We start from the raw sequence: 144,179 nt of genomic DNA, 5'->3' as shown, positions 1-144,179 counted from the left end.
GTAGCAATTCAGCCGCCAGTCTGCGTTTCAACACGTTCACACGCCAGACGCCAAGTAGAGACTCAGCCGCAGGGTGGCGTTTGGCGTGTGGCGGGTTGGCGTCTAGCGGGTTTAACCCCGTCTCTAAAAACATGATGTTCAATTTATGTTTATTCACTGAAATAATTTAGAGCATACTTCGAGCTAACCGATCGGGGGTTTGGGTTGCAGCAGTTTCGGTCTTGGTAAGAGGTCAAAGTTCTGTCGGTATTTTGGGAACTTTTGTATAGGAAATATTTCGCGCTTTAATCGCGCTCGAGGACCATTCGACTATAATAAACCATATAATTATGGTGTGTGGTATATTCAGTGTCAAATCAATGTTGTTATATCAACAATCGGGTACAGTCTCATTGCCTGTGGTTCGAGCCCTCCCAAATTCACATCGGCGATTGGCAATAATTACGTGGAAATTAATGGTATAGATTTTGTCTTAGTGCTTTGTGTAACTACAAGTAAGTCAACTAAGAATTGGAGGCATCTATCTGCTCACATTGAATTTATTACAGTACCCAGATATTAATTTTAACATGAATGTATTCCAAATAAAGCAACTCATATTATATAACGTTCGTGTGAGGTTGTGAACGTAAATTACTATGATATCATCCTTCATGATACGATGAAGAAATATTCTGACGATGTAATTTTGTAGCTCTAAAATACAAGTATATTTAGTTACTCATGTCGTGCACAGAGCTTCAAAACTTATTTCATGTAGAAGAGGCTTTCACTCTCAATAAGAGATACAGTGCCTCCTTCGATTTTCACACGCTGTGCGCTGCGGGATATAATACCTATTTCGAAACATATTGTTGAAAATAACCCTAACAAGTGTGACGGAAGTGTTTTAAATGACGGGAAATTGGCGATCTAAAATTACGCATAATTCGTTTTACATGAATTACAATAATTCACTACATTTATGTGAACATATGCAGCAAACATTGTCGTTTAGCGCGATCAAAATTCCGGGATTTGACATGTATTGTGGAATGGTAATTCGTTCTGAATATTCATTAAGAATATTTCCTACTACCACATCCTCTACGGCGAAGCCATCTCTCTTCAGCGCCCCCCATATCGCCCCCTGAGCGTTTCCGCCCCCATCAAAATCGCCAGCGCCCTTTGGGGGGCGCTGGAGGCAAGGTTGAGAACCACTGTTCTAAACGATCGCAACGACGCAGCACAATGACGATAACAATGGTCCTTGCGTGGTTGCGATTGTCGCACACTTCTATGTTTAGGACGCCGAATCTCTTCAGCAGCGACTTATTGGATGGACACTGGGCAGCCAGGCCCCTTTGGGGCCCTAGCTATGATTCGGAGTACTTCATTTATAGAATGTAAACGTTTACATTCTATAACTTTATGCTGCAGCTCGCTGTGGCCGGTGCTTCCACCGTTCTGATATTAATTTTCTACGGTAAGATGTGCTCAAAGTCACTCAACTAGAGTGACTTTGGATGTGATGTGCACTGTGCAGTTGTAAATTATTGTATTGTTGGTTATATTTTGTAAATATGCATACCTGCGATCTAAATAGTATGAAGCTGATAATATCCTTCATTTTCAACCATGGTTATCGTTTATGATAAGTCTGCGATGCGAGGTTATAGGCTACATATATATTTGATCATGCAGTTTAAGGATGTGGATGCAGTTTATAATCTTTCGTGAATTTCGCAATTTCCCTGATTAATTTATGAATAAGACAATGCTGTACTGAAAATTAGTCCTAATTCAGAGCAGATTTGTTTGATTTACGCTTAAGTAGACTCGACTATACCTCCTTGAATGCATACCGGTATCGGCGGTATGCATGTTTCATCGAGATACTTGATCGGTCAATATTCGGTCATTTTACCTGTTTTGTCGTTCTCAGTACTAAATCCCGTAATCATAGTACCCGAAGGAAACAATTAGGAAATCAAAGAACCAACAATGTGGGGAATATACATATACGGGCAACTCTAAACGGCGGACCGCGGAACAGCGGAACATGTAATACTAAACGGCGGACCGAGCGGAACTGCGGACCGAGCGGGCCATAAGAAAATAGGTCAATACTAAACGGCGGAACGAGCGGACCGCGGAACTAGCGGAACTTGCAATACTAAACGGCGGAACGAGCGGAACTGCGGACCGAGCGGACTACTACAAAGGCCACAATGTAAACAGCGGACCACGGATCAGACGCAACTCGCAAATGTCGCAATACTCCTAATTTCTGAAAGGGTGCCTTTCATTTTGGCAATAAGGAGCATACCGAACATAAGGACATCTTGTCTAGGGTAACTATGGGGTGTCTTCAAGTGTGGCAATGTAGTACCAACGGTCCGTGGACATAATGAGCATGCGACATTACAGCATGCGAGACTTCGGCATGCGACACATGAGCAATGAGCACGTGGGTTAAATTACGGGTTAGGGGTAGATTAGGGTTGGATTTATGGTTGGGTTAGGGTTAGGGTTAGGCTTTAGGTTAGGTTAGGCTAGGTTATGTTAGGTTAGGCTATGTTTCGGGTTAGGGTAAGTTTTTGGGTTATACAGTCACATGCTGAAGTGACGCATGCTGATGTGTTCCATGCTGAACTGTCGTTTTCCATTGTGGCGCATGCTCATATGTCGGGCAACCATACCAACACACCCCAAACATACCCCAGACCAGAGGTGGTCATTAACGAAGTACTTCTACTTTTTCGAAGTACTCAAGTAGTTTTCCTCTACTTCTGGTACTTACTCAAGTAGATCTGATTTTCGCTACTTCTACTTCTACTTCTTAATATTTTGTGATCTACTTACTTACTTTTCGCTATTTTCAGTTTGTCAAGTAGAAGTAGTTCAATCTTCCAATTAGGAAGATAGCCTGAGGAATTTTGGAGCTGTTTTCACGGAGTATTAACATTTAATTTTCATAAAAGTTTAGAAAAGCACAGAATTTTCGTCGCGCTTAGCGCGCAGTAGATACGGAGTGACCAGTCTGATTTCACGAAAGTATCGGTGAATATAATTTAGGTGGAGGGTTGGCGTGGTTCCGTTCACACCACGTTGTCGCCCTTCACCCATATGAAATAATTCATCACAGTATATATGGCTCATCACAACGTTTGAAACTGATGTTTCGCAATCTAGCATTTTCTTGTCATATCGTGATCTAGCATATATATCCATGGCGTGTCCTAATCTGGAAGAGTGGACTTTAACTTTTTTTAGTTTTAGAGCTGTATTAGCATACCACCTTTGAAACTTTCTGGACTAAAAACATGAAATACATATTCTGCTTTTAGAAGTAGTATTTATATTTCACTTTCAATTCCCAGTATCATATTCTTTGAGTTATAATTAATATCAGTTCTGTTGTACGAATAACATACATGTTGAAGTATAAAAGCAAGTGCAGTAATGTCTTTAATTTCTGGAAATAAAGCTACACAATATGGCATTTTTACGGTCCACCATATTCTTTATTAACATTTACAATACGCGCAAAGTGTTTACAGCGTATCCTATACAACTTCTCCATATTGCTGTTCGACTTAACTATACGGGCCTTATAATATGGGGGATGGCGCCATACCATGCTATTTTCCAAAACGTGTTGTTCGAGAAAACAGAGGATTAGTATCGCATTTCCTTATCAATACTATCATTTTCATCCCATGATGTGAACGAATGCTTATGCTATCGAAAATTGAATACCTGCTGGTATGCATCAATATGAATCAAGCTCGTCACCTATCACATAGCTCAATTTGCACCTTTTTATAATCCATCCAATCAGGATCGTTTTCACAACTACTTACTTACTTGAGTACTTTTAAAGTCAGTCAATTCTACTTCTACTTCAAGTAGTTTTAGGTTGCTCATGAAAGAAGTACTTCTACTTGTACTTGAGTAGATTTTTTCGTCGCTACTTCTACTTCTACTTGAGTAGCTTTCTTGACTACTTTGACCACCTCTGCCCCAGACTTGATGTCCAGGTTGCACTGCAGTACGAGCATACCTCAAACATACCTCAAACATGATGTCCGAGTTGTAACACACTCCAAACATACCCCAAACATGATGTCCTGGTTGCAATGCAGTACTCTACTAACACACCACAGACAGGCCCTATCGACTATCTCTGATCGAGGGGAAATTTCTATGTATGTTTCTACTTGAATAGCTTCTTGGAGGTACAGAACTTCAATACACAATTGAACAATTTCGGCTGACACTCGTTAGGGGTAATCGTCAGCAACTAGTAACGAATTCAAAAGAACAGCGTACATCAACAATCGTGACACAGAATATGACGTCACCTGCAAGAAATGTCGAATACGAGAGCGTTCAATGTACTATTTTTAGATGATACACGAACTCTTTTTGTTGACACAGCCTTGGCAGGTGCATTTTGATAAACGTCGACTCCAAGGCACACAAATGAAAGTGTGAGCGACCCTTTCCGAGTACGCGAAATCTGTCGTCTCGATAATTTTTTGCACAGGCGGGATTATCCAACAATTAGTGTTTGCCAATTACAGAATTTATGGCCTTTGATCTTGAGCGGATGAGTTAAGGGTGAGCTTTTCACCGAGCGTGTTCTAATGCAGTGGTTCTCAACCGCCGGTCCGCGGACCGGTGCCGGTCCGCGACGACTACTCTGCCGGTCCGCCTGACATTTTGTAATTTTATACTTCAATTAAAAAATAAAATAAGTTGAAGGCTTCTTAATTGATAAAAGAAGCAACACATCGCATTCAAAACTGAGTATAAACATCCCCATTTTATTCGAGTGGTAGTGCGAAATGAGCAAAGGTGTCTGTCCCGACTCCAAAACGCTTCTTGTCTCGATATTATCGAATCGAAGAAAAATATTCACGTCGAGTTATTCCAGGAGTTCCCAACCTTGGGTCACGACCTCAACGGATCCGTTTTCCTATTCTACGGAGTCGCGGGGACAGTAATTAAATATCAATGACCATTACAAGAATGCCATTGAACCGGGTGCTATTAAAATTAAAATGTCGTGAGCCTAGAAATCAATGGGACGGTAAATTTCCTTCCAGGAAAACAAGTTACCGATAGTGCTATGTGTTAACATAGTGGTTCTTAAACTGGGTTCCAAGGTTCGCTTGGGGTCCGCGAGACACGTTCCGAAAAATTTAAACTATCCAGAAAAAAAATTTTGGAGGATAAAAAAATTCAGGCCACTTATTGTTAAATCAAACTCGATGGTGACCGACATAATATCATTAATCAGCATAATGTAGAATATTTTGATGCTAAATTATTAAATTTTAAATTTTTGTCTCGCCTCGCGCGCTTTAGTTCCACTATGCATTTCTCGATTTTATTGTGCGTATTCCCACCCAGGAACAAGATACGCATAAATTTTGACTATTGAAATCTAAAGAATCTTCCTGCATTCACAATTACGCCAGCATCGCTTAAGGCCGTTGAAATACTATAATCTAGGGGCGCGTAAAGAGCGGCTGCGTTATCGGCATTTCGGCGCTGAACGTTTCTGCACCAGGACACACCAAGAAATAGAGCAGTTTGGCCAATACCCGACTTCACGAGAAGCGCGCTGGAAAAAAGATCACTGGCGGCAAGTTGGCCGGAACCTTCGATATTTATATGTTCAAGCAGCTACATAGTACCACGGAAACATGGTCGCTCTGATAATGCTGGATCTCTCCGCTGCCTTCGATGTTATCGACCACGTTCTATTGGTGGAACGGCTCCATCATGTATTCGGAATCTCCGGCGTGGCATTAGAATGGGTAAAATCCTATTTGAAAGATCGAATGCAGTGCGTATCTGTGGATGGTGTCCGTTCGTCAGAGATTCAAATCGAATCAGGCGTACCACAGGGTTCTGTTCTCGGCCCATTGCTCTACCTCATGTACACGAAGCCAGTTGGAGATATTTGCCGTCGCCATGGTTTCTTCCACCATTGCTACGCGGATGATACACACGGTCTTATGAAAAATAGCAATGATTGGGAGAGCGTGTCGTCCAAGTTGCAGCGATGTCTTATTGATATTGAGCTCTGGATGACACAAAATCGTCTCAAGTTAAACAAAGAGAAAACTGAACTCATCATTTTTACGCCAACCAGACGCCCCATCGACCACAATCAATTCACCATCAGATTCGGACCAGACACCATCCAAGCCAAGACCTGTGTACGTAACCTAGGTATTCACTTTGACGGCATGCTCTCAATGGAAAAACATATCGACTATACATCAAAGATGTGCTTCATGTATATCCACAAGATCAGTCGAATCAGGAACTACCTATCTGAGGATGCATGCAAAGCCATAATACTGTCGCTGGTGATATCACGGCTTGACTATGGAAATGCTCTGCTTTACGGGGTAAACCAAAATTGCATCGACAAGCTACAAAAGATCCAAAACATAGCTGCTCGTTTGGTAACTAGGTCAAGGAAGCGTGATCACGTAACACCGATTCTTAGATCCCTTCATTGGTTACCCGTGAAATTTAGGTCTGAATACAAGCTTCTTCTGTACGTCTTCAAATGCATGGAGGGAAGTGCACCAGCGTATCTTCGTGAGCTAGTGACAATGTATAATCCCGGAAGAGCGCTACGTTCTCAGTCGCAAAAGCTCTTGTCCGTTCCAAGAGTCAGAACATCGACTTACGGCGAGAGAACCTTTTCTTCCTCGGCCGCCATTCTGTGGAACAATCTTCCAATTTCTATCAGATTATGTGACTCGCTATATGTTTTCAAACGCAAAATCAAGACGGTTTTATTCGCACGAGCGTTCGAACTAGAGTAGTGTTCATTCCGCCCTACAACTATGCACTTCGTCTTTTATACATATCCTTTACTTTTATATTTTATTGCCTTTTATGTACAGCGCCCTAGTGTAGTAATGATATATTGTTATATTCGGCGCTCTATAAATTATTATATTATTATTATTATTATTATAGTCGTCACCGCGCGCGGTACAAATGCGATCATCCGCGTAATAAAATAACGACATATTGGTATAGTATGGGACGGAAAACGATGTTGACACGTCACTGACACATATGGTCGTCAGCTTTCCAGATAGGCCAGGAGTAGGGTTGGGCGGGGTGCTCACTATTCTTTTGTAGTCAACACGCCAAATTGAGAGGTGGGGTCGCGGAACATTTTCAAATCAGAATTAGGTGTCTTGAGGTCGCGACCATAAAAAATTGGAACCCCTGGTGTAGTCGGTTAATCCACGGCCTTCGGCCTTCGACAGACTACCGCAGAATTTAACGAATGCCGTCATGAACACAAATAAAACCCTCAAAATGTCACTCTCTAGTAGCGTTCTTGCAAAAAATGATTGCATGCTTTTATCGCAATCGCATTTCGGGTTTATTCAATTTTTGAAGGTTCACCGGTCCGCCGACTATTTTTTGAAATTTTACCGGTCCGCGAGCTCAAAAAGGTTGAGAACCACTGTTCTAATGAATCTAGGAACATGCTGATTTAGCGAAGTGCTTAGGGTGCTGGTAACGTCATATTTTGTGTTATGATTGTATACGGTGTTCTTTTGAATTCTCTACTAGTTGCTGACGATTACCCCTGACGAGAGTCAGCCGAAAATATTCGGGTTCATTTCAATACAGAGTTGTAATGACTCGAGTCCCGATTTTCTGATGACTCGACTTGACTCGAGTCATTTTATGAAAACACGGAAATGACTCGACTCGAGTCAATTTGTGTATTGACTCGACTTGGACTCGAGTCATTACGCATGACTCGAACCAAGTCATATGTCTCGAGACTCAGACGGCCAAGAGCGACAATTCATTGTAATTTCGAAGAATAGTAAAGTAATCACACTATTGGGATTTCGTCTATTGGTACGAGTACTTGAAAATGCGACCAGAAATTGCTAAAAGTGAGCAAAATTTTTATATTATCAATGCGAACCATTCGATATCACCAAGTAGAGTTGTGAAAAGTAGGTTTACCAAGACTTCAACTGGAAACTAAGCAGTCAACACAATGAGTTGGACTCGGACTCGAGTCATAATACCATGACTCGGACTCGACCCTCTGCTCGCTGACTTGGACTCGGACTTGACTCGGTGGTGAATTGAAAATGACTCGACTTGACTCGAGTCAAGACTATAAAAGTGAGATTGACTTGTGACTCGGAGCCTTGTGACTTGGTTACAACCCTGTTTCAATATGAATAGCCTATACTATTCAATTGTTTCCACATGAGTAGTAATTATAATAAAATGTAACTAGCTAACTCTGATGCTTTCTTTTCGATGGATGTTTCCATCACGTCGGTGATGGTGCTCTTGGTCTATATATAGCTAAATAAGGAAAGCACTTTTTTATTTTGGAACATGCCAGTAGGTTTTCATCTGCTCACTCTTCCAGTGGTTACGTTTCTGGACTATATCAAAATTAACCGTTTAATTTAAAGTTGAAATACGAACTGTTTACTTTCTGACATGTAGAAAGTAGTTTTGTTGCTCGAACACGATAATTTGGCAAGAGAAACTTATAACAACTTCGTATACAAATCCCAGAATGATTTTTCAATGAAAACGACGGGTCAGACGACAGATTACCCAAACGCAAATCGTGGACTGACTGAACAAATGTAATAGCAGACAAAGATGAATATGCTTGTCTCAAAGATTAAGCCATGCAGGTGTAAGTGCGAAGTGAACGTAAAGTGAAACTGCGAACGGCTCATTAAATCAGTGCTTGAAGGTATGTCAAATTATGGATGTCACAGCTACTACGCTGGTTCACTTCTTTTATGGTTCTCACAATCTTAGTTGAAAATGACTTAATTTTCCCACGGGGATGAAGTACCTTTGATCTGTGTATTCCGGTGTAAACTGATTACCACAGTCCAGGAAAATAAGAGGATAATATAGTTGGGTTATATTTATCATCTGTAGTCACACACAATGTACAATGCGATAAGACACAATGCCAAGTGATGAACAGATAGGACGATGTCAAACGACACGCATACAGTTACGATCCTTTTAATCTGACATCCACCTGGGCCTAGTGTCCGATGTCACGCAGTTCTTTTCGATCTTGAACTTGTTGAGGCCCTTTATACTGCTGGTTCTTTCCATTCCTTGTGAGTGCTTTCTTTCGTTGGGTATTTTACTGGGCTTTTTTGTCGTCGCAAGAACGGCAACGGTGGGGGGAGAGGAGCCCAGATAAACCTCCGACCGGAATCGAACCAAGTCCGCCAGATTGGTGAGCGCTTACCACTGCGCTATCTCCCCCCGTCCATTCGACAACTTCCTATCTTTTCATTGTATCGCAGTGTTGCAGTCTTTTGAAATGATGAAATTGCTTATAGAAGTTCTATTATAGAACTGACACTGTGGTCCGGTGTCAACAGATTACAATGTCATGACCATTAAAAGTTTACTGCATTTTAGAAATACAAAACATATAAAGTACAAAACGACATGGAATAAAGTAAAATTGTGTTGTAACTCATAACTAGACGTTCAAGAATTACATTACTTGACAAAATAAAACTACTTGACAAAATTTTCAGCAAAATATAAGCTTCAACAAAGTCCAGGAAAAGATAACTTGAGAAAATTACGAGATGCGCCTGATCCGTAGTCCGCCGTTTACATTGCAAATTTTGTGATAGTCCGCCGGTCCGCAGTTCCGCTCCGCCCGCCGTTTAGTATTACATGTTCCGCTGTTCCGCGGTCCGCCGTTTAGTATTGGGCTATTTTGTTATGGTCCGCCCGGTCCGCAGTTCCGCTCGGTCCGCTGTTTAGTATTACATGTTCCGCTGTTCCGCGGTCCGCCGTTTAGTATTGAGCTATTTTGTTACGGTCCGCTCGGTCCGCAGTTCCGCTTGGTCCGCCGTTTAGTATCGCAAGTTCCGCTAGTTCCGCAGTCCGCTCGTTCCGCCGTTTAGAGTTGCCCCTTTCGCGTTTACAAATTAGAATTACAAACATGGCAATCCGCATTGCGATTGTTAAGGATCGTGCCGGCACTTCCGTTAAAATGTAGGCTTGTAGCACAACGTTGTGTTATTGTCGACGGATATCAGAGTTGAGAAGTAATGTTGATCAAATAATATCAGTTAACAAACCTCTTCGCCGCCGAGGTTCTAATCTTGGTTTGCTGGAAATATAATTGATCTGCGGGTTGCTGCCAGTGCATGAGTACAGCCATTGATGTATAGCTTTCCTCACGCGTGCTACACGATCTGCGTGGAAATGCATTGCACAGCCTGGTATAGCCTACAACTCTACGCCTCCGTGTTCGTTAGCAGCTTTCGTGCTTGACCTCTTCGACCCAATGCGGCAGTGGGCAGATTTATTGTTAAACAGATCTTATGAAATAGTATCTAAGGGCAGCCGAAGTTTCAGTGAAGTCGCATATCAAAATGGCCTCTTTTACCTTCGTCCAGAAACGCCCTGTTAGTTGTAATCACGAAGGAACGATATTCTGGCCCGAGGAAAACGACGGCTTTTTATCAGGGCTTAGTAAGCTATACGAGAGACGCTTTACTTGAAATAAAAGTTTACTTTCAGAAATAATAAAACATAGAAGTTTATTTCAAAAGAAAGGAAGTACAGAGATATTTTGGATTGACTGCAGAGATGGTCACATTAGTCGGCGGTACTACTGCGTGATATCAAGTATTCTGTTATTTGTAGTTGCTGTAAGCCAAAAAAGTTCAAAAACCACTTTGGTGGTGTGCCGCGAACTATTTTTCATTTTCAAAGGGTACCGCGAGGTCAAAAAGGTTGAGAACCACTGTCTTAGTCGATCGGTTGTAGCATTTGACTTTACATCTATATGTTTTGCAGATCTGTATCGGTGCATATTTACAGCTATCGAATATTGGAAATGCCTGCAAACAGTTGTGCCGTGCCTGATTGTAATACTAGTCGGAAATTAGTAATTTGGGATCTATGTTATGATTATTAATATTTTGATTTCATCAGGTACACAGCTTACTCTTTTATACAGTAGGCATATATCTTGAAATTATGGGTTGGTGTGATTGCATGCAAAATGAGGTCAGAAACATACAAATTAAGGTCAGTCGCAACATGCAAAATAAGGTCAATCACATGCAAAATAAGGTCAGTCGCGACATGCATAATATAACATAACGTTTTCGGGTTATAGTTTTTTCATCTGAACAGTCACACACAATGTACAATGCGATAAGACACAATGCGATGTAATGAACAGATAGGAGGATGTCGAACGACATGCATCAGTAGCGATCCTTTACTCTAACATCCACCTCGGCCTAGAGTGCCCGATGTCACAGTTCTTTGGGATGTTGATCTTTTTTGAAGCCGTGACCCTTACTACTAGTTCTTTCCATTCCTTGTGAGTGCTTTCTTTCGTTGGGTCTTTTACTGGGCTTTTTTGTCGTCGTAAGAACGGCAACGGCGGGGGAAGAGGAGCCCAGATAAACCTCCGACGGGAATCGAACCCGGTCCGTCAGATTGGTGGGCGCTTATCGTAACCACTACACTATCTCCCCCGCCAAAATAGGGTCAGTCACCATAATGTTAGGTTTGGGGGTTAGCGTGTTTAGGGTAGGGGTGAGGGTCCTTGGGGTTGGGGTCATTAGGGCTGGAATTGGCATATTTTGGGTGGGTGTAATGCCCCTAATACCCCACCCTGATGTCCTCACCCCTCCTTAATTACCCGAACTCTAATGAACTGCACCTCAATCCTAAGAAACCCCCTAAACCCTAAGGAACCCCACCCAAATTACATGAGCCTTTAAGGAACCCTACCCGAGACCCTAACCCCCAACCTTAAGGATCTTCCATAACACTAACGTGCATAGGCGCCGAACGCTAATTTTCCTTAGGCATGCGAGTTCGATGACGTCACAAAGAAATGACGTCATGATCCGACGGAATTGATAATTAGTGATAATATAGCATCAATTCATGAGGGTTGAGGGCCTGCATAAATGCCGATTATGCAATATCTTCGTGTTAACAAACTTGCGCGTATTATAAGCTTGTCAACGAGTCCGGAAGCGCTGTCAATTAGCGAGTCCCTGATCGCTAGCGAACAATTAACTACGCTGCTTATCAACGCGTATTACGTAACCTCGGCGACGATTTGCGCAAGGCAAAATGTCACAGTTGTTATGGAATCTGTTCTATAATGGCACCGATTTCAGGTTGTTCAAATCTTTCTCGTCTTTTACAACTCAAGCCTTGACAGTTGACACACATCTTCTGATGGTTATGTTTAGGTAATAGCGGAATTCACTTACGCCTGCACGGCGCACTCACAATCGCACATTTCTGCGGACATTCGATGTCATTCAGGTCAGCGATGTCGTTCTTTAATTACAATCGCCAACCAACAAACACCTAACGGCATTGTCACCAAGCCATCGAAAGATTGGAGCTAACGCATGCTAGGCTCGAGAGATGGGAGCCAACGCATGCTCGGCTCTAGACGCGATAGTTGGCCACTGGCCAGCGATGATATCTTTCGTACCAGGCCTGTTGCAGATGCGATTGTGTAGGCAAGCGATAATATCGTGTGCGCCAATGCAGATGCGATAGTGCAGGCAGCGATGGCTCCAGGCCTACTGCTGATGTGATTATTCATCATGCTCAAGCGAGTGAAACTAGGCTTGTCGGAGACGCGATAAAGCAGGCAAGCGTCCCAAGCGATGATTGCCGAGCACACGGCAATCAATGACACAATTTCGCGATCATCTCAGCGGGAGATCGCGTCGCGTTACGTTGTGCACAGACAAATCTCGTTAATTGGCAACGCGCTTGTATCTAATTGGCCGCGCGCAACGGGTTACCTCGCTCACATTTAAGCGGTAGCAGGTAATGTCGAAAACGGAAATACATTGCGATTCGTTCTAAATAACACAATCGGGATTTATGCCGATTCATGCCAAACCGAATTCTAGGCATGCCGCATGCCTAAAAAAGTGTCTAGGCATGCCTGGCATGCCTTGCATGCCCAGGTTCGGCGCCTATGCTAACGTGATTGTGCGTTTGTGACTGTCCTTATTCTGCATGTATCAATTGGCCTTATTTTGCATATGACTGACCTTATTTTGCATGTCGCGACTGACCTTAATTTGCATGTCACTGAGTACACCGACCTTATTCTGCATGTGACTGTCCTTATTCTGCATGTAGCGATTGGCCTTATTTTGCATGTGAATGTCCTTATTGTGCACATCAGAACTGTTCAAGTGTCCATATTGAAACATCTTTAGATTTAGGATCTAGATAAGGAATCTCGATGTTGATAGGCTATGAAAAATGTAAATTGATAGTAGGACTACTATAGGTAAAAAAACAAATTCTATTTTAAATCGGAAAAAGTAGGATTTGAAATATGGATGTGAAGTACAGATCATGTAGGAACTACATGTGTTGAAACATCTTTGGATTTAAGATCTAAATCTATAGTTGGATATGAAATCTTAATGTTGATATGAAAAAGTTAAATTTCGATTTGAAGTTGCTATAGTAAACATATTTTAAATCTGATTCCATAAAAAAATTGATTTGAAATTTGGCTTTAGACGCGGACTATTCCGACCTAATGACCCTCACTCTGACTGACCTTATTTTGCATGTCGCGACTGACCTTAACTTTGCATGCAATCACACCAACCCTGTAGGATGTAAGAGCACATGTCAGGAAAAATTGAGAAAAGGAAATACCGGTAAGAAATATATCAATGTCAAATTAACAAAATATGTTGGCTGGCCGACTGGTAGCCTACTCCATACTAGAAAATACTCTAAGCTTCTGTATGATTCAATAAGATAGGCCTGTATAAAGAATTGCTCCTTTGGGATGGAATGGAATTCCATTTTAGATGACCGCATTGTGTCTTATCGCATTGTACATTGTGTGTCTTGTTCAGATGAAAATATAATCTGACCATTATTGATACGGTAGTTAATGGTTTTGCAATGAGCTTTAGGTAGATGCAAGTTCGCAACAGAACGTCTTGTGAAATGAGAATGATGTACACTGAGAGTCAGATGAGAGTGAAAGACGGTATGATAAATCATTTTTCGAGTAGACCATGGTAATAGGAAACGTGACTTCCGAATGATTCCTATAGTTTTAGATAGTTTGTTGCAGATAGAGGTTATATGATCACCTCATGTTAGATTGTTATTAATAACTATAACCAGATATTTTATGCTTGTCTTCAGAATCAGGCTTTCCACCGTTGAACCTTATATCAATATTTCTTTTATGATTTTTACCAATGAACATTAGGGTTATGACTAAAAAAAAAATTTTTTGCCTGTAGCAGGAATTGATGAACATTTTCGTATAAATTAATAAAATCATAATCATTTTGTTCAAATCGAAAAAAATGTCCCGCACAAACTAACATCAAATTTTCGACACTGGTCCAAATATGGAAAAAATTTAAAATTCAAAGATATTCTTTGCTACAAATTTAATCTTCAAATATATGTCCTTTTCCACTTATTGTAAAGTTCATTCATCAATTTGACCTCCCTTTCTGTTATTATGTTAGTGCCAGGGACATCTACGACGGACATATCCGACTTCAAATGGGGTTTTGGGGCACTTTATCGCTGCAGGACATTCGACCGCAAAGATAGCAGCAAATGATCTGTGGTATATTCTAGAGCCCGACCGATATTGGATTTTTGGTTCGATACCGATAAAACCAATATCTCACACCTTGGCCGATAACCCCAATACATTCAGCCGATATTCAAAAGAAGTTGGATGTATACATAAGCACATTTTCAAATCTTCAGAGGGCATTTATTTGAACATCTTTACAGCCATTGTTATACTTGAACATGAAATGAACTATGGAAAGGCTGCATCTGGACACCTGTAAAGTGTAAGCTATATGAAATATATCAATATTCTCAGTCTAGCGATCAAAGATTATAGTTTTCTGGCTTCCTTCCGCCATTTTGTGACGTCACACGCAAATTGCTGTTAATTTTTCAACTCCAATGGCCGATACCGATAATTCTTTCAAAGTGTGATATCGTCTCGATATTATCGACGAACCGATAATCGGTCGGGCTCTAGTATATTCCATCCTTAGACATCTGGTTAGAATACCAGTCTTCCTGACACGCATTTGCGATAAATAAGTATCTCCAGAGTTATTCTCTATCTGGGGAAGTGGAAGTACGCAACGCAACCCTTGAGCACCCTCTCGCATTGCGTATGCCATTTGATCAGTGGTAATATTACTAATATATACTATTTTCTTTGAAAGAACGGCATGTTCTGCACATGCCATAGATAAACTTAAAATCATCCCTACATCCTCGGTTTTCTAATATCTTCATCTGAAATTCGTGCTTGGTGGATTGCACCTAATTTTCGTAGTGTTTTTCCACATCATCTCCAAATTTGTAGCTGAGAGTTGGATTTCTTGAAGACGTTGGATCGAAGAACTCTAATATATGCTTTAAGAATCGATAATATGATGTTGGCAAGGGATATGAAAACCCATGCTCATCATTGCATTTCGCAGTTTCGAAACAACGCCATTCTGCCGTCCAGTATCAACAGATGTTACGGTGTCACATAAGATATATGAGATTTTCAAATTTTCCTGTACATCATATTCTTCTAAGCGGTTTTCTAGACCGCTGAAAATACCTAGAGTTGTTCTACTTTTGCCTTTTCGAACACCCAGTTTGATTTGTGCCAGACAAATTGAAATTATACGATATATACAGTCTACATCTAAAATCGGAATTAATAATTATTTATTAATTATTTAATATTGACTGTAAACAAGAACACGATAGGAATAATTCAATCTGGGCGATCAAAATGTACCACAATACTATTTTAAATCTTCGCAATTGGAATTGGGTCAGTTAAATTCAAATCAGTCGAATAATAAATTATATAGTCTGTATCTACAAAAGAAAGCCTATCCTCCAGACAGTGAAAACTGGAAAATTTTTGTGTGGGAGGTTTTTGTTCAAACAGTCTTAACTTTTGTGAGTTTTGAAATCAGGACACAAAAGCTCATCATTTGTGACTACAGGACACACAAAATTTTGAATTTTTTTTTCTAGTTATAACTAGGCTTACCATACGTCCCGTTTTAGGCGGGACAGTCCCGCTTTTTAACGTCTTGTCCCGGCGTCCCGCCCAGTCAGCCAAGCGTCCCGCTTTTTAAGGCCGTAAGAAATTTAGGTCAGATTTAGAGCAAATTGCGAGTGATAAGCCGTAAATTAGCACAGAAGTGACGCTCCGGCGGGTATTTCGGAGTGAAAAACGGTCATTTTAGCTCTGAGCGAAAAAGTTAACCCTTTTTTTTTTTTTTTTTTTAGTCATCCACCTAGCAATGCGGAGAGAAAAACGGTATTTTGAGCTCTGAGTGGAAAGAAGACCTTTTTTTTTTAGTCAACCGATCACAAAGTGGGATAAATTCACCGGTTTTTGAGAATTTTTCTCCGGTTTTGCAAGCCTCAGATTTCTGAAAAAGTGTCCCCCTTTTAGATTTCCAAAATACGGTAAGCCTAGGCATAACCCTAATGAACATACAGTGAGTTTTTGAGGTATTTATAGTTACTCATCCTATTCAGTATGTTTTGCAAGTTTGAGTTGCATACCGTATGGACTTCATATCAGTTATAGTATTCGATGACAGCATCAGCGATGTGTCGTCTGCAAATATAGATAGTAAGATCACAAGCATTATCTAAGTCTTATATATGCATAGGGATTTCAACTGTTTTATCAGAAAAAAAATTCATTACTTTTGACGAATTGCCATCTATTATTCAAATAGGATTCCAGTAGTTTATACATAACTCCCCTAATTCCGTAGTGGTGTAATATGCCTAGTAATATAGTTCTATAAACTGTGTCAAATGCCTTTTGCAGATATAGATAGATGCAAATGGTTGCAGTTTGTTGAACAAGCATCTGATAGATGTTATCAACACTGTCGATGACTGCATGCAGGGTTGAGTGGTATTCTCTAAACCCAAACTGTTTCTTATAGATAATATGATAAATTTATCTGTGCAGTTAGTTAATCTAAATAGGAGTAATTTTTCTATTATTTTAGAAATAACCGGTAATATTGAACATGTGTGAATTTCCTTTTTTGAAAACTGGAGTCACATGAGCTACTATCAGGAATGATCCCTAATTTGAAACATTTGTAAATCAATATGGCAGAGGATTGGTTCTGTTATGCATATGGTTTCCTTCAAAATAATAACAGATACACAATCAGGTCATTATGCTGCAAGTCCCTTTTTAGATTGTGCATATATTGAATATATTACAAGATGGTGTGTGAGAATATATTCCAATGTAACTGATATACCGTAATCATTTTAATAGTATATTGATGATATGAGTGTACCGTAATTTTCCAAGTATAGTACGTCCCCATGTACAATACGCAGTTACGCACCCTTAAAATGACATGCAAATTCTGGGAAAAAGCCTGTACCAACGTATAGTACGCATCCCTGCATTCGCAGTACATGAAAAGTTGTGTTTCAGTATACGTTCTGTTTTGCGATGTTACTGTTGAACAATCATGACATAACGATCGCTAATCATTATACAATTATTGGAGTTGTCTCTAAACGATAGTAGATAGTAGCCAAAGCCTGCTAGGCCGGCGACGCGATAGTTCAGGCTAGCGACACGACATTTGTACACGAAGCCTATTACAGATGCGACTGCTTGAGCCAACGGTTATATCGTGCGCACAAGGCTTGTTGGAGATGCGACTGATTACGCAAGCGATTATATCTTGCGCACTGCCCTGTTGTATATGCGATTGTTCAGGCCTGTTGTTGACGCGAAGAATTAGCGAGGATTGCCGCGCGCATAAGCAGCAATCAATGACCTAATTTCGATTGCGTGCAAAAGGCAAACCAACTTAACAGGAGATCGCCTGTGCAGATGACTCTCGTTAATTGGCAACACGCTTCTTGCTAATTAGCAGCGCGTTACACTGATAATACGAATTACTGGGCACGATGGCTGAAAGTGATGCGCGATTGGAAACAAACATGAAGAAAGGTGTGATTTCAAGTTTTTTATTGGGGGACATTTTTTTCAAGGCATGTTGTACCCATGTGTAATACGCACCTCCTATTTTAGGGCAAAAATCGGTAAAATTTTGTGCATTATACATGGAAAATTACGGTATATTTGAGTGATGTACCCCAAAAAGTCTCTTTTATAATCACCACTACATGATATATATCTGTGACTGTGGAGCGTGCTTTTGTTTATATTGTGTAATCTTGATGAAAAGTATCAGTGTCCAGACCAGGCATGTAGCATAAGCATATATACCTTGTGAGCCGGATCCGGACGATATTTTATATAATATATACCGTACTTATTTTGATGCCAAAATTTGAGAGTCAAATTTGATTTGACGTATCAAAATGTTACAATGTATAGTGTGGTCACTTATTTAACAAGACAAATTTTGCCTTCAACCCCCTCAAAATATATATATTTATTCATCAATTCTCAATCCTCCGCGATAGGACAACTTTTATATGCTACAATCTGAAGGTCTGAATCTAGAATGAAACCCAAATCAAATTCGACATACCAAGTCTGGACTGCTCGTGCCGTTGGTAAACATTGTCAAACAGTACTGAATATCAAGCTCCGGTATTGACTTTAGCAAGAATATTGAAACATTGTGAATCTGCAAAGAGACCTTCTAAAAAGCGGAACTGATGAACTGTTGGCGAGTATAGGTCCACCTACAGAATCAAACTGTAAATGAGTAACAGAATCAGATAAAAGATATTTGGTATTGGATATATAATGCAAGATTTTATGGATATTGCACATTTTGTACCAAAACGTACTCTATATGGATGAGGAAACTGAATTTTGAACAGTAAAAATGAAGACAGATAGACCAAGAGATTAGACTAGGGGTGCCAACCTGTTGCTCGCGATTAATTTTTGACCTAAAAGTTGTCAAGTTTTGACCTAAATATTGAAGTTTTTTTACAATAATAAACTAAATTTTGACCTCAAGTATTTAAATTAGGCATTGTTGCACTAAATGTTAGAATTGTAGTACATTACTGGTAGTAGCTTGGCAAGAATGGATTAAGGCATTTAAAAGCAGCAGTTGTTGGTCATTTACACGAGGCTGATATCTTTTATGATTTGGCTGTTGCCGACTTGGCCGACCGGTCCAATTCTGGACTTTTTTAAGACACCGTCGCTTATGCGGATCAGGTTGCTAGAAGCCAAGATAAACCTCCAACATTTAAGAAGGGAATCTGGAGCCAACCTTGGACGAGTCATGCAAATTTTCTCAAAACTCAAATTTTCCGATTCCGAGTCAATTTCAAGTCACCAAATATTTTCGGTTGGTTTCGTTTGATAAAATGAGCATGTGCTGATGGATAGTAGGCTAGATGTATATTGGCTAGACCTCGTCAAACTTCCATTCCGTGCCATTACTATAGGCTACCACTATGTGTATGTAGGTATACAAAACATTCATCCTCAATAAATTGTTTTTTCAACAGACCAACTGCACTTTTACCGTCAAAAAAAGTCGTTAACCTGTGTTTTATGTCAAATATATTGCTGAGAAACCAGGATTGTGTCATGACTCGAGTCATGATTCAACTTGATTCAAATTGAATCCTACTTATGAGGCCGTGTAAGGCTTCCGAGTGAACTGAAGTCAATTGTCATTGCCCGTGACAGCGCAAGGAAGAAGGCATTGGTTGTGTAATTACCTCATATATTTTGGTCTCTATGACCCATCAGTGATGGGATCTATGAGCGAATCACTATTATAACTCATATCTTAAAATTTACGGAATGTAACTGCTTATTACGATATAGCCTATATTTTGATAATTATCTTGGTAATTTTAAATAACACATACAATAAAGTCAGTATCGTGAAATATGACACAGGAAATGAAACATATATTGGTAACAACTTTTTGGGTATGATATGCAGATTGAAGTCTATGTAGTGTCTTAAAACGTCAGACAGGAAATGATAACTCGACAGGACATGTTATGTGATATAATATGTGTATTGTGAAACAGGCATGGGATGGTATGGAATGGAATGGGAATCTTCCATACTCCATACCCATCAAATCGTTCCATACCATAGCATCATTCTCCCATACCATATTTGATACTTTTTCCATACTTTTGCAACTTGCGCAACTTCTCAAGTGATATTCTATTTTTTATATGTGGAAATGTTGTGGTGTTTTTATTCTAATTATTTTGCACGAAATTATCCATTTAAAAAGCCCTGATGCACCAATGATATCGCCAGTTTCTTTATTTTATATTATATGTCATAAGCAATGTATGTTGCCTAATCATCGAAGACGGAATGTATAATATGTACTACACACGAGATTATTTGGAAATCACTACAGAATCTCATGGCATGTAAATCTAGTGTGGTAATGCACTGCTAGCAGTAACATCATCTATAAAATTACATAAACCAAAAGCATTGTGAAATTAGAAGACTGGTTTCCAGCCTTTTGTTTATTCCTCACAACCCGAAATCTATATTTCCACCCTTTAAAATTGCTCCCTCCAATAAAATTCGGAAAGACTTGTTTTGTAAAGACTTGCTATTGGTGAAAGTTAAGACCCCCAGAATTGAACAGCACCCAATGAGATTAATGAGCAGCGAGTAGTGAGCTGGCAACCGTAAACGCAATGTTGCGTCTACGTCAAATGTATGTGTAAGCCGACAGAAAAATAAGAAGAGTTTGAAATATTTCCGAATGTAGCGAGGTAGCATCAATTAACAGATGTAAAAAAATAATGCATGGGCCAGATAAACTTCCAGCTGTTGACGAACTTATGTGTATGGTAGATATAAGCCGCCAAAAGCAACACCTTTGCACGCTACTGTAACTTGAAAAAAAATATGTCATTTTATCTGTAACGAGTCCGGCTATGCTATTGATTGGCGAGTCCGCGATCTCCCCTGAATACATATTCATATACAGCCAAAAGCCACACCTTCGCACGCTACTGTAACTTGAAAAAAAAAATCATTTCATCTGTAATGAGTCCGGCTATGCTATTAATTAGAGAGTCCGCAATCTCCCCTGAATACATATTCATATACAGCCAAAAGCCACACCTTCGCACGCTACTGTAACTTGAAAAAAAAAATCATTTCATCTGTAATGAGTCCGGCTATGCTATTAATTAGAGAGTCCGCAATCTCCCCTGAATACATATTCATATACAGCCAAAAGCCACACCTTCGCACGCTACTGTAACTTGAAAAAAAAAGTCATTTCATCTGTAACGAGTCCGGCTATCGCCCCTGAATTCATATTCATATACATATGAATTCCTATTATAACGAATCAAGTGATTTCAATCACACCATTTCGCATACGACTGAATAAAAACGTATAAGTGGGAGATATCGTGCCGCTGCCCAGTCGATTATCGCTAATTGGAGGCATTGATAATTAGAGCCCGACCGATATTGGATTTTTGGGCCGACACCAATAAAACCGATACCTGACACCTTCACCGATAACACCGATATAGGCTATTCGGCCAATATTCAAACAAGGTGGAATCTACCTCCAAAGGCGCATTTTCTGAACTTCAGACTGATATATCTCAACTTTTGTTTGCTCTAATATGTTTATTTCCGCAATTATGGCTCATTAGAATTGAACACTAGTCGACCGTGACAGACGTCGCACTTCGCTTGTAGTCGCCAGGCTTCACGCTTACGCGGGAGCTTTACGTTGTTTGCTGAATTTCTTTATCCTTTCAGATCATAGTGGGATTGGGGTTATTACCTATTAGCTTGCAATAAAACTGTAGTCACACTCGTACTGTGTATTGCGTGGGATTTATTACAGACCATTTATTTCAACAGCTTTACAGCTACTTGAACATGAAATAAACTAGAAAGGCTGCATATGGACATCTTGAAACTGTCAGCTATATGAAGTATAGCAATATTCCCAGTCAAGTATTACAGCTTTCATACTTCCTACCATCATGTTATGACGTCATGAAATTGCTGATATTTTTTTACCTCCAATGGCCGATATCGATAATTCTTTATAAGTGTTATATCGACTCGATATTATCGGCGAACCGATAACACTGGTCAACACGCATTTTCGTGCCAAGAAAGCTTAAACGGTTTCGGGGTAATTTTAGGTCGCTGAATCCGAAAATAACATTAGTTTTTCCGAATAGACCCTATTCTTGGAGATATTCCATATTTTTGTTTATAAAAGTGCTCAAAATACCCAAATTTTGGCATAGGTAAATTTCACTTTATAATCTACAACTTCGATGAGTTCACATCTGTCTCTTCAATTGTGTGCATACAGTATTGTTCTATTTCTGAAGCGATATCGTTGAAGACGCAATCGTTATCACAGAGAGCCTTGAAAATCAAGTAAAAATTATAAAAATTAGTTGATATTAGCAGTAAACAACATATTTTTGTTAATCAAAAACAGGTGCCGTCAAAGCCCAAGCACTACGTTCAGTAACGCTCAAATTTCAGTTAGTAAGCTGTCAAAGCACGATAATCAATCATATACCTCCATTTTCAGTAAGAGATCTCCGATGTCTTTGCTGTAAAAATTTTCATCTTGTTGGCTAAAATACGATAGTAATTCTTTCTCTCTTGTACGGTAATATTTTATTCAAGCTCCACTTCGAGGGCAGTTTTTGTCTTTGAGTCGGGTTCTTCCTCAGAGTGAGGCATAGATCGCTGAGAATATTCTAAATCTTCGTAATTCCAAGTATTCTACTTGTGATGATGAAATAAAATAATAAAAAAATAAAAAATATCTCAGAAAGTAGAGCAAATTCAGAGAAACGGATGTCATTTTCGGACTCAGCAGCCCAAACATACCTAGAAACCATGAAAATATCTTTGGCACTAAAAAAAAGTTTTTTTTGTTGACCAGTGCAATCGGTCGGGCTCTACTGATACTACAAATTGCTGAATTTCATATGAGCCAATAGGCACTAAATATCAGAGATTTCATATAGACGTTTGATAAACGAGGATTCTTTTTTTAAATGAGTCTATTCCCGACCAGAAGCCCCTAAATTCCCAACTGGTTAGAAACCACTGCATTAGGATATATCTTAGAATATAAATATCACTACAATCATTTCGTTACAGCGGGTCAAATGTCCATTTTTTCCTTCAATCTGTGGGTCACACATTGGCTTCATTAGCCAACATCAGGGACCAGGGTGTCTATTCATTTATCAGAGATAACCAGATTTCATGAAGTTTATTGCGTGTTGCAGGCCAGCAAATCGTAACGTCGCTCCGAGACAAGCTACATATTTTTGAATTACAATGATGGATATGTCGAATAGATATTGTGTGATGATCAGTATCAGTATCATCCTACCAAAGCGCAGAAAATTATTTTCAGTTCAATGAATGGATAAATCATTCATGTCACTTCCACATTCTCAGAGTCTGCGATTTTGAAACTTCCTTGGTAGATTACGGAGTGGAAGTTACTAATAGCTAAATGAAGGTTGTAATGCGACAGCGGTCAAATATCGTACATGTTTATGATATTTAGATTGGAATAATTATCCTTAATATCATATTCCTTCTCATGAGCGTTGTGCAACTTTGTTGTCTTCAAATAGATGTTGAGGACCGGGGTGGGTGAGTCATCAATCGCAATTTGAGATATACCGTAAACATAGACAATGATCGATTTTTTGAGGTATGTAATAAATTTGACAAATCGAAAGTAGGATCATCGTCTTGATTCTGACAAAACTGTCTAAGTATGGAAAAAGTATGGAAGTATGGAAAAGACATTCCATACCATACTTAGGAAAGTTGCATACGATACCATACTATATTCCATACTGAAATTTCATTTCATACCATACCACACTTCCATACCCATGCCCTGTTGTGAAATACGTACATATATATTTGCGTGATACATACAACGTAAATATTCATTCATTCATTTATTTATTTCGGAGATATTCATTCACGACATTTTGACTTTGTGATGATTGGCCCAAAAAATTGCAAGTGGTGGAGACAGAAACAAGACGGTTGTCCGTGTGATATTGGAATACGTGTGTATGAGACAGATTGTGTTGTGTTGTGTTGTATGTCATTCAACATGCCGTTCCACTGCTGTGGATGCCGGTCCGTTGAAAGGAAGATATACGCAGTGAATCGTACAAGTAACTTTTGGAGTCGGATGACACAAGTTTAACATTATAGAAACATTTGCCCTGCGTTATACTGCTTATAATGTCAAAACATCCTTGAAATGGTAATGTATCCTGACCCTAACGTAAAACAAACTCTTTCAGAATTGCATTATGAAGTTGTTAGTTACTTACAAAACCATGAAGGTCATAAACGTGACTGACAAATCAGAGATCAAAGCCGCGATCGAGAGAGTCTTCAAAAATGAAATTAGGAACTGCCCGTTCGAAATTCAGTATTATACGAAGGAGTTGGGTGATTTTATTGATTTGGATTTTGCCGATGTCAAAGATTTTGGAAAAATCAGACTTACTGTTCGAAACTGTATAGATACAGGTAAGAACTGAAGAATGTGATGTTCAATTTGTTTGCGTTACGCAATTGTTTTGTTTAGGACAAAGCTCCTCAGATGAAATACCTGCAAAAATACCGAAATATGATGAAGGGTCATTGTCTGATGGGATTCACAATATGGATGATGGCAAGATGATCAGTAAGTTGACGGTTAAATATATGACATTTATCAATTGAAGCCTCTCATGCAATCACGTCCTGTTATTGTCGTGGTGATCCTCAACTTTTTTGTCTCTGTGGACCAGTTCACGTGTGGCAATTGGATCGCGTTACCAAGGACCACCAAACCTGGGCTAGCGCACTGGTTCTCAACCGGTGTGACGCAACACACTAGTGCAGGGGTCGGCAACCTTTTGGTAGTCACAGGCCAAATTTCGAGTGTACAACTTTTTCGCGGGCCGGAAATTTTATAATGCTATATTTTATGCTCACTTCGGTGTATTATCCTACATTGGTGCAATCTCAATCATACCATTAACAAAACACATTTATTTACACTTCAACAACGCAAAATAAACAACAACGCAAAATAAATGCAAAATAATTTATCTGGCGTGTGATTCAGTTTGTGAGACCAAATCATATAAACAGTTCATCATTGTGGCCAAAACACTATTCAGGTTTGTTGTCTTGGCGCACAATGCCTTCTGGTGAATTTAACTATAAGTAACTAACCTACGGAGGCTAGTTATTTATAATTAAACTGTGTACGTTTTGAGATTTTGTCATTGCATCTGAGATGTTCCAAGCGTATTTGGCGGGGGGCATAGCGTATAGTGGTGACGATAAGCGCCTACCAATCTGGCGGCCCGACTTGATTCCCATCGGAGGTTTATCTGGGCTCCTCTTCCCCCGCCGTCGTCGTTCTTACGACGACAAAAAAGCCCAGAAAAATATTCGAGAGAAGAAAGAAAGCACTCACTAGGCATGGGAAGAACTAGTAGAAAGGGCCGCGGCTTCAACAAGATCAACATCGAAAAGAACTGTGACATCGGGCATTCTAGGCCAAGGTGGATGTTAGAATGATAGGATCGCAACTGCGTGTCGTTCGACCTCCTCCTATCTGCCCTCCTATCTGTTCATGACATCGCATTGTGTCTTATCGCATTGCACATTGTGTATGACTAGTTCAGATGAAAAATATAACTCAACGATTGATTGGTTCCAGCAAGCAGAGGAAGGACACCTTTATTGTCACAGCCCATCAGAGTGGTAAACCCTTTAAAAAGTATGGTACACCTTTGGTTGCGAGATACGCCCGATTGATAAGTAGCCTACTGATGTAGTCTACTCTACAGACAATCTCCATCTCCTACTTTAACCACCTTCGTTTTATGGCGTAACGGTAGACTAATCCAATGTAGGCTACTTATATCGTAGATATGCCGCATTCTTTCCAAGCAGTGCTGCACTGCAGATTGAAACTCATGAAACGGCGGGCTGTATTCTTGTGATAACTAATTATGATGTCGCGGGCCGGACCATTTCGCTTGGCCCGCGGGCCGTAGGTTGCAGACCCTTGCACTAGTGTATCAATTGGACTGCTCAGGGGTGCCGCTTGAAAATGTGGTAAAAAGGTCGACGTATAACAAAAATTAGGGAATCCAAATTATGACCGTGGCATTCTCGGTTGTTTTACCCCCCTCAGAAGAGACAATGTATTATGCGATGTAATGAACAGATAGAATGCCGCGGCCCAATGTAGCAGTGTTTGATGTTTATTCTTTTTATAGGCTTCCTCGCTCTTTTCATTTTCTTCCTGGAAATCGTCCTGGATCTGGTCTTTATGTAATGACACTGAGCCCAGGATAGGGGAGGGGCCTACCCGTCATCGGTGGGGGAATGCCATCTTGTCCAAGCATAATAGTAATTGGCAAAGTTATAACTAAAAATATTCATCACTTGTGCAATTCGATCATTATGTTGAGGTTTGGCTGAAGGTGTTGACCCTTTTCTAGTCACCCCCATCAGAACCAAGGACTGAGCGGTGACATGATGTTGGTTGATGACCATTTTTCTATTTCTTTTATATTCGCCTTCTTGTCAAATCTTGCACTCAGTGTAGTCATTGTTTTATAGTGTTCATGGTATGTCGTCATGATCATTGATCGTTTTACACCAGACCCGACATTGCTTATTATGATTCCTGAAATGCCAACTTATAGGATGGGCCACTTTCGCTCCAAAGTTCTACTTTTTCGGAGTACTTGAGTTGGTCTTGCCTACTTTCACTACTTACCCAAGAGGCTATATTTTAAACTTCTGCTTGCACAGTTCTATAGGCGAAACCACTTACCTACTTTTCTCAGTTTGACTTTTGAAAACTAGAAAGTAGTTTTGAGAGTTTGCATCACTTTTATGAGAGGAATTATTGTAAGAATCACATGAAATAGTCCCTGTATCATGGTAACTGAATATGTTTTCGAGTGTTGCTCCTATTTGTGATCACGTTAGTCATACATCATGCAACTTCGAAAGTAACCACATTTGTTCACCTGTGTGCGATCACTCGGTCAAATCTACTTTTTGAAATTACTTGTATACTTTTCACAGACCTATCATTGCCTACTTCTACCTGAAATAGTTTTGTTGTGTCTTAGAATCGCTACTTATAGTCATAATTAAGTGGAAATCCATACTATTACTTCTACAGACGCTTGAGTAGCAGTGCGCACTTTTTCGACCAGCTCTGCTGCTAATTTGGTAATACAATAGAATATTATATTGCAAACTTGAGAAAATGAAGCAATAAGCCACCTCATAAAACTATGGTCAAAACTAAAATTCATAAATTGAGGGGGAAGGTCCAGTTTTGTTTTATAAAATATGAAATTGCTGTAATTAGGTCCAGCTTCCGGAAAATTGGTATAATGTGCCTCCTACGATAATGCCTTGGGCCCAAATAGGGAAGGAGGTCTGTGTGTCTGACGGTTAGCATGGTGGGAAGGCTGTCTTTTCCAGGAATGGTTGACAATCCTCAATAATATTTAAAGTATCCAGTGTCCACTAAGCACAGGGCAAACTCCATGAAATTTACAATTATGCAGAAAAAATCTCGAAAATAGGGCACACACCCGCAATTTTAAAACCAATAAAGCTATCTTTTCGAAATTTGGACTAAAGGTGCTTCGGTAAATGCCCTTACGTTGGCGATAATCCCTTATGACAACCGCCAAAAAGATCTCAGAAATTGTGTGAAACAGAAGTACTCAGGTGCGAAATAATGTAGATTGAAATTTCTACATGTTCCATTTCATTGAATGTAAATATGGTAACGGTAACTATCCTGTGTTAGCAACATCATCCTCACCGTAAGCAATGGCCTTGCAGTTTTATTATGCAAAACTCGGCCTAGAATACTTACTTTATTACTTACTTGTAAATCGCTTACTTCTACTTCTGCTCGGATACATACAATGACTAATTGACCACCTCTGAACGATGACCTCTAAATGACCACCTCTGTTCAGCAGCAAATTCAACTTGCATTTTCAAATTAAGAAATGTCGCCATGGATTGAGCATGTTTCCAACTGGATTTCCGTATCAGCCATTCATTTGACTACTTTTTACCTGCCACAAATTCACTGCTTCTGCTGCAGTTTCATTCCGTGATAATCGACTATTTTATCATAAGAATTCCCTATTATAACCCTTATTGGCCTGAATCAAAAACAAAGATCAATGTTCCCTCTAATTTCTCATGAGTCTGCGCGCACTCACGAATCCACTACGCAACAACAGTGCGTAACGACTAAAAAAAGGTCATCACTTCGGCTATCTCGTGTCGGCACTGTACAATTGCCCACGCGCGCAGCTTGGAGGGAACAGTGCTGAAGATGTGAGAAGCGCCACAATCACGATTTTACTATATTCATTGAGCAATGAGCATACCTAAGAGAGACTGTGAATCTAAACAACAATTATATTTCCCTCTGTGACTTGGTGAAATATCTTTGAATCATCACTGTGTGTAATATGTCATGGAAACCACGTTTTTTTCGTACCATAACTCAGCTTTCTAGATGTGCTGGTGTAATGACCTGACTCAAGCACATAGCTCCTAGGTCTGTTCTTAGGACAATTCACCTCTTGCTTTTTTACTCCTATCTCCAGTATGGTATAATTGTGTGGGGGAATGCTTGTACTTCATATTGTTCCAAAATTAGAACCCTGCTAAACCGTGCCATGTGCTTGATGGTGTTAGTATATTTGAAGTCATAAAGTCATGTACCAATACTTTTCCAACGACTTGCCGCAGACTGTATTTAACCATTTCTTTGTTCTTGCTCAAAATGTCCACTCCCACAATACTAGATTTGCATCAAAGAGTAACACCCATATACAGCCTCCGACCGGCAACCTCACGAAGAAGTCAATTCACTATGCTGGTCCTGTTATCTTGAACTCCATACCGACATCCATGCGGAATCTTCCGTACCATTTCTTGAAATATAATTTTTCCATCACATCTCCTTTTACTTGACCACTAGGGTGGAGTGAAAAATGGAAAATTTTGAATTTCAAAACGGACACTTGATATGTGGTGCCAAATATCAAAAAAATAATTTCTATAATAATTTGAGGCTCGTGCACCCTCTAGTGGTCGTGCAATTGCACCGAACGAGCCAAAAATAGCTAATTTCGCTATATATTGACTACCGCTTATGCTAGGAAGCTGGTTTTAGGCTTAAAAGATGCGGAAGCAACAAGTTTCTATCTCACTTTCACAGAACTTTGTCTTGAAAATGAACAGAAAAAAAGTTACAAGCAAATTATTGATTTTTAGGCTGTTTTAGGTAAAATTAGGCACTGAAGCAGTGGATATGATGCCAAAAGCTTGTAGTGATTGATCTTATGACTGACAACTCCAAATTGAAAGTGCTCACATAAATTGCAAATCTATATTGAAAACAAAAACATCAATTCTATATTGAAAAAAGATATATTTCGAAGATGGTTTCACTACCAGAGTATTAGGCTGCACAAACTTCAAAATCTTGTTTCCTATTAAAGGATTTCATCAGCTTTCGAGATTTCAGTTTTTGTCTGATTAGGCCATCTCTACGTTCAAATCGCCATACATGGGCAATGAGCGTATGCTTCGGTCACCACTTTCACGTCCCTTTCCACTGCCTGGTTGTGCCAAGGATGATTTATCCTTAATGGCGATGGCCTTAGATTTTCAGCTCGAGATATGAAAAGTTTTTGATTGCTAGTGGATGTTCCACATCTTTTAGATGCAAGTTGACAAATTGGTGGTATGATTTGACCTTGATGTTTATAATTGGGATTTCGAACAATCTGATTCTAGTGTCAACGTTGTTTTTAGGTTTCGGTTCATTAACATATCCTCCTTCAAAGTCGCCAATTGGAATCTGGTATTCTGTTTGATGTGCTCATAGTTGTAGTCTTGCAAGTCTTCTGAGGCCTTCATCATTATCACCGAGCATTCACAATGTGCAAAACATGCCTTTCGTTGTAGCAAAGATAGTGCAAGGTAACGAATTCGTGTATCAGAAAGCTTTTGTAACATGGAAAACTATGTTGCAGAAGTTTTTAGCACCATCAACAATGGAATTGTGCCTTTTATTTCAAACCATGACAGAAAATAAACCTCCATGCAGAATTGAGTAAGATAGTTCAGATTACCTGATGGATGACTCTGTCGCACATAGAACATGCCAAATTTTGAGTTTCTATGTGCGACAGAGCAATCTGAATCGTCTTGCTCAATTCTGCATGGAGGTTTATTTTCTGTCATGGTTTGAAATAAAAAGGCACAATTCCATTGTTGATTGTGCTAAAAACTTGCAACATAGTTTCCCATATTACAAAGCTTTGTGATACACGAATTCGCAACCTTGCACTACCTTTGCTACAACGAAAAGCATATTTTGCACATCCGGATATTGTTTTTTGGGAATGCTCTGTGATGATGATGAAGGCCTTGGAAGACTTGCAAGATTACAGCCATCAGCAGATCAAACAGAAAACCAGATTCCAATTAGCGACTTTGAAGGAGGATATGTTAATGAAACGAAACCTAAAAACAACGTTGACACTAGAATCAGATTGTTTAAAATCCCAATTATGAACATCAAGGCCAAATCATACCACTAAATTGTCAACTTGAATCAAAAGATATGGAACAGCCACCAGCAATCGAAAACTCGCCATATCTCGAGGTGGAAAATCTAAGGTCATCACCTCAAACATCCTTGGCACAACCAGGCAGTGGATAGAGACGTTAAAGTGGTGACCAAAGCATCTGCCCATGTGCCGGGATTTAAACGTAGAGATGGCCTAATCAGACAAAAACTGAAGTCTCGAAAGCTGATGAAATCCTTTAATACGAAACAAGATTTCAAAATTTGTGCAGACTAAATACTCTGGTAGTGAAACCATCTTCGAAATATATCTTTTTTCAATATAGAATTGATGTATTTGTGTTTTCAATATGGATTAGCAATTTAAGTGTTTCCAATATGGAGTTGTCTGTCATAAGATCGATCACTACACGCTTTTGGCCTCGTACCACTGCTACAGTGCCTAATTTTACCGAAAAATGGTCTAAAAATCAATAATTTGCTTGTAACTTTTTTTCTGTTCACTTTTAAGACAAAGTTCTGTGGAAGTGAGATAGAAACTTATTACTTCCGCATCTTTTGAGCCCAAAATCAGCTTTCTAGCGGAAGCGGTCATCAATATATAGCGAAATTAGATCTTTTTGGCTAGTTCGGTGCAATTGCACGACCACTAGAGGGTACACGAGCCCAAAATTATTATGGAAATTATTTTTTTCAAATTTGGCACCACATATCAAGTGTCCGTTTTAAAATTCCAAATTTTCCATTTTTCACTCCACCCTATTGACCACCTTATCCCACCCTAATTTTCACTGACTCTATCATGCTGTATTGAATTACGATATTTATCCCTACCAATTAAAACCAAATGTCTAAATGTCATCTGTATTTGCTGAATGCAGGGTGTGATCAGACTAGTGGACCCTACCCAGAGTCATATCGATCGCAAACTGTCCTGCACTGTCAAGTTCATTTGATGTTGATTTTCATACGCCAGTGTGATTTTCTTTTCGATTGGACCAATTAATAAATATCTCTCTCTGCACTTTAACGGAGTGAGAAACTCTATTTCAAAGCTTTGATGATCAAATTCGCAACATTTTATGCATTGCATACTTGGTCATATAAGGAAATACTTGATCACACAGTAACTTTTGTTTGCACTCTGGTCAAAGATAGCTATTCTGGTCGTTCCAAACTATAAGTCAAATTTGAGAATCGGCGTACAACGCTATGAATAAAATAAAGATTATTGTCGTTATTAAACACTCAATTGATACCTTTCGAATCTTCCACGAGCTCCTCAGCTAGAGAGCCACCAGTCTAGTACGTTTGAGGATTTCCAATATCTTTTGAAAAGCTTCAATGTACAATTGAATGGTATATACATATTAAAATGAACCCGAATATTTTCGGCTGACACTCTTCAGGGATAATCGTAAGCAACTAGTATAGAATTCAAAAGAATATCGTATATTCACAATTGTAATACGGGACATGCTATTCTACAAGCAAATTGTCTTTTTTCTGGTCATTCCAGCATAGTCTGTGCTTACTTTTATACCTCTCTCTGTCTCATCATTAAGGACTTCAACAACACTTACAAGTGAATTCAATTTACAGTCAGCATCTGATAAGTGCCAAGCATAACCGGCTGATTCAGCCGATCCTTTGAGCATTCCAAACTCCAATTATATACTACAACTTAACCCAATAAGATCACGTAAAGTATAGTGTCATTGTTAAGATGTATATTTATATTCAATAGTGATGGATCCTTTCTGAAACAAGGAATTCGCGCGCCACTCCATGCTAACAATGAAGGCCTCGGGCTGATATCGATCAGTCCGTTGCTGGTACCTTGGCGTGTGCCGTGTAGCCAGGGAGTTTCTCTTTACAATCTCGAAACCCCGTCATATTAAATGCCAATTCAATAATTCGTATTATCGTGACTGCGTACTGCCAATCAGCGAGAATCCACTGTGTACAGTACTGCAACACACAATCTCCCACTGAGATTGTTATTCATACGTGCGAAATTGGGTCATTGACATCTGCAATGCTCTATCATTGTTGGTTTGATTCAGCTCGTCCGCGTAGGCCTGCACGCTTTAACCGCTGACCTGAACTATCGCGTCTGCTACAGGCCTTGCATGATTTGCCTGCTATCTCCATTCATGCGATTGTTGTGCTATACTGGCTACTGACTGACAACGTTAAATAGAACTTGAATCTGGGCAATAGGTTTTGAACATACTCGGATGGGCGTAATTGATTAGCGCTAACATTAAAACATCAGAAGATGTGTATTAAGGCCGAGTTATCAAAAGATGAGACAGGCCTGAATCACCTGAAATCGGTGCCATTACACAACAGATTCCATAATAGACTTGATCATTTTTTGTTCACGCATGTGGTATTCAAGGAAGATCGAGAAATCGCTAATTGACGGCACTGCCGCACTCGCTGGCAAACGTACGCATACTCATATGCTTAAGTTCGTCAACACGAGGAAGCTTTTCTGATCCATGTATTATCGGCATTGACGCATGTACTTGACCCTAATAAATTGATACTACTCCTCCTTTATTATTGAAACCCTTCCCTTCTTCGGCTGGCCACCTTGTGTAAAAATAAAAGTCTGCGCATTTTGAGTTTTGATCCCTGATATAACGGCACTCTAGTATCTCTAGTCTGCTTTCAGATGTAATCAACAGAGAATGTTAATTTCAATATTTGTGTACACAGCAGGAACTGCAACATTGGCTGAATGTGCTGAAGCCAACCTGACATTCAATGAAAGCCCTGTTACTGTAGCAGCACATCAGACCAACAATTTCTATGGCGAAAGAAAGAATACAAACCAAGGTGCATACATATTGATCACGTTTTATCTTCAAAGGCCAATCTGACCTCATTTCACAAATTCATGAGGATGAGTGTTGTAATCTCTTTATAACAGAATTCAATTTGAAAGAACTGATAAGGACTGTCAACAGCAATACTAGGGATGCAACGAGTCAAAGTATACTTGCTGATTTCAAGCATGAAGAGCTTCGTGAATCAGATTGTGTAGTCCACCCGCAGATAGTGGAAATCAATGTAAACAACTATTACAAAGGTCGACTTGGCTTAAAACAAAGGTGGGCATTGGGCAAATTACGGAAACGGCATGGGACAACTGCCCATGGATGTCTCAAGAAACATCATAAAAATATTGAGGAAATGCGTAGTAACAATCTAATTACTGTAGTGACCTGAATAAAGTATTTCCTAATATACTTCACCATGATAACACTAGGTAACAAATCTGATTCTGAAAATGTCATTATTACGGCGATTTTTTTATCTAAAAAAAGAAAGATTTTGACCTAAAAATCAAAATTTTGACATTTTTTTACCTTGAAAAACTAAATTTTGACCAAATTTTGACCTCATGTATGTAAATTAGGTGTTTTCCTGCATAATGTTAAATTGTACTACCATACTTATGGTAATTTTCCATGTATAATACGCAAAATTTTCACGATTTTTTGCCTTAGAATCGGGGGGTGCGTATTATACATGGGAACAACGCGCTTGGAAAAATTCTACCTCGATAAAAAACTTGAAATCACACCTTTCTTCATGTTTTTTTCCAATCGCGCATCACTTTCAGCCATCGTGCCCAGAATTTCGTATTATCAGTGTAACGCGCTGCCAATTAGCGAGAAGCGTGTTGCCAATTAACAAGAGTCGTCTGCACAGCACGCAATCTCCTGCTGAGTTGGTTTGTCGTTTGCACGCGAGCGAAATTTAGTCACTCACTGAGCGCGCGCGTGGCAATCCTCGTTAATTAATCGACAAGCCATGTGCGCAAAATATAATCGCTTGCGTAATCAGTCGCACCTCCAACAGGCGTGGTGTGCACGACATAACCGTTGGCCTGAGCAATCGCATCTGACCTCGTGCGCAAGATGTCGCGTCGCCGGCCTCGCAGGCTTTGAATGCTATCTACTATAGAGGCAATACCGTTACTTGTATAATGATTAGCAATCGCATCTATAATAGGCCTCGTGCGCAAGACGTCGTGTCGCTGGCCCGAACTATCGCGTCGCCAGCCTCGCAGGCTTTGTCTGCTCTGTACTATCGTTTAGAGACAATGCCGTTGATTGCATAATGATTAGCGATGGGTATGTCATGATTGTTCGACAGTGACATCGCAAAACAGAACAATGTCGTGTACTAAAACACAGCTATTCATGTACTGTGAATGCAGGGTGCGTACTATACATGGGTACAGGCTTTTTCACAGAATTTGCATGATATTTTAAGGGTGCATATTATACATGGGGGTGTACTATACTTGGAAAATTACGGTATCTTCATTTCTGGTTGTAACTGTCTGTCCTTGAGAAGTAGTTTGGCCTGAAAATCTCTTTTGACTTGAAAACTCATAAATTTTTACATTAAAAAACTTTATTTTACCGAAATCTGGACCTATGAAGAATTTCAGTAGTTACATCACGCATTATGGTAGAAATAATTAAAATTTGTTGTGGTACAACAAAAGAAACGTTCCTACATTCTCGGGTAGAAAGTGTCTGTCCTTACTGAGTAGCTTGCCAAGAATGGAGAAAGAAATTCAACAGCAGCAGCAGTTGTTGGCTGGCAACACTGAGGTTGTGCGTACACACTGCTTGTGACATATCATGTTGCTTCACTGGAACAATGTTGTCTACATCACAATTTTTCATCATGAGCTTCTCGATATAAAAACCAATGCCCACGCAGTCTTGCTGCAGTTAGGATATTGCAGTACATTTTGCATAACACCATGTCTGGCTTGTTTGTTTCATTTCACCGTTTATGATTCACAATGAGCAGATATTGGGCTGTCTACAATGGTAGGCCTATGACGTAGGCTACAAGCTGTAAAATGTCAAATGATAAGTTCACGGACAATCAGGCACGTAGCCAGCCAAAAAAAAGAAGGGGTTTTGAAATAAAAGGGAGGGATTTCTATATTTTTCAAATTTACTAATATAGTGTCAATTTATTAGGGTTAAGTACATGCGTAAAGGACGAGTCTGGAAGGGCTGTTAACTAGCGAGTCCCTGATCTGTTTTGAACAATTGAATACGCGCGCTTTTCAGCACATCTTGTAGCCTCGGGAGGATTTGCGAAAATCAAAACGTCCTGGTTTTTATGGAATATATATATGCTAGTGCTATAATGACGCTGATTTCAGGTGGTTCAAACCTTTCCTCTTTTATAACTCAAGTCTTGACGACATACATCTTCTGAGGAAAGTTTAAGTATGAACATAAATCAAGTATGTCCACACATGTTTGCGGACATTCTATGTCATTCAGTTTCAGGAAGTTACTCTTTGATCACAATCGCTAATCATCATGTACCTAATGACATTGTCTACTAGCCATCCGGAGATAGGAGCCAATAGCCAAAGCATGTTAGGATCAAGACGCGGTAGTTGGGTCAGAAATGATATCGTGCGCACCAGGCCATTGCAGATGCGATTGTGGAAGCCATCGATGGTCAAGTGCGCAGCAGGCCTTTAGCAGATGTGGTTTTTCAAGCCAGTGGAACTGGGCTTGATGGAGAGTGGAGACGAGATAAATCAGGCCAGCAACAATTGCTGAGTGCGCGGCATTCAATGACCTAATTTTGCAATCATCTCAACGGAAGATCGCGTTGCGTTACATTGTGCAGTGCAATCTGCACAGACGAATCTCGCTAATCGGCAACACGCCTCTCGCTAATTGGCCAAGCGCATCACTTATTGAATTGCAAACAAGTATTAGTGTCACAACGGTCATTTCGCGCTTCAAAAGGTGGGGGTTTTGACCCCCTAAGCCCCCTCCCTGGCTACGCCCCTGCCGACAGTGCAAACATCTACAATACAAACGAAATGCAGGTTGCAAAAGAATTTTGACTCGGTAAACAATTTTAACAATATTTTGACCAAACGGTAAAATATTGACAACATTTTTGACGTGTAAAAAAATCACCCTAGTCATTAATTTCCCGCTATTATCAATCATTACCCCTCTGTGATGTAAGAGTGGAGTAGGGCTAGACTGCATTATATAATGAATAGCGCAAATCCCTTTTAGTATTATGTCACCGTCGTTGAGATTTTGGTTCAGGTCTACCACACATAGTTTTCGGAACTGAAAGGAGTCCAAAGCTCAGGTAATTCATAGATGCTGTATTGTTGTTTTAATCTGCATGAGAATAGCAGGTTTTGGTTGGTATCGCAAAACTCGAAAAATAGAACATTGAGCGTAAGCGCTCTATTCATCCCAATCATTCAAAAATTCATGCCGTTGACGTCATATTTTGTGATATGATTGTTGATGTACAATTTTCTTTCCAATTTTCTACTAGTTGCTGGCGATTACCCCTGACGAGTGTCAACCGAAAATATTCAGGTTCATTTCAATATTTGTATACTATTTCATTGTATACTGAAGTTCAGTACTTCCAAGAAGCTCTTCAGTTATTACTTCTATATGATAAACATAAAGATAGCCACATTAGCCAAATATCGAAAAGCGCCGACTTATCCAAGTCACTGTCATTAACAACACTGCACAGTGCACATAGGGTTAATGACGGTAGGTAACATTTCTCTGACTTTTTTATCCCAACTTCTACATCTTATGTTGTTTCTGCCATTGTATTTGTAACTTGATGGTAGATGTAAAAACTCGGAGTCATCCCCTGGTTCTTAGCTTTACATGTAAATTTAGGGATAGGATCGATGTCTAATTCTGAATGCAGCATAAGAAATTTTGTCAAATTTCAACCCCAAATCACAGAGGTATTGAGTTTTCAGAATTGCCATTTTGTGCTCAACCAGCCTTGGAATGTGATTACTTTGACATTTTATGCGACAGTAACGACTATAAAACAGAGCAGCTATTTTTTAAGATCGATTTATAGTGTCTCGTCATAGAATAGAAGCTCTCGATGCTGTAATGAAAATCTTTTCCCCAATAAAATAGGTTCATGGGTCAAAACCAGTCTTAACACCCAATACAAAATCAGTCATGCATAACATTAATTTCAAATAATTCTACCGCAGTTTTGTCTGCATGAAAATTGGAAAGTAACATGTCATATGAAAGCTGGAACCTGGTATTTTTCAGAAGAAATGAGGGGGAGATAATTTGAAAAGTATCGATTGAAGTAACCCTCGAACAAAGTTGCATCAAAAAATCAAGCCAAACAAAAATACTGTTATGAGGTGTAATTACCTATCTATTAACAGATCACTGCTCACAGATTTGAACTTCCATACTTTTTAACAGTTATCTAAACGCACTCTCATACCTATTTTTGACAAATTGGTTATTGAGGATAATCATATTCTTTTTAATATCTTCAATGTTTCTCGTGTGTGATCGTTATCATCAAATTGATATTGATTTGTTTTAAATCTACACAATACACATACATATATTATCTCCATGTCTTCGTTAACTATATATTCAAACGAAAGATATGTTTTGGCTTATAATCACAATTTTATTATAGTGCAGGCCACGAAGTTCTGGAAATGAATGCTGATTTCGCGGTAAAATATTTATCCATAAAAGACCTAGAAAGAATGGAAGATACCTCCACTTCAGATTTGCCTCTGGATAAATGTTACCAAAATCAGTTGACGGACGAAGTGGGATTTTACCGTCATCAAGAGGACAGAAACGAAGCAATCAAAGTGGAAGATTTCATGAAATCAATATGGGGTAGAGATGGATTAGATTCAGATGGCATATTTGGAGTCACTGCCATTGTCGCTTCAGCGGGATCGGGAAAAACAACTCTCACTCGACGAATGGCCCGAAAAGCGCTCGAAATTTTGTCAGCAGATCAAGAAAATGAAAGCATGTCTCGGGACCACCCACAGAAAAAAATGGTTCATTACATTGAATTGAAGGAAATCCCAGTAGATGAATCGATGAAACTACCCCAATTTCTTTTCCGTGGCCTTGATAGTAAATCCAAGCAAGATCACGCTTTTGAATGGTTACTCCAACACCAATCTGAAGCCATTATAATTTTTGATGGTCTTGATCAAACTAGATGGGTTTTTGACTCAAAAAGTTGCCGTAAAATTAGAAATGATGAAAGTGCACCCCCCTCAACCATCTTGTACAATATCTTAGCTCGCAATGTTCTTCGTCACGTTAAAATGTTCATCGCTTCCCGTGAATTCAAGGTCTCGGAGTTACCATCAAAGGCCCGACCCAAGAGAATAATCTCATTGAAAGGCCTCACTCAAGAAGATGCGAAAACACTTTTCATTGCTCTACTTGGACAAGATGGGATTGTGCTATGGGAAAATATTGAAGCTATATCACCACGATTGCTGCAACTAGTTTGTGTACCGGTCTTCCTAATTTTAACGGCAATTGTGATGGGAAGGGATCCAAACAGAGGTCCTCCCACCACAGTCACAGAATTATACAATAGAATCGTATTAAATCTTGAAAGTGTAGAGATTATCAGAAACAAAGGAATTTTGGCGATAATAAAAAGTCTGAAAAAGATGGCATTTCGTGGCATGCAAGAAGGAAGAGTCGTGTTCGAAGAGGCCGACCTGGATCAATCCGGGGTTTCCCCGTCAGAAGTTGAAGATTTGATGTCTAAAATTCCGGGCAACAAACTAATCAGCTGCCGTTTTTTGCAGAAAGATTTCAATTTCTTCTTCTGTCATCAAAGTATGCAGGAATTTCTTGCGGCGAGCTTCGTAGCTGAAATGGACATCGATGATTTCTATCGCTTCGACGAAGAACACCTTCATCACCGACGATGGTCTGTGGTTCGGAGATTTGTTGCAGGAATCCTGTCATCGAAATACAAAAATGAGCTTCACAGAGGTCAGTATCATTCACTCAAGGAGAATACCATCCTTTTACTGTGTGCTTAAATTGTCAGCATGTATACGTACAGTTCTCTTGTCTACCTCAGTGTTTCCTGACCTCTTTTACGCTATGGACCATCTTGGTCTATATTTAATTCTGATTACTAGGGACAGTGATAACGCCTGAACAGTTCTGGTTCTAGTCAACACAAAATTTTAAAATAGGCTCACCATGAGCACGAACTTGTGACGTGACATTGATTTTTCCAAACACTTCACTTCGGCAAGTTAGTAAATACTTTGGTATACATCTAAATTTAAAATTGGAATAGCTCCGCTGCTAGTGGTTGAGCATTGAGCCAAATTTGGTGTGCATTATTTGTTTAGGCAACCTAAAAATGCCAGTAAAATTTGGGTAAAAATGTTTCTTTGAACAATCCTAATGTCAGTTGTAGGATCTTACGCCCATATCTTTCTGTGCATTTAGTTAATTGATGGACATTGCATTATTCTCAGCTTCGTTTGTTAAGATGTACAAGACTCCGGATTGAAGTCTGCGGAATTTTCAACCACTTAATTGTCTTGATCTATGAAAATATTATAGGAAATCACATTCTGCCATCCCCCTTACCTTAGCCATCGACCCCAATCTGTAAGATACTGTCGGAGTATACTCATTGATCAAGAGCACGACAGTTGCTTTCCACACATGATGACGTGGCCGCAGTGATTTTTATCATCGGACAATGATAAGGGAGCCAGGGTCAGATTCCAGAGTCATGCAAGGCAATGTTCCCTCTAATTTATGAAGAGTCTGCGCACACTCACCAACTTACTGCGCAGATCCTTGGACAACAGTGCGTAACGACTATAAAAGGTCATCACTTCGAATTTTTTGTGCGCAACTTGGATTTTCTGTGCGCGGAGACCTTGTCAGCACTGTGCATTTGCACATGTGCGCAGCTTAGAGGGAACATTGCTGCAAGGGTCTGTCATTTGCAACCAAGATGAGGTCTGATCAGAATCTGTTTGTACCGCATGACCACAAATTTTGCCGGTCTTCCCAATATTGGCCAATTCTGCCTTTAAGCGGGAGTAGCCTAGACTAGCGTTAACATATGTCCTCTAAAAGAGGATTTGTCCTCTTTTTTACATTTTTTGAAAGTGTCCTCGGAGAACGCCTAAATGTCCTCTTATTTGAGAATTTGTCCTCTTTTTTGAGAATTCTGGTTAAATGTACACGGAAAATTGCAGAGATATAGGAAGTCAGCGGCCAAGTAGAGGTCCGACGAGGTGTTCGGGACTTGAGCCAGAAAAATGATTTTTTTTATTCACCCATTGGTAAATCTCATAGAATGCCGGAAAGATGACATTTTTTTAGTCAACCACAAAGTCGGGTAAAATTTCCAATTTTTTTCAGGATTTTACTCCAGTATTGTAAGTCTGAAAATGTTGAAAAAGTGTCCTCTTTTCAGATTCCCACAATATGGTAACCCTAGCCTATCCACTCATTCCGTTTCAATGACAGGCATTTAGCGATGGCGGTTGCGATTCATTCTATTATTCACAACCGTTATAGTGTGATATTTTCATCAAATCAAAACACCACAAGATTGCGATATAATGAAAAGATAGGTATCCTCCTATCTTTTCATTATATCGCAATCTTATGGTTTTTGATTTCATGAAAATTTTCATGAAACAATGATGATGATTTCAAGCAAAATTCTCCAGGATCGTGTTAGTTTCGTGATTTCTTGCTATCACCGTGATGCACGGTATTATTTCTGCATTGATGTCATTGAAATGATTTTGTTTATTATATTGCAGTCTCTGATAAGACAAGGAAACAAGAGATTCTTTTCCGTTCGATTCTCTTGCAAATGGAAAATGCTGGCATTGGCAATGATCGTATGGAATTATTCACCGTGATTTATGAATCAAACAACGACAATCTAATGAAGCAACTCTCCAAAATCTCTTTACCATTGATGGAATTAAGTCGTGATGAAGTACATGTTGTTGGGTCACTGATTGCAAGGGGCAGGCGTCTCCGATCTTTGAATTTAACTGTATGCCCGATAAATACGGATGACATGCAGATTTTTGGAAAATACCTGAAGGCCCGAATTCACGTGAGTATATATAAACAAGAACCACAGTGAATGTATTTTTTTAGAAAACTGTTATGGGTAATACTCATAAACAAATCTGAAATACAAAAGCGAATGAGGGAGAGTCTTCTGGTGTCTCGCTATTTGTGGTTGCCACAGTGGATTAGTGCTCAATTGTCCACACTATGATTTGGCTGAAGTATTTTTGCCAGTAGCTTCATGTGACCATGCCGACCATTTACTCGGGCTTGGCACCGGCACTGGTTATTAGGGTTTTTCAAAAAAAACTTTTTTTTCCAAATCTCGCTCGCTTAGATCCATGTTGATTTCATATGTTTATTGTATCATAAGAACCAAAGCCGTGCGATTGGGGTGTTGGCTACTCCTGTATAACTTGTTAATGGGGTAATATCGGTAGCAAGTATAGAAACTCGTTTTACACTCCAGAGTTGGATCAATTGTAATTTGTAATTGGGCTGAATGTAATTAATTACATTTTTTCATGTAATTGTAATTGAAGCATTTCTATTTTGTGTAATTGTAATTGTAATTTGATCAAAATTATGCTCAATTACAATCTCAATTACATTTTCATGGAAACCTGACAATCACAACATAAAATAATCATTTAATCAATCATTTATTCGTCGCACCAGTGAAAATCCGGTACGACCCAGGATGACGATGATGGGCCTTAAGGCCTTAGTAAACAGTCACCCCATGTAATAATTAGCCTATTTACATCGGTGTTCTATGCGTGCTGCTTTATTCAAATACTTCAACTTGGAGAATCATCGCTGCTCACATGTCATAATAGGCAAAACATACCGTACAGTAGGGCTTACCAGCATTACAACCTGCAGCTTATATAACAGCATGTAATGATTTTAGCAGTTATAATCATACACAAGTTCCCACTTTCCACAAACTTCATTGTTGAGTAAGCATGAAATCCTCATTATTCAAACTGCAATTGCTCAAGAACCAATCAATAAAGTTATAGTAATTAAATTCTATTCTACTAAGAATTGGGTACTTTAGCTGTTACATGATATTGCAGAGAAATCTGAGAGGGTGTGAAGACAAATTGAAATATTATTTGGATGTTGACTCGAATTACTGATAGTCGGTAAACCCAGAAGCACCCGTGCATGCATAATGCACATGCAATAAATCAAAGTACTTTCTGAGCATGGCAATGATTATCTACTGAAACACATTATCATATAAGAAGTAGAATAACGGCAAATTCAGATAATCACTGAATTAAATGAATTGAAATTAAATAAAAAATATCCTATTTTTGCATTATGCACCTTATGATATTTTAACCATGTTGCTGTCAAATATCTATAATAAAACTAAGTTTTGGGCATTCTAGTTGGAAACAGCTTTCATATGACACCTTGCTTGAGAATTTTGGTTTAAATAGAATTGCACCAGATGAGTTGAAAGATATCGTTATGCATCACAGATTTTAACATATGCCAATTTTGAAATCTCGTTTTGAACCTTGACTCAATGCTGTGGAGCGGGAAAATTCATGGGAAGTTACGAAAATGTACCAACAATTATTGCTAAATAACATTCAAACCTTTACTCTCATAACCTCTGAGCTATATCAGTTACAATCATACACAGGTTTTATGTTGCCAAATTTCATGGTTTAGTAACCACAATAATTCGAGAGCCGTTCAACGAAATTGTCCGAAATAAATTTCGTTGTACTTGGAACTAGACTAGATGCTTTAGTTGTATATAAATTTAGAGATAAATCTGCGAGGGTGTGGAGACGGATTTAAAAAATATTTGCATGTTGACAGGGAATTACCCCACTACCTCTACAAGTAACTATTCATTGCATGAGCACTAGCGATTTCGATGCGTATAGTAAGACGAAATGAAAAAGCAGATTAGTCCGGATTTCACCGGAAATGGACAATTTGGACATGGACAGTTAACATGGGTATTTGGTGTCCAGTTAGTTCATTGCGACAATGTCCTGGAATGAGGCCGTAGGCTACATAAGTGACCATGAATAGTAAAAAGGTTGGCCACCACTGCTCTAGAGGCATTGCTATGAGAGAAAAAAAATTTGGATTTATTTAGTAAAAATTAAAATGGATTTTAAAAAAATTTACTGGCTACCCCATGAAATTGTTAGGCTGTCTGGAAAAAAAATGCACAACAAATTGGACTCAATTCCAACCAATACCAGCAAAATTATTGCAGTACAAAATTTTGGATTTGACGAAAGTAGTATTTACGGTGGCAAATTCTTTAATTATTTATTATAGGGCTACCCACGTGAAAACTATGATTTGAAATCTCAAATTTTAAACATCACTAACTTCGTGTCTACTGGTTCGAACTTGGTAAAATTCTAACAATTTCATGTGGTAGCCAGTAAAATTTGAAAAAAATCTACGGTATATTCATTTTTATTAAATAAGTCTAAACTTTTTCTCTTATAGCAATGTCACTCTAGGTTGAAATTGAACCAAAATTGGTGTGCAGCGTTTTTAAGGTAATCCAACAATTTTGTGATGTAGCCAGTTCAATTTGAAAAAAAAAAAATCATTTTAGAACAGCTCTAATGTACCTATGAAAATCAAAATAGCCTCTCTCTTGTCATTTTTACACATACGTATTATGGGGGTCGCATGAATGTATCTTTAATCCAGTGCACTTTATCTTATTTTAACGACGTCCATTTGTCTAAAAGGACTTGCTGCTGGAAAACAAAATCAGTCATTATCATGTTGGTGTGTGGCATCGCATGTATTCGTTTGGTCACTTTAACTTGTATCAAAATTACAGCCACACAAACCGAACCGAAGGTATTACACTATATCAAGATGACGAAAGTTGACACTTTTTTATTCAAATTTACAAGTAGGGTACTGATCATCAATCACTCAGTTGCTGCTGAATATTACTGGCAATCTCAGATCAGCTAGGCACAACTTCCAGCTCAAAAGCTCCCCGCATAAGGCCATCAAGTGTCTCGTGACGAAACGACTTCTTTTCACTGTTTTGATGTCAATTGGTGCACTAAAGCCCTTTTCAGTCAAAATGAATTGTTGGAGGTTTTGTACGAGAACTTTTCGTGTTTGGATTGCCAGGTCTTTTTAACAATTGAATAGTATAATCATATCGAAATGAACCCGAATATTTTCGGCTGACACTCGTCAGGGGTAATCGTCAGCAACTAGTAGAGACTTGGAAAGAACATTGTATATCAACAATTGTATCACAAAATATGACGTCACTAGAATGAAATTTCGAATGAGAGAGCGTTCAACTATTTTTAGGTGGTACACAAATTCCTTTTGTTGACAGAGTTTCGGTTGGTGTATTTTGATAAAAGTCGACTCCAAGGCACACAAATGGAATTGTGAACGGCCCCGCCCAATGATTCGAAATCGGTCGTCTCGATAATTATTCGCACTAATCGGATTATCTAACAGATGTTTGCCAATGGCAGAATTAATGGCCTTTGATCGATCAGCATAATCTTATATTTTGTGATACGATTGTTGATATACAATGTTCTTTCCAATTCTCTACTAGTTGCTGACGATTACCCCTGACCAGACATGGGGTGATTACTTCATGAATGTAATCGATTGCGATTACGATTACTTAGGCTATGAATCACGCGATTACGATTACGATTACAGCAAAATCCGCGAGTAGTCGATTACGATTACTTTGGAAAAGTAATCACGATTACTCACGATTACATTCATTTTGCTTCTGAGAAGCTATCTTTGGAAGACAACAATGCGATGAATAGGCCTCATGAGAGAAGGTCTTTATTTTTAAATGAGATATAGTGACGTCATTTCCTGTGTATGACATAATATACCATGGCCTGATTCACACAGAAATAGGCATTTCGGTGCCAGCCAATACCGCGCCGCAACACAACTAGACATGCTACATTGGCCGAAACATTGTGTATTTGTCCATTGTCCATAGCTGTGCTGGATGGTCGCGAAGAATAGTCTTCTCAATCTCAGCCCCACAATACAAATGCCACCGGATTCACTCACTGAGGAAAATGATGAACCACGTGCATAAATGACAATTTTTGGTGCGTCTCACAAAAGTTTTTCGTTTAGTTTTCTTTTCGTCCGCTACGTTTGGGCGACTCCAATATCTGCTGACTATATAGCAGACAGGAGGTCACGAGTTAACAACATACCATAAAGTTATAGTCGTAAATTATGTGCCAAAATATTCGCGCCTGGCGCGACTTGACAGCAAGTTCACAGCGGATCCATCGCATCAAATCGTGTTTTCCAGTTCTTGTGAAAAGCCCGGCCTTTAAAGGGGTTCTGGGGGACTTCGCCCGCCACAAGCTTTATTGATCGCCTTATGGGGAGCACAAGATCACGATTTGTGAGAATGGCCGTGGCGAAGTGCTGTTTCGGTACTGATTCTAGCTTAAATCCACGCTAACATGGTGTGTAAGCGGATGGCTAGTGGCATATCCGAATGATGAGTATAAAATTGCGAAAGAACAATTGTTGCCCGTTTTAAGTAGGGCCGTATGAGAATATGATAAGGTAAACATCCACTTCTGACTGCAATCCACTTGATACATATATTTCGATCTGCCTCGCTCGGTTATGATTTTTTTATCAGCAGCCTGGTTTTTAATGCTTCGATGTAGAAATTGTCATGTTTAATTTGACGGGTACAAAATTTCAAATCGTTGTCCATTGTATACGCAAATAGGCCTACCGCTCGCCAATCAGCTACGGTCAGATTGCGTTTACCTAAGCATAACCAAACATCTATGCATTGTAGAATGTACAATTTGTACATATACGTTACTATTCGAAACTAGGCCATGTGGTGATTATTATCCTGCTGTGAGGTAGTGGCGTGTGTCTCATTTTATAGATTATGGTTAAAAAACGTCAATGAACCTGCAATAAGCTCACAGGAAAGTCGTTAACATTTGTCTAAATGTGTTTGAAAGTAGCTGCCGTAGATTGGGCGTGCCAGCGACCATAGAACGGCAAGCAGACTATTAATCACGAAATCACGGCGTTTGATTGGCTAATCTGCTATGCTTCAGTGATCACGACGTTGGCGGATTTTTGATCAGCTGGTCAAGGAGTCGGCTGATCAACTGGCTGGCTGTCGGCTGGCTGTAGGTTGGTCCGCAACTAATGATTTAGGATTAATTCAGAACATGTTAAGTTACGAAATACATGATGAACTATAAGAACAGCTGCTTCACAATCTTCAAATACATGACTGAATGGCTTATTGTGAAGGTAACCGTTGTAGCCCGTATGCCTTGATTTCATTGATGGAAAGTACAAAAACACGCGGAAAAATACTGGAAAGGCGCTTACGCAAGTGGCAAATGAATTTCTAGTTTCAGAGGGGATATACCATCATTGAATACAAATATAAAGCTTGACATTGACACTACTTTGTCTGATCTTATTATGCTGTTGTCGTGGTACATAATTGAAGTCTTGAATGCTGTAAGGGCTGGATGAATCAGTCATTTATGCTTGGCACTTGTCAGATTCTTGCAGCATAATAAATCATACCTGCAAGTGCTGTCAAAGTCCTCAATGATGCTGGGCAAAGAGGTCTAAAGATAAGCACAGACTGTGCTGGTAGGACCAGCAAAAAGACAGTTTGCTTGCATTGCTTAGCATGTCCTTAATGAATGTTAAATCATTACCGGCTGCATAACGACTAATGCTTGAATCAAACCAGACATGGACAAAAAAAGGATGAATTGAAGCGGTGTGGTAGTTACACTCTTCTTCAGAAATCCAATGTAAGCTACCTGGTCGGCCACATATCTTCTGAGCATGTATGCGGGATTGTGTCCAGCATCCATCTCACATGTTATGCTGCACCAGTTTGGTGATGTCTAATATGCCTTACCTGCACCCAGAAAAGCAGGACCACTTGGCGTAATCTCAAGCATATCATATATCAATTTCTTGGATCTATACTTAGTTCTATAAGTTCACAATCATTCGTTGTTTCACCTCTGTCATGCCTGTAAGAGGCTATTGTTGCACTAAACCTATTGTTACCTAGTTTTAACACTAAAACATTCAATGACCAGATGTCTCACTTTATTATTAAATCACTAATGTACAATGTGCTTACATAATCATTGCAGTTAGCGATCTCCTTGGACTAATAGAAGCACATAATCAGCAAGCCGCTGTGGTCGTGATCATACAGGCATAGCTGAATAACCAATCAAGAGACGTGATTTCGTGATTACTAGTCTTCTCGTCGTTCTATGGTCGCTAACACGCCCGCTCTACGGTAGCTACTTTCAAACGCATTTAGACAAATGTTAACGACTTTACTATGAGCTTATTGCAGGTTCATTGATGTTTTTCATCACTAATCTACAGAATGAGACATGGATACGCATCTTTTTTGAGATTTTCCAAATTATGCACAACCCTAGTGTGCAGTGTAATGATCAGTGCAGTGACATAATCCACAGCAGGTGTTCTTACAATCACAGTACTACATTAGTTACATCGAATATCTATTTACTACGTGCGGATAATTCGTTACGCAGTCAAGAACCAAGCTAATACTTGTGATGCAATAATGAGTATAGAGGCGTTTGAAAACCCGACATTTCTGCTTTCCAAATCCTGTTTTAAATCACACTCTTCGTTGCTCATGAATGTTCATAGTTCAGTTTATGTCATGGGCATTGCACAAATGAAAAGTAATCGTTCTTTCACAAAGAAATCGATTAGATATGTGAAATAGTCGATTACGATTACGATTACGATTACTTCGGATTTTTTTCGAATGTAATCGATTGCGATTACGATTACTTGGAAATGCTGTAATCGTCGTAATCGATTACGATTACTAATCACGATTACCCCATGTTTGCCCCTGACGAGTGTCAGCCGAAAATATTCGGGTTCATTTCAATACGAATATACTATTCAATTGTGTATTGAAGTTCTGTACCTCCAAGAAGGTCTTTATAACAGTTCTCTATGGAATTGACATAGAAACATGTTGCTTCTGCATCTTTTAAGCCTCAAACTAAATTTCTAGTGTAAGTATTTTTTAAATGTTTACACCACCCAACTGCAACGTTGCGGCATATTGGATCTCTACCTTCTAATGTGACAAATTTTCAGGTTCTCAAATTGACTGCAACAGACGGGGAGGATTTTGAAATAACGAGCCGAGGAGATGTCATCAATATAAGTGGCAAAGGTATTTTTGGACATTTCGACGTCACGGTGAGCTATCGAAGATTTTTTTTGAAACCATTCCTACGGACTTATATAGGGGTACAAGACAAGTAGGCTACATAATCTCACTGACATCTTTATGTCCCAATATCTTGGTGGCACAGTCGAGTAAATAGATTCGTCACCAAGATTCTCATATCCATGGCCACTATTATCCAAACAAGGTTTAGCTTGCGGGATCCTAATCGTAGTGCTGACACTGCCTACAGAAGCCTGTAATTATAGCACCCCTTGTGAAAGTTTGTATGGTGTTGATTTGATGTCGGCAAAAATGAAAGTACTGGCCCGATGTAGTAGCCAAAGTAACATGTGTAATTGACTTCTGTTCCTTTCTGGTTAACTGAAGTAAAGCAAACGTTTAAACCCGTGCCATACAAGGGCAAGCAGGTAGGTATAACAGAACCACGGTTAATATATCATCTTGTTCATCGTATACGCTTGCTAACATCAGAAACTCCTCTTATACAGCAGCAGCTGCAACACCGGTGGATTTGTTGAAGCTCGATCTTACTTTTACAGACAAGAAGACTCGTATTCGAATGGTTTCAGAACATTCAGCGATTCTCCATCACAGAATTTTTCAACAGACTCTTCAAACCAGAATCTATCAAAATCAATGTTCTGCCGGATGATTTATGTAGGATATCACAGACTATGCTCGAGGTGATTCCTAGTGATTTCTTTGATGGTTGTATTTGGTCGCGGTTCAATTAACCAGTTATATATTGTGAGCTGTTTGTGGTGAATTGTGCTATCGCAGGTGAGTCTTGGCCAGACTTGTACAAACTAAACATTTAGTTAGTTGACGGTCAACTAACTAACAGTTTTTTGAGTAGTTCTAGTTCTAGTTGTAGTTGCGGATTTTGAAAATTCCGTAGTTCTAGTTCTAGTTGTAGTTGCGGATTTTAAAAATTCTGTAGTTCTAGTTCTAGTTGTAGTTGCAGATTTTGAAAATTCCGTAGTTCTAGTTCTAGTTTTAGTTGTGCATTTCAAAAAAATAGTAGTTGCCGAATAACTAGAAAACACTCGTGTGTCCTGCCCTGTGCGTGACAAGTGAGGTTAATTACTGAGGGTTACTAAACGTGATCATGACAAAGGATCAAATACTCATTGTTGGATCATAGTTAATACATTGATTATGCCGAGTTCACTGATAACTTAGGCAAATTTACAACAATCGACAGTGCGCAGGGACACGCGACCTCCCGCTGAGGTTGTTTAGGCCTACTAATTGGAATGTGAACTAGTGATCTCCTGCTGTGCGCTGGCGAGTATTATCTCGGAACTAAGCTGTCGCGTCTGTTAAACTTACGAGATTTGATTTGTGATGATGATGCCGACCACGCCTGCCCAGGCACAAAGAGAAGACGATCTGGATTCACCCAAGGTATCTTTACAAAGGAAATTGCAGAAATTGCCTGGGTCGTCTCCTCCTGGCTCTCCAACTCACAAGTAACCGAAAATCTCACTCTTCAACTTTCTACCTCCAAGTCAGTGTCGTCCGCTTGAAGTTAAATCCGGCCCGTATGAGGTGAAAAAGTATGCGAGGGAACAGCGTCTACTCCTGGGTCAGAATGTACTAAACTGTTGGCGGAATATGACTGACTTGCCAGAATTACGGAACTTGGCGAAAGATTTTCTTGGGATGACTGCGCGACATCTGCGCCCAGTGGAAGGGCTTTCTCGCATGCTGGGATTTTGCATTCCCCAATAAGGGCAAAATTCAACGGAAAAACATGTTCACGACTCATGTTGATTCGCTGCAATCAGTATAACCGCTGCAGAAAATGGTTTAGTTTATTCTGTACTGATTACAGAAAAGTTCTGTATGTCTTATTTTTCAGTAATTTCGCTGTACCGACGTTCATGTGGAAGTCTGGAACGCCGAATTCGAATAAAATAAAAAAGAATGAGTTGATTGAGAAATAAATTTAGTTAAAGTTAGTTAGTTGCCGATATTTAAATTTCGTTAGTTCTAGTTATAGTTATAGTTGCGAGTTTTGAAAATTGAGTAGTTCTAGTTCTAGTTCTAGTTGCGTAATTTGAAAATTGGGTAGTTCTAGTTATAGTTATAGTTGCGAGTCTTAAAAATTGAGTAGTTCTAGTTATAGTTCTAGTTGCGCTTTTTGAAAATTCAGTAGTTTGTACAAGTCTGGTCTTGGCCCATCTCTGCCTCACGTCTTTCGCGCTATATTTTTAAGCAATAGGCTAGATATGTTAAATCCATGATTTTAAGCATAAAAGCTGAGATGGTATAAAATATATTCATTCCAGACATTGGGTAATCGCGATTAGTAATCGTAATCGATTACGACGATTACAGCCAGGCGCGTAGCCAGGGGGGGTTTCGGGTTTCGGGCTTGAGTTATAAGAGGTAAGGTTTGAACCACCTGAAATCGGCGTCATTATAGCACATATTCCATAAAAACTCGTACATTTTTACTTGCGCAAATCGTCGCCGGGGCTACGTAAGACGCAAGACGCATTGATGAGCGGGCGTATTTAATTGTTGGACGCTTTGATAAGCGCGTTCAGCGTGTTGATAATCGCGCGTATTCAAATGTTCGACGGTGCGTATTTCATTGTTCACGACAGATCAGGGAGTCGCTAATTAACAGCACTTCCGGACTCGTCGACAATCTTATCATACGCCTATAATCGCTAATACGGGGATGTTGTATAATCGTTATTTACGCATCGCATGTACTTAACCCTAATGAATCGATGCTACGTTACTAAATTCGGAAAAAATCGAACCCTCCCCCCATTTATTTCAAACCCCAGCCTTATTTTTCGGCTGGCTACGCGCCTGATTACAGCATTTTCAAGTAATCGTAATCGATTACATTCGAAAAAAATCCTAAGTAATCGTAATCGACTACTTCACATATTTAATCGATTTCTTTGTGAAAGAACGATTACTTTTTATTTGTACAATGAATTTGACATAACCGAACATTCGTGAACAAGGAAGAGATATTTTACCAGGTTATTGAGAGCACAAACGGTTGATTTTCAAACGCCACTGCTCATTATTACGTCAGAAGTATTAGCTTTGCTCGCCCTTGCGTAAGATGTATCCACACGTAGTAAATATATATCCGATGTACATTGTTGTGTGATTGTTAGAACAGTGTAGGCCATATGCTGTATATCAGGTTATCAATACGCTCAAGACGCTACTACCTCGCAGCAGGATAATAATCACCACTCTGACTAGTTTCTTATAGTAACTTATGTATTGATGTTTGGTTAATTGGTTATGCTTAGTTAAACGCAGTTTGGCCGTTGCTGCTTGGCGAGCAGTAGGCCAATCTATGTAGTATACATATGTATTGTACGTACACCGGACAAAGATTTGAAATTTTGTACTCGTCAAATAAAACATTACGATGGTTGTAATCAACAGCTGCTGATGTATATCATAACCGAGCCGTTCTTTGCCGTTTCTCGTAACGGCAGCTTGCAGTATCTGCATTAAGTGGGAGGTAGAATTTTAAGTTGTAGGTACAATCAGGACCAAAACAGCAATTCGTCCCCCACTCCAAACGTTGGTATTGGTAGGGTTGTAACCAAGTCACAATGTTCCGAGTCACAAGTCAATATCACTTTTATAGTTTTGACTCGAGTCAGGTCCAGTCATTTTCAATTCACCCCCGAGTCAAGTCCTCGTCCAAGTCAGCTAGTATAGGGTCGAGTTCGAGTCATAGTGTTTGACTCGAGTACGAGTCCAGGTTGGTATGTTCACAGATCAGTTTTCAGATCAAACCGATTCAACTCACTTTTTTCAACTCTGCTCGAGTGATATAGAATGGCTCGTATTCATAATATAGTAATTTTCACCAGTTTTCACAGTTTACGGCCCTATTCCATGTACCAGGACTGATAGACGAAATACAAATAATGTGGTAACTTTACTATTCTTCGAAGTGACATGGAATGTCTGTCTTGGCAGTTCTAGTCTCGAGTCATATGACTTGGTCCGAGTCACGCGAAATGACTCGAGTACAAGTTGAGTCAATACAAAAATTGACTCAAGTCGAGTCAATTTACGCATTTGAAAAAATGACTCGAGTCAAGTCTAGTCACCAAATAATCGCGACTCGAGTCATTACAGCCCTGGGTATTGGGGCCCCATGGTGGTCAGTTTTCAAGTTGATGACTGAATTTCGTCATAATATTGGTAATTGCATTATATCGCTATTCATTCAGATTTACCGGTAGAGCTGGGGGCACGTAATTCATAATTATAGCATCTGGTATGTTGTTATAATTATTTTATTGTGTTTTGTTAATTCGCGACCTCCCGCCTTTTATATAATCAAAAGATACTGTAGTCGCCCAAACGTAGCAGACTAAAAGAAAAACTTTCGTGAGACGCACACACAAATTGTCATGTCTTCATTCTTCTGCGAGTGCCCCGGCTAGCATTTGCATTGTTGGGGCTCAGATTGGAGGGACCGGACTATTCGTCACCCCCACAGAGCGCGGCCACTGACAATGGACACATACCCAAGGTCATTCTTTGGTAACACACTTGGTGGAGTTGCATGTTGGCCGAAAGTGCATACGTCTTTTGGTGTGTCGTGGCGGGGCAATGACTGCCGCCGAAATGCATATTCCTATAAATTATGCATGCTTTTTTTCTTGACGGGGAGAGGTATGCATTTCAAAATCAAGCTATTTAGAGACATTAAATTCCGAAGCTCGAAGAAAATTTTCAAGTTAATTAACTCTCTTGAAAATACTCTATCATAATTTATGTTGATTTACGATATACTTTTGAGTCCCCTGAGAGCTCGCTCCCGGTTCTATTAGGGAGTTTGAGGTGTGGCAGTTACGGACTTGGCAAGAATGCAAATCGTTGGGTGCGACGAATAGTCCTGCATAGAGTTGAGCAATGGGTGCATTATGACGTAACAAGCAAATGACGCATGATTTATAAAGAAAGTTGATATATCATTAGACCTTATTTTCATCGAAAGCCTCATATTGTCTTCCAATATCTCCAATATCTCTTCCAATATATTAGTTATAAGAAGCAAAACAAATATAATCGTGAGTAATCTTGATTACTTTTGAAATGTAATCGTAATCGACTATTTCCTGATTTTGCTGTAATCGTAATCGTAATCACGGGATTCACAAGTAATCGTAATCGTAATCGCAATCGATTACATTCGTGAAGTAATCACCGCATGTCTGATTCATTCAAAGACATTGATTGAAATAATGATAGGAATTGATGTTTTAAACCCAGTGGTTCTTAACCTTGCCTCCAGCGCCCCCCCTAGGGGCGCTGGCGATTTTAAAGGGGGCGAAAATGCTCAGGGGGCGATATGGGGGGCGCTGAGGAAAATTGGCTTCGCAGTAGATGATGTGGTAGTAGGACATATTCTTAAGGATTATTCAGAACAAAGTAACATCTCAGAAAGCATGTCAAATCCCGACATTTTTGGTCGCGCTACGCGACGATGTTTGCTACATAGGTTTTCATAAATGTACTGGGTTATTATAATTCATATAAAACAAATTGCGCGTACTTTTAGATCGCTAATTTCCCGTTTTTTAAAACACTGCCGTTAAGCTTGCTAGGGTTATTTTCAACAAAATGTTTCGAATTAGGTATTTCATTCCACAGCGCACAGCATGTGAAAATCGAAGAAGGAGGCACTGTATATCACTTTTGATTGAGAGTGAGAGGCCCTTGTACATAACATAAGTTTTGAAGCTTTGTGCACGAAATGAATAACTAAATATACTTGTATTTGAGAGCTACAAAATTAAATCGTCAGAATATTTCTTCATCGTATCATATGGGATGATATTATCTCGTGTTGTGGTTTATAACCTCGCATGAACGTTATATAATATGAGTTGCTTTGTTTGGACTACATTCATGTTGAAATTAATAACTGGGTACAGTACTAAATTCAATGTGAGAAGATATATACATCCCATTCTCAGTTGACTTACTTATAGTTACACAAAGCAACCACAGGGTATATGAAACCGTACCCGATTGTTGTTTTAACAACCTTGATTAGACCCTGAATATACCAATTATTACATATTAATATATGGTTTAATATAGTCGAATGGCCCTCTAGTGCGATTAAAGCGCGAAATGTTTCCAATACCAAAGTCCCAAAAAGACCGACTGAACTTTGACCTCTTGCCAAGACCGAAACTGCTGCAACCCAAACCCCTGATCCGTTAGCTCGAAGGGTGCCCTAATTGTTTTCAGTGAATGAACATGAATTAAACATGTTATGACGACTTCCCAACGGAAGAATACGCATAATTATAGAAAATAGAAATAGGCATTTTGGCGTCGGCCATTACCACGCCACGATGCACGAAGACATATGAAGATGAAATACGCAATGTAGGCCGTGCATAGTACTAGTTTCCAAAAGTCTTTTTGTGTGTTGTGTCGGAGAGGAAAAGCCGTTTTGCATAGAAAAAAAATGATGACAAATAAAATCGGCGGCAATACCTAGTGTGTTTAGTGTCTTGCTTATTCGTGTCAAACTAGATCTTCACTTCAGAATAACTCACCAGCGGAAGGGATCGAATCGTACCCTGGACTTCATCAGAAAGCAACCAAGTTTTTGGGCTGGAAAGTGAGTAGGAGTATTGAGCTGTAACTTTGATAATGAAGAGTTGCTGGAAAACAAATATGTGCAGCCAAGCAAGGTTGATGTTCACTCAGTGATCTTCAGTTTCCGATTCCGGTCATTTGAGCAATACGAGGTATCTAGAACAAGATAAAGTGGGGTTCTCGCCTACGGACTTCTGCCATATGATGTTCCGCATAGAGAGCCTACTGCAATAAATTTCAAATTCCCGTAAAATATTACATATCTTAACTACGTGAGTTTTTCATAAGTCATAAATTTGTCAAAAAATAGTTTTGTTATGTCAAAAATGTCAAAATTGAAAATTTTTATAGCAAAATTTTCCATTTTTAGGTAAAAACTAATCGCAACTAAAGTAACTTTCAATTAATTAATCTTGGGGGACAATGTCTGAAACCTGAGACAATTTGACAGGCATGACTGCCACATTTTGATATTCGGGGTATATTGGAACCAACCATTTTGTTCAACTTACCCAGGTGCCAAAACTGTCTCGGAGTGGCCTTATAGCCTTATAGCCTAATTGGATTAGTCGGATCCACATGTGTCATACTAGCATTGAAGACAACAATTCCAATGAGTCGGCCCATGAACATAACTTTCTGTGACATGACTGTTAATTGTCAATGAAGCTTTATCGCATCACACCAAGATCAAAGCTAGTCTCATTTTAGAATCGACAGTGTCTTTAAAGAATATGCTGTCATGCAACGTTGAAATACGTCAGCAATGGCTGACTGATGTGCCTGCATTTTGATCAAACACTTTGATAAAAAACAATCCTAGGATCCGCTCACGATTCAGACTGAATTTACAACTATTGCAAAGGAGAAATCCATCGACCTGTGACCTAAGTTGGTGTGTTGCAATATGACGATTGATAGGATGTAGGATATAAATGTGATTCCTGTAATTTTATTTCGAACAACCTCAGATACTCCCTGAGTGCACTGCACACCAAGAGCACTGATTACCCTTGTAATGTGATGAAAACCACTTTTCATTGTGCTAATCGACTAGAGCTTAAGTGACAGGATAGTGTCTAACCTTAAAGTTCCGAAACCAACCTACAATAAAAAGTGCAAAAATTACGCCTGAATTGTGGCATTTGGCAACTCTGGTCCGTGTTACAGTTGTTTTTCCATTGATAAATAACAAACTTGACAGCACGGCCAAGGTTATGTTGCAATATAACAATCGGTGTTCCAACGTTTCGCCTGGCAACAGGAATACCAGTCGATAAGAAGGGCTTCTAGTCAGCTGTGAGACAGAGGCATGACACTAATAGTAAAGTAAGCCTTGCACTGTCGCTGTTTGTGATATTCATGATGTTGACATGTATTCACTGATCAATCCTGATGACGGTATGTCAATTCATGATGGATCTTTCTCGTTTAGGCGGAAGCGTTAGTATTAAATTGTTACAAAGACAAAAACATCAATTGGCCGTCGATTGAACATTTCGTCAAAAAGTATCAGGTTAGTTCATTTGGTTCATAGTATTTCCGATATTTAAGTGTTTTTTTTTTCAGGTTAAAAGTCTGGATATCATTGCTGACGGCAATGCTACCACAGAAGAATATATCGATGTTGGAAAACACGGGAATGGAATCTCCTCTTTAGGTGTTTCTGTCAGTATCCATTGGTCGTTCTATGTTAGAAACTCGGAAGATGTACAAAGCACACTGGAAGTTTGTCAGCAAAAGAAGGTTTGTTTACAAGATTCACGTTTCCAGTCCCTATTTTAAAATATATTTTATGCTACAGATTGTATCTGTTCAATGTGTGATCGACTGGTTGTATCGTCCTTCGTTCAATGACATTATTTCTCTCCTCAAACATTCGAAGAAGCTCACTCTCATATATTGGCGTCAAAATGATATTTTGAAAAGTGGCGACCTCAACAAGATTCACAACTTCTCAAACGTCTATGGTACTGAGCTTGAAGTTTTATGTGGTGAGTAAAAGCTTTGTAGTAGTACATCAATGTTTTGAATTATAATAGACTTTTCTTTTCCATTACGGTTGAAATAATGCAACAAGCAATATGTTCATACTGCCTAATTTATTCCACTGGGGGCTTTTCGACATGTATCAGGAGCAAATGGCATTAAATGTGATTAACCAAACTCGAAATACAGACAGATGACATCATATTGACACCTACTCACCTATGTCATTTCACAACGCACAGTTATGGTTTAACAGAAAGAAATTCATCTATAAAAACAACCGAATTACAGTACAGCAATAAAATATCCCCAGAGTATAAAGATGTTCTTTTTCGCAGCAGAGTAACGACTTTTGCAGATATTATAATTCGAGGACCTTTGAATAAAAAGAAATTACCCACGCTCAACTATGGACAACTGATTGCTATTATAATATTTAGTACATTGACTGTGTCTTAAGGGTTGTTCGATGGCAGAATCGCAAGTCGTTATCTGATCATAGTCGCACATGCTATGATATCTAGGGAGTGTGATGCTTGGGTAGAAGCGTCATCCTACGATTTCCAACTTAGAACATTTTGACAAATTCTTTGTTGCAATGTGGGACTCAGATGGTGACTGCCGCATTGGCATGTATATGTAAATTAGGTTAATCCCATCAATTGAACTACATGCAGAGTGTTAGCTGAGTTGAGTTTACCTCAGGCTTACTATATTAGAAGATCAATGCTTGGAATTAAAGATGCATTACTGACTACCTAATCTACTGGTTTTCAAACTGTGGTATACGTACCGCTGGTGGTATGTGAGAGTAGTTTCAGTGGTACGCAAAGAGTTTAGCGCTTTAAAATGAATTCAGTCCAAAATTTGCTGTCCTTTGCAGTAGCTAAAATCACTCTAAGCTGTGCAGCAATTTGTCATTGGTATCATTGCTGCACACAGATGCAGTAAGGCAATTTGTGAGATTGGCTAACTACGAGACTAGTGCTAACCGACTACTCCATCAATATAGCGACCGATCAGATATATTTATCCTTGTTACAACTAAAGTATAATCCAGATTACGTTATAGGTATGGATTCAGCGCAATCAAATACAGAGGACAATGTTTGCCGCATTGTGTAGTTTGCATGAAAAACCTTTCTAACGCTACCATAAAGCCCTTCTTGTTAAACGGCACCTTAATTCGAATCATGCAGAAAATAAGAATTGTGACCCGTACCTCAACATGTGGTGTGACCAAAGGTTCCCTGCCTTGGTTTCTATTCAAATCAGGGGTCTCAAACACGCGATCCGCGAGAACGTTTTGTACGGAGCATGTCGAAAGCAAGTACAACAACAATTATATTCAAATACTTGAAAATGTGATTTTTCATGCCTAGCATGAATTGCTACATAGTAAATCAAAGTTTCACTATGGGTATGGAACAGGGCTGTGGAGTTGGAGTTTCACTAAATTTTCTCTTGGAGTCTGAGTCACAGAAATTTTGTAGCACTCCTTGGAGTCGGAGTTGGGGAAGCACATACTGGCTGGAGTCGGAGTTTGTTAAAATGCTCTGAGTCCAAGTACTTTGAAATCAAACCAAATGATACTAAAAAGTATTGTAGCAGTTGCAGAAGTTATGAAATTTTTCACATTGTTGAACCATCACAAACTTAAGGGTTTCTTTCTGTGAGCACAGTTTTTATAATTTCTGCAAACCACACATGTAAAAATGTAATAGAGGTATTGTTTTCTGAGTAGATTTAGAGCAGGGGCGGGCAACTTACGGCCCGAGACGGGATTTTCAGTCGCCTACAGACAGATTCTACCCTGAAAGAGGAATTCCAACCTGAAACAGGGACAAAAGTTTTTGTGTCAGTGAATGAGTCCAAATTTGCCAACCTGAGAAAGATGTTCTGTTCGGGTCTGCATACATTTCCGAGCAAATATTTTCCATCATGATCATAAACAAGACAAAGCTGCGTCCCAATTAACTGATGTGAGCCAGAGTCAAAAGAACTTGTTGACAACTTTGATCAACCGCAGATGTCTCATTGACTTCAGCAGCTATTGAAGTACATTACAATAATGAATTCATTGAATACTGTTTTTTGTGCTACTTGCTTTGAACTTAAAGTGTACATTAAATAAATTAATTCATTGTATAGATGGATAAATACGCGGCTAATGTTTAGATTCAGGAATCCCGCCACCGACTGGAGAATATGCCCGCCCCTGATTTACAGGAACGTCGGAATCGGAGTTGGAGTCTCAGTACTGTGAAGAAAATATTAGGAGTCGGAGTCGTTGTATTTAAAATTCTTGGAGTTGGAGTCCGAGTCAGACCCAGTATATTGAAAACGCCTGGAGTCCGAGATAAAAGGAGCCAACTCCACAGTGCCGGTACAGAATGTCATTGTGTAAGTTTCCCTCAAATAAGGCCTACTTGCCTTATGCATCGTTAGAACTGGTAAATCGGCCGCGAGCAAGTTTGAGTTGCATGTATCACATTAAATCGTGTTTTACTACTATTCATAGGTGTTGTGGTAATAACACCAATAGCTTACAAACACCGCTACCTTTGAGTGAAATAATTCATTCAGGATCCTAGTGGTATGCAGTATAGTAAAAACAAATTAGTGGGACGCCATCGAAATAAATCTGAGAAACACTGACCTAAACAATGCATCCAGCTCAAAAACAGCTTTCCCAATTTATATTTTTTCATTCAGATGTCCGTCATGATACCTGGTGTCAACTCGGCATTCAATTGAAACCAGGTGGGTCTACAGCAGTGGTTCTCAACCTTTTTGTCTTCGCGGACCCCTTTTGGACCGCCACGCCCCCCCAAAGTTTTAGTTAAATTTTAGCTAAATTATCGTGTATCTGTATCTGTCGTGTGCAAATATTAGGTGTAGCAAAACGATTATTCTTGAATATAATATCATACCATTCATGTAAAAATTTAGTAGACATTTATCATTTCGAAGCGAATTCTGTAACTAGTATCTGAGAATATGTGGTGATGTCGTGAAAATCCGCGTCTTCGATTTGATATGAACGAAAATCCATTGCCACAATAGGTGGTGGCGAATGTAATAATAACGAGTAACACTACTGACGACACCTTTGGGTTTTATCACAACAAATAAGATATCAAAATTGAGAAACAGATTGATAATGAAAATATAACGTCCAGCCTAGTCGCTTTTATCTAGAAGCTCATCTTGCAGTTACTATGGAATAGTGGATATTTATGTCACTCGAGAAAATGGATTTTTTCAAACATTTCGTTGTCACCGTGATTGATCTTACTTCTCAAACTTCTGTAGAAATTTTTCCACACTCCCTTACGAAATATCTCGAAACAGCAATGTGTTTATATCAGTAAGCTCTGAGTTTGCACTGTAGGATATTTCATTTCATTCTATTGATGCGAGTCCTGAAGTTTTACCAGAAATGAAGCGAAACTGTCTCGGCCATTTTTTTAATTTAGAGGTTTCACGGACCCTCGGTTGAGAACCACTGGTCTAGAGGTAATACCACAGTATTGTTCAAGTCCGATTCAATTTTACCACCTTGGAAATTAAAATCATTCCTAGATGATTCCTTTGTCTACGTGGAATTCAAAATTTTCTCGTACTTTAGGATCTACAACAAAGCTTGAACATATCGACCCATTATTATACCATCGTAGGATCAGAAAGGTTGGATCACGATTTGCCGGCATCCATGACGGAATTACCAAACTAGTCACTGGATCGATTTATGTAAACGAAGGTTGTATGCATATTTAGTATGTGGTTATTTACTTCTGTGTTAACTGAAGGGATTGAAGTTTTTCAATTATGCTTCTGAGCGTGCTTGCAATTATGGGGAGCTTCTTGGAAGTACAGAACTTCAATATACAATTGAATGGTGTATTCACATTGAAATGAACCCAAATATTTTCGGCTGACACTCTCCAGGGCCATGGGTGGTCGTCAGCAACTAGTAGAGAATTGGAAAGAACGTTGTTTATCAACAATCCTATTACAAAATATAACGTCACCAGTATGAAATTTCAAACATGCGCTTTCTCATTTGTAATCATCTACTACGTGTATTCTTGTTTGCTTGAAACACCCGTATTTTCGAATTGTCGCCCAGTTTCACTTGTGGGCATCTAGTTCAACTAGTTACTCACTCAACTGATTGTATGTTGCATTACGTTCTCATTCGTTCGGTTATATCTCATGGTCGCACAATGAAGCACAAAGTGGGTCACGAACTGAAAAAGCTTTCCTTAGTTATAGAATCTGTGCTGACTTACCCTCGTAAATTTCAACTTCATGTCAGCAATGCTTCGCCTAATATAAATCAGAAGCACTATTCTATCAGGATACTGCCAAGAAGACATTCCAGAGGTTGTTGACGATGAACCAGTTCAGCTCAAACGAGGTAATAAGTGATTCCTATACGTATACACATTCCAGACTCGCAATTACAACTAAAGGCGGTTACTGTGGCCTACAATTTGCTAGCACTATACTGACCTTGCAATTCCAGACTACCTCAAACAATCTTAGTATGACCTTAGTTGTTAATATATCTGGAGCAGGCATTCAGATGCATAAAAACATATTATCAATTCTTGTACAATTGGTATGATTCGCAAACAGGTTTATGTTCAGAGATTAAAGGAAACAACGAAGAGGAACTTTGGGCTACGAATATGAATAAATTGATTTATAGTTTCCGTTATCCGATTAGACTTGAAAGTCATTTTTCCAAAACCAAGCTCATTTCTGGAGTAAGCATTTCATGTAGTGAATTGGCATAGGTGGTCATCAGTAACAAAACACTGGTATTTGCACTAGTGACTCACGTGATATTGACTTTTGACGATTTTGTTACATTCTTGCATGCAAATGAGAGTCAACGAGAACCATTTCGTTTTGTAAAAAATGTTGAAATAACTCATTTGAATGCTTTTTAGCTTATATTTAGCTTTCAGCAATATGCAGCATATGCAATGCCATGAATGACAAACACTGTGTGTGTGGAATTGAAAACTTCTTTAAAATATTTGTGACAGAGATCAGCAATGACAAACTCGTTGAAACTGTTAATAACTGGACGAAAGAAAAGACTTCAGTTCGCATCCTTGACTACTGCAAGGATGAAGGACTCCATGAACCTGATTTTGCAGTTTTCCCGCAGATTATAAGACTTGATTTGGATTCTTCGATTTCTAGGAATCATCATAGAGATCAGATGACTGATGAATTTGGATTTGATCAGGATCGCGAATATAGAAATGAGGTGATAGGAATCGAAGACTTCATGGGGTCGATATTGCAGAAGACAGGATCAAAACCATTCAAGGCAGTTGACATCACTGCCATCATCGGATCAGCTGGTTCAGGAAAAACCATATGTATCCAAAGAATCGCTCAGGAAGCGCTTCGCGCATCGTTTGCAATACCAAACAACCAGCCGAAAATGGTTCATTATGTTGAATTAAAATATCTCCAAGAAGACAAATTGATGAAACCTTCGAAATTTCTATTTTGTGGTCTTTACAAATGTGAAACTGAAGAGGATCGGGCTTTCGAATGGCTGATGGGAAACCAAACTGACGCAATTTTAATTTTTGATGGGTTGGATCAAACAACATGGAGTTTTGATGAGAATAGTGTCAGAAAAATAAGATGTGATGAAATTGCAACCCCCTCGACCATCATGTACAGCATCTTAGCTCGTAGTATCCTTTGTCACGTTAAAATTTTTATAACTTCGCGTGAATTCAAGATATTGGAGTTACCAGTGAAGGTCCGGCCAAAGAATATCATTGTCCTGAAAGGTTTTGCCCCACAAGATGCGCGAAGGCTTTTCATCTCACTGTTACCAGAGAAGGGGGAGAAACTGTGGGAGATAATCGAAACTATGTCACCCCGATTACTTGAACCTATTTTTCTACCGGTTTTCCTGATTCTTACGGCAAATGTGATGGGAAGAGACTCAAACAGAGATCCTCCGACTACAGCCACAGAATTGTACAATGGGATTATATCATGTCTCCAAACCATAGAAAACATCCGAAATGGTATAAAGATTTTTTCAATAATGAACAAATTAAAATCGGTGGCGTTTCGAAGTATGGAAAAAAAAATGATAATTGACGAAACATTGTTGAAGAAATTTGATGTCTCTGCAGCTGAAGCTCAGTATATTTTTATGACAAAGGTTCCAGTTCCCCGCGGCTTGTTAGGCGGTTATGTATTCCACTTCTGTCATCAAAGAATAAAGAGTTTCCTTGCAGCCAGTTTCCTAGCAGAGACAGAGTTTGATGAATTCTCTCGCATTTATGAAGAACTTCTCCATGAACCTCGATGGTGGGACGTCAGACAATTCGTTTCGGGAATCATCTATTCAAAACCTTTTAATAACTTCCACAAAGGTCAGCATTATCCTTCGACTAAGTATTTGTTGTTACCCAGAAATGAGAACCTGTAAAATTAGGAGCGGTGCAAACCCCTGAAAGGTTCAGGATCATTTGAACACAAAATTTGATCCAGTGTTCGCTGTGAACATGTACGTGAACACAAACCTGCGGCGTCACATTGCTACTGTCTAACGCCACCTTTCCATAAGCTCTAAATGTGGGCTAAACCATACTAAGTTTACATGCAGTGCCGTACTGTGTTCATTCAAGGTTTGGGTTATGACTAGGGCTGGGCACAGTCATTCGAGTACGTGAATACGAATCGAATATTAATTGTGATGATTCGAGTTGGATGGGGAGAGACGATTTTGTCATGTACTGAAGTTGTATGTACCTTCTCACTAAGAGTTATATTATCAACGAGATTATAATTTTAATTGTTTTTTTTTCGACATGGAGGCCTTGAAACCTTAATTGGTAATAACACAGCAGCTAAAAGATGTAGTATGAAACTATGCAATTATGCAAGTAAGCGAAAATCAAGCCGTGATCAATCCACATCAATGCCACAAAGTCGAATGAAGTAGGTATGGTCGACAAACATAATCAAATTATCTTTGTGGTGTAGATCTGGCTTTATTTTCATAGTGGTTGCATAAAAGGTACATATTTGAACTCTCCAGATCACATTTACTCTTATGACGTCACAATGAGTAGTAGTTGAATTACTCAGGTACTTGATTTTACCCATCTCTATTTGTCACACGATGTCAAGCCTCTGTGCACCATGGTTAGCACTTTCGTAATCATTGGTATTTCTATTGTTAGGCAGAAAAGCAATTGGCAATTTATGTGCTGAAAGATAAATGATGTACGGTAAACATTGCTAAAATAGTCAACTTTGCTGAATGATGGACCAGAGGTGAAAGTCTGTTCGGTATTTTTTAATCGAGGCTCCATTTTGGAAGATGCCACACAACGACCCGACCAATCAATCATACATAATTTGGCCTATTTTTTTTATTTCGAATCGGGCTGCTATATCAACCCCAATTTCAGCATTATGTATGCAGCCCTATTCCACATTCGTGTTCATTAGTAGGTATCATACTAACTTGAAATGCCCATCCATTTTTGATGTTTTGAACATGCTGTTGTGTCACAGTCTCAGATCAGAAGAAGAAACAAGAATTCATTTCCGACTCAATTCACAAGAATCTTGAGACAACGAAGGAAGACAAATTGTGGAGACCTCGCATTAAATTGTACTCTGCGATTTACGAAACGAATGACGACGAGCTGATGAAAAGTCTTCCGATGATTGATGTGTCGGACGTCAAATTGAGTCGTAGAGAAATACAGCTTATTGGATCATTGGTAGCAAGAAGTGGAGGTCTCAAATATCTGGGTTTGTGGTCTTGCAATATTGACAGCAATGGTGCTGCAATGATTACAAAATGCATGATGAGACGAATTCAGGTGAGTCTACCACGCGATTTGAATTGCCAAATGCGTCTTCTTGAGGTCATAATTACAAATGTTCCAGCTGCCTATTATGACCGCAGGTTATTGAAACTTGCTCAGTGTACGTACAGCTGTACACGGCTACAATATACTCTCAGTTGTTTTTTCATCAACACGCCTTTCCTTGATTGAAGAACCCACTCATCATTTGCCGATGAAGCAACTGCCCAAATTTCGAATACCAAATTCTTAATGCCGACAGATACTACAAATTTAAAACACATTTTAGCCGAATACAATTCTTTGCAAGAGAATATGACCCTGACTGATAGAACAATTCTAAATACAAACATTAACTGGAACCCGTTGTCGCACGTAAAGGCAGTTCCAGATGAATCACACAATTCAGGCCAAGATCTGAATTCCAAAAGCCTATTGATGTATCATGGAGAGGCCATTGTGGAAATGTTTAAAAACTTGATGAAGGATGAAATCGTCAGCAATACCTAGTAATGACCGGCACACACTTCTTGCAGTCTAATAAGCCGCTAACAAAAACAAGCGCCTTAACAGGAACTTTATTCCAGGTTTATCTTATTGATTTGCGAGAGAACAACTTATCGGCGGAAGTGTTGGGCTTGTTTCTCAGACTTCATGAAAAGACAACAAAATATTTGGACTGGAAAGTGAGTATGATGATTGCAGTCGTAACTTTGGTAATGAGGAGTTCGTAGAAAACGAAAATATGCAGCCAAGCAAGGATGATGTTATCCCAGCGATCATCAGCTTATGATCTTCTGATTCAGGTCGTTCGATCAACACGAGGTTTCATCCCAAACTCTTCAACTAACTACTTCTACTCAATGGGCCGTGCCATCAAATTAGCTAAAGAAGGAGCGACCATGCCTCTCGTTTCTGGTCACATCAAATTGTCAAAGGAGGAGGGTGATGTGATCAAGATACACGATGAGGAAAAGGATTTTATAGGACGATTCCACGTCAAGGTCAGATATCAGAAGCACTCCTATCCATAGTTGGTCAGAGTAGTATGTATTGCTATTCAAGCAAAAGTGATTGTTTCTGCTCCCTTACTGGTAGAAGTAGCAATTTCTAAGATACATCAAAACTAATTCAAATAAAAGTAAATATGAAGTGACTGTAAAAGTACAGAAGTGAATATATTTGATCGAGGCGTACATTCTTTTGGTAGTCCATTTGGATTCATTCACTTTTAAAATTGCAAGAGACATCATCGTGGCAAACACAAAATGATTAATGAGACTACGATAGGTGCAATTTCCATTGATATATTCCGTTACCGTAATGCAAAGGATATTTCAGCTCGGTCGTTGTGACAATTCAAGAACAACATCAAGTAACAAGTAATCAAAACCTAATTGGGTACTGCAAGAAAGTAGAGCAGTGAGAGGGAGAGAGAGATGATATTCTTTTTCGCCTGCACCATCAAGATGCTTTGACGAGAGAGATGCGATACAACATTAAGGTCACCTAGTCTGCACCCCCCAGTGTTTCTCAAACTTTTTCCGATCGCTTGTACCACTAACTTGTTTTCACCACACCGCATACCACCTGACCTGATTGACTTATTATACTCAATTATACCGGTATTTTTTAGTTTTGGCGTTATTACTGTATCATAACACAAATAAATAGCAAGAAAACCAACTTACTGCTCAGACTCTTCGACAACAGTGTGTAACGACAAAAAAAAGGTCATCACTTTGGATTTTTTGTGCACAACTTAGATTTTCTGTGCGCAGAGACAGTGTCAGTACTGCGCATTTGCGCACGTGTGCAGCGCAGCTTAGAGGGGACGTTGGTCATTGGTACGACTGTTTCTTCTCACAAGCTTGTCAATCCGAGGTATAGGCTAATATTACCCGCATACTAGAGATTATGTTCGGGCTCATTAGAAGATTCTGGTTTTTTAACTTGGTAGCTATCAAGGCCAAGAACCCTTGTTTACACTCCCCATGTTGAATTTATCCTCCTCACTAAAGTGATCGATGGGTCTGCGATTGCTTGTAAACCGCGTCGGTACTAGAGGTCGACCGATATTGAATTTTGCAGGCTGATACCGATTATTATTGACTCAATCACAAAGGCAGATAACCGACATCATTGGCCGATATTAATCTGGAAGGAGCAGATAACCATTTCGCCAAAAATATTATATATTAAGCAAGACGGCACTTTTACATGTCACAGAAAGCTGAACAACAAACGAGAAAAATGAAATTAAAAAGAAATATTGCCTAATTGTTGACATTCATTGGAATTTGGGATAACCAAAAAAGCAAAACGTGATACATAATTGCAGATCAGTCCAGTAGAGGTAGATTGTAATGCAGGGAGCATAGTTTCTCTGCATTCTCACCCAGCAAAACTCGTTCTGCAAGGGTAAATCTGTCACATATCGCCCTTTGCGTCGTCGATTTCTTGAGATTGAGAACACAGGGCATTGAATTTCCAATATTTTTAAATTTTTTAAAAATATTAGAAAATAAAGTATATTAAATATAAAATATTGGCCGCAATATCGGGTAAGTTCTAAAGGTCGGCCAAGTGGGTAATCGGTCGACCTCTAATCGGTTCCTTGGTTTTTCATTGTTGCGAACAGGGCATGGTATGGTATGGAAGTATAGTACGGAACAAAATTTCGGTATGGATTATGGAAACGTGCAAGTATGGTATGGAAATTATTGTCTATACTTTGGCAGTTTTGCCAGAACCATGACAATGATCCTATACTTTCGATTTGTCAAATACATTGCATACCTCAGAAAATCGTTCACTGACACTTCTATGCTCAAATCTCAAATTGGGACTACGACTCACCCACCCTGGTCGACATCTATCTGAAGAAAGAAAAAATGTTGTGCTACGCGCATATGAAGGAAAATAATAATTATAATTATTCCACTGTGAATATAAAAAAAAACAATGATATTCGACCGCTGTCGCGTTACAAAATACATTTCGCTTTTTGTAACTTCCACTCCGTAAACTGCCAAGAAGAGTTTGAAATCGTAGACTCTGAGAATGCAGCAGTTACATGGACATTTATATCCATATGTTGCACTTGGAAATCAGTTCCTGCCCTCTTCTCGGATGATCATCGTGTAATATCTATTTGACATAAGCATCATTGTAATTCAAAAATATGTAGCTTTTCTCGGAGAAACCTTACACCATGCCGGTACCCAACAGGCTGTATAACTGCATTAAATCTAGTTGTCTCTGATAAATGAATGGGCATGATGCTACTGGCTATCGAAGCTACCCACACATTGGCGGGCAATTGGACATTTGATCCGCTGTTGCAAAATCGCTAATGATTGTAGCGAAATAAAATTGTTTACCAAGATATATTCTAATGCAGTGGTTCTCAACCTTTTTGTCTTCGCGGACCCCTTTTGGACTGTCACGGACCCCGCGGACCCTTAATCTTTTCATTCAAAAATTAGACTTTATTATTTTGAAGCGATTTTTGCAGCTGTATTTATTGTTTTCAAAATTTGCGTCTTCGATTTGATATGAACGAGTGCCGAAAATATTTCCATATGGTAGAGCTGACGAATGTAATATTAACGCGTACCGCTTCCGACGACACCTTTTGCTGTGTTCGCAACATAATTGCACCAAAATTTTAAAACAGTTTTTAATAACGTCCAGCCTAGTCATATCTATCTAGCATCTCATCTTGAAGTTATTCTGGAATAGTGGTTACGTATGTCGCAGTACAAAATGGATTTCGTGGTGAGGTTTCAATCTCTTCGTTGGAACATAGAGTATGGGAAAGAATCAGGAATTTCCATTTCAAATGAAACCTCTCTAAATAGCAATACGTTCGTATTAATATAGGCTTGGCAATTGAAATGAGTTTTTGCACTGTAGGATATTTTTATCTCAGACGACCATTCTAATGATGTGAGTCCTGCAGTTTTAGCAAATATGAAGCGAAACTTCATCAAGCTTTCGCTTATTGAATTATTATAAATTAGGTTATCAATCATTCTACAAAAATCTTTCGCGGACCCCCTGAAAATGCTTCGCGGACCTCCGGTTGAGAACCACAGTTCTGATGGGACAATACATTTGTTTTATTCGATTTTGTAGATCACCGCTAGCAGTGTGCTTTCACACTAGTTTGTCATGTCATGAGCTTCTGTTGTGAAGTAATCCTATATATTTTCCATTCCGTCTTCAATGATTAGGCAACCTACATCACAGGCATATGACACAAGGGAAGTTGGGCTACAATTGATGCATTAGGGCTGTTTAAATGGATAATTTCATTCAAAATAATCTGAATACAAACGCCAGAAAATTCTCACACATCAAAAATAAAGGTTGAGCAAAGTATGGAAAAAGTATCAAATATGGTATGAATGTAAGTATGGTATGGAACTAGTGAGGCTGGTATGGAGTATGGAAATTTCTCATTCCATACCATGACATGCCCTGGTTGCAAATCTGCTGTGACCAACAGGTAAGTAATGCACTGCTAAAGAAATTCATGCGTCGTGTTTTTGCAGTTGTTTTAGCTACCGCGGAGGACAGCAAATTGTAGGTTGAATAATTATAAACCACCTTTCATGTACCACATGAAAACCTTTCGCGTACCACAGTTTGAGAACCACTCAAGTACAGGTAATTTGTTACTGACCAGTGACCACCTCTGTAGTTGACAAATCGTTTTGGACTGTTTGCCCTATAATGCTGAAGTCTATCAATATCTGTTAACGACTCTGATGCAATAAACTAAGTTTTCTGTCACAGGAATCAAAACTGGTCCTCGACAGAGTCTACAGGCTCGGTGATTTGATATATTGTTCGAGACTTTTTGCGCCAGATGATGTTGAAATACCAGACGGACTTCTCTACGTCACGCTGGATGATTTACGAGAGATACGAGCGAAAAAGCTTGAGGTCAGTTTCAGTGATTTGTGAATTCATGATCATGATGAACAGGGAAATGGTTATCCTGTCTCACGAAACTGATATTCACCCAGATAAACAAGATATTGCTCGATTGCACAAAAGAAAAAAATGTCGATTGGTCACGGATCGAATATTTTGTCCAGAAATACCAGGTTGGAATCCGTGGATCATTGAATTGGCGAAATTTAAATTTGTTCTAATCCAGGTTAAAGTCGTGGATATTGTGGAGAATGGCGAGACTTCCGTTGAAGACTTCCGTTGCAATAGTTCGGAAGATGCGAAAAAACTCTCCAGCTTTGGCTTTCAAGTCAATATTCATTGGATGTTTACAGTTGATGAAGAAGACGACGTTCAGCGTATATGTAATGCATGTCAGCAAAAGAAAGTAATATTCTCGGAGTGTGGTATTGATTGCTCGTTTTGAAGTCAGTCTTCCTTCATAGGTCGAATCCGTCAGATGTGTGGTTGAATGTGATCTGTCACTGGACAACATTCTTCTTCTCATTGAGAATTCGAAGAAACTGACGCTGATATACTTCGTTGACAGCCATTGGTTGAATAGAGAAGATTCGAGAAAGCTTGAAAGACGGGATCTTGTTACTCGGCTAAAAATTTTACGCGGTCAGTTATTCCTTCATTTTCAAGAAAATATTCTATTGTATTATCCAAGTTGCAGCAGAGCTGGTAAAAGTAGTCAGCACTGCTACACAAGTATAGGCAGATGTAATGCCGTACGTTTGTACATAATTACAAGTAGCAATTTCATGGCAAAACTGTTTCCGGTACAAGTAGAAAATGAAAGGTATGCAAAGTACCAAGTACTCTAATGAGGAGCTTTATAAGGTAGATTTGGTCACTGTTCAAGTTTCAAAATTGCAAGTTAAATCTTCATGACAGTGCAAAATTACTGTTGACTCCAAAATAGAGTAACTTTTGTCAAAATTGCACTCATACAAGTGATACAAACTGATTGATCCACTTTCTAAATTACGAAAGAAATATTTTAAAACTGTGGTTCTTAAATAGTTAAGATCTCGACCTAAATGCGAGTGTTATTGGCATCTTATGGCAACGCTCGCATTCCCATTGTGAGTGATTATTTACGAGCATGTATGAAATATAGAAGGTACAGTTGCACTCAACGGAGTTCGATGAAACACAATACATAACACGAAGTCATTGATTCAGTGATATTGATGTCACTTCAAATCTACCTTGCATAGTTTCATAGGTGGGTGTCTGATTTAAAGACTACTCCAATCATTTCATTGTATCGCAGTCTTTTGGTGTTTTGAAATGATTAAATTGTTAATAAACTGATACTGATAGTATTATTTCTTCAACGAGGAGAGATATTTTCGTATGCTGGTCCCATTTGTACCGGTGGGCCCTGGTTTCAAGGACAGAACACTTTGCACAGCCGCATGTTGGCTAAAACTATATATCTTCATGTGTGCCAGCTTCCAGTGCAGAAAAAGTCTATCCCGAAATAATTGTATAATAGCTTCACACGTTGCTCACCCCAAGGCTAAGTCACCGCAACGTTCTGTCACGCCGTTAAGCTATACTAGGAATATACTCACCTTACTAGGAATTCTCTAGTAATTGCAAACACAGTTAGATCAATTTCTGTAAGTTATGCTTTAAAAAAAAAGGATTATGGCAGTTACGGCCATGCTTTTTCCTTATTCCTCCCAGAGTATCGCCCATTCAAGTTGAAGCTTTCCAGAGAAACCAATCTTAGACAAATGTTATTGTAACATTAAAAGAATTTGTGTAATACAAAGGTCGGTACATTTTCATGATCATTCAAATGTTATGTACATATTAGATCCTAACTATGCCAAGTAGAAGCGGGAGTTGTCGGTAGATAGTGCCATTTCAGTAAGCAGTGCAAGTTTCTTCTTTCCTAAAGTATTGTCCTTTCAGGTCAAGATCGAGATCGAGATGCCTGGTGGTTGCTTGACGTGAAACATTTCTGAGAGCGGAAACTGCATTCACAAGAGACATTTTTGAAATCGGAACGAAGCTTCCTATGTTGTAGCAACTGATTTAAGCGGATATTAAGAGACTTCACAAATTAGCCTACGTTGTTTTTTAATACGAAAATTGTCCCGTTTCACATTGTTATTGCATCATGACATGACAAAGTGTTGACCATACCCAAATCTCAACTCTGTTGAACAGGAACACTCATATAACTTGATAAGCCTTCAGATATAAATATATTTGAATTACTCTCTGCATATATCAAAATAATGTATGCTGCTAAGAAATGCTACTTAACGAGTGAATTTGTATCGACCGTCGTTCATGCTTTCAACCCATAGTTTATGTAGGAAATTTTGTAGTGCCTAATGTATGTGTTTGGCCATGAACTATGTATTTAGTCAATGTAAAATATACTTCAGAATAGGCATAATAGGAATACAACACATGGTGTTTATTTTAATCCGAGTTACCAATGATTGTAGCTAATATTTGTGTACCGAATAATAGTCGAAATGTCATACATGGTGTTGAAGCACACTGGACGGGAACAGGACTTGACAGCAAGGGGGTACCGACGGGATTTGCTCCCAGATACACGTATCTGAATACCAGTACTACTCATCTAGGGATACGGTATGTTCTCGGAGAATCGCCGAAAGTCCCAAAATCGATCACCGTTTTCCGTAAAATTCTTCTGTCTGCGCGTTTATGTCAGATGTAAGAAGCGGCCTCTTGCGAATCTGAAAATATGGTAACCCGAACTCACCACTGCAAGTGTGGTGACTTTGTACTCTTGAAGCGTAAATGTCAGGGCACAACGATCCGGGTACTCTAATCCTAGTTGAGAATCGATCGTAAGGATCCGAGCTTAGTTGTGAGAGTCAATTATTGTATATACCTGTACACCACATCAAGGAAAAATAGGTATAGGCTACTCCTCATCAATGGGAGCTACGGCGAAGACACTAGTGGCTAGAGAGTTAGAAACCAGCCGTTACTCATAACTGCTACTCCAGTCCAGCCCTACCAAGATCTACTACCCAACAACTGATCATTCGACATCTGCTCAGCCGAGTACAAATAGTTTGTTACTGCACCAGGAGCGTCGATGGGGAAACGGTATCCAGAAATTGCTTCAGCAACAACTCTTAGCATTGCGAAGCTTGGGCATATTTCCTCCTGAAACCTGTCTGTAGTTACAGATTTCAACAATCGTTCTCAAGCTGTAGGGGTGAAACCCTACGCTACTATACCTTGCGCCATTATGATATAACCTTGGACGCTGAGACAAGTCAACACAAAATTTAAATCAAATATTTCCAGACAATTGAAGTGTATTGAAAATGTTTTTAGCACTAGCATCATTCACAATTTTCTTCATACAATGCTTCAACTGCTGCCAGCAGTTTGATCAACGGTTCAGGTGAGTATGGGTACAAGTTTGCTTTATGGAGCCTTCTGATTTTCATTTTCAACCTTATGATTGCCGACATGCAGGCATCCAGCACGGTAGGTGCTCCAAGCAAAGAAATGGCTTCTCGTACATGCGGCAAAGTGTACATTAATTCACATTTATTAAGAAAATCAGACCAAAAAAATTTAATCATTTTGAGGAGTTTTAGAAAATATATCAGGAAATGAGTCTCGTTAGATATCAACCAATCATTCAATATTGAGATATTGAAAGAGAGACGAAGCATGAGCTCGAGAAACAAACTACACGGTGTCATTCGTAGCAGCGAACAAACGTCGCTTTTTATATTTTCCTTGTGACTGATCCAAAAGAATTCCAAATGTAGCCATAAAAAATCAATTAGGTCATCATCTTCATGGATAGTTATTGATATCCATTGTTTTTCCGTGTAGGTAAATACATTCAACAAAGCATAAACATCCAACACTGTGTCATTCGATACCAGCACAGAATTGACATTGCTCATGACCCACAAAGAGATTTTCAGTATTGTAAGAGACATGGAAGGCACATAAGCATTTTCCATATGCGACTCGAAACACTTAGGCAAAACAGCCAAAATTTTACTTGCGATAGCGATGATAACAGGTGTTTCAAACCCACTATCTCCATGATAAGGAAAGAGTTCATTCAAAAATGTCATGACAAAATCTAATGTCCCGTTAACAGCATTGGAAATGTACGTTACAAAGAAGTCAAAGTCTTTAAACATGATATTTCTAATTTGTGTGCCGGCACCTATGGTCAACGAGTCTCGGCAAAGTTGCAGATAAAAACAAGGACTATTAGTGGAGGCTAGCATTTCAGAATTCCAAAAAATACCCGAAAATATTTTACTGAAAATTGGAGCAAAATCAGCGCTGCTGTACAGTTTCAGCAATTTATGAAATGCATTGATAAGGGAGAGCTTGATAAGCACGGGTAAGTTTCTCTGGGCAAGATACACAGTTAGATCCTCGCAACCATGATCATGATTGGTATAATAGTCAACTTGCACTTCATAGGCAGTAAATACAAAATATGCGGTTACCTCACACATCAGATAAGTTAAGTTTTTATCTTGGTCCTGCTTGTGCTCCCTCAAAATGCGATCCAAAAAATTTGGAGCGAATATTTCCTCAAATACGACTTTTGACGATGGAGAACGCTGCATCGAAAGAATCAATTCAAAAAAGAGTTTCAGAAGAGACAATTTTGACAATGTGAGTGAAATGTTCTCATCAGAAATAGGAAATATTTCACAAACAACGACTTTAACATCCTCCACATATGATGTTAAATCACAAGTTGTATTTGACGTCGAACTTCCAACTGAAGCGAGTTCATCGGAAAGTTTGCGGTAAAGTGTTCCCAAAGAAGCCATGTTATTACATCGCAGGTTTCGGCTGCTGCGTGATGAGCAAACCAAATCGACGCTTGCAAATTATTCGCTGCTTCGAGTACTTGTCGTCTGGTGAGAATCTTGCTGGATGTGCGGACTGTGTAGGTGAAGAATCGGGACCAGTTTTCTTCATAGTGTAAACACGCTTTCCGTTATCATCCATGTAATAGTGCAGAAACATGTTAACTTTTTATAGACTGGTGAACAATCTGCTGCAAGCAATAGAAATGAAATCAAATGGATTGTCTCACTAGTACAGTATTGAATTTAACAACTTTCTTGTGGTATATTTTTGCAGATCTTCTTAACATGGTCATAGTATGGTAGTCTACTGTAGTCAATTTTCAATCCGGCGCATATTACACTTATAGTAGAACTACTATGAACCGAAAGAGTGTCATGAACTGATTCGAAAAATATCAATTATATCATGAAAGTTGGTTCAAATCCAGGTGCATTATTATATACAAGTATCAGTCGATAGCCTATGCGATGTCGCTGGCAAACTGTTGCACTCATGCACTGTGACCGTCTGGTTCAGTGTTAGTTCCCATGTTCGAGTTTTTTTTTGGTGACTCAACTCATTGATTGGTACCGTAGCCCGTCTATATTTGGTCGTACTGGTACTTGAAAAACAGCACTAGAAATTGATATGAATTAGGAAATAAGTATGTTATGAATTCGAGGCATTGAATATTACGGTACCTATAATAGTCCAACACCAACATGGGTTCCAAAGTTGAACATGACTCAAACTCAAAACCGGAGCAATCAATAGAATGAATCTAGTTTCAATACTATGACTCGGACTTGACTTATTCAACTGGTGGTGAATTGAAAATGACTCGATATGAGTCAAGTCCAAACTATATAGAAGTAGGATTGACTTGTGACTTAGCAGAACATCAAAATACAGTTACGTAATCAGCATTCAAATGCACAAGTCCCAACGAAGCTACACTTGCCACTTGCCAGTACATCAAATTACCCACCGGTTACGGTACAGTCAAATATTGGAACAAAATGACAGAACGAAACACGAAAGCGTGTCCTTGCCAGTGTACGCGGATTGCACAGTGAAGCGATTTCAGAAGAGAGCACGTTGGTTGATGAACTGAAAGTAATAATGAATACAGCGGGTGCAAGGAGACCGACGAATACGTCGAAATGACAATGGGTGGGAAAAACTGGTGGCGATACAGAACTGAAAATTTTCAGTCGTTCTCTAAGAATTAATAGTGCTCTTGGGTTACAAAAACAACGTAACTGTACTTTTTGTAACGCAAATGTGGATATTTTATTTCCGCTTCACTGCTTCTGAAACAACTTCTTCGCTGTCGGAGTATAGATAACTAAGGTAAACCGGTTTACCTTAGTTATCTATAGTCGGAGTTGGGAGAATCGGATCGCTTTCTGGGAGTGAGAAGTTCGTGTTTCATTTTACCGTAATCTGTTTATGTGGCTCCGTTCGTTAGTGTTAGTTAGCTGATCGATCTATCTGATTAACCCCTTAACTTTTCGATATCAGTCGGCGACGTATGCTGGAATATTGCCATTATGAAAATTTGGTAATATTGATTTTCAAAGCACGGTAATGGATGGATGAAGCTTTGGGATCAGCTACGTTGTTCCAGTTCAGAGTGCGAATTGATGAGCGCAGTTCTCTTTCTATGATATTTTGGATTGCTCGCTTCATGCAAAGGCGAAAGTCTTGACGGCTTTATAGGAGTGATACCATTCAGATACTCGAAGCAAGCTATTTCGCTGTTAGTGCATATGATGCATCATTATGAAAATCAACTTTGATTACCGTAATGGAATGTTGCCTATGACTGGACAGTCTGGAATGATACACCATTTATGTAATTCCGTTGAGTGGCCAGTCAGAAACAGATTTTCAACTTATCATTGAGAATTTGAGGTGGATGATTCAAAATCAATATAGCTTTTTTATTGACGCCGTGATGCGAATCGGGATTATAGATATCGAAATCTAGCTTTCGTCATGGCACCAGTAGGGTGTGGGGCAGTAGCGCAAAGGTGCTGCGGTTTTAGGACTGACTCTGCTTCACAGTATAGATGAGGAAAAAGGTTGTTCAATATTAGGTACTGGTATGGATTTTCACATTCTGCTGTCTGGGGTTATCACAAGAAAATGAGCTATTTTTGCTTCATACCACTTTCAGACGGACCGCTGGGATGTGTGTACACTGTCCAGTGCAGACGGCATCGATGAATGGAACCTAGATCATTCTGTTGCCAAGTTTCAGGCAGATTCTATGTTGACTCAAAGCACAATTCAATTTTATGTAAATTCAAGATCTTTTTGTCCAATGTTACATCTTAGATATTACCTGCTCCAGGAAAAATGTCAGGTCAGGGTTGAAATTTGTAGAAACCATTTATTCAATGTTCATTCTGCCTGTCTTGTGTGTAGTGCCTGTCTAAAAGAGTATGAAGGAGTTCAGTTGATTTTGCTCATAGTTTGGTATGGGGTTGGATTTAACATTTGAGGGTATGTTAGGGTTGGGGATTAAAACCTACCGATCCCATTTCCCAATTATATACCCTAACACTACTTTCCGGGTCCCTAACCTTCAATTCAACTAACACACCTCATCTGGACTAGCTCGGCATAGCCTGCCCCTGATATAACAGCAATCGGACTGAAATTATCCAAATAGAACACGAAGCCAAATCTAACGCCCGATCTAACACATCCAAAAGCCTGGGCAAACCCACCCCTCATCTTGCCTAGAACCCAACCGTACCAATCCCGTCATTAGTATATTGTGACATTGACATTGCCAATTTACACCCACCCCTAGTTGGCAGTAAGGGATGTTGAAATTCCCCTGTTAAGAATTTGGGGATTCAAAAATTGTCAGCAATATGTGTGGTTTTATTCATGCTAGTAGACACAGAATTCAGTGCCTACTGGAAACTACACTGGGATAATGTCTGTAAGATGCGGATCTCACTGTTGAACAGATGATGAAAATTATTGGCTTCGTTACTGGGGATCAAAATGCTCAATGGAATGTGCAATGTTGTCCTCATCTTGGAAAAATATTGGATATCCATGTAAGAAGAATGCGCTGCACGTAATTGCACTGGATATTTTGTGATGGTTCGGCGACATTGTTGAGGATAAATGCTGAATCCTATGGCTGTTTATTTTGCTTTGAACCGGTATCCATGTTTCAAAGATTGATGCCCAGTATGTGATGTTCGCATACAAGTAGGCTACCATACCATAATACTGTACCATAGGCAATTATACACCACTCTGTTATTAGAGTTTGATTTGCTGATGAAGGTCATTGGTGATGAGTTATTATGAACAAGAATTTTGATCCTTCTCACTGACCAGATTTTGATCGTTGAATGAAAATTTCTGGTTATTTCGAGTCAACATAGTACAGCTGTTCCTGTTGTGTTTCTCTGTACTCGATTTTTTGTACCATCCTCGATCTTGCAATGTTGAACGGGTCATTTTAAGATATTATTATGATATGATGGACAGTTGGACAGTCATTATTGGTAATTGAAATATGTCTCGATACAAACTGGCCCTCTGAACGCTGGGTTTTCCACATCTCACCGAGAAAAAGCTTCTCACTTGATTTGTTCTGGTCAGCCACTTAATACTGGCGATATGAGACATTTCTGGCGTTCGGAGTTCTGGTGTTATGGCATTTCCAACAGTCTGAAAGTTGTGTATCACCTTCAAGATCGGTAAAGTAAAGAGAGTTACTGACTAAGGTCGTGTGCTTCTGAGGCCAAACATAGCGCTGTCGTCTGAACAGTTCTTTGAAATTGTTATATCAAGCAATGTTGCCACCAATGGATATCCTACATTAGGCATGGCTGCCAATGTAGAATCTCATGTCCTGCAATCCCGATAGGCGGCATGCACTTTATTCGGAACTCGAAAATATTATTAACTGCATTTCACTGTATTAAAAGTCATGATGAATACCCTGTCGTGCTCCTGCTTAGCAATTTCACCAATTCTGAATATCTGAAGAGTTCCGATACAATGAAAAGAATGGATTAAGTCCCCTTTGTTACATCAATCAAACTTTCATGTGGCCTGCAAATATAGTAATAAACAATGGAAGACCGTGGTAAAAAATTTGCATGCACACATATGTTTCACATTCTTTATCCATCACTGTGACGGTTGCTGGTGCACCGACTCGTACCATATTTGAAGTGATCTCCAAAATTTCACTTCTACTAACCTCGTCCATTAACTGAATAACACTCCCGATTCATGTCCGACTCCACACACCAGCTGAAAGCGATGTAACACTAATTGTTCTTTGATATGATACTACACAGATTAACGCAGAGCGCAAGATCACTTGTTAACATGAGTCGAATCGGAAATTTGAGTTCCCGAGTCTTTGTTGGCGGGTTGGACCCAGCTGTAAATGAATCCGACTTGGAGAAGGCGTTCGCTTTGTTTGGCGAGATCACGAATGTGATGGTGATGAGAGATAGAGAAAACGGCAGGTCCCGGGGTTTTGCCTTCATATCTTTCAAGGATTCTCAATCTTCTGAAGAATCTATCGCGAGAATGCATGGAGTCGAAATCAGAGGCCGGTGCGTGACTGTCCGTCATGCCGAAAGGGAGAGATTTCTTGATGACAAGAATCAGAGAGTTGGTGGTGGATATGCGAGGGGTAGAGGGGGCATGATGAGAAACACGAGAACTGCCGGTTCCGAATATTCTGGGTATAGTTTGCCGATTTCTAAAACGGTGTATGTCACTGACGATGATAAGGGTTACTCGAGGGGAAGCTCGTATGGACAGAGGCGGTCCCGAAGCCCTTTGAGTCGTGGTTATCCCAGTGTTGACAAGGGAAGACCAGAATATAGAGATCGCTCCCCTCTGTACAAGGACGAGCGCTATCCATCCAGAAGCGATAATTTAGCACCGCGGGCTCCGCATTCTTATTACGATGATGCCCGCACTCTGACTTCGAGTAGACTATCACCCAACAAGGAATTGTCTGCTTATATCAGAAGTCGAGAGTATTCTCCTATTCGTAACCTGGCGCCAAGTGTATCTGCTGGTTCAAATGATTACGATCGAGGTGCGTCTGGTTATGGAAGCAAGAGTCGAGGACGCGTGTCGCCTGAGCTTGAACTTGACAGAAGACAGGAGAGGACACGCGAATATGCGGATGATCGTAGACGCTCTCCGGAGCGTTCGAGGCAACCTGACTCTTACAGTAGAACTTCATCGAGGCCTGACTACGGCGGTTTTCAAAAGAGAGATGACGGTGATTTTAGGGATGCAAAAAAATCCAGAGATTATGTGGATTCAAGAAGACCGGCTTACGAAAGGCAAAGTCCGCCGCGTTCGTACAGAGGGGATTTCAAAGGAGCACGAGATGGGGAGGGGCGGTCCTCCTGGGGAGGGAGCAGTTATCCGAAGACGACTCAGAATAGTTACGGCGGTTGGAGCAGAGATGATGGTAGAACTGGTAGAAGCGAAAGACCAGAAGCAATTAGAGGCAGAACAGATGATGTATCTGACCGCGACGGTCGCCCGAACACTTCAAGATACGATAGAGATAGCTCGGCTCCTGGCGGTCGCGGCACGCAAGATAATTGGAAAGGCAGGGACAATCGAGGAGGTCAGGACCATTGGAAAGCCCGCGATGACCGGCCTTCTCAGGGTGATTGGAAAAGCCGCGAAAGCGGCCAGTATCAAGACAGAGGCCAATCGTGGAAAAGAGGTACGTCTGATAGAAGTTTCGGAGCTAAGAGGGAATTCCAAAAGCCGGAATACCGTGGCAATGGTGCTGACTATCACAGGAGCCAGTACCGCGACGAAGATAGGGTACCGAGTAGAAGCGCAGGGTTACCTCGTGACAGTAGCCCAGGCGCAAGGCATTCGGGACCTGTGGATTCTCAGAGGGGTGGGAGACGGTATTAGCTTCTGTCCCGGAAGAATTGCTTTCAGAATATGCTCATTGCTGCTACTGTTTATTGACTATTTGCCATGTGATTGGATATGCAAGCTTATCCCGGTGCTGCTGGAGATTTGAAACCTTTGGCTGTGCTGCTGTATTATCACTTGTCTGTTCTGCAGTTTTATGTGCCGTGTTTCTATTTGGATTTTACTCGACGTGCCATGTGCATTGTGCAAATACGATGCATTAACCACAAATTCTGGATGTTGGCTGTAGCATGAAGGTCAACTGATTTATCGCTGCATAGATCTGTAGTATCAAAATGCTATATTATAGAATTTGTATTGTGGAGCCTTTGATTTTATGTTGGGAGCTGGTCGACTTGATATGCTGATTTACATGATGGAATGCGTCATGGCTGTGAGGCTCATGCCATCGCAACTGCGAATTTTTCTGGTAATAGTTGTCATCAAAGTAGTCGTTCTCGTACCAGTAGTCTGATGCAGAGCACATGATTATGTTAATTGTCCCTTGTATGAAGTTGACTGGTGTAGATGCTGGATTCGAAGACATATTTTAACCTTGGTTCGGTGAGTCAGATTGTGTTGATGTGGTGTGGATCACTTTATCATAGGTACTAAAAATCAGGAGACAATTGTAAATTGCAGTGCCACAGTGGCAACACAGCTTAACATGCATTTAAACTTTCTGGACTGGATGTTACTCGCATGTGTTATCAAATGACCGTTCAACGATGAAACGAGATCGTTTTATTAAGTGATTTTATCAGCGATTGGTGGTTATCGCAGTTCCATATAATAAACTTTTGCGGCAATATAACTTGGTAATATATTTTCATCATTGACTTGGACGGACATCCTTAGGTTTAGGCAGAGATATAGTTCATCAATTGAAGGTTACATGTGAAAGTTGACCTGCATGCAAGTACTGTTGCTTCCTAATACACACCTCGTATGTCTACAAGAATGATAAATAGCAACACAGGTGGCCGCAGCGCAGTAGTCAGCATTGGTGTTCAAGTGTTTAAAGCCATAAATTTATACTTCATTACCATAATAATCGTCCGCGATTCTATTTTCATCTGAACAAGACACAATGTACAATGTGATGTATTGAACAAATGGGATGCCGAACGACCAGTTACGGTTGCAGTTGCGGTCTCTTAAACTGGCATTCACCTCGGCCTAGTGCCTGATTTCACAGTTCCTTTTCCTATGCTAGTCTCTATTCCGTGCCTCTTTCTTTCCATTCCTTCTGAGTGCGTTTTTACATCAGGTATTTTTCTGGGCATACTTTTAGCAGTAAATCTAAGGGGGTCCTTGCAAGATGTAGGCAAACTTTGCTACTAACGTAATATGGCTACTGAAAGGACAAATGTATGAGACCTTTGAAACGTAGGCCTACTCGGTTGAAGTGATATATAGTTACATTACGCGGCCCACAAAAGTGATGTAGATTCATCACAAGACTACTTGATAAAATCCAAATCGCAAAAATGATTGGCTTCGTCTGAAAAACTCTTCTTCACTTGAAAGCGCAAGCAGTGCTAGAAAGGGACCAAAGTATAAAACTGCGGGATATAATTGCATGAAATTATGCTATTGCTATGCCATCTATTACTTCCACAGATAGGTGCAATGTAGGGCCTAATATCGCCTCGTCTATTTCGAAACCTGCGTCGGCCTGATGTTAGATCGGTATCCCCAATCCATCATGCTCGAGCCCACAACTTCCACGGAAGTGGTAGCCTACTTGCCAGTCATGATCCTCAACCCAATAAGGCAGTTGAATATCTTGGAGAAACGCTCCAGTGTGGACTGTAGCATTTTTCTTGATAAAAAGATTGCGTTTTTGACTGCGTCGATCACAGTATTATTCTCTTCAAATTGGCGTGCTATGGGTTCAACAACTAGAGCTCACGAAAATAAGCTACCTGGCTGTGAGATATCAGATGGTTTCGATATTCAACACCTTGTCGCCGACCCCCCCCCCCCCCATTGTTATAATGTTATCCCTCTAATATTTGACGGGTCTGCGCATACTCACCAACTCCACTGCGCAGACCCTTGGACAACAGTGCGTAACGACTAAAAGAAGGTCATCACTTCGGATGTTTTGTGCGCAGCGTAGATTTTCTGTGCGCAGAGACGTGGTCTCAGCACTGCGCACGCGAAGCTTTGAGGGGAACATTTGTTCCCTGTTGTGTTCCGCAAGGCTCAGTTCTTGGACCGGTCCTTTTCACTTTATATGTCGATGATATCTTTGAAATCTCATCATTGAATACCTCACTGTTCACTGACGATACTCACCTCCTATCTTACGCACCTACTACCGCAAGCTTGAATGCCGTCACCTGGGATCAAATGCCCAAAGTGCATGAGTGACCGATCTGGACGTCCCATAATAGCCTTCGGGTTAACGCCGCGAAATCCCAATTATTGGCCGTAAACTCCTGCGAAACCTAACCGTTGGCAGCGCTGGCCAACCAATTTCCTACGCTAAAATTGCCAAATATAGGCTATACCTTTGGTGTTTTACTGGATTCGGACATGTCTTGGAAGAGTCTCATACAATCACTTAAACCACAACCATCGGAGGTATGTGGTATGTTTCGTTGCCTTAGATACACTCTGTCATCAGTTAGGGTTCTGTTGATACTCTCCAACACTATATTCATATCAAAGTTACAATACGGAATTCTTTGCTGGGGTGCTGCCTGCAAGAATTCGATTGACCCACTGCAAAAACTACAACATAAGGTAATCCGTATCATTGCCAAAGCCCCACGGGGGCCTGGATGTGCAACTGCTAAATCGCTTCTCAAAAGATTTGGTGTTCTAAACATAGAAGATATGAGGAAGCTAGAAATTGCCAAGTTTATGTATCAGTTCCATTGCCGTCAATGTCCCACAAACTTCAACGTACGACACACTCGCGTCAACAAAGAAAAACTACCATATGATCAGGACGAAACACAAGAAAACGCACTGTTCTATCAAGTACGACACAAGCGCGTCAACGAAGAGCAACTACCATATAATCAGGACGGAATACAAGAAAACGCATTGCTCTGTCAAATGCCGGATACCAATTGTGGAACAGCATCACGCCGACTATTGGACAATCGTCGAGCATGTCTGCATTCAAGTCGAAATACAAGCAATTTCTTCCAAATGAATACTAGTCAGCCTTCAGGATTACCGGACCACGACCTAGCATCGATCTCGCCTTTCGCCACATGCCGCCTCATTTTGTCGTTTGCCTTTTATATTCTGCTTTATTTTTCATTCAGTGTGCATGTGCATGTGCATGCCTCTTCTTCACTTCGCCTAGGCCAGTGGTTCTCAACCGCTGTGCCGCGGCACACTAGTGTGCCAATTGGACTGCTCAGGTGTGCCGCAAGCAAATGTGGTAAATAGGTCGAAGTATAAGAAAAATCCAAATTTTGAGTGTGTCATTGCTTTTTTTTATTGAATTTACCCGATCAAGACACGCGTTGCACAATCCGATGCAGTGAACAGATATAAGGATGTCGAGGCAACCGTAGTTACGGTATCTCAATTTGGTATCTCAATCTGACATCCCCAGCATTAATGCATTAGGACATGGATTGGGTCTCTCTCTGGGCTTTTTATTGTAAAGACGCTCTGAACACAGCAACGTATAGGGGCGGAGAATCTAATAAAGCTGCGACGCTTCGTAACTCGCTACAGCACTGCCATGAATCAGACCGGGGCCTCCATCGTCAATGGGTGTGTGACGCTAGTTTGCCCAGTGCCCACACATAGTAGCATTTAGGACGGTGATAACTAAACTTGGGGAATTGAGGTGTTGCCGAAGTGTTCACCTTTTACTTGTCGCCCCCACCAGAACCGGAGGCAGAACAGGGACGACACAGGTTGATGAACTAATTTTTGTTTCTATTTCTACTCCTATTCTTGCCATGTCTTCGTCATCGACGATCATTTTACCCCATACCGATATTACTTATTACACGGCCCACGTTTTGTAAGACACTGCTTTTGCAGATCGGGGGACTAGTAGGTGCCTACATAAACCTCCAACGCCTAGGAAGGCATTCTCACCACCGAGAAATGAAATCATTTGGAGGTGATGTTCACGTTTACAAATTAGAATTGCCAACACAGCCATTCACATGGCGATTGTTAGGTAGCGTGCCAGTGCAGTAAATTGATCAAATGATATCAGTTACAAATTTACCCGCCGCTGAGGTTTACAATTCCGTTTTATTGGAACTACAATTGAACTGCGGGTGGCTGCCAGTAACCCTATTGAGGTATGCTATGCTCAAAGGTGTTATTACATGATCTGCGTGGAAATGCGTTAGGCATCCATATATAATACACCTCTACGCCTTTGTATTTGTTAGTTGCGATCGTGATTGGACTCTTCGAAGCGACGGTTAATTACATCGACAACGACAACGCGGTAGTGGGCAGACTTTAGTGTCAAGCCAATCTTATGAAATTAAGCTCAGCCTGAAGTTCAGACGAGATCTCAGCAGGCCAGTTATGTGGTTACAGAGATAATAGTTGATAATTCAAAACCTCACACGGAAGCGGAGAAAGTTCTTCTTCCGGCCTGCAATAAAATTGTAAAAAGATGTTTGGGAAGAATTGAAAACGATTCCCATGTCAAATGATACCATTCGTAGACGTGTGACATGTCCGCAGAAATTAAAGAAAACTCAAGCAGAGAAAAGCCTACTTATGTGCTCCGAAAAGGTAGAAGCACTTGGTCAGTGACCACCTCTGTAAGACTATGGTTGCTGCTATATGCATTCTGGTAGTTTGCCTGTGCCGTAAGCCAAAAGAGTTCAGAACCACTGTGCTAGTGTGTCGCGAACTATTTTCCATTGTCAAAGTGTGCCGCGACGTCAAAAAGGTTGAGAACCACTGGCCTAGGCCAAGGGTTCTCAAAGGGGGGACATGACCCACTGGTGGGCCACAGGAGTAATTTGAGGTGGGCCGAAAAGCTGTTTGGAAAATTGCATGGTTAGTAAAAGTTTAGTTATATCTTTTATGTTCAATATATAGTCGAAAATATATCCATATTATCGAATTATGCGTAGGCTGTACTCCGATAAATAAAGCCTTTCAGCCGACTCTGATGATGTATGTATTGGCATGTATGGAGTCACAATGTACAACTGGAAAATAGGAAGGGAAGCAGCGGGTTTTGTCCCCTGGCTATGACAACCTACGACCAATAGCTTCGAAGTAACCATGTATTCCGACAGTGTCGTACGTCGTGTCTCGTGTGCCCTTGTAAAGGGTATGCAATATATGAGCATTGAACTCGAACTGGAATGCATTTGATGTTGATTTACGGTAGGCCTACTTCGGCAGGTCGTATCATTGTAAAAAAAAATCTCCACTTCTCTGTAGTATCCAATAAACCAAAGAATTGTTTGAAGCGGGCCCAGAATGATAATATTATTCCCCACCATAGTGGAACTAAAACCGCAAAGACAGTGTATGCAGGGATTGGATCATTGGGTTTCGCAACGTGAGTGGAACAGCGGAAGTACCAGAGGTGGTCAAAGTAGTCAAGAAATGTACTCAAGTAGAAGTAGAAGTAGCGACGAAAAAATCTACTCAAGTACGAGTAGAAGTACTTCTTTGAGCAACCTAAATCTATTTGAAGTAGAAGTAGAATTGACTGACTTTAAAAGTACTCAAGTAAGTAAGTAGTTATGAAAACGATCCTAATTCGTTCACATGGATTGTAAAAAGGTGCAAATTGAGCTATGCGATAGGTGACGAGCTTGATTCATATTGATGCATATCAGCAGGTATCCAATTTTAGATAGCATAAGCATTAGTCCACGTCAGGGGATGAAACTGATAGTATTGATATGGAAATGCGATGCTAATCCTCTGTTTTCTCGAACAGCACGTTTTAGAGAATAGCGTGGTATGGCGCCATTCCCCATATCATAAGGCCCGTGGTTTAGTCGAAGAGCAATACGGAGAAGTTGTATAGGATACGGTGTAAACATTTTGCTCGATTAGTAAAAACGTTAATAAAAATTTATGGTGGACCCTAAAAATGCCATATTGTGTAGCTTTATTTCCAGAAATTAAAGGCATAATTACTACACTTGCTTTTATACTTCAACATGTACGTTATCCAGATAAAAGAAAACTGATAATAATTATAACTCAAAGTATACTATATGATACTGGGAATTGAAAGTGAATATAAATACTACTTCTAAAAGCCGAACATGTATTTCATGTTTTCAGTCAAAAAAGTTTCAAAGGTGGTATGCTAAAACAGCTCTAAAACTAAAAAAAAGTCAGAGTCCGCTTTTCCAGATTTGGACACACCATGGACATGCTAGATTACGGTATGACAACTAAATACTAGATTGCGAAACATCAGTTTCAAACGTTATGATGAGCCATATATACCGTGATGAATTATTTTATATGGGCGAAGGGCGACAATGTGGTGTGAACGGAACCACGCTAACCCTCCTACCTAAATTATATTCACCGATACTTTCGTGAAATCATACTGGTCACTCCGTATCCACTGCGCGCGAAGCGCGACGAAAATTCTGAGCTTTACTAAAATTTTATTAAAATTAAATGTTGATACTCCGTGAAAACAGCCCCAAAATTCCTCAGGCTATCTTCCTGATTGGAAGATTAAACTACTTCTACTTGACAAACTGAAAAAAACGAAAAGTAAGTAAGTAGATCACAAAATATTAAGAAGTAGAAGTAGAAGTAGCGAAAATCAGATCTACTTGAGTAAGTACCAGGAGTAAAGGATAACTACCTGAGTACTTCGAAAAAGTAGAAGTACTTCGTTACTGACCACCTCTGGGAAGTACACAAGAGTAATGCGATCTTCCAGGGCCGCAGCTGTCGTACCCCACAATGAATAGGACCATTACTCTACAGTGGTTCTCAACCTTCGTTCCCTCGCGGACCGGTAAAATTTCAAAAAATATTGGGCGGACCTGTGAACTTTCGAAAATTGAAATCAACCTAAAATGTAAACTATGCAACCGTTTTATGCAAGTATATGGTGCTAAATAGTGACATTTAGAGGGGCTCAGTCGTAATTAATTATGTTCATTATGGCATCTGTGTGATTTGACGGTAGTGAGTCATAATTAGTCTAGGTAAAATTGCCTCTCCAAGATATACGTGCTACCGCGGAGAGTCGTTTACCGTCTTTCGCGCCGAAGGCCGTGGGTTCAACCGACCACGGGAACTCGAATAATATTCTTCTCTTTGACAATATGGAGAGAAGAAGCGTTTAGGCGTGGAGCCAAGCACCTTGTCATGCAACCCTGCTCATTGCCCACTACCACCAGACGTATGCTGTTCTGGCTACTTCGAATACAATGCGCCACACGGAAAATCTAACAACAGCTATACCGGCCATTCACAAAATGAGGGCCGAAAAAACACTTCGCCACCCCCCCCCACAAACGGGCCCCAACAGGTTGATAAGCCAAGCTTCTGGGGGACTTAGCTAGGGTTACCATACGTCCTCCTTTTTCGTTTTTTTTAGTGAACCACCTGATAAAGTGAAGATAAAAACAGTATTTTTGGCGCTGAGCGGATAAAAGTTGATCTTATTTTGTTTTTCCGACTACGAAGTGGGAAAAATTTATCAATTTTCCAGGACACGTATTGAACTTCAAAACAAGTCGAGCATGTTTCCAGACCTGATGTGACCTCACCAAGTTCTGAATCAGTTTAAAAGTTGATGTTTTATTTATTTTATCAATGGACTTGGACAAGCCTTCATCATATTGCATCTTTGAATTAATGTATAAAATTTGTAATATGCCTGGCGCACCGGCAGGCAATCGTCGCGGACCGGCAGTTGAGAATCACTGCTCTAGGATAAGAGGTGGGCCACAGAACAGTTTCTAACCCGAAAATGGTCCTCGTCCGAAAGAAGGTTGAGAACCCCTGGCCTAGGCCAAGGTGTGTGTCTGATCCCAAAGACTACTCCATGTCGTTTTGACACCTTCCTATATCTTTTCACTGTATCGCAGTTTTGTGGTGTTTTGAATGATGAAAATATCATTAAAACTGATTGATTGTCTGATTTCGAAGACTATTCCAAGTCGCTTCGACACCTTCCTATCTTTCATTGTATCGCAGTCTTGTGGTGTATTGGAATGCTGAAATTGTTAGCAATAAATTGAATTGAATTACCGAATTAATCAATTAACATACAGCAGTAAACCGTCATCCCGGCATCTCATGAATTCGAGATATGTTACAGAATATGGGCCATGATTAGATCGGTTTTTTTCGTGGCCGTGTTCGTGTAGCAGTTCAAACATGCTTGCGGTATCAGGTTTCAGCACTACTTTTGCCCGAAGCCCTAAAAAAACGGAAGTATTTTGATCTTGATGTCTGGCTGGAATAGGATTACGAAAATTCGTGATCTACGCTTCTAGAAGTGAGAGCACGTGAAATTTCTGACACGTAGCAACCTAGCAAATATACCGGTAATGAATAACGAAGCCCAGTCAGCAAAGGATATGTACCCCGATTAATAACTGAGATCAGGAACTAGATTTCCATCTGCGCTTCCGTTCTACTTCATCGATCAGTATTTTGGTGGGTGTGTTCTAGGTGTGTTGAGGTTCGGCGCTTGCAATGCAAGTCGAACGCAGGGTAGTCCGATTCCGTTGGGCAAGATGCAGCAACAGTGTGGCCTGTCTTCTGTATTCATGATCATACCAGTTACTGATATTCTCATGCAGAGAGAAAAAATGATTCCTTCGCATCTCTGGTGCTGATGAAAATAAAGTGTTGCTTTCTTCCTTCATCCCTAGACAATACTTATTTTTCTAGATGTATTTTTAAAAAGTATCTAACTATCTTACTTTATCCACCATTGCCGCTATCATGTATCGCCAACTTTTAACTATCACTGGGTAGGGTAGTACCGGTGTGCTACTTGGTTGAAATTTAGAAAGAGAGAGTTTGTCACCATCTGCACGTAAAAGGATTTAAATGACAACTGTTGAGAGTAAGAACAATTACAGATATTGTGCAATCTCCCGTGGGGATCAAGTAAGTGGTGCTCTTTTGGTGTTGCTGCATGCCTATTTTCAATTTGCATATTGGGAAGTTACTGCTATTATTTTTAACCTCTTTACAGAGGTCTGTATGTTGAGCCTCGTTGATGCAGCACTTAGAATTTGGCTAATCTTATTGCTGATGACCATAGCGCTAAAAATGTAATTGAACTGATCTCCATCGAAAGCTACTTTCACACTGATTCCGAAAATATAAATTTAAATCTGGTCCGGGCAATGGAACCCCCCAAAATCGCCCTCAAAGTTCGAAATCAGCATTGCGCCAAACAATGGGAACACCAATTAACAAAATATGCATATTTCACAATTTATTTGTATAATGCGTCTGTACTTGTTGCGCATAACTTTTTAACTAGGTTTAACCCATCCTAGCGTATGGTTAAATGCGTAGGCTATTCAATTACGAGAGCGATGGCAGTAAGATATGATGCGGAAATTCGTGTTTTGGTCCATCTCCTTGATAGCTCATTTGTGATTTATCTATGTTATATGATTAAGTCAGATAACTGTAGGCCTACATGAGTATCCAACTCTTGGTTACCATTTTGGCTGCATTTTTATACCTGTGTAATCTTTGATTTATATATGATAAGCCCATAGGTGGACTTCTCCAACAATATTCCAGTAGGTCACATGATCTTTTGGTCTGTGAAGTATCTATTTCGTTCCCAACAAAGTGTTAAGTTTATCCGTCATTTTCTATTTATAGGAAAAATATTGGAAACGTTCAGATGGCCGCAATGATAGCAATGGAATGGGCATAGGATTCCATGTTATCAGCAGCTCGGATTCTGACCTGGAGGACGACCATGTGGATGCATTGCTGAATGGCATTACCCGATCTGTACGTTTCACAACCATTGATTTAGACCTAAACTGACCACACTCAGAAGGGCTGTCTGTGCTTCCACAACCTAGCAAGGCAATTTTAAGATAGGAATATACAATAATCTGTCGATGATGCAATATTATGGTTGAAGTTCAGTGGTACAGTGGAATTCACCGTCTTCCTTCGTGATATAGCAAAGGGGCCAGTAACAAAGTAGCTTACATGAAACCTTTCAGAGTGGACTTACAGAAGTAGATATTGTCTACTTGTAGGCTAATACTATTAAAGTGATATTTTTGTTTCACTACTTCTACTTATGCGTCAGTAGGTTTTGTCAAGTAGAGGTTGCCGAATCATTTCCGCATCATTGGTTATATCATCATGAGAAGCAGGCTATATATTCCCGTGCAATGGCGACGCTGTAAAGTTTCAATATTGTACTTACTTATGGAACCAAAGTAATTCTGCGGTAATTGAATGCAGATATTCATGCTCCGATTCGCTAATGAAGTCGCTCATGCTTACTCGCTACCTAGCAATTAAAAATTACCATATCTTTGCATATTTTACGGTGTGGCACCTTGTACAATTTCCACTTGAATTGCTCGTATTACTATATATTTGTGCCATTAAAAATTCTAACAATTACAATGCATATGATTTTTCTCGTTTTCTAGGGGCACAAATTGTCTTACGAATCTGGACATGGTCAAGGAAAATACTCGAAGAGATGTAAACGTTGCTTTTGCTTGTGTACGTTGGTATTATGCGTTTCCTTGATCATGGTTGGCATCTCTGTTTACTTGTCGATGCATACGGATCGAACAACAGGTAGGACTTCATAATTTTGTATCAGCATGCAATGACGGAGTTGATCATTCTGCTTATGTGAAAGTACAAGTTTCAATTGTAATTGATATTAAGGCGAACTATCTTCCTTCAACTGAATCTTAGGTAAATTGCACGGAGGGTTTCTTTGCAATTTTGAGTTAGGTTATTTGGCAATTGTATTCTTCTTTTTCTGCTCACTATGTTAACTTCATTATATGTCAGATTCATGGTGTCACTCTTTGTTGAACATTTCCACGGGGAGATCAGCCACAAAGTGCCTTTAATTCTCAAATTATTCAAATTGGTTTCAAATTGCAACTTCAACACTTGTGCTCCAAGAATTTTTGAGGCCAAAGTACAAACTTTTTATCAAGTAGACAGTAGAGTATTGTTCTTGTGTGATATCCTCATGGCGACCAGGGAATGTATGCTATCTATCAAAATATTGAATGTAGTTTTGAAACTGTATTGGGAAAAAACCAGTGCCTGACATACTTTTAGTGAGCAATGAACATCAAACAAATCTATTGCAGATGCTCATAACTACTGCACTTCTCGAAGTTGCGTTTTGGCTGCGGCCGGTATCGCCAACTCTTTGGACGAATCCGTCGACCCTTGCGATGATTTCTTCCAGTTTGCGTGTGGCGGATGGAAGAAAATGAATCCGATACCGTCCGGACTATTGTATTATGATGCCTTTGATAAACAAGATCGATGGATTAAGAAGGCTCTGAAATCTTTACTCGGTAGATGACTTTTTCACATTAATTTTCTATCTATGAATTTAGTCAAACAGTACAGGAATCGGGCAAGCTTTCATATATGAGATTGCATTCAGTGTTTTGTTGACAGAGAGTCATGGAATTGGAAATGTGCATTTACAAAGTAGAACTTGAGTTTAAACAACCATGCAAGCTTGTTTGAATTCAGCTACCATGAGATCGCTGCAATAAGTGGTGCTGAGAAGGTTTTTAAACATGAATTTGGATGTGCATTGTGCAACCATGCAGATCTCAAGATTTTGACTGGGTTTAGATTCATGATTTTTAATTAACTGGTTTTGATACAGGCATAGAATTCCCGATAATTTTCAAAATTCATAATTGATATTGATGAATCTCAAGATTGATTTCAATATCGTAATGGCTTGGATTTTGACTTGACAAGATTTGAGCTAGCTAGAATCCGGTATTAAAGTTTGGATTATAAGATGTTAAATCGGCTCGGCTCATAAGAAACCTTTGTTTTTAAAATCCTGTTAGACTTCGAAACAACTTTGCGCCTGCTAGATAGGCTCTCTTTGCTATGTGTCCACTATCCATATATGTAAGCCATCTCTGTAATAGACCCTGTAGTTTCACCTGTGAGGCTCCATAATTATACGAAAACTTTTCTAAAATGGAAGAAGTGTATGCAACAAGTTTGCGATGGCTATCATTAATATGGCCACTTTCATTCCCTGCAACTTTGCACCAGTAAGATAGAATCAAATGGGGCGCTTTAGGTCTTTGCAGTTCAAGGTGATATTGTTTGATGATATCTTGTCTTGCTACCGTGATTACGGTATGCAAGAAAGGCCATATCACTAATCATTACGAAAGGAAGTAGGCTATGGAACTTGCAAAGATTAACTGCTTCTTTTTCGCAATGCTTTTGTTCATGTGGTAATCATGCCAGCATAATATGTCCACAAATTTGTTAAAGGGTGTTTTTGTGCTTCTATTTTGAATAATTGGATATCCAGAGAACTTTTTCAAATCATCTGACTGCTAAGGATTTGGTTTTCTATGACAAATGAAGGAGCCTTTACTTGATATTGCAGAAGAGGACTGTTCAACATGCCATAAAAACTCGTCAGAATATAAAGCAAAGCTGCTGTACAAGACTTGTAACGATCTGGGTACCATTAATCAATACGGTGTTGATCCGTTGAAAATACTCGTAGAGAAGGTACGTTGATTGATCACCGAATGCCTGCACTTTCCGGTAATGTCTCCTTGTCGTAGTTCGGTGGATTGAGTCTCTCAGGAAGCTGGAATCGATCGAATTTTGATCTCAGTCGTCTCGTTGGAGGCATACTTCGGCACGACGTCGGTGTGTTTTTCAAAATCGATGTCGAAGCAGATTTAACCAATTCTAGTGAAAATATTGTGCAGGTATGTGAACATTTGAACGATGTTGCAGTATGTGATGGTTTGAGACATTGACTCCCATTTATTAGTTTGTCGAACGTTATGGCTTTGCCCCAAATGTAGTTAGGTCATTTGTATATTCTGTGAATGACTGAACCAACCTAAGATTTACTTGAAATTCACAATCGTCAATGCTGACTCTGTATCTACTTAGGTGATTGGCATGGAAATTGAAATTAGGACTTATCTCTCAACGTTGACCTGGCATTTGTTACGCTCAAGGGTGGGCAATAGAGTTATGACTTGAAAAAAAAGATTCAAAATTTTGTGTGTCCTGTAGTCACAAATGATGAACTCTTGTGTCCTGATTTCAAAATTCACAAACGTTAAGACTTGTTTAAACAAAAACCTCCCGCACAAAAATTTTCCAGTTTTCTCTGTATGATGGATAGGCTTTCTTTTGTAGATACAGACTATATAATTTATCTATCGAGTTAGCGACTGATTTTAATTTAACTGACACAATTCCAATTGCGAAGATTTAAAATAGTATTTTGATAAATTGTGATTGTCCAGATTGAATTAATCCTGTCGTGTTCTTGTTTACAGTCGAAATTTAACAATTAATAAATAATTATTAATTTCGATTTTAGATGTAGACTGTATATATCGTATAATTTCAATTTGTTTGACGCAAACCAAACTGGGTGCAAAAGGACATACATATGAAGATTAAATTTGTAGCAAAGAGTACCTTTGAATTGTAAATTTTTTCTATATTTGGACCAATGTCGAAAATTGAAGTTAGTTGTTGCGGGACATTTTTTTCGATTTCAACAAAATAATTATAATTTTATTCATTTATACCAAAATGTTCATTAATTCCTGCTACAGGCAAATTTTTTTTGAAGTCATAATCCGAGTGGGCAGCCATTTTACTGGGTCCCCATCACAATGTAGCTGAAGTAACGTATTCCACATTGCGTTGAAAATATATTCACATGGAGGAATGATATTGAGATATTGGAGATATTTGTTCAATGGCTCCCCATTCAACTTTATAGCTTGAAAATTGCCATATATTCAACCACTTATTTGTCGCAAATTAAGAAATCATTTACTGTGGGGAATGAGTTTCTGATGGTTTCCTCCACTGTTACCCTGTCGTGAAAATGTTTAGATCCGTGATTTCTTGGTATAGTTGATTAAATGCGAGTACCGACATTTTCGTCTTCAGAAAACACCGTATCCCCATCTCAGCGATTCGAATGAGTCAGAATCTCACCAAGAGTTTTTATTTTCATAAAATATAGTCCCAATATTTTGAAAATATTTGTTATTTGGCATTGCTGAATTGTTGTACGATTCACACGACCCGCAGTACCAAGTAGGTTACCCACCCGAGGTTTATTTCGTATATATATATTATTGAAGGTTATAGAGAATGCAACACGCATTGTTAGGATTATTATCACTAGCATATTCTTGTGTGAAATAACCTAGTCTAGTTGTCATAGTACTACACAGATATATAATCTTCCTCCAAATATCGGTGTCAATATATGTCGATTATGGAGTATTTGTCATGGCAGTTTGTTTTCCTTGTGCCGAGCTGATTCGGATATTTCTTGTGTGACGTAGTAAAATGCTTTTTCAGATAATCGAGAGTGGTTTGACGCTCAAAGGTCAAGGTTACTATTCCGGCAAAACTTTGGATGATCCGGTAATTATCTGGTATACATATTGAATTGCTTTTTAGCACGGAATATAACAGGGGCGTATATCCACGTGCAAACACTCTGGAATGTCAAAAATCAACCCCAAAGATTAGGAATACGAACCTGGACACAACGATAGTCATATTAGTTTTGCCATTGTCTATTTTGGCTCGGTCCCTCTCTTCGAGGAACAATTGGTTTATATGGTAAATCGACAGTGTTAAAACTAATTTTGGGTTCACCACCACGCAATTACTTCCTGCAACGTGAAACAATGCTCTTCCCGCTTTACAACAAAGCAACATGATCGTAATTACGTGGGAAGAACAACCTTGAGTGATTCGATTCTGAATGAGTATTACTCTTTGAGTCGAGCATTCGAGCATTACTCACTATGCCGTCGTGACAGTATGAATGATGTGGAAAGTTTGAATAACTACCTTTTATGCGACAACAACGAATACAATGCCAGTTCCACAGCACAGATATTTGGTATTTTTTTGAACAATCCTATTTCATTGAACTTCGTGACAATAAGAGGGTTGATCGAAAGTAGAAGATGAAGCTGTGAAAAGTACGTGAGCAAGATTGTGTCCAAGCCTCCTCACTTCAGTAGTTAATTGGAGGTTGCTACTGTCGGAATTATAACACGTATCTTCGCTACTAACACAAAATGAGTAATGACACTGCGAATCGGTATGATCTTCGAAAATATATTCATTGTCTGTGATACAGGGGCTATTTCGCCTCTTATGGCTATTTCAGTCAAGTAACGCAAACCTATCCCAAAACTAAGTTGTACTATTCAAAATCTAAAGTGCTTCTTGGAGGTGCAGAACTTCAATATACAATTGTATAGTATATTCATATTGAAATGAGCCCGAATATTTTCGGCTCACACTCGTCAGGGGTAATCGTCAGCAACTAGTAGAGAATTGGATGGAACTTCGTATATCAACAATCGTATCACAAAATATGACGTCACCAGCATGAAATTTCAAATAAGAGAGCGTTCAGTGTACTGTTTTAAAATGGTACACGAACGTTCACACTTTCATTTGCGTGCCTTGGAGTCGACTTTTATCAAAACACACCAGCCAAGGCTGTGTCAACCAAAGGAGTTTGTGTGCCATCTAAAAATAGTGCATTGAACGCTCTCTTATACAAAATTTCATGATGGTGACATCATATTTTGAGATACGATTGTTGATATACAATGCTCTTTCCAATTCTCTACTTGTTGCTGACGATTACTCGTGACGAGTGCCAGTCGAAAATTTTCGGGTTCATTTCAATATGAATATACTATTCAAAATCTAAAGTGCATTAATGTAATAGCTTTACCTAAAATACTGTAGAGCGGAACTGGATGTAGTTGAAATAAATAACCTCTTGAGCAAGTAGTGTAAAAGTAGACAAAACCTACTCATGTACTCTGAAAAAGTAGAGGTACTTTGTTATTGACGAGCACCTCTGCTGTATACTGGTTGTTAATTCCTTGTATTGTGCACAACAGACGCTGGCCGCATATCTCGACTACATGACTGACGTCGCTGTGCTGCTGGGTGGCGAGAGAAACGATTCGAAGAGGATTATGACCGACGTTCTCTCATTTGAGACGAAGCTGGCCGCTATACAGACTCCGCGACACATCGCTTCAACGGGTCGCAGCTACCGTCATTTTACGTTGGCGGAGATACAGGTATGTAGTTTATTCGAACGCCATATAAATGTAGACCAGTGAGCGGTCACTAATACGGGAATAAAATGTGGTTGGCAATGATTGTGGTGATGAAATTAGCACACTTGGTGTCTCTTGCTACATAACTGTAGCAAGACATGGCTTCGGAGCAATCACTTTTACTTCCTGCGCAAGGACATGAAAGAGCATGAAATCACCAACCATTCTGATGTCACGGAACTCATGTCGCACACACCGTTCCAAATAATTTCTAATGTTTGTGACAAATCGAAATATTAATGTTGACAAGCTGTTGAAATCTATACTTTCACAAGACACGTCGCTTTCTTGGAAGTCAATTTTACGTTAAAAATGAGTGTATTTTAACCCGGTACATTTGGTAACGGACGAAGTGCAATATATATTGCTATGTAGCGTTATCAAAGGGTCGTTATACTTGAAATGTGAAATAGTCTTCACTTATGTCGATATTCTTGCTTTCAGAATTTGAGCCCCGCGTTTGATTGGTTGAATATCGCGAATGCGATGTTTTCGCAATCCGTCCCCGATCCCATTGAAAAGTCTGAAGTTATCGGTACCAGATCTGCTGATTACTTACGGAATTTATCGCGGCTGATAAGGAACACGTCGCTCGAGTATGTGGTTATTTATTGTCTATCGTCGTACCACGACTTCTTCAAGTCACGATTTCCTTGACTGGGGTCATTTCACAAGTTTCCAAGACGCAAGTCGGTCTATCTTATATAGTTTTGACTCGAGTCCCACTGAGTCAAGTCCCACTCGGTGAGTAGAGGGTCAAATCTGAGCCATAGTGTTGTGACTCGAGTCCGATTCCAGATCCGGCCCGCGAAGGGATTCCAAGCGACCCGCAGACAGTTTCCGATCTTACATGATAATGCGGCCATCGGCGGGACAGGGATGGACATGAAATTTCTTGTTCTTTTTGGGTCAGCACACATTTGCGAGCAAACTTTTTCGACCATGAAAGTGACCAGAAAAACTGCGTTCCAATATAACTGATGCTCACGAGCTGTCTTTACCAAGGGTTTCTGCTTCCGACGTGCAACCAGAGTTCAAAGAACGTGTTGACAACTTCGACCGACCACACATCTCATTGCCTTCAACGTCTATTGCAATATATTACGTGCATAATACATTAAATACTATTTTTGACCTCTATGCTTCCAACTTGAAAATCACATTATATACGATTTGTACGATTACTGCATCCGGCCCGCCAAGTACTTCATTTTCCTATCTCCGGTCCGCTGACTGGAGAAGTTGCCCGCCCCTGATCTAAAAATCTATTCTCGTTGATAAGTCAACTCATAGTGGCGAGGAGCGTGTAATGCAGTACTCGAAAAAATATATCACTACGTACTCCACTCGAGTCATTAAAATTAATGCTCGTTTCACATTTGAGTACTTGAATCATTGCGCTCAGCCTTAGTTACGGTATTTATGTGACTCCATCAAGAGGAAATCTAACTAAGCTGCGAGTCGACAGCCGTGGTCCCAACACTGTCATCTGATAGAGTTTAAGTTGTAGTGAAATTATTCCACACTCGCCCTCAGAACGTTGAACGATTACATGATCTGGCATCTCGCCAATTCATTTCTTCCCGGCTGTGGAGAAGATTACTTGCGCACCATAAAGAAGTTTGAACAGGAAATTTACGGAACCGGCGGTGGGGTGAGCATGTCTAAGGCTAAGTGTACCATACCTGTCTGTGTTTCTAATTGGCAACGGCACGTGTTTTCAGTCGTGCCACGAGCGGTGGAGATGGTGCGTGTCGTTTGTGCTGCAAAACTTGGGCTTCTCCGCCGGACGGTTGTTTGTGGAAAAGCATTTTGATTTGAGCAACAGAAAAATGGTACGTGGGACTGGTGGTCTGTATCGCGTCCAGGGTGCACAATCGAAATAAATCTATGTGTTCAAAAATGACTCTTTTTGTTCAAATTCTACTGGCTACTTGATACAATTGTTCGGTTACCTAAAAAATACGCTGGAGACCAATTTTGGCTCAATTCTAACATATAGAGGTATTGAAGAGCTTCTTGGAGGTACAGAACTTCAATATACAATTGAATAGTATATTCATATTGAAATGAACCCGAATATTTTCGGCTGACACTCGTCAGGGGTAATCGTCAGCAACAAGTAGAGAATTGGAAAGAACATCGTAGATCAACAATCGTATCACAAAATATGACGTCACCAGCATGAAATTTCTAACGATTTGTGATACGATTGTTGATATACGCTGTTCTTTCCAATCTCTACTAGTTGCTGACGATTACCTGTGACGAGTGTCAGCCGAAAATTTTCGGGTTTATTTCAATATGAATGTACTATTCAATAGAGACATTGCTATTACAGAAAAAATTTTCAGATTTATTCAATAAAAATAAGTATAAATTTGAATTTTACTGCCTACCCCATGAAATTGTTAGGTTGTCTGAAAAAACGATGCACAACATATTGGCTCAATTCCAACCACTACAAGAAAAGTTATTGGGGTACCAAATTTTGGATTTTGAAAAAATAGTATTTACAGTTTCAAATTTGGTTTACCCACCGTAAATACTATGATTTGAAATCTCAAATTTTCAACATCAACATCAAATTCGTTCAACTCAAAAACAAGAAATTGTGCTGCAAATTATGGACTTCAACTTCAATGCTTCTCAGGATTTGCTGTAAACATATATGTGGGTAGTTAATTGGTATTTGAACATGTTCTTTCACGTTTTTAATGAATTTAAAAGCTGTAACCGAGGGACACTTCTTGGAAAATTACAAAATGCGGGTAGGCCTATGTTTGTCAGCAATTAAACCTTGTTACAGTCAAACATATGTTCCTATAAACAAGTATAGCAATTGCATATCCGCGTGAATAGATATTCAAGGAACTTTATTGTAAGTGTTTTATAATTTTTATATTGTGCCACAAGTGAAAAAAGTTTAACACCACTGCTTTAGCTCGACATTCAGGAGTGCCGTATTAACCGTTTGAGTGGCGGTAATGAAGTCAGAGCAAACCATTGGCATGTTCTATTTGAATCATGAGTCAAACTGCTAACCTCAACCCCTGACTTACTCTAACCCAGTGTTTCTCAAACTTTTTCTACACAACGCCCCGCCTTGTACGACCGCAAACTATGTGCCCACATTCATATATCTGTTATTATTGCACAAGTATTTTGTAATCAATAGTAGTGGCAGTCGTACCTCGAAAAGCAATGCCATTTTAGTGAGTATTGCATGTGGACCGTCTCTTATTACGGTACCAACATTGTGTGACTTGACGTATGATGTTATTTTCTGTCGTGGGTTTTCATTTTTATCCGATTGTCACAACATTGCCGTTCAGGCCAAGGATATGGTGCGGGAGATTAAGAACGCTTTTAAGAGAAATCTGCCGGATACTTCGTGGCTCGACAAAGAAACCGCGCGGATTGCTTCGGAAAAAGTGAGGCCGACACTCTTGTTACTATTCGTAACGAAAATTTTGTCTATGTAAAATCGAGTAGCTTAGTGGCTTGATTCTGTACCTTCAAGAAGCTCTTCTGCAAATGGTCTAGTCTAGTTTAAAAACATAACTACTTGAGTAAGTAATGAAAGTAGGCAATAGCAAATTGATTTCTCGGAAAAAGTAGAAGTACTTTGTTACTGAACACTCCTGGAATTAAGCCCTATAAAGAGTGGCCCTTGGCCAAGCATGGGTTGTATGTAAATGCATTATGCATGTATTGTTGTACCGGTAGTAGTCTAGAGAAAATGTAGCTGTAAAGTGGGTGCAACCGTAGAACTGCATCCTGTATGTGTTTTAGTTGTGATATGCCACCCGTAAATAATCTGTCACTTACAGAGAACTTAATTTCTTTAACGAAGAATATAATTTCTTGCAAGCTTGCCAGTCCTTCAGACAATACTATAACCACACATTCGTTTTAGGTTGACGCAGTTCGAGACGCAATCGGGTATCCCGACTCAATTCTGAACGTAACAGAAATGGACGCTGGTGTCTTGGAGGTATTGCTTACAGTTTTCGTGACACTGACAATAAAATTTCAGTCATGAGAATAAGATGCTGTATATTTTTGTCCTTGGATTTTTTGCGGCATATACTCCGACACAAGATATACATAACCACGATCTGTGCATTTGCATACCGTGAGTGCATGATGTACAGTACATATGCCGCTGGACAAGAAAGGTGCAGATATAGTCTTGTAAGGCTTTCCAAGTCTTGCACCACCTCGCTATGCTGTCGCGGAAATGCTGAGCGCCAAGCGGGGAAGCCACAGATAACGAGTTTTACAGATCAGGTCTTGTGGTCTGACCCGACTCCGGAATTAACCCAAGACCTACCGATCAAGAAGCCGGACCCTCCACCATTACACTATCTTGACAGTATCGAGTATGTGTTCGTATCTGGACACGATACGCAATGTATTCCGCTTTTAAATTTGAACATGAATCCGATTATGTTCGGTTTTTGCATGTTTAGCGTGAACTAAATCTTTCGAACATTTTTGTTCTTGGAGTGGAATATTGTCATGATCTCACAGCCTCTGTTTTGTTCTAATTTTCAGCTCAATATTTCTGATGGCATGTCGTTTTTCGACATGAATTTGGAGTTGTGCAAGTTTTGGGTGAAGGAAGCGTTAAAGCTTTTGCATGAGCCGGTCGATCACGATTCGTAAGTGGATTCTTTTGTAACTTTGTACTACTGTTACAGAACTGTGCCGTAATCTCGTGTGAATTCGAATCGCTTGTAACACTTTGCCGATAGTAGTTACAGTATCACACGGAGGTGGGAGTAGTCATCATTGGTACTCAAGTAGAAGTAAAGGTGCCTTTGCATTTCTACTCAATAACAAGTAGCGAATTCGGAGACTACAACTACTTCAAGTGGGAGTCGAAAATTAAGATATAGAAATCATGAAATAGGGCTACTTTTGAAATTGTCGATTAACACGAAAATATAAATTACAATACATATTGGTGTAATTTTCAATAATATATCCTGTTATTGTGATACAGTGGTCATTTAAGCTAATTATTATGGCAGTTTCACTCGTAAACGGGATTAATACGTATCCCAAACTACATTCTATTTCACAATATCAAAAATTTTATAGGTAAGTTGTTTTGCCTATGAAGCTGTAGAAGTGGAAATTGTCAAAAAACATAACCCCTGGAGTAACTAGGAATAGGACGCTGTTTACTTTTGCGGCACATACACCGACTCATGACATGACATACACACGATCTGTGCATATGCATACCATGAGTGTATGTGCCACTGGTGCAAAAATACCATTGTATGGCTTTTTTAAGTCTTGCACCACCCCTCCGTGCTATCCCGGTATTGCTGAGTGCCAAGCGGGGAAGTCATGGATACCAGTGTTACTAATCAGATGTTACAGCACCATTACCACGGCAAATGCCTTTCCCTACTGTGACATCGTATTGATCCTTTTACCATCATATTCTACTTCAGTTGGAGTATGAAGCCTACGGAAATGAATGCTTATTACACCCCGGCAAGCAATGAAATTGGTAAGGCCTAATTTCGATTTCTTTAGCAGCATGGCTTAACATTACTGAGACCTATTCACAAGTACTGTACCAGCAAGTTCAGGTGCTCCTTCTGCATCTCCATTGCCCACAATCAACATGCAATAGGGGTTGTTCCTGTTTTGAAGGTTATCATAAATTTTCAGTACATGCAAAAACGCGTTGTATCGCTCACAAACACGTAGAACTGCTAATGAAGTACGTGAGTTATTGTATAGTGACATTCTATAGTCTGTTATTAGCAGCCAAAATAGAGGATCGAATACCAAGCCTTGAGAAGTTGCAACAAATTGATATGGTACAATACACTACCCATCTACAGATTCTACACATCCGTTGGAATAGAAACGCATAAACTATATTCATTCGATTTAAATTTTACAAGAGGGTTGGCAAAGGTCAGCACTGCGCAATGTAAGCACTGAGCCGTCTAAGAAACAAAGATACGTTGCTATTAGATTAATCTACTACCATGACAACGTAAGCTGTGATCGAATTGTTGCGGTCAATTTATTTGTGATGTAACAATGGAGGATTATGAAAAGTGTAATCAGTGAATGACTGGCTGCTTTCACAAGTAGTACTGGCGTATCGCCAACAATCCTAACATACATACGATAGTGTGCCTTAATAAAAACCGTTTACTTGATGACTTGAAATTGACTCGTAAATTTTGCTCCGAGTCACGAATCAATCCAGATTTTTGAAGCGCCAAGTCAAGTGACTCGAGTCATCCCAACACTGCCATGACGCCAGGAATTCTCTATGCTGCTGCTGCTGCTATACATTTTCATCCCATATCTACTCTTATATTTGCGGTGAATCAGAATGCAGAACAATATTCTTTAAAGCAATGATGCAAACATATTCTAAAACTGTAGTAGTCTTGTGTAAAAAATGGTGAAGTGGGAGCGTAAAAACACAACTACTAAAGCAAGTACCGCAAGTTCACTAAACCTACTTGAGTACTCTGATAAAGTCAAGTACTTCGCTATCGTACCGACCACCTACGTACCTGTCGTCAAGAGTCAAATTCACATTACGAGTGAGAGAGAGAGTTCTGATTAATTCTCGTCTGTACCATTGAGATGCTTGACGATGGAGATGAGATACAACATGTAGGTGAGGTTATCTAGTCCACTCTGCGCTACATTGAATTTTCTCCTCAATGCTATCCCTGAATGCTGAGCGTCGAACGGGATAGCCGCGGATACCAGTTTTCTAGTCTTTGGTCTGACCCGACCAATGATTGAACCCACGACCTACCGATCAAGAAGCCGGACGCATCACCATTGCGCTATCCCGCTCGCTGAGTGATAATGATAATAACCCCTCCCCCCAATAAAGTGGCATGATTGAATTTAATCGGAATCGAACTATATTTCATGTTTTGTTATTTCAATTTTCAGTTTTTCCTGCCGGAGTTCTACAACCGCCCGCGTACAAAAGCGACTATCCGCAGTCGATAAATTTTGGCGGGATCGGATTTGTCGTAGGTCACGAGCTGACGCACGGGTTCGATAATTCGGGTGAGATTCTGTCGAAGGAAGGCGCTTGCTTTGCGTCGGGTTTGACTAGAAAGCGTATTTTAGCGAGACAGTCTTGTGGTAGTTGTAGTTTGATTGTTAGTACCGGTAGACGCCGAACCAAGTGATGGCTCATTCGAGTCACGACAATAATGGCTTTCAGTTCAGTGACAAATCAGTTAAGTCAATTTCATTTCAGTGGCAAATATTTCAAGTCCAGGTTGGGTCAATATTATTTGAGTGACAAATAATTCAAGTTAGTTTTGGTTAATTTCATTTAAGTGTCAAGTTCATGAATGACAACATTTCAGTAACAACTACTTCAAATTAGATTAGTGTTAGGGGTTAGATTCCACGATTCAATAAGGGCGAACGTGTTGCACAAGACAGCACTATTCTGTCACTCGAACAATTTTAACGACCCTTACCGATGTCTCACTCTATGGAACCGTATTTTAGTTACTAATCAAATGAACCACATCCTTCGGTTATTGTCTTATGTTTCCTTGTTGAACTCTGTCGCGGATGTAGCTCAAATGTGGACCGTTCAACATGACATTATTGATATCACCGACATTTTTGTAGGCCAGAAATACGATAAACACGGAAACCTCCATCCTTGGTGGCAAGAGAAAACGCAGGAAGAATTCGCCAAAAACGCACAGTGCCTCGCGGAGCAATATTCTGACTTTCGGTTCTTTGGGATTCCGGTACGTGCTGTTGTTGTTTTCTTGTGTCAAAGTTATTTTAAAGTGCCCAGTGACACTGTGGTTCTTACTATTATTATAGAAATCATGCGTGTGACCAGCGGTTTTGGTGTGTTATATATATATATATCTGGCTTATACTTCAAAAAGCTTGCACCACGCACACCCTTACATCTAAATCACCAATTCAAACTATATCGCTACGCCGACATTCTCTCTACGGTCTGTGAATGCTATTTGGATTTGCGCCTAAAATTTCCTTCGATTCCTCACACGCTGTGATCTGAATTTGTTCAGATTAACGGCAATGTCACGCTCGCCGAGAACATCGCGGACAACGGTGGATTGAGACTTGCGTATAAAGTGAGTAGATACCGGCAGTCCTTGGTAGCCAAGTTATGGGCGCCTTGTATGTTCTGGCTGTTGGATCAATTATATAATCCGGTACGGACCAGGATGACGACGAGGGGCCGCAACCCGCAAGGCCTTAGTACACAGTCGCCACCTGTAATAGTTAGCCTATTTGCATTGGTGTTCTATGCGTGCCGCGTTATAACTAAATAATTCAGCCATGCTAAACTGTTTCCCATAACTCAGTAGCAACAGAGAACTTTGTGAATTACAATATAGGCTAAACCAGTGGTTCTCAAACTGGAGGACGTGCCCCCTTAGGCGGCGTGAAAGCATCTGAAGGGGGCGCGAAGCTTCGGTAAACTGAAATTTTTTCCGCGTTTGGCGCGATTCACCTCCATTTCATAGTTATTTATATGTGTATAGTCCGAATTTCATATTGGAGAATTATCTCATCAACAGTCATAACCTTCCATACCATCAAACTATCTGAAAGGATTGCTAACATTCTGGTTTCATTGTGTGATATGACGATAAGGGGGCACGAAATATTTCACTGTCATAAAGAGGGGCGTGTCTAAAACAGTTATAGAACCAGTGGGCTAAACTAAATCTTAATATTTCAAAAATGGATGAACAGCAAATAAACTCTTCTGAAACCTGTGCTGAACCATTTTCTACGCCACGGCCAGAGTTTTTTTTTTTAATCTCTGACCAGTACCGAGGCTTGCTGCAACAATTGCAAAAAGAAATTCAAGTTTCCAACCAAGGCTTTATTAAACTTGATCACACATTTGTAGAGATGTTATCCCAACCTTACTTCCAATCTTGGCCAAATTTACTGGGGCCAGAAACTTTTCGCCCCCTAATGTTCATCAAATGCAATCTAACAGTTTCCGAGCAAGTGAAAATGTAAATGCGAACCAAAATGTTGTAATTCGTAGTTATCAGGAGGTTCGTTTCTGTTGCATTTATTTTAATTTTACACACCTTATCGGTATCATCCTTATCGATGACGCTTTACCGGTTACATTTCATTATCCTCACTCAACTCTGAGTAGCCTAATCGTTTGGTTGCATTTCATTAATTGTGCCGTAGCCTATTCGCTGTTAGTCGCTAAAACTTTTGGTTGTTAACAGTCGCTTGAAACATTTTTCTGTGTTAGTAGTTTTTAGTACTCATGACTAGGAACAGTTCGAATACGTTCGAGTATTTTTTTAATTAAAGGGTATTCTACGTACCGTGAATGAAACTTGAATAGCTTGAGATTGTTGCTAATTACGTCGCTACGGTTGTCAAAGAACACCTCTCTACCAAGTCAATTAAATGTTTTACATTATTGTAATTGTAGTTAATTACATGTTTAACAGTAATTGTAATTTGATATTTTTAACATTGAGTAATTGTAATTGTAATGTAATTGAAACATGCAAGGAAGTAATTGTAATTGAACTGAATTATTGTAATTGATCCAACTCGGCACTAAGCATCAATCCAAACACCGCTTCCTACCAGAATATCCTAAAAGTGAAATCCTTGAGAAAAACTATTAAAGTTTGAATACTCTGTGCTTAGTGCTTAGTCACTGACCACCATGCAAATGAATTTCTCAACCTTTTCAGGCCTACATGAATTGGAAAAGCAGAGGCGAGGGCAAAAATGATCCTTTGCTACCTTCGTTGGGCTACTCGCATGAGCAGTTGTTTTTCATATCTTTCGGACAGGTAAGGGCATTGGCATTGCTGTGGTAGATGCTTGACCGAGTCATTTCTGATTTGATCAACAAATGAAAATAGCATTCATTTGAGAGACAGATGGTGATGGTTTAGGTTAGACTCTATCGATTTAATTGAAACTTGCCAATGTATCACCCAAATAAGCTGTCACTTAGTTGATATATACCCCATTTTCCCAATGCAGCGGGTCACTGTTAAGTGCAGTTACTTTCAGGGCAGGGCATGCGGTCGATATGTAACTGGACCAAAATCATGATGAATTCCTGTTAGAGTGACTTGTGTGATAATGTGTGACTTGATCTTAACATCGGGGTCCAAACAGCTTGTGTTTTCATCGTGGTAACTGGATATGCTTTTGAAAATTGCACCAATATGTAGTGGAAGCAGTCATTCGCGAAGATGCTCTCTGCGATTTCAGAAGTAGCCACTTTCGATTGCCTTTCGTATGTTTCGACTCAGCTGAGACAACTAGTTTTACTTGAAATACAGTAGGAATTTATGGGGCTATCTCTGCTTTTACGAGTGCCAAGGATTACTACTTTGATCACCTCTGGTAAGGCCTGAACCCCGACTGTTTCACGTCTTAGGTTTGGTGCGCAAGCGACACGCTGCAGCACGCCAAGCAATTTCTCGTGAAAACGGTCCACGCGCCAAACAGCATTCGCGTCCTGGGATCGGTGATGAATATGAACGAGTTTTCCGAAGCGTTTCAGTGCCCGGTCGGAAGCAAAATGAATCCGAAAGAAAAATGCGTCGTTTGGTGAATTCAGACACGAAACCAAGCAGTGTTTCAATCCAGTGCGACTATTGACGGAGTGTATTGTATCGGCTACATAAATCTCTCAATCCATTATTTCAAATCTCAATCCACGTTCGGAACTATGTTTTTATTACTAATGTGTGTGCCAAACATGTTGAGATTGTCGACCCTCAAATTTTAGAATCTGGCTTGCACTACTTGTGCATGGAATAACCAGAGGCTAAATAAATTTGAATGTGATTTCTTACTAGAGTAGTTCTGTTTTTAGTTTACTTCTACTTGAACAGTTTTTAGGCAATATTTCTTACTTTTTACAATTTGGCTGTTGAAAAGTTGAAAGTGGTTAATGTATTCAAAATTGAGCCGATTGTGGCCCACGGTTAGAAAGTGCCTAACCCCAGATGTGTAACACGTACGGGACCAATATTAGAGTACACAGATTTGCACAAGCAACTATGCAACTGATACTTTCTGTTTTGCCAAACTATTTTTCTATGTAGATTAAAAAGTACTAGAATTGGTATTTCATGAAACGCTCATCTGCGGATATTTTTGTGTATCAGGTGAAACATAGAACACATCTTCTTTGTTATTACTGTCAGGCATTTACACCGTTTCACATAAGCAGCTAGTTACTATGAAGAATATTGTAGGGCATGCTCATTTATTCATTTTGGTGCAGTATTATACTAGTGATTTCAATAGGTTATACGTCCGTTCTGTGGTTGACAGTAAGGTTTTCAAGGAATATATGATTTGTTATTGAAATTATCAGGCCAGCAGTATTTGTTGGTCATGAGCGGAAATATTGCCATTTATTTATGTTTTCAAGTCTTTCCGAGTTTGCTTGCAATATGGAACTCTTTTTAATGTAAACAGAATCTTACAATCATTTCGACCAGCATTATGTATATTATATGTGTCTTTTCGTTGGTGCAATAAAGGAGACGTACCGAATTCTTGCAAATTGCAGATGCTACAGTAGTTACTGCACTGATATATGTAGGCTATGAGAAACAGTAGGCTTGTTGAAACACAGAGTATGTCTTCGAGATCTGGTGTCCCAGAGTCTATAAATACGTGCAAAGTATGTCTTCGAGATCTGGTGTCCCAGAGTCTATAAATACGTAAGATAATCTGTATCAGCTTTCTTATACATCTACACGCGCTTACTAATAAACTAGTAGGAAACCAAGCGACTTGTGTATAGTAAAAGTATATTTGTTGACTTAAATCCATTACTTGCAAGCTGGAACATCAAAAAACTGAACATTCTATTCACAAGCCATTCAAAATCTGTAAGGATTTCAACGGAAATAGCACCACAATAAAAGCATAGATCAGAAAATGCTCAGTCTTTGCAAACGTTGAAACGTCACGTTGTGGTAACCAGTAACCTGGTTTTCAAATTGTTTAATTACGCATCCCTTTTTGTGACCGGTGCAGATAAACCTTGATGGACAAGTAGTTTGGTTCTTTGGCCAAAGCAACAACCATCGCATGTCTATTGACAATATGAGCAAGACATCCATCGCAAACCTATTTCGCGGTTGAGCAATAAGTGTCGAGCATGCCGTGCATGTACTATTTGGAAGCACCCAATATATTGAGAGTGTTGAAATGCCTAATGAAAAGTTAGTGTCCAAAAAACATGAAATGGTTAGGGACTTTTGCTAGCTGTGTAATAACTTTTCAAAAGATTTCGCAACAAACACAGTACACAGCAAAGCAATGCCGTTTTGTAGAAATTTCCTATATCTATCATCGCGACGTACAAGAACCACTGGCGATGGGTTTGTGAGGTTCCTAACATTCAAACGTGACAATTCTTGATTGTTTGTAGTCACTTGGTACTTGCAGCAAGGATCGAATTGCCAAGATATCCCATACAGAGTAGCACAGCTCACGCTTAGCGTGGCAGCGGGTAGGCTGAAATAAAAATCTACTGGAACAGAGTCTGGCAGAAGTTGGGGTAATAATAATGCTGACAAGCCCGACAACACCCCCGTTTTGTGTAAGCAGTTCCCCACTCTTATCCATCGTGACGTTTCCTCTCCGAGCTTCGTGGGTTCGATGACGATGTATTTGACTTTAGCTTCCAATGCGCTCTCCAATTCCAGTTCAAAATTTTCAGGAGAATTGACATTGCTGTAGACTTCCCGAATTACTTTGGTCTCTTCGACTGGCTCTTCGGTCATTACGGAGGTTACGATATCACAGTGCGTTTGTATTGGCAAGAATCATATGAATTTTATATAAAACAGGTCTGCAAATGTAATGACACCGTACATACGAGTAAACAGTATCCGTTCCGATGCCTGAAATTGAGGAAGAGACATATTACGAGGCTTCAATAACTGGTGTGAGATCAATTCACAAATTCCACATGTTGGAGCTGAGTTAGATAGGGAATGACATTGTGATACACTCTCACATTGTATATTACCAGAATTTGACCATCTCAACACAGTCAACAGTCTACCTCCAGGCTCCAGTCATCCGCACAGACAGCATACAGCTGCACAGTGTCCATCCGATCCGATCGACACACAGTCATGCACATTTATTCTCTGTTTTTAGCACACTCATCAATCCAGACATTTTGTACAGACTACTTGAATGAGAATTTATGAGACCCCACACAGGCAAGATATCAAGCAAGTTTTTCGAGAATAGATTTTGGTAAAGTGATTCCCACATCCAGCATAATGTATGCGAAGTTTTGAATACGAACATTATACTAAGCTATAAAATTATATTTTACCTGCCGCTCGCTTTGAGAAACCTCGACACTGCCACTAACTACTGTACCTGCTTCGCTTACTGTCTCACTTGAACTATAGGTAACTAACCTACGTAGGTTAGTTATCTATACTGGAACAGCTAGGGTGCGATGTGCGAAAACGAAGAGGCTTTTGCGCAATAACTGCTGGCATTCAGCTCAATGTCATATAGAACAAATCTGTAAATATTTCCATTATTTCGAAATTTTCAAGGTTAGGACACTGTTTTAGTTGTTGAATATACAATATTTAAAATAGATCATTCAGCAATTCTTACTAACCCAAGTCGACATTACCGGCCCCGTGGATATACTCAGATATCGCAGATATCGCAGGTATCGCAGATATCGCAGATATCACTACTGTGGATATACTCAGATATCGCAGATATCGCAGATATCATTGTGGATATACTCAGATATCGCAGATATCACCAAAAACCGCAGACATCGAGGTCATATAAAGGTCACGCTTCGTTTATAGCGCAGATATCACGTCTTAAGCATGTCTAGGTCGATCGAGTGCGCGATATCAGGTCCGGACCATGCCTCGGGGAATTTTGTGCGCATATACCAGCTCTGGAGCATGTGCGGATACAAATAGTGCGCAGATATCAGGTCTGGACCATACCTGGGCTCTTTTGGTGCGCAGATATCAGCTCCGGAGCATGTCCGAATACAAATAGTGCGCAGATATCAGGTCTGGACCATACCTGGGCTCTTTTGGTGCGCAGATATCAGCTCCGGAGCATGTCCGAATACAAATAGTGCACAGATATCAGGTCTGGACCATACCTGGGCTCTTTTGGTGCGCAAATATCAGCTCCGGAGCATGTCCGAATACAAATAGGGTGCAGATATCAGGTCTGGACCATGCCTGAGTTTTTTTGGTGTGCAGATATCAGCTCCAGAGCATGTCCGGATACAAATGGTGCGCAGATATCAGCACCTATATGAGCATTGAACATATAATGCCCTAACCAGTGCGCAGATATCAGGTTTGGCGTCTTTTTCATGCGCAGATGTTAGCTTCGGAGCATGTCCGTATACAAATAGAGCGTTGCGACGGTCAACTTAATCGAAGACGCAGGTAGGGCTAGTCGACAAACATGGTAAATACTGTTTAAACAGCTAAATGAGAAACTCCGACCATCTGCGCTTTGTTCGGCTCACGCATTAGCACGAAATCCGAGCCGTGTCGGATTCTTCGGGAATTGTGTATATTGGTAGTTAATCCGAGAATTATCAACGAAAAACTCAAATAACTCCGCTTCTACTGGTTGGAATTGATTCAAATTTGTTTTGCATCGTCTTTGAAGAAAATTCAACAATTTCGGGGGGTTGACAGGAAAATTTGAAATTTTTAAAACATTTTTTCTAATAAATTAAAAATTTAAATTGGCTCTGCGGTGGCTTATATACTTGTTGGAATTGAACCAAATTTGGCGTGCAACGGTTTTTAGGGTAACCTGACAATTTAATCAGTGAATGGCTGGAATCCGGAAAAAAAGTTATTTTTGAACGACACTGTACTCATGACACACAAAACCTGAAAGTACCTCAGATTTAAACCGCGGTATAAATACAGTAGCCTAGCCTACAACATTTTAATCCAAATTCTGCATGCTCTTAACGTAGAATGGTATGCACGTATAGGCACGTAGGATTTATGACCGCTATATAATTCTTAGTTAGGTTATGTTTTCTTGTACCACTCTTCTCCGCCCTTCGGGTGTGAATACACACTCTTTTCGCAAGGAGTGTGAGGCTATTTGAACATTTATCATGGCAATTATTCTTATAAACGTGATAGAAACATGTGCTAATGCTACTCTCTACTTTACAAAATACAAAGTGTAAAAAAGTATTATTATTTCCTTAAAATTTTTTCAAGTAGAATTGGATGTAGTACAAAGATATATAACCACTAGAGCAGGGTTGTGAAACATACGACCGGACGATTTTATCCGACCCACGAAAAAATTTCGATTTGATGGAAAAATGCTTGTATTATCCTGCATATTTCTAACAAATGTTGAGATTTTTAGTCCGTGAAACTTCTGTTAAATAATCCCTCAATGCAGCAAAGGTAAAATATGTGCATAGGGCACATTTTACCTATTATTTTGTGGTTTCACTCTAGCAGTATTAGCAAAAGTTCGGTGACATTGATACGCAATTCCGGGAAGCCAAAATGGAGAACACTGAGTTCAGAGTTTTATGGAAAAATTGACCTAGAATTGACCTAGAAGAAGCGAAAACGCCAATGTGAAATCGTTGCATGCATGAATATATGGATAATATAGTAGTTACAAAAATGTAATTCAAATATCTGCGTTCGCACTACTGTATCACTTCTGACTGAAAAGGTTCCCGACCACCAGAGGAAAACGAATCGCGATTTAAATGAACCGAATTCCAACGGCCACGTCTACAGTTAAATCTCTTGTATCCCTCCCAACGCATACGCAGAGTTAACGCCAGATTACGACTGAAACAAGGCGATCATAGAAATATGCTGATATCGTCGTAAGAGCCCCTGTTTTAGCGGTTTGTAACTATATTCAACCAGTCAATATTTGTATTTTTGCAAATTCCATTGTTTGCGAATAAACGTGTCGCTTGAATAGAACCCCTAATCCCCTATGTTCTGAAGGTTTGAATGCGCCCCGCGAAACAACTTGAGTTTGACACCCCTGCACTAGAGTAGCCTAAGTGATGCAAGCAGGCAAAATCTTCCAGAGGACTCCAAAATAACTGTAAGTGGTTTGTTACTGGTCAGCTCTGACCAGTGACCAGGCCTGACCATTTCCATCCAGACATGATGTGGAGTTGATATCGACCAACGAAATACGCTCAGGCATGGTCCAAACCTGACATCTGCGCAATATTTGTATCCAGACATACTCCGGGTCTGATATCTGCGTATCGCTTGGCGTCAGACATGCTGCGGACCTGATATCAATGCAGGAAACAGCGCCAGGTATGGTCTAGACCTGATATCTGCGTACTATATTTGTATTCGGACATGCTCCAGAGCTGATATCTGCGCACAAAATTCCCCCAGACATGGTCCGGACCTGATATCTGCGCACCAAGAGAATCCAGGTATGGTCCAGACCTGATATCTGCGCACAAAATTCCCCCAGGCATGGTCCGGACCTGATATCTGCGCACCAAGAGAATCCAGGTATGGTCCAGACCTGATATCTGCGCACTATTTGTATTCGGACATGCTCCGGAGCTGATATCTGCGCACCAAAAGAGCCCAGGTATGGTCCAGACCTGATATCTGCGCACTATTTGTATCCGGACATGCTCCAGAGCTGATATCTGCGCACAAAATTCCCCCAGGCATGGTCCGGACCTGATATCTGCGCACCAAAAGAATCCAGGTATGGTCCAGACCTGATATCTGCGCACTATTTGTACTCGGACATGCTCCGGAGCTGATATCTGCGCACCAAAAGAATCCAGGTATGGTTCAGACCTGATATCTGCGCACTATTTGTATTCGGACATGCTCCGGAGCTGATATCTGCGCACCAAAAGAATCCAGGTATGGTCCATACCTGATATCTGCGCACTATCTGTATTCGGACATGCTCCGGAGCTGATATCTGCGCACCAAAAGAATCCAGGTATGGTCCATACCTGATATCTGCGCACCAAAAGAATCCAGGTATGGTCCATACCTGATATCTGCGCACTATTTGTATTCGGACATACTCCGGAGCTGATATCTGCGCACAAAATTCCCCCAGGCATGGTCCGGACCTGATATCTGCGCACTGAATCGACCTAGACATGCTTAAGACGTGATATCTGCGCTCTAAACGAAGCGTGACCTTTATATGACCTCGATATCTGCGGATTTTGGTGATATCTGCGATATCTGAGTATATCCACAATGATATCTGCGATATCTGCGATATCTGAGTATATCCACAGTAGTGATATCTGCGATATCTGCGATATCTGCGATATCTGCGATATCTGAGTATATCCACGGGGCCACATTACCCATATCGACGTTTCCTTCGTAAATGCTCTTAGCGATTCGTTTTTGATCCAATTATAATCCAAAAATCGGTCATTATAGTTTAAATTGTACCTACTGTATTTACGGTTTTCTGACTCCTATCGTGGCGCAAAGAAATGGACGGCCTTATAATATGAATGAAATCACACTAGCCACGACCAAAGGTGACCTGAAGTAGTCACGATCCCGCTAAGGAGTCGGAGCAAGAGTTGGATTTTATCGTTTTTTAACGTAGCCGGACCGAGCCCGGGTGTTGATACCTGAAATAACAGGATTTTAGGTACTAGCCGGGTTTTTGGTACCAATATCATATCAACGATTTCATTATAGAATGTACAATTGTACATTCTATAATTTCATATTATCAACCGGAGCCGGGTGGATTTGGATTCCAAACTTCGCGAATCCGATATCTGTTGCCAATGGCCAAGCCACGACCGTTTCTGCTTAGTTTGCCATGGTGCAGGAGTGAGTGATGACTGATGAGTTATTTTATTTGGTTACCTTCAGCAGAAGTATAAATTATAGTATAGATTATGAACCTCTGCGAGTTAGTTCGGTAATATATAGTTTGATAGACCGCACATTGTCGTTTTGACACCTTCCATCTCATTGCATTGTGTCATCTCTCATGTAGTTGTTAATAAAATTGCAGTCACGTCAGTCAATCTCAATACAACAATGTATTGTATATACTCAAACTTGGCCCTGTGGATATAAAGCTGTATCACCCTGTGGATATAAAGCTGTATCACCCTGTGGATATAAAGCTGTATCAGCCGTATCACTCATATATCACCCAATGTAGATGATATGTAGCGGTAAACAGCGTATAGCCTGAGGGGGGTCGGTTTATCACCTTATAGGGGGCCCAAGACCAACTTTTTGTAGGGGGGGCTGACGAAGTGCTGTTACGGTACGGCCCTAGCTATAATGCGTCCTGATAATGCTAATGAACCAATGATGATGATGATCTAGTTTACGTCTGACATTGCGTGTTTGCATGATCACTGTAGGGCTTGATACCCTTGTGTTCCGATACATGACTATTTTGCATTCCAGACGTAGTCTTGGCGTGATTGGCGTGATGCAGAGAGAAACCTGGATGATAAAGCTGATAATTGAGTGATACAGCTCATACCCGAGCGACATGGTTGATACTTGAGTGATAGCCTACTAAGCTATTTCGCACATTCCATACATAGTATAGACGTGATACTTATTGCAGAGTGATACCTGGGTGAATCTCGGTACGGTTTGTTTTATATGACATGGGAGCAGCGATGATTCTCAAAGTTAAAGTAATTAAAAAAATAATGATAAAAAAATCAAGAATTGTTTGAACACAAGACACCGATTCAATACAAGAGTGATACAGCTGATAAGCTGTGATACAACTGATCCAGCTTTATATCCACAGGGTGATACAGCTGATACAGCTTTATATCCACTCCACGGGGTGATACAGCTGATACAGCTGTATATCCATAGGGTGATACAGCTTTATATCCACAGGGCCCTCAAACTTACACGTATGCCTACATCGTGCTACGTGAAAATGATGAATGCTAAAGGGACCGGTTGTATCGGTTATTGGGCGTATAGTATGGATTCATTGAGTTACGGTATATCATAATGTAGCAACATCGAACATGATGTATGTTACAGTGATGTGCTTGATTAGGTTACAACCTTCATATTAGGATCTTCATTTGTCATCACAATCTAGTGTATTTTACCCAAAAGACTGAAGCAACAGGTACCGTACACAGGTTAAGCCAACCCTAGCTCTGCTCAACTCGTGCCCAAAAACCAAACCCAATATACTACATCACGTATTTATATCTAACTTATCCAATCCCGACCGTTCGTATGACATTGAGTAGTTTAGGCTAATCATTGTGCAAAAGTAGCCCACTAACGACACCTCTCTGTGTCATATCAAACCATTGTCACAAATATTGGAAGTTATTCCTGTTGCCCAGTGGGAGCTACTTCAATCCTCCAAGAAATCTTTGGAGCAGTGGGTCTTTGTACTTGTTTCCGGTAAGTTTATACCCAGGGGTGTGCAGACCTGCTTCATAGACAAGCCGTATATCAAGAATCTCATTTTTGAAAGGGCTACAACACTAGGGTTACTATACGTCCTCTTGTAAAAGGATTTGTCCCCCATTTTTCACTTTCTTGAAAGTGTCCTCAGAGGACGCTCAATGTCTTCTTTCTTGAGAATTTTAGTTGAATACAGGGCAAAATTCGACAGTAACAATCCGGTGGCTGTTTCGAGAGCTGAGCTAGTACGTTGACCTTCTTTTTTCCCCAACATTTTACAAAATAAAACCACGAAAACAATACCCATATTGTTGATACGTAATGGAATGCGATTGATAATCCGACTAAACGTCTCTTGCAAAATGGACGTCGTTAAAGAGCCGCAATCAAAGGCTGTAAACCGCAGTTTGCCCACCCCTGCTTATACCTGTCGACGCGAGTTCTATGAGTTAACCCGCTCTTGCAACCCTTTATGAATAAAAAATATTTTTTTCTTGTGCGCATGTGCGTGACAAGGATAGAAATTTGCTACAGCTCTTGTCCACGGTCTGTATTGATGACTACAGTCAATAAAGGTGGTGTCACTGGGGTATATTCAATTTGTCAATGTCGCCAATGCTACTCAGGGGTCGAAACTAGCGTTGTAATGACCCAAGTCAGGATTTTTTGGTGACTAGAACTCGATAGATATACCGTATTATTCCGTAGCTGCCAACTTGACACACGGTCCACTTCTTGGCTTTTATAAGACGACGCTTGCACAAATGACATGACTACGAGGAGGTGCCTAGATGAACCTCCACCTGTAAGTAGGAATTCTGGAGTCAGACTTGAACCCGCAACCCAGCTGTGGATTATACCACTACTCTATCTCGCCAAACACATTGTTTCAATGCATGTCTCAAGTCACTGTATATGCCACAAAATAATCAAGGAAAAAATTCTAATATTAATTCCGGTTTTTCTATCGTCCAACTTGACAAATTACCGGGTGAATACTTTGATTGTGGGCATTAGCAACAGTTACGAAATAGATGCACGTCTACATTAGCGATAGCGACACTGGCACAGGTGTATTTGATTTATCAATGTCAAACATTGTGGGAGGCAAGAGCATCTCTTAAAACCCGATACCCTGGGCTCTGTGAAAGTAAATGATGAAATTATTTTTGACTTTTTCATCTTGAATCAGTGCAGCCATTATAACGCATTCAATTTTTACAACATGATGAAAAGCAACTACTATTATCAAAATATTGTACTATTTTTTCTGTAATATTTCTATACCTTTGTTGAACAGTGAACAAAAACATATATATGACAAAATTCTAATACGAATATTATGAATTGAATTTTTTACTGAATAGTTGAATACACTACCGCGCTATACGATTACGCATGGTCTAAATTTTAAAACAAGGCACACGAGAATATAATGATTGGCACTAATTACTAATCCTATACAGTTCAGAGTCAAAGGCTACGGGTATAAATACATGAAGCAACGTACGGGCATCAAAGGGGAGAGGTTGAGAACGTAAATCCTCGAACCTAAATCCTTTCAATATTCTTCGTTTTCTCGACCCGGAAAAAGAAGAAGATTGCGACGTAAAGTTGAATTGATCTCGCTCATTTCCTTGCATTCTTCCCCAGACTGAAGCTGTCCGCTTCTTCTACTTACCGAGTCATTAACTTTCGTCATCAGGTCTAGAACATGTTTGTGGCTGGCATGCTTGCGAAAGACATTGACTATGGCATTAATAAACCAAGAGCCAAATGATTCATGACGAAGTGCTTTATAACCCTTTTGAGTGGCGTATGATATCAATGTATCACTAGTTTCTGGTATTTTCGAAGCCATGCCTGTTTTCTCTGAACGTTTATCTGTAACAACCGCCGACTGAATTCGTTCATTACGAACACCCCGATCCAACATTTTTCCTCTGCATGCTTGAACAAATACCAATTTTGGAATGTCTCGTAGTGTTGTTCCAGGATAACTGTTCTTCATCATTTCCAAAATCTCGCTCATCATCAGCTTTTTGCGATCATTTCCTTCTATATACCCTTCTCCAATTCTCTCTGCACTTTCCTGGTAATAATATTCACTGTCCCCATGTGACATGATGAAGAATGCCACAAATCCACACGGTTTACGTTTCTTGGAAGTGACAAATCTGCGGATCTCGTATTTCATGTCTTCGGCACTAAGATTAGGATGGTCCAGAATTTTGCAACCCCCGATTTCTTTCCAGAGACGTTTTAGATGCTCTACATCAGCCTCGGAACCTTTTCTTTCATCAGGAGCATTCTCGAAAACATTGTTGAATATCAAAATATATCCTTTGAACTCAGCGTCTAATATTGGGTAGTATTCTTCGTCTTTGCTAAGTCTAGATGCATCTCGTTTGGGACAATCAACTACAACAATTGGTGATGGGGGTGGAGAAGTTATTTCAAAATAATCATCTTTGGCCCCTTCAGCATCACCTGTAAAGGTTCTGCTATCGTCAGGCTTATTAGGTATAACAGCAGCATCTTCGTATTGGCCTGTTGGTGAGTTGTCTGCATAAGAGGCTTTATTCGGAACTGTGGTTACTGGTCGGATAGTTTCATCCTGTGATCGTTCCTCGTGGGCTAATGGCATTGCATTATTAAAATTAGTTGAATTTTCCTCCTTATTCTTCGATTCGTTAAGACCTATTTCATTCTCATCGATAGTGCGGGGAGGTCTTTCTGACATAGGCGAATGCACTTGCTGCAATAACTCTCTCTCTTCTTTATTGACGGAACATGAGTTGTGCGGATCTCATTCTGCTGATAGAAGTCGTTGTGATCCAAAAGATTCGCTGTAATTTGACACTGTAGGAGATACACTTCTGTCACTGCTTGGACGATTGCTAGGCTGTGATTCATAACCAGCATGTGAAGTATCCTTGCTAGCAAATTTTTTGAACAGTTCTTCCAAATGATCAAAAGTTGCTTCATGGCCCGCTAGTTCGCCCCACTGCCGTATTAGAGAAAACTTTCGATCATAGACATCTCTTTCATTTTCAGCTTGCTCAATTTCCGTTAGATTCAACTTCAAATGCTCTCTTGCAAATTGCTTCAATTTTACAAAAGTGACCTTATTAAGGAAGTCACTGAGCTTTTTGTAATCCATCTTAGACATTCAGTATTTAAGAAACTGTTCACCCTAGCTGAAATCATATAAAATTTATGAACTGATGGAATAGTCAATGAAATTGCTGATGTGCATCAATATTTTATTATAATTTATCAATTTAAAAAACTGCAAGTATCCCAATATATGAAAAGCAAGTAGGGAGTCAAAACGACGAGGTGTAATCCATAGCCTAATTAAAATCCAACCTTGGTCTAGATCAGTGGTTCCCAACCTTTTTAGACTCATCGCCTCCTTATCAAGCTCGGCACAAATTTTCGCACCCATGTTTATGGATCAAAAATGAGGATATAAAAACGTGACATTTATTTGCTTAACTCTGATCGCTTTTGAATTGACCTAAAAAATAAGAGCGTTTTTCCGAGAAGGTTTTCGTATCTACTTGCCGTTGAGTTGACCTTTTCTTCGTGTCATATGCAGAATAAGCCGTCTTCAAGTGTATTGATAGTTAAATATATCTCACTGGACTTTCTAACATTTTCGCCCCTTTGTTTCTCTTTGTTTCCCATGTTGGGAGCCACTGGTCTAGATCTACAATTCTACATTGACAAAAATAAAGAACTTTTCAAAGAAACGTATGCATAGAGCATCACACTCGATGGAAACTAACCTACAGAAGTATTAAAAATAGGCTCTGTATCAAGTATGTAAGACCAAATAGGTGAGCTCATAGTCTGAATTCCTGTCCATTCATTGATAATTTGACAATGTAGGTCAGTTCGTACTCGCCAGCATATACACTGGTTGTGAATCTCCATCTGTTCTGCTTTTTAGAGCGAAGGTCTCGCCTTTTAGTCAATGATTAACTGTGTTCCAAATCATATGAGTCCAGCATGAATACCGATGCTTCGATTTTCCGTAATGTTTTACAATGCTTGGTGACATGCAGTCTTGCCCAGGTATGTTAAATTTGATTTGGGTCTCGTTTCGGGTGCAGACCTTCAGACTGTATGAGGGTTGCACCAACAGAAAGGCAAATTTGTTGACTCCTGATATTTCGCTTTCTTTTCAATGCTATCATCCAACACCAAAAGCCTACATAGATCATAAGGGTAACCAACTAACCAGCATGGAATGCCGAGTGTCATGTAGGGAAAATGACCAACGTTACAGTACACAGCTCAAATCGGAATATTGTAATAGGCGTTGTCCTATCGCCTAGGTGTGTCAAGACTTCATGATGATCTTCGTCCTCACGAAATGTGAAAACGGTTTGATAAGATCTCAGTGGTCACATTTTGTTTTGATCAGATCTGATGGATTTTGGAAGGTGTTGCCTGATTCCATCTTGAAAGTGTTGAGATATGTGTCTCTATCGCAGTGGCACGAGAATTGATAAATAAAATGGTCGGTGGACATGTGAGACACTCCGGCATGCGACAATTGGGCATGTGGGTTAAATTTTGGGTTATGGGGTTGGTTAGGGTTGAATTAAGGCTTGGGTTAGGGCAGTGGTTCTCAACCTTTTCGACCTCGTGGCACACTTTGAAAATGAAAAATAGTTCGCGGCACAATAGCACAGTGGTTTTGAACTCTTTTAGCTTACTGCACAGGCAAACTACCAGAATGCGTATAGCAGCAACCATAATAGTTTTACAGAGGTGGTCACTGACGAAGTAATTCTACCTTTTCGGAGCACTCAATAGGCTTTTCTCTGCTTGAGTTTTCTTTTATCTCTGTGGACATCTCACAAATACGTCTACGAATGGTAACATTTGACATAGGAATCGTTTTCGTTCCTTCCCAAACATTTCTTTACAATTTTATGGCAGGCCGGAAGAAAACTTTCTCCGCTTCCGTGTGAGGTTTTGAATTATCAGCTATGACCTCTGTTACCACATAACTGGCCTGATGGGATCTCATTTAAACTTCGGGCTGAGCCTAATTTAATAAAGTAAGATTGTCTTGACAATAAAGTCTGCCCACTACCGCATTGTCGATGTAATTGACCGTCGCATCGAAGAGTCCAATCACAATCGCCACTAACAAATACAGAGGCGTACAGGTGTATTATACATGGATGCCAAACGCATTTCCACGCAGATCGTGTAATAGCATCTGTGAGGATAGTATACCTCAATAGTGTTATTGGCAGCCACCCGCAGCTCAATTGTAGTTCCAACAAACCGGGATAATAAACCTCAGCGGTGTGGAAATTTGTAACTAATATAATCTGATCAACTTTACTTCTCAATTCTCGAATTTGTCGCCTGCAACATAACGTTGCGCCCTGAGCATACATTTTACCTGCAGTGCTGGCATGCTACCTAACAATCGCAATGAAAATGGCTGTGTTGGCAATTCCAATTTGTAAACGTGAACATCACTTCCAAATGAGTTCATTTCTCGATGGTGAGAATTAGTCCTGTAGAATTTGGTCTAAAAATGGGTCAACCTAGAAAAAATTCTTATAAAGACGTATTATATACCGTTGGAAAGATAATTTTACCAGCTTTTCAATGATAGGTTTTGTCACTTTTTTTTACCTTGGGGAATAAGTTATGACCAAAAACGTGCCAAGGGGTAAAAATTGAAATTAGGGAAAAAATTAACATACAAATATGAACAAAAGGCTAGAAACTAATGATTATCAACAGAAAAGCAGGATATAGATGCAAAAGGAGTAAATGAAAACAAAAATAGAATTATGTATCTGTTTCAGGGAGTAAGAGTGAGCATGTATCTGTTTCAGGGAGTAAGAGTGAGCAAGACAGGGGGATGTGGAGGGGGGGCGCAAGTAGAGCTGTCGTTGTTCGTTATAACTTCATTATGTTATTGTTTACTTACTATGGTCCGTCTCATTTACCCAGGGTTGTAATGACTCCGACTCGAGTCACGATTTTCTGATGACTCGAGTCATTTTCTCAAAATACGGAAATGACTCGACTCGAGTCAATCTGTGTGTTGACTCGACTTGGACTCGAGTCATTGCGCATGACTCGAACCAAGTCATATGACTCGAGACTCAGACGGCAAAGACCGACATTTCATTGTAATTTCGAAGAATAGTAAAGTAACCACCTTATTGGGATTTTGTCGATTGGTACTGGTACTTGAAAATGCGACCAGAAACTGTTAAATGTGAGGAAAATTAGTATAATATAAATGCAAACCATTTGATATCACCAAGCAGAGTTATAAAAGTGGGTTTAACAAGACCTTAACTGGAAACTGAGCAGTCAACACAATGACTTGGACTTGAGTCATAACACCATGACTCGGACTTGACCCTCTGCTCGATGACTTGGACTCAGACTTGACTCGGTGGTGAATTGAAAATGACTCGACTTGACTCAAGTCAAAACTATAAAAGTGAGATTGACTTGTGACTCGGAGCCTCATGACTTGGTTACAACCCTGCATTTACCTTGCTTGTTTTTTTAAATAGTGCTTAGTCGAAAAGAAACAGCAATTTGTTGCTTAGTCAGAAAGAAACAGCAATTTGTGTTACGTGTAGAAAAGGCTATCGGACTGGAGATTCACTGTGTCCCGTTGGAGCTTATTTCTGCGAGAGTGATAGTACCACACACCCTTTAGACTAGGGTTGCAGTTAAAACAAAAATCAATTAAAAACAAACATGTTTAAAACAAGGCCCTAATTTAAAACATGTTTTTTGTTTTTAAACCATGACGTCACGAATATTCAATTGTGACGTCATGGATTGAAATTGACCATTAAAAATATAGGGTAAATATAGCATCTTTGACGAAATATTTGTACTAGAACTGTTGAACCAACTATTTTGAGGGTTCCAACATCGAACCATCCCATAACGATATATGTCGGCTAAATTGGGTGGTAATTGTCCGTGTGCTCATACAACATGTTTTTGGAAAGTATTACACAATTATGGCATAATTTTATAACTTAAAAAAATACAATTTAGTTTTTTTAATAAGGCTTTTGTTTAAAATATTTTTTAGTTTTAGGGTTATAAAGTGACGCATGCTAAAGTGTATCATGCTCAACTGTCGTTTTCCATTGTGTCGCATGCTCATATGTCGGGCAACTAAATAAAATAGGTATGCTTGAGGTTGAAGGCAAATTTACTTTTGTTGGACAGACTACGCCTCACCCTACATTGTAAGATTTTGATATGCCAGATCAAATTTGCCCCAAATTTTCACATGAAAATGAGTGAGGCCTATATAGTATATATTACTACTCTGCAATTTTATTTGTTATTACCTTTGCACGGACAATTCTTCGAAACACTTTGTAGAATGTGCAGGAATATAGGCTACTGCAATGCAACTTTTGTTACAAGAAATTTTGAATTGCTTCACTGCAAATGATCTTGTTTTTTTGTTTGTTTGTGATAGAACAGTGGTTACTTGACTTTTGTTTATGTATCAATTTTTTGTATGCCAGGGGTCGGATGAAATAGCCGACCGGGCCGGATCTGGTTCCCAGGTCATATGCTCGTCATGCCTGGTATGGACACTGGTTATTTTTCTTCATGACTTCACGATATAAACTGAAGCTTGGTCAGAGATTTCTAACATGTATCGAACATTTTCCCACACATTATCTTGAAATATAATAGACTTCCTAGAAACGAACACCCGATAGGTCTTTCATGATACCCCGTGCTTGCCGGAGAAATATTAAGTGTTACGGGGTATACTCTTTTATTTGTATATGCGTTGTTCTAAAAAAAATTTACACTTTCGCTTTCGAATTTGCAACTGTTTCAATGATGACAATGCGTTGTGAGCAAGAAAATGTCTATTTTAGTGGTGTTGGTGTCTATAAGACAGGCGGTCGTGCTATGTCTAGCTAACGGACGTGCAGTCTGGTCCGTCGAAAGGATGATATATGCAGTGGGGTTTATACGAGCGACCTTCTGGAATCGGACTGAAAGAATAACATCAAGAAAAACACATTCTCTGCGTTATAGTGATCATTGGTCAGTACAGATGTACTTAGTCAATTAACGTCATAACTATCAGCTCTCCTAGAAGCCCTTGTTTCATTTAGTTATGACATTAGTCATTCTGTGTTATATGTGAAGATAGATGCTTCTTTGACAAACAAGGGTCTACCGTCTCGTTCCAATATACCTTTTAAACTACTTGGGTACTTGACTAATCCTCAGATCTGATGCTTTTCTACTTCAAATAGTTTTGCATATCTCAAAAAATGTTCCTCCTTGTGATGGAGTAGAAATTTACAGCATTACACACTACATTAAATCAACGACAACTTTGACCACCAATTGTATGTTTTGAGAACTGACAAATTTATACAAGGTCCAACTTGGATCTTACATGCACAAGGTACATTGTTGAACCACCCCCAACTCGTAATTTAACGGACATGCTCATTAGGGTGGAGTGAAAATAACTTTCATTTTTTAAATCGAAAAAAGAGGGTTCTTAAATCCCGACAAATGACCTAAAACTTCAAGAAAAATTGATTTTAGGGGATTGCCCCCAATTTCTGCATGAGAGGGGTTAAAATTGCCCATCTCGACACCCACTGGTCGTAGAGTCATGATATATAGCTCAAAAGCTCCAGAAACATCATGTTTATATAAGTCCTAAGAAGAAAGTTTTCTCTATTGTGAACACAAAACGAGTTACAGCCAAAAAACACTAAAATTTTGAAACGGGTAAATGGCGGGAGTAACTACCCGTAATTTTCCATGTATAATGAGCAAATTTTTCACGATTTTTTGCCCTAAAATAGGGGGGTGCGTATTATACATGGGTACAACTAGCCTTAAAAAAAATCTCGATTAAAAACTTGAAATCACACCTATCTTCATGTTTGTTTCCAATCGCGCATCACTTTCAGCCAGCGCGTGTAGTAATTCGTATTATAGAGTGTAACGCGCCGCCAATTAGTGGGAAGCGTGTTGCCAATTAACGAGAGTCGTGTGCACATTGCAAAAGCATGCGATCTCCTGCTGAGTTGGTTTGCCGTTTGTACGCGAGCGAAATTAGGTCACTAATAGACACTCGCGCGCGGCAATTCATCGCGTCAACGACAGGCCCGAACAATCGCATTTCCAATTAACACACATACAAGAGGCCATGTGCGCAAGATATAATTGCTTACGTAATCACTAATCAGTCGCATCTCCAACAGACCTGTTGCGCGACACATAACCGTTAGCCTAGGCTAGGCTTACCATATGTCCTCTTTTAAGAGGATTTGTCCTCTTTTTTGGCTTTTTTGAAAGTGTCCTCGGAGGACGCTCTTTTGTCCTCTTTTTTGAGATTTTGTCCTCTTTTTTGAAAATTGAGGTCAGATTTAGAGCAAATTGCGAGTGATATGCCGTAAATTAGCACAGAAGTGACGCTCAGGCGGGTATTTCGGAGTGAAAAACGGTGAATTTAGCTCTGAGCGAAAAGATGACCTTTTTTTTATTTTTTATTTTTAGTCATCCACCTGGCAATGTGGAGAGAAAAACGGTATTTTGAGTTCTGAGCAGAAGTGATGACCTTTTTTTTTTTTAGTCAACCGATTACAAAGTGGGAAAAATTCACCGTTTTTTGAGATTTCTACTCCGGTTTTGCAAGTTGCAAATTTCTGAAAGGGTGTCCTCTTTTTGGATTTTCAAAATATGGTAAGCCTAGCCTAGGCGCAATCGCATCTGTAATAGGCATCGTGCGCAAGATGTCAGTTCGTTGGCCTAAACTAACTCGCCGCCGGCCTCGCAGGCTTTGGCTGCTATCTACTATCGTTTAGAGACAATACCGTTAATTGTATAATGATTAGCGATCGTTGTGTAATGATTGTTCATTGTTCAAGAATGACATCGCAAAACAGAATGACATCGTGTACGAAATCGGAACTATTCATGTACTGAAATGCAGGGTGCGTACTATACATGGGTACAGGCTTTCCCCCAAAATTTACATGCTATTTTAGGGGTGCGTATTATACATGGGGGCGTACTATACTTGGAAAATTACGGTATGTTAACTATGTTAGTGTGATTTACTCAAGAACAGCAAAATAAATAAATCTCATTATGTAAAATCTCACTGGTAAGGGCTGTTACTCCATCTATTTTTATAACAGGCCCGGGGCGATTCATCTGGACCTTGCGGGCTACCTGGGGCCCGTGGGCACCAGAGTTGGATCAATTGTAATTTGTAATTGAATGTAATAATTACATTTTTCAATGTAATTGTAATGTAATTGTAATTGAAGCATTTTTATTTTGTGTAATTGTAATTGTAATTTGACAAAAATTTTGCTCAATTACAATTTCAATTACATTAAATTGCTATTGAGACCTGACAAGCACAACATAAAATAATTGACTTATAATGCATTCTCTTTTGATGTCGACAAGGAATTTGATGAATCCATTTGCGGAAGCCCTTGACTGCGACCTTGCGGGCGAAGTTTTTTTATTTTTACCGCTTTGCTGGCCTCGGCTGCCATTGTATACAATTATTAGCTTACTAACCAACGGATTGATTCTCAACACGTGACTCACGATTGAATACGCCTAGAAGCGAACTGCTGAGCCGGCTAAAAGCAGCAGAATTGATAGTCCCATAGCTGGCGATCCAAGCGTCGAAATTTGATATGTATGGTCCTAATCGGAAGCTAGTGTCGCACTGATTCCGCAATAAAAGTACATTTCCAGGCAATGGTACCATCCCAAAATAGTCGTGGAAGTCTGGGAATCGGCATTGTTCTGAACAATCGCTGGGCGTAATTGGTCATTGTTGTGGTCATGCTGCTGCGGCGCTCTCACTTTTCAAAACAGTCGGCCTTAAACGGCTATTTTGGAGCAGTTACATTGCCCTGACGAGATTTTAATTTGTATTCTCGGAATTAGTACATCGATAGCGTACGATAAAGACCAGATGCATCAAATTTAGACGCTTGGATCGCCAGCTCTAGGACTACAAGGTTTGCTGCTTTTAGCCGGCTCTGCAGTACGTTTGTCGGTGCATTCATCCGTGTCTCACATCTTGCGCATCTATCCGTGGGTTGGCAATCTACAATACGATTTCAGATCACGATGCTGCATCGTTACTTCGTCTGGCTAACTAACCAGATCACTGGATATTATATAACGTCTTATCTGACAAAGCACGGTTTTGTTTTTACTCCTCATCCTGATTCCTACGTCCTTCGATAAAAATAATATTATTTCTTTAATTATATACTATATACGCAAATCCAACACGTGCATATATTATAATACTTTTTTCAACGACATACTGCATATAGTTCGAAAACGTTTTTTCTTTTTATTAATTAACGGGTATTTGCGCATCATGAATGAAACATGAATACTTGAATTGTTGTTAATTACGACGCTACGGTTGTCAAGGAGCACGGTTGAATTTATGATTATTCAATTACATGTTCAACAGCAGCAATTGTAATTGTAATTGTAATGTAATTGAAGCATGCAAGGAGTAATTGTAATTGTAATTAGATATTTTTAGCATGGAGTAATTGTAATGTAATTGAAACATGCATGAAAGTAATTGTAATTGTAATTGAACTGAAATAATGTAATTGATCCAACTCTGGTGGGCACCGCATGGGGACCCCTGATATGGCTGTGGATTGTGGAAGGAGACCGTGAGTTGAGTTGTCGTCGGACCCCTTGGATGGGGTGGAAGGACACAGTCGTGCTTTGACTGCTGCCTTAGTAGCAAATATATGTGAGGTTGTGGATTCCCAGCTTCTAGGGCTTGATTATTCCTTGAAATATGAAGTAAAGGGTCCATATAAGATGTGCTTGGCGTAAGACGTAATGAGGTGTGTGGGCGGCGCTGTGCGCAAAATCGGTAAAATAGCAAAAGAACACCCATGCTCTTCCTAAATGCATGGCGGGTAGCCGTCAGTGGGTCGGGGAGTGCCACTGACGACCCGATCGGTTAAGCACTGTTGCGGAATACCCACGCGGGCGACGTCTCCATGAGAGAGAAGAGGCAAGTCATGCTTAGACTGTGGGCTCAGTAGCAAATATACAATGTCAGCAATGGTCTCCCAGCCTCGTCGGAGGATGGGTTAGTCTCTGGTGGCAACAGAAAGAGGTCTCAACGAAAATCCAAGAGGAGCAACAAGCGGGGCCCCGCCTGGAAGATGCATTAAGGCGTCATGTTGTCGGCTCGGCAGGCATTAAAGGGTACCGCATCGGAGTGCGTGCGCCGGCGGATGCCTATTGGACCACCTATGATCTTATCAAACTTGTCAAGCCCTGGGTGGAAACCAATATGGCCCACAGGGGTCTGGACTTGCGTTATGACTGTGTCCAGCCACCCTACTCAGGGAGGTTCGACGACCACTAAGGGTCTCCTTCCACAGCCATATTCTAGATCAGGGGTCACCGATGCGGTGCCCATGGGCCCCAGGTAGCCCGCAAGGACCAGATGAATCGCCCGCGGGCCTGTCATAAAAATAGATGGAGTAACAGCCCTTACCAGTGAGATTTTACATAATGAGATTTATTTATTTTGCTGTTCTCGAGTAAATCACACTAACATGTAACAAAGTTACTCCCGCCATTTTCCCCGCTTTAAAATTGTAGTGTTTTTTGGTTGTAACTCGTTTTGTGTTCACAATAGAGAAAACTTTCTTCTTAGGACCTATATAAACATGATGTTTCTGCAGCTTTTGAGCTATATATCATGACTCTACGACCAGTGGTTGTCAAGATGGGCAATATTTTACCCCCTCCCTCGCAGAAATTGTGGGTTGCCGGCTGGAAAAGGGGGAAAGTACCCTAAAATGAATTTTTTCGAAGTTTTAGGTCATTTGTCGGGATTTAAGAACCCCCTTTTTTCGATTTGAAAAAAAAAAGTCATTTTCACTCCTACCTAATGCTCATGTGTCGCATGCTCATTAGGGTTGTTCAAAAATAACTTTTTTTTCCAGATTTCACTCGCTTAGTGATAAAATCGTCAGGTTGCCTAAAAAAACGCCACACACCAAATTTGGGTCAATTCCGGCCGGTAAAGGCCGTGCAATCTTAAATTGAAATTTCGACCATTTTTGAATTTATAGTAGGCCTATTTACAGTGGCTAATTTCGACACTTCGATATGACGAAATATCGTGTTCCAGGCATGCCTGAAGGGAAAGTGAAGCCTTTTTCACGGGTTTACATCTTGATACTGGGCTGTGATAGAGTTGAGATAATGAAATCGCTAACACTGGTCAACACAATTTTTGTTGACTTGGATCATACAATTGATTGTGACTAACTTTTGAGCGCTGAATTCAAAAATGACTTCCGTTTTTCTCTATCACGTCAGACTTTTGGGTAACGCACCCACCACATAGTCTCATAACCCACATAATAGCACTAATTTTATTATTTTGTGTTTATTGTATAAAACGTTTCAAAAACCTCAAGCAGTCGAAAGTAAATCAATAGACTTCAAATAAACATTTGCACTGCTTTATTTGGTTGATTCAAACTAATATTGCTTCTACAGAACAAATAAAGTGCGAGTTTCAGGGTTCAAATTTACGCTAATAACATATAATTCTGTAGGTTGCCCATTGTCCAGTTTGATACCCGAGCAGTAGTCAGCTAACATATGTAAGCTCCAATCTTCTCTGGTATCTTACCCCAGTTATCTTCAGATGTTGGGGGACATTTTTTCCTTGCCCGTCTCTAACTATGTCAAGGTTTTCATGGAAATTATTTAGATATTTCAGCTTTTTTGAACTTCTGCTGTCCGACATAAACACATGTGTATCAGGGTTACATGTGCATCCTTATTGTCTGACCACTAAGAAAACACAATATTTCAAAGCTGACACATATGATCCAATCGTGCTCGCGATATTGCAACAATTCAATGTTTCTGTATTATTCACGAATAATAACTGAGTGTACAATTGTTACTGCACCTAAGACATTGCCATTTTGGCGAGTGCCACTTTTTAGGATCCTGTTTGAGCTACCTATTGGCATTTGCCATTCAATTGAGTTGTAAATCGGGATTCGTAACTCCTCCAGTAATTCACGGTGACAGTATCATGCCAATGCGAGTATCAATGCAATAGCTGCCTAAAGTAGGCCTACGGAGAAAAGGCTGTTTCTCCTGATCGAAAGTGAAATACCTCCTCCGCATTGACAAGTAATCATTTCTCACTTCATAAGAATGTTAAAAGTTCCGAAGATTTCTATTCCAAGTCCCAAAGCTTATGTCAGGTCAATAACTCAAGTTGATGGACTACTTTATACGATCCGAATCATCTTCAATTTCAAAATCTTCATCACTAGGCCTGCTATCCCTAAGATCTTCATCTAGATCAGTGGTTCCCAACGTAGGCGATTTGGCGGTCTGGGGGGGCGAAAATGACGAAGGGGGCGAAAATGGACAAAGAGGGCGAAAATAGCGAAGGGGGCGATGACGCGGTAAAACGGCTATATAGGAGTCAAATAAGAGAAATGACCTTTTGTTTTAGTCAACCCCGTAAAATTTAGTTCCAAAAGGGCAAAATTGGACATCGAGGAGCCGAAAAGTTGACCTTTTTTTTTAGTCAACCCGCCGGTGGTTACAGTTTGTATGCCCATTTTTCGGTTCACAAAATTAGGGGGGCGATGATCGGTGTTGAGCTTGAAAAGGGGGCGATGGGTCGAAAAAGGTTGGGAACCACTGATCTAGATCCAAATTATCGAGCGTATAGGAGTTTCTAGTTACACTTGATAAGCGTAATGGGGCGTTGGACCTATAGCTGATAGTAAATGTAATGTTCATTTTTCTTGCCATGTCCTGCAGTTTGCATCAAATATGTGTCTCAAATATCCTAGGATGATTGCATCCTCCAACCAAAAATGGGTGAACGCATCGGCCTGGATCGATACCAGTACCTTTTTTCTCGATAATTTAATTGAGCCCTTCGCTATATAACTTATTTTATGGTATAAGTGTTGATTTTTTAATGGTATAGAAAAGTGATATGGCTAAATTCGTGAAAATTTGCATATTGTGGGCATATGTTGTAGAGTAAAAACTTCACGTGCTACAAGAAAACCAGAGGCATTTTTGGAATCAGCACGCCAAAATTAGCCTAAATCAAGTGCAAAATCGAAGTCAACAATTTTTTCGTTCAAAATTGTTGCACAGTGTAATTAATGAAAAATAATTTGACACTGATTTGCTGGAAATGAGTCAACGAAATTGAAACAGTGTCGTCAAAATGATGGTGATATATATTAGCAAATAAAATACTTTCAAGGCTGAAATCGGGCACCATGAAGAGAAAATGGACTGACAACCAACAATGGGATGTTTGAGGTATGTCATGTTACCAGTGGGCAGTGCAGTACGTGCCTTATCTTCTGCAGTCAGAGAGTTTGCGGGGTCGATAGACAGTTCAATACAACCCAAGATTGTGATCCAATGAAAAGATACGGGAAAAGCAAACATTGCACAGTGACTTCAACATTGCGTATCTACGGGGTCGTTGTCTCAAATACCGAAACACGAGACCAGCATTGCTGTCAACCTAATTATGAGCTGAGATTCCTTGAACATCCAATCGCGAGATATTCAAGTTCCCCTAATATAAATGTCTGGAGAATGATGTGGGATCTCTGATAGTCGACATAATGTCTCGCAAGTAGTAGTTCGCTTGCCAGAGGAATATAGACATTCTACCACAGGATATCGGAAAAATCAAATGTCGTAATGCGTTGTGAAGACAACATCCACAAGCTCATTTGCTCTGATTACGTGAAATTCATACTGGTGCGACAAAATATATCGCCTAAAGTCTGGGAAATATATTTTACTGTATTTTACCGGCTTGGAAATTTATTTTCTCTTTATGGTCCTGGATTTCAGTGCTAAAAGTATTCATATGTGATGTATATCATTATCGTTTTGACGAGGCTCTTTCAATGTAGTTCCAGCTTATCAGTGTCATATTCATTTTTCATATATTAGCAATTTCATCATCCAATCTCGATTCGATCACAGGTCATTATCAAGATGTAAACGCGTGAAAAAAGCATAGTTCCCATTTCAGACATGCCTATAACAAGATGTTTGGTGATAGCGAAGTGTCGAAATTTGCCACCGTAAATACTATAAATTGAAAAATGGTCGAAATTTCAATTCAAGATTGCACAGTAGGGTTGTTCAGATTTGAAGAATTGTCAGGAAACTTCGATGCTTGTGACCCAAATGAAGGTTTAGTACATAAAAACACTTATGAGCAATTTTGGTCATCTTCGTCGTGATCTTCTATCCCCGAAAACCCCCCAAAGATCCATGGGGCAATTCTCCTTACTACTGGATATGCAATGTTGACCACGTCACCGGTTTATAGCTTTTGTGAAGTTATCAGTTGAAAACGACCGTGTAGAGATGATATATTGCAATAAAATAGCCATGATTTCAAAATTGTACTTAAATGCAGTCCCATAAAGGCCACATGCATAACGATTTCACACTGCACAAATTGTCTATCATGCTCATGGGAATCATGTATCGGTTGCACCATTGATATCGGTTTGTTTTGGATCGTACATTGAAGAAGCGCCGTTGGGTTGCAATTCGTGAACAAATACTGATATTCCCAGCTAGTTTTCATCCATAAGATATTATTCAAAGGTATGTAATGTCAGTAATACTTTCCTCAACTTCAAATCATCTGTAAAATACCGAGTTATCATACTTTATGGTAGACTGCAATTTAGTTGCAGAAGAAAGTCTGAAACAAAGCGGATATGGGTTTTGCGGACCAATCATGAACAAGATTCAGGTCTGTCCGCTATTTGGTCTGATATTCTGGCCACTATTCGGAAGGATATTTATCTGAGTGTATTAGTCACTCCAAGTTACCGACTCTAGATGAGGTTCTACTACACCCGCCATATCTGAAAGAAAATTGCCCCGAAACTACCACAACGCAGGACTGTGTCCTTCTAACTGTTGAAGAGGTTGACAAGAATATCTATAAGGCAAGCGCTGAACATTGTGTTGATGCATTGTTTCAGGCATTCTTCTTCAACTAAATTGCAGTCTACCACAAAATAAGATAACTCGGTATTTTACAGATGATTTGAAGTTGAGAAAAGTATTACTGACATTACATACCTTTGAATAATATCTTATGGATGAAAACTAGCTGGGAATATCAGTATTTGTTCACGAATTGCAACCCAACGGCGCTTCTTTAATGTACGATCCAAAGCAAGCCGATGTCAATGGTGCAACCAATACATGATTCCCATGAGCATGATAGACAGGTTTTGCAGAGTGATATCGTTACGCATGTGGCCTTTATGGGACTGCAGTTCAGTACAATTTTGAAATCATGGCTATTTTATTGCAATATATCATCTCTACACGGTCGTTTTCAACTGATAACGTCACAAAAGCTATAAACCGGTGACGTGGTCAACATTGCATATCCAGTAGTAAGGAGAATTGCCCCGTGGATCTTTGGGGGGCTTTCGGGGATAGAAGATCACGACGAAGATGACCAGAATTGGTCATAAAAGTGTTTCTATGTACTAAACCTTCATTTGGGTCACAAGCATCGAAGTTTCCTGACAATTTTTCAAATCTGAACAACCCTATTGCACAGCCTTAACTGGTCGGAATTGACTGAAATTTGGTGTGTAGCGTTTTTTTAGGCAACCTGACGATTTTATGACTGAGCGAGTGAAATTTGGAAAAAAAAGTTGTGAGCTGCTCATATGTTCACGGACACAATCACACGCCACACCAACCCAGTGGAATGACTCAACACAATAGAAGATTTTAGGCACTCGCAGCTTTCTGTCTCCCGCTGAAATAGTAGGCAGTGACTAAGGTAATTCCCCCAGGGGATTTTACCGAGTTTACTACCTGACGTCACCATAGGCCACGGAATCAGTTCTCAGATTACTAAAACTCGGCTATGCGGTTGGACAATGGACATATACTATGACAATGTAAGAAATAGAGTCAATCCGATGAGGAACCGATAGCAGTCACCGGAGCGTGCCGGATAACAATACAAAAAAACAGGAAGTGGACGTGGTGGTGCACCGCCATCTAGGCATATACGGATTCAATTCCGTTGATTGCTAATAATTTCATCATTCCAATCCACCACAAGACTGCGATACAATGGAAGATAGGAAGGTGTCTAAACGACTTGGAGTAGTCTTCGATATCAGACACCCACCTGGCCTAGGCTATATAAAAAGGAGGCATGCACTTGCACACGCACACTTCATGAAAAGTAAAAGAAGATAATATAAAAGGACAGATGATAAAAAGGTGGCATGTATCGGAAGGCGAGATCGATATCAAATCAGGTATTCAGTCCGGTAAAATATAGGGCTGACTAGTATTGATTCAGTAGAAATTGTTTGTATTTTGACTTGAATATGGGCAAATTAGGGCTGTTCAAAAAAAACTTTTTTCAAAATCTAGCTTGACATGTGATTAAATCGTCAGGTTGCCCGAAAATATTATGCACACCCAATTTTACTCAATTCCAACCAGTAGGTGCCGGATTATGCCAAATTGAATTTTTTTTTTAATAATAGTATTTACGGTGGCAAATTTCGTGACTGCGACATGACCAAAAATCGAGTTCCAGATATGCCTGAAGAGGCAGGGATGTCTTTACCACTCGTTTCTATCTTGACAATTGACAACGGCCTATGGTGGAGTTTAGATGAAGACATCGCCAGCTAGCGAAGAAAAAGATATGACACGGATGGCTGGAAATTAGTCCACTTCATTGAAATATAGCGACGTTGAAAGGATGGTGAGATAATTTTCAAATAGAATACTTCGCACACTGAAATTAACGACCAAGAAAAGGAAATGAAATGACAAGCAGGTAAAGTATGGGTAAATAAATTTCTCAAGTGATAGTCAATATCTATATACTTTGTCGGACCAATGTAGAAATTGTATTGTAGATTTCACGAAATCTAAACGAAGTTTGTGACCGTATTTTTCACAAAGCATTATGATATTATGATATATTACATAGCATGTGCTGTGCTGTCGTTGTTTGTGGCCTTTACGGTGTTATCGACTGCAATAGTCATATTTACACCTGCTCGATATTCCATATGATTCCATATCTGCCGACTTGTAGCACGGCCCACTTCTATAGGCTTTTGTGGTACGCGAAGGTCTTCCAGGTGGTACGCGAGTAGATTCTGTTTTGTTTTCGACCGAAGGGAGTTTTCTGAAGCCGCCGTCGTCGTTGTAATATAAGGTCGTCGTCGTGGGTATAGGGCAATCCCTCCAATGAATGCCTGCGGGGAAGAGATCTAGTATTAAAGCATTTGGGATTCTCACCTAACCAAATTCCGTTTTAATATGCTGACCAAATGAATTCCAAATGGATCAACTACAGAAATCATATACTGCGCATTATAATGGACAGTTTATTTTCTATATTACTGCCTTCCGCAGCTCAACACGGTGGAAACATTTTTGACCGATTTCGGCGCACACAACTTATGTGGTACGCGAGCACTGCATGAAACCTCGAAATGGTATGTGGGGGGAAAGGTTGGGAACCACTGGCTTACGCGGAGCAGATAGCGAGGAGCAGCTGGGATATGAAGATTGCTGATGTGACAAGAAACAGCTGGTCGCCAACTCAATCAGCTAACCTTGTAGGTTCTATATATTTGCGAATCTTCCAAGGAAATCTGCATCCCCAATCAAGCATGAATCTAACTCTGATTTTTCACAGTCTGACAGATGTTTTCAACCATGTAAACTTGATCTTAGTGATATACATGTTTAGTTTTGCTGATACAGTGTCCATTTCAATCTTATAACAAAGAGATGTGACGAGCAAAGGACAATAGAGAATATAAACCAAAATTAGAAACTTGAATTAGATTTTTTATCGTTATTGCTTTCACGTCCTTTTAGTTGAGAAATTTGTATGTACTAACTGAATATTTAATTAACGGAAAAATTGATATGTATAATCGTAGAATTGCAACGGCCAACAGCGTGGGGAGAAAAAGCTATAGGCCTAGAATACTTGCTTTTTTTACTTACTTGGAAATCGCTACTTCTACTTGACTATGTCACCCTCGTCGTTACTTCTTCTACTTGAGTACCGACGATGACTACTTTGACCACCTCTACATGGTTATATAATGTCATATTACACAATGTAGAATCAATTATTCTCCTATAAATAGCTGCAAAACACTCGATGAGTACCAAATCACCTCGCTGTGCAGTCAATTGATATATATCATTGGCTGGAGTCTCGTAAATACCATATATAGCAGGGGCGGGCCGGATATGGGAAAGTGAAGTACTTGGCGGGCCGGACTCCTGAATCACGCATTTTAACAACAACAATCATCATTGGGTTATAATTTTCATCTGAACAAGTTACACACAATGTAAAATGCGATGTAACGAACAGATAGGAGGATGTCGAACGACACGCATCAGTAGCGATCTTACTTTAACATCCACCTAGGCCTAGAGTGCCTGATATCACTTTTCTTTTCGATGTTGATCTTTTTTGAAGCCGCGGTCCTTTCTACTAGTTCTTTTCATTCCTTGTGAGTGCTTTCTTTCTTCTGGTCTTTTTTCTGGGGAAGAGGAGCCCAGATGAACCTCCGATGGGAATCGAACCCGATCCACCGGCTTAGTAGGAGAATATCGTTACCACTACGCTATCTCCCCCGCATTTATCCACCAATACAAGGGTTAGTCATATTCAGTATCAGTTAATTAATATCTTCATCATTTCAAAACGCCATAAAACTACGATACGATGAAAAGATAGGAAGGTGTCGAAACGACTTGGTGTAGCCTTTGAAATCAGACACCCACCTTGACCTAGGCAAAGTAGAGAAGAGGCATGCACGCTGAATGAAAAGTAAAGCAGAGAATATAAAAGGCAAGCGACCAAATGAGGTGGCATGTGACGGAGGCGAGATCGATGTGTTAGGTCGTGGTCCGGTTTGTATCTCGACTTGAATGCGGACACGCTAGCGCGACGACTGTCGGATAGCCGGCGAGGTGCTGTTCCATAATTGCGGTCCGGCTTAGGCCTACCTGATAGAGCAATGCGTTTTTGTATTCCGTCCCGATCCTATGGTACGTGTGCGTATTTAATGCAAACTTTATGCTTAAAGTATAGAGACCAATACAGTGTTCAATGAATTTATCAACGTACTGTACTTCAATAGCTCTTGAAGTGAATGAGACAACTGTGGTCGACGGTGTCCGGTCAATACCGAGAATCAGACTTGGACAACTAGATAATTCTAGTAGTCTAATTTCACTAAATTAGAGCGAAATGCCAGTAATCTAATTTGAAAAAGCTGAAAATTTTCTAGTTGTCCAATTTCACTAAATTAAAGCGAAATGCCGGTAATCTAATTCTAATCTAATTTGGAAAAGCTGAAAATTTTCTAGTTGTCCAAGTCTGCCGAGAATGCTATTACCGAGAAAGACAATATACCGAAAATCGACATTACCGAGAATGGACAATACCGAGAATGCAATATATGCAATGCAGGCATGTTATGCATATGAACAGGTCGAGTGTGTGCATCACGGCGTTGCCACATTCGGTATCGATTCTCAGGTATAAATCTCTCGACAATGTCCGTTACATTAAGCTAGATTCGTGGCGTTGGCCATTCTCGGTAATGTCCATTCTCGGTGATGTCCGTTCTCGGTAATGTCCATTCCCGGTAATAGCATTCGCGATAATGTCCATCTCGGTAATGTCTATCTCGGTAATAGTATGGAACTGTGGTGGACAGGGTTGCCGAATTGACCCTTTTGGGGCCAAATTACACAAATTTGGCTCTTTTTGGAGGCAGTTGGTCCCAAAAAATTCATTTGGCCCCTTGGCCCTTTCTTTTAATAGGCTCTTTTTGGAAGCAGTTGAGCCATATATACCATCAAACTAGCTTACAGAGATGAGCGGATTTGAAATTTCTATGTCCTAATCCTATCCAAATCCGAACTTTCAAATCCTAATCCATAACTTTTTCACATTCAAGTCCATGTCCTATCCTAATCCGATTCCAACTGGAAATTCAGAAGAAAAAAAAATTATGCAATGGAGGGATTCGAAAATTTTCTTTCACAACCAACGATTCACTTGATTCAAGATAACCTAGTAACCATAAGTACATTAATAACTGATCTGAATAAAGTTTGTCGCCACACGACATTTCAATCTCCCAGAAAATAGGGAAATCCAAATCCTAATCCGTTCTGAAAGAAATGTCTCATTCAAATCCGACAAAATTTCACAAATCCTGTTTTTTCAAAACCTAATCCTAATCCATGCTCATCTCTGCTAGCTTAGGGTTACCATACTTTTGTGAAGCAAATTCCGGACACTCTTTAGCGCTCACTAGCAGATTTAAAATGAGGTAAAACACATTGTCGGTCAATATGACGTCACATTAGCAAAGTATTGCCCATCGACTGTATAGTGTATGTATACAGCAGCGGCTCTCAACCGGGGGTCCGCGAAGCCTCAAAATATTTGATAACCTCATTTCTATTTTTTAAATTCGGAATATCCCGAGGCAGTTTCTCTTCATTACTAGTAACCTAAAACTCCAGATCTCACGTCAACAGAATGGCCATCTGATATGAGGTATCCTACTGTGCAGACTCATTTCAATTGCTAAATTGCCAATAGCCTACTGACACAAACATTTTGCTGTTTAGAGATGATTTGTTGGGGATTGTGGAAAAAAGTTTGGATGAGTAAGGTCAATCAACGGTGACTTCGAAATGTTTACAAAAATCCATTTTCTCAGGTGATAGGCTATACACAACCACTTTTCCATGATAATTTCAAGATAAGCTGCTAGATAGAAATGACCAGGCTTGGCGTTATATGTTCATTAAAGAAATTTGTTAGTCAATTTTGCTGCCATATTTGTTGCGATCATACCCAAATGTGTCATCGGAAGCGTTACGCGTTATTATTACATTTGCCACCACCTACATTTGTGGAAATGGATTTTCGGCACTCGTTCATATCAAATAGGAGGGGCAGATTTTCAAGACACGACCACGTATTTCAAGAAATGCAGTTGCAGAACAGGGTTGCCAGACATCTTTTGAAAATAAGGGCCAAACAGCACCGGAAAGGGGGCCAAATTGTTCAGTAACGTTAATAACGTTGCAACATTACCCACAGATCTTATATCAATCACCTGGAATTCCAGTCTTATATTGTTGATACTGTTGTAGGACACCAAATCAACTACCTACAACTACACTGGATCCAACTGTTACAGCTGCTATTATTTCAAGCCTTTTCCAACTGAATATAAAATCGTAAAATAAATTTTTTGGGGCAATAATATGATAGTGATTAAATTTTATGAGCTTTAATTAAAATTTGAGAGAATAGTTTCTTTATATTTGAAACTTATCAAACTTATAGACTTAAGTATTAGGTTTTTCACCCAAAACTCTCCGGTTATGTTGAAGTTTTTTTTCGTCGAAATTTCTATCAATCATCAAGTACTTTAAGGGTAGGCTACTCTTCTTCAGACTTTTTCTGCTTAGCTTCCAACCATGTTCCATGATTTTTCGTCCACCTGTTCACAAATCTGTATTAACAATTCCAACACAGTCTACATTCCACAAAAACAAATCCAAATCTCCATCTTATACAGTGTTCTTTGACATTGGCATAAACATTGTCAGCTCAATTTGCGATATACATTTATTTGAATAGCTAGTTTGATGGTATGTCTCAACTGCTTCCTAAAAGGGCCAAATATTGAAAATAAAGGGCCAAGGGGCTAAATTGATTCTTTTGGGCCAACTGCTACTAAAAAGAGATAGCGTAGTGGTATAATGCTCGGCTGCAACACCACTATAGGTCGCGGGTTCGAGTCCGACCGATGTCGACTCCAGAATTCCTACATAAGTGCTGGAGGTTTATCTAGGTTCCTCCTCGCCATCTCATCCATACAAGCGGTGTCTTATAAAAAGCCCAGAAGTGGGCCGTGCTACAAGTCGGCAGTTACGGAATATAAATGAAGAAGATCGGGCTGGTGTAAATGACCATACTAGTCGACAAACACCATGAATACCACAAATAAACAACACCAGCTTTTATACTTCAACATGTTTGTTCTCCAGACAAAAGAACTATCAATCAATCAGTTTATTAATATTTTCATCATTTCAAAACATCACAAGACTGTGATACAGTGAAAAGATAGGAAGGTGTCGAAACAACTTGGAGTAGCCTTTAAGATCAGACTCCCACCTTAGCCTAGGCGAAGTAAAGAAGAGGCATGCACACTGAATTAAAATTAATGCAGAGAATATAAGACGCAAGCGACAAAATGAGGTGGCATGTCGCGGAGGGCGAGGTCGATGTTAGGTCGTGTTCCGGTAGTCCTGAAGGCTGGCTAGTATTTATTTAGAATAAATTGCTTGTATTTCGATTCGAATGCGGACATGCCAGGGTTGTAATGACTTGAGTCATGACTCGACTCGAGTCACGATTTTCTGATGACTCGACTTGACTCGAGTCATTTTTTCAAAATACGGAAATGACTCGACTCGAGTCAATCTGTGTATTGACTCGACTTGGACTCGAGTCATTGCGCATGACTCGAACCAAGTCATTGACTCGAGACTCAGACGGCCAAGACCGACATTTCATTCGTCTGATTGGTACTGGTACTTGAAAATGCCACCAGAAACTGCTAAAAATGAGGAAAATTAGTATATTATAAATGCGTCGACCTCGCCCTCCGCCACATGCCACGTCATTTTGTCGCTTGCGTCTTATATTCTCTGATTTACTTTTCATTCAGTGTGCAACTGTGCATGCCTCTTATTTACTTCGCCTAGCTAGGCTAAGGTGGGTGTCTGATCTTCAAAGTTACTCCAAGTTGTTTCGACACCTTCCTATCTTTCCATTGTATCGCAGTCTTGTGATGTTTTGAAACGATGAAAATATTAATAAACCTGATTGATTGATTGCACATCCATTCTCAAAGTATGATATTGGGAATTGACAGTGAAATATAAATACGACTTCTAAAAACAGAAAATGTATTTCTTGTGTTTAGTCCAGAAAGTTTCAAAGTTGGTATGCAAAAACAGGTCTACAACTAAAAAAAGTCAGAGTCTACTTTTCCAGAATAGGACACGTCATGGATTACGATATGATAACTAAATGCTAGATTGCGAAACATCAGTTTCAAACGTTATGATGAGCCATATATACTGTGATAAAATATTTCATATGGGCGACAACCCGTTACTAGGGCTGGGCAAAATCGAGTACCTGACTGATTCGATTCTGAATCACGTATCACGCTTCGAGTATTCGAGTATCACTCATTATGACGTCATAGCAGAATATACTGCATCAAAGTTAAAATATGTTCCTTTTATGCCACCACAATGAACATAATAATGCCTGTTATCCGTCACATTAAAGATGCTTTGGAATTTTTTCGCCCATACCGATTTCATTGCACTTCTTAGCAATGCTGTGGGATGATCATGACTTCGTAAATGTGTTATTTCCAGTAACGTTTGTAGCTTTGTACAATGTCTCGTATGCCGCGACGCGGCCAATCAAGGTTTCAGGACTTCCTCAGTGGAAAATGGTATCAAAACTATAATTCTCGTTGGTAAATTAACTTTCAGTTGCGAGGATCGCATAATGTCAGTACTCGAAAAAATCGTCTTTTACTACTCGAACGGAATCTTTAAAATTAATACTCGATTCAGATTAGAGTAGGCCTACTCGAATCATTGTGCCCGGCCCTGCCGGTTACCTAAAGTAGCCTATATTCACCGCTACTTTAGTGAAATCATATTGGTCACTCCATATCCACTGTGCGCGAAGCGCCACGAAAATTCTGCGTTTTACTCAAGTTTTAAGAAAATTAAATGTTGATACTCCGTGAAAATAGCCCCGGAATTCCTCAGATTATCTTTCTTATTGGAAGATTAAACTACTTGTACTTGACAAACTGAGAATAGCGAAAAGTAAGTAAGTAGATCACAAAATATTACGAAGTAGTAGTAGCAAAACGCAGATCTACTTGAGTAAGTACCAGAAGTAGAGGAAAACTACTTGAGTACTTCGAAAAAGTAGAAGCACTTCGTTACTGACCACCTCTGCATAGCCTACAGTTTTATATATATGCTATTATTATTGCAGGGAAAAGAATTTCAACAAAGGGCCGATTGTTATGAAATAAAACGGCAGTTTATCACTTTTCCGTTACCCGTTATTTGACCTGTCAGCGAGTCACAATGATATGCGGTATGGCATTTTATCCTGCCTTCAACAGTACCACAGATAAGACGATCGCTGAAGCATAGATATATATTTCTAATACACCCCAGACACAGACAATCGACAGTGACCCTGCAGCATGTTTATATACTATATTGATTTCCGGGCCTGTAAGGGAAAGCGAGCACTAAAGTTATGGTGAAATTACTGTTCAGTCGATCAGTTGCAGTATCAAATGTGACATTCGATTGTTGCAGCATGGCCTGGCAAGGCTATGGTTGCAGCCAGGAATCAGATCCAGAGCCCCTTACAGGTGGCATATTTTACCTATATATACGATTATACCTCGTATATGCATATTAAATTGCCAACCAACATTTATTTATGCCATCGAGAGGACCAATGATATATATACAATGATTGGAAACTGCCACGCCCCTTAACGCTATAAGATAGGTTCCCGGCGAAATCAGTCCGTCGCAGGATATGCTTGAGCAGAGGTACGGGATTGCGTATTGTCGACTGCGGTGGAATGCAGCAATCGACCTTGCTGGCGTACTAATTCACTGATTTTCCCCAATTGGTTTAGTTTTTGTTGGTTTCTTGAGCATAGTGAGGCAGTGCTGCATACTAGGATGTAATATAACTTTTAACAATGTTCATTTATCAA

General features: G+C 39.8%; 8 protein-coding genes and 3 long non-coding RNA genes across 11 annotated transcripts in view; 7 read left to right on the top strand and 4 right to left on the bottom strand.

The window, feature by feature from the left end:
• LOC145449140 (uncharacterized) overlaps positions 1–121 on the bottom strand; it is a 5,183-nt gene extending 5,062 nt beyond the window's left edge. The window contains exon 1 of the long non-coding RNA XR_013918153.1: positions 1–121. This exon is cut by the window's left edge and continues 1,068 nt beyond it. This is a non-coding gene — a long non-coding RNA (uncharacterized LOC145449140).
• A 24,301-nt stretch (positions 122–24,422) lies between these two features.
• Positions 24,423–34,020, top strand: LOC145448723 (uncharacterized). Its single transcript, XM_080327185.1, has 4 exons — positions 24,423–24,653; positions 24,712–24,810; positions 33,508–33,627; positions 33,722–34,020. Exons 1-4 carry the CDS (start codon positions 24,431–24,433, stop codon positions 34,018–34,020), a joined length of 741 nt encoding a protein of 246 aa, XP_080183311.1. The 5' UTR covers positions 24,423–24,430.
• A 4,329-nt stretch (positions 34,021–38,349) lies between these two features.
• Positions 38,350–39,697, top strand: LOC145448719 (protein NLRC5-like). Its single transcript, XM_080327183.1, has one exon. The coding sequence runs from the start codon at positions 38,375–38,377 to the stop codon at positions 39,695–39,697; it is 1,323 nt and encodes a 440-aa protein (XP_080183309.1). The 5' UTR covers positions 38,350–38,374.
• A 3,828-nt stretch (positions 39,698–43,525) lies between these two features.
• Positions 43,526–88,122, bottom strand: LOC145449128 (uncharacterized). The gene is made up of 2 exons (XR_013918144.1): positions 87,892–88,122; positions 43,526–43,580 (listed from the first exon to the last, which is right to left on the bottom strand). It is a non-coding gene; the product is annotated as an uncharacterized LOC145449128 (long non-coding RNA).
• Positions 57,072–57,607, top strand: LOC145448384 (uncharacterized). The gene is made up of 3 exons (XR_013917890.1): positions 57,072–57,154; positions 57,208–57,384; positions 57,443–57,607. It is a non-coding gene; the product is annotated as an uncharacterized LOC145448384 (long non-coding RNA).
• On the top strand, positions 61,970–64,141 carry LOC145449138 (nucleotide-binding oligomerization domain-containing protein 2-like). The gene is made up of 2 exons (XM_080327604.1): positions 61,970–62,050; positions 62,688–64,141. Exon 2 carries the CDS (start codon positions 62,867–62,869, stop codon positions 64,106–64,108), a length of 1,242 nt encoding a protein of 413 aa, XP_080183730.1. The 5' UTR covers positions 61,970–62,050; positions 62,688–62,866; the 3' UTR covers positions 64,109–64,141.
• On the top strand, positions 64,544–73,357 carry LOC145448718 (uncharacterized). The gene is made up of 9 exons (XM_080327182.1): positions 64,544–64,565; positions 65,203–65,516; positions 66,089–66,187; positions 66,308–66,505; positions 70,305–70,454; positions 70,538–70,618; positions 70,672–70,851; positions 70,910–71,087; positions 72,396–73,357. The coding sequence occupies exons 1-9, from the start codon at positions 64,544–64,546 to the stop codon at positions 72,446–72,448; spliced, it is 1,275 nt and encodes a 424-aa protein (XP_080183308.1). The 3' UTR covers positions 72,449–73,357.
• On the top strand, positions 76,732–82,083 carry LOC145449102 (uncharacterized). The gene has a single exon (XM_080327575.1). It carries the CDS (start codon positions 79,647–79,649, stop codon positions 81,264–81,266), a length of 1,620 nt encoding a protein of 539 aa, XP_080183701.1. The 5' UTR covers positions 76,732–79,646; the 3' UTR covers positions 81,267–82,083.
• Positions 88,123–89,962: 1,840 nt separating the features above from the next.
• LOC145449095 (endothelin-converting enzyme homolog) lies at positions 89,963–109,197 on the top strand. The gene is made up of 20 exons (XM_080327566.1): positions 89,963–90,344; positions 91,080–91,214; positions 91,877–92,030; positions 92,564–92,776; positions 93,853–93,980; positions 94,037–94,186; positions 95,820–95,885; positions 97,397–97,582; positions 98,066–98,217; positions 99,158–99,275; positions 99,346–99,456; positions 100,957–101,055; positions 101,541–101,618; positions 102,182–102,288; positions 103,093–103,151; positions 104,579–104,698; positions 105,281–105,405; positions 105,700–105,765; positions 107,377–107,478; positions 108,078–109,197. Exons 1-20 carry the CDS (start codon positions 90,285–90,287, stop codon positions 108,252–108,254), a joined length of 2,406 nt encoding a protein of 801 aa, XP_080183692.1. The 5' UTR covers positions 89,963–90,284; the 3' UTR covers positions 108,255–109,197.
• A 253-nt stretch (positions 109,198–109,450) lies between these two features.
• LOC145449117 (transmembrane protein 11, mitochondrial-like) lies at positions 109,451–110,597 on the bottom strand. The gene has a single exon (XM_080327594.1). The coding sequence runs from the start codon at positions 110,446–110,448 to the stop codon at positions 109,924–109,926; it is 525 nt and encodes a 174-aa protein (XP_080183720.1). The 5' UTR covers positions 110,449–110,597; the 3' UTR covers positions 109,451–109,923.
• Positions 110,598–117,189: 6,592 nt separating this feature from the next.
• On the bottom strand, positions 117,190–122,848 carry LOC145449107 (caspase-14-like). The gene has a single exon (XM_080327581.1). It carries the CDS (start codon positions 119,864–119,866, stop codon positions 118,685–118,687), a length of 1,182 nt encoding a protein of 393 aa, XP_080183707.1. The 5' UTR covers positions 119,867–122,848; the 3' UTR covers positions 117,190–118,684.
• Positions 122,849–144,179: the final 21,331 nt, after the last annotated feature.

This window comes from Botryllus schlosseri, chromosome 10 (assembly GCF_051294905.1).
Source record: "Botryllus schlosseri isolate E-star chromosome 10, Bs_hap1, whole genome shotgun sequence".
In the NCBI taxonomy this organism is placed as follows: domain Eukaryota; kingdom Metazoa; phylum Chordata; class Ascidiacea; order Stolidobranchia; family Styelidae; genus Botryllus; species Botryllus schlosseri.
Note: the sequence above shows the minus strand (reverse complement) of the source record. Positions and strands in the feature narration are given on the sequence as shown.

Bases quoted from the DNA above. Each gene is read 5' to 3' on its own strand.
- LOC145449095 (XM_080327566.1), top strand. From the start codon at position 90,285: ATGACAACTGTTGAGAGTAAGAACAATTACAGATATTGTGCAATCTCC. The intron at 93,981-94,036 runs GTACGTTGATTG...TCCTTGTCGTAG, and splicing joins TGAAAATACTCGTAGAGAAG to TTCGGTGGATTGAGTCTCTC. The intron at 99,457-100,956 runs GTACGTGGGACT...ATTGCCGTTCAG, and splicing joins ATTTGAGCAACAGAAAAATG to GCCAAGGATATGGTGCGGGA.
- LOC145448723 (XM_080327185.1), top strand. From the start codon at position 24,431: ATGAAGTTGTTAGTTACTTACAAAACCATGAAGGTCATAAACGTGACT. The intron at 24,654-24,711 runs GTAAGAACTGAA...TGTTTTGTTTAG, and splicing joins TCGAAACTGTATAGATACAG to GACAAAGCTCCTCAGATGAA. The intron at 33,628-33,721 runs GTGCATACATAT...TCTTTATAACAG, and splicing joins AAGAAAGAATACAAACCAAG to AATTCAATTTGAAAGAACTG.
- LOC145449107 (XM_080327581.1), bottom strand. From the start codon at position 119,866: ATGTCAGAAAGACCTCCCCGCACTATCGATGAGAATGAAATAGGTCTT.
- LOC145449117 (XM_080327594.1), bottom strand. From the start codon at position 110,448: ATGACCGAAGAGCCAGTCGAAGAGACCAAAGTAATTCGGGAAGTCTAC.
- LOC145449138 (XM_080327604.1), top strand. From the start codon at position 62,867: ATGACTGATGAATTTGGATTTGATCAGGATCGCGAATATAGAAATGAG.
- LOC145448718 (XM_080327182.1), top strand. From the start codon at position 64,544: ATGAAACTATGCAATTATGCAA. The intron at 66,506-70,304 runs GTCAGATATCAG...TTTCTGTCACAG, and splicing joins TAGGACGATTCCACGTCAAG to GAATCAAAACTGGTCCTCGA. The intron at 70,852-70,909 runs GTAATATTCTCG...CTTCCTTCATAG, and splicing joins ATGCATGTCAGCAAAAGAAA to GTCGAATCCGTCAGATGTGT.
- LOC145449102 (XM_080327575.1), top strand. From the start codon at position 79,647: ATGATACTACACAGATTAACGCAGAGCGCAAGATCACTTGTTAACATG.
- LOC145448719 (XM_080327183.1), top strand. From the start codon at position 38,375: ATGGAAGATACCTCCACTTCAGATTTGCCTCTGGATAAATGTTACCAA.